At 35.1% G+C, this 144,179-nt stretch overlaps 1 protein-coding gene across 1 annotated transcript; it reads right to left on the bottom strand.

Annotated features, from left to right (window-relative positions):
* Positions 1-52,313: 52,313 nt before the first annotated feature.
* On the bottom strand, positions 52,314-125,846 carry LOC149572129 (uncharacterized). Its single transcript, XM_089813422.1, has 2 exons — positions 125,278-125,846; positions 52,314-53,788 (listed from the first exon to the last, which is right to left on the bottom strand). The coding sequence occupies exons 1-2, from the start codon at positions 125,761-125,763 to the stop codon at positions 52,625-52,627; spliced, it is 1,650 nt and encodes a 549-aa protein (XP_089669548.1). The 5' UTR covers positions 125,764-125,846; the 3' UTR covers positions 52,314-52,624.
* Positions 125,847-144,179: the final 18,333 nt, after the last annotated feature.

Raw genomic sequence — 144,179 nt, 5'->3', positions numbered from 1 at the left:
ATAATCCAAGATGGGTGTTGTTCAAAGGGAGCCAGTTGTGCATTCCAAAAAGTTCAATAAGAGAGAATCTCATCAAGGAGTAGCATAGAGGAGGATTGGCTAGACACTTTGGGAGAGATAAAACCATTTCTTTTCTTGTTGAGAATTACTATTAGCCATAGTTGTAGCAACATGTGAAGAAGTTATTGCATAGTTGCAGAGTATGTATGAAGACAAAAGGAGTGTAGCAGAATATAGGATTGTATAAGCCATTACCTGTACAAGAGAAGCCATGGGAGGATGTTAGCATGGACTTCATTCTTAGATTACCAAGGATTTGGTGAGAGCATGAGTCTACTTTTGTGGTAGTTGACATATTTTTAAAGATGACAAATTTCATTTCCTACAAGAAGACTACTGATTTTGCTCATGTGGTAGAGTTATTTTTCAAAGAAGTGGTGAGACTACATAGTCTACCAAAGAGTATAGTTTCAAATCAAGATACAAAATTTGTTGGGTATTTCTAGCATACATTGTGGAAAAAATTGAAGATAGATTTGAAGTTTAGTTCATCACATCATCCACAGATTGATGGATAGATAGAAGTTATGAATTATAGTTTGGAAAACTTTTTGAGATGTTTGGTCGAAGATAAACCAAAATCATGGGATATGATTTTGCTACATACATAATTTGCATATAATAATTATGTCAATAGTAGTACTGGTAAATCACCATTCCAAATTGTATATGGGAGTAGTCCTATAAATTCTTCTTAATTGTGGTAGTTGGATAAATGAGAGATAAGTAATGAAAGCAAAATATTTTGCTAAAAATTTGAAGAATATTCATGAGGAGGTGAGGTAGCACATTAAAAAGATGAATACATACAATAAGGCTAAGGAAGATGTGAAAATGAGGTACAAGAAATTTTAGATTGGAGATGAAGTCATGGTTTATTTGAGAAAGGATCATTTTCTAGTGGATACATATAATAAGCTAAAGATGAAAAAGTTTGGACAGTACAAGATAGTGAAAAGGCATGCTTATGAAAATTCCTATGAAATGGATTTTCCTACTAAATTGAATATTTTACTATTATTTAAAATTTTAGATTTGATAGAGTATTATGAAGGAGGTGACGAAGATGAAGTTGTTGAAGTGCAGTGTAGTATTCCAGTAGCTAGTTTGGCTATAAAGGAGATTGAGGAGATACTAGATAGTCATGTTGGGAATAGTACAAGGAACAAAACTTATGAAGAATACATGGTCAAATGGAAAGGGAGGCTAGTAGAAGATTTGTCATGCTTGGCAAGGGAGGAGGTTAACTATCTTTGTTTTCCTCTGAATACCTAATACATGATGAGGTCCCTTCCTAAATTACCTTGTGTGTCTGATGTAGGAGCATCAAAAGCATAAGATCAATCTTGTATCAACCAAAAAAAATTCATTTTAGTTGTTTGAATAGGGGTTTTATTTTTGTAGAGTTGTTGTCTATGGAGGCTTACTACTTAGTAAGTTAGTCATATGAGCTCAAAATGTCCTAATTTCAAGGGTGGATGTTCATCTTAGATATATCAGCCTACTAGTTGAGGCTCAATGCCATATCATGAGTATTCATGGATTTATTATGGATTTTTTGTTTGTAATTTTGGTATATAAACTTCAATCCCACCATTGAAGGCATAAATTTTCTTAGATGAGGCCCAAAAACTCAACAGATGAGTGTTTGCACAAATTTGAGCCTGTAGATCAAAAGCTAAGGTTTCTGAAAAGTGGCTATGATAGCCAATCAGAGTAACGGTTTGAGAGTTCTGGCCTTCCAAAATTGGGCCAACCAAAACTTACAAAATAAATATCAAATTTTTATTTGGCCAACTCTATATGTGTTTCTATGGTCTATCAACCCTAGGTATTAAGTTTGAGTGTCTAGAACCTTCCTAGATGGCATAAAATTGCATATTTAAGAAATGATCGAACATTGTCTAGGACAACTTTGGGTGATGATTCGTAGCATTGTCTTATAGGTTACTATAATGAAGTCAACCATGTGAGTTAGCATATTATAATTCCAAATTCTATAATTCCACATTTGTAGCAATAATAAGAAGCCCCTATTTTATTCTCGCAAGTTATTGTTTTTTTATTGTTTATGTTATGTGTTTATGGTATTAAGGGGAGCACCCTTCATCAAAATCACTTTAGGCATAATGAAAATATTTCAATTCCTTTTTCTCTATACATTTCACTAAACAATAGCATCAATGGGGTTAGAAATTAGAGTATTACCAGTCTCCCTCTTCACAATGGCCTCATGTAGGGAAGTTTATTAAGACCAAGCTTTTTGAGGGTGATGGAGATGATTTGAATGAGTATGAAGATTCCTCAAATAAGGAGGAAAGTGATGGCCTTAACATTGATGAGGACTCTAAACTAAGAGATAGAGAAAGAAGAAAATGTTCTAAGGGAAAGTTGCCAGAGCTTGGCTACAAAAAGGGGTTACCAAAGTTCCTCTAAGAAACCCTCCTAAGTCTAAAGATGATCTCAGTTCTAGTGTGGTTGATATGGACATAGATATGGAGGTTCTATACACCACTGAGAAGACAAGCTCAACTAAGAGACATAGGAAGAATAAAAATCCCAAGAAACCCTAGAAGAAGAAAAGAAGGGAGTCATCATCTAAGGATAAAGAGAAGAAAGGTTAGGAGATGGAAATGGAAGGGGAGGAAGAGATTATGAGAAATATCCCCAAAGAAAGGAAGAAGCAACCAACTCAAGAGGAGACTACAAGATATGCAGAGGATAGGGAGCATAGTCCTATCAACAATTTTGACCTAGGAGACCAACAGAGGTATAAGAGTCCCATCAACCTTGTGAAAGATTTGTTGAAAGATAAAATAGTGATAGCTATTGCCTCTACTAAAGGGAAGGTGACAACTTGGAAAATTATGAAATTGGATAACATTCATTTGGAGATAGCCAAAGAATTTATTGACCTACAAATTCATGAGGACTTGAAAGGGAAGGTGGAGCTCCAAAAGCTCATTGACCCTATGATGTTGATCATGAGTTACTTTAGTAAGGAAGATAACATTAATGTTCTCAACAATGCTAAGAACAACATGATAGACAACTTCATGTCCATTAAATGGTTTTTTTGCTAGATTGTTGAAATTAAGGAAAGAATAAGTCTATTGGAAGGAAATATGATCATTGGGGAGGAGGAGAGTGTTGAATCAAACTAGTATGTGGACTTTGTTTCCTTCTATGGCATGGAAGCTAAAGTGTTGGATCTTACCAATAAAGTAGATGTCACTCAAGCTACTTTGTGTGGCATAGCTAACTAGTGCTACCATATCCTGAAGGCCTCCAATGAAAACCTCAAGGCTCTAATTAGTAGACTGGAAGGCATGAGAATGGAAAAGAAAATTATCATTGTAGAAGAAGGGGGTGCTAAAGTTAAGAAAAATGGGCTAGGAATAAAGACTAGAGCTAGCAAGAAGAAGAAATTCTCTGAGTACAACAATGAGCTCACTTAGATCAAAGAGGTTACTGGGAAGATGGAGACCCTAGAGAAGGAAGCTGTGAACCTCCTTATGAATATGAATTAATGGTTTCCTAGTTTTGTTAGTCTCTTTTGTGTTGAATCAGGTTGTCCTTTTGTTGATGACCTTTCTTGCTAGACTTTTTGGTCAATATTTTTTTTCTCCTCTATTTTCTATTACCTTGGTCTTTTAATGTTTTAATCTCTTGTAATGTCAAGATTTTAGGGTCCCTTCAAAACCTATTTTCTTTATAAAAAAAACTTATTACAAACACATAATCCTAAACCATTAAAGAAAAATATATATAGCTAATTCTCTATCCATTAACCTCTAGAGGAAAGGTAAAGTAGCTAGAAGATCTAAAAAAGTTGGCTATGTAAAAGAACCCAACTCTTAAGTATCAAACTAGTATAATAATTTGTAACAAATTGTTACAATTTAGACATAGGCTCTATACCCATGTATGGAATCTACATCTTCCTCTTTTAGGGGTAATCCAATAGCATAACCCTTCAAAGGATAATTTCCTCACTTTTCTCTCAAAACCCACATAGATAGAGTTAAGGAAACCCTTGTAGAACATGTTTTGCCCACCTTTAAGCATGCAAATTACACTTGTACATTATTATTTAGTACCTCTCACAAGATTCTAAACTTGGGCTCTTTCTTACACTAACAATACATATGATATATTCTTTTACTCAATTTACACCTATCGTGTATGTAAATATTTACTAATATAAAGAGTTAGTCATAAATGACTATAATCAATTAAGTACCTTACAACTAATAATACTCCAAGATTCATTTTAACACTTGTCCAAGATATCATAGGAATCCAAATTAAATTATCATAATAAGATGGCATACAATAAGGATTTATAAATATTTCAAAGGCCTTGACACATGAAAAATATATCTACCAAACTCAGACACCTACTTGCATATATAAGAATGAAATGCTTTGTTAACATTTTCCACATCACCATCCATTTTAGAGATAACTAACAATGCTTTGAAATAAAAAATGAAAAAATATGATGAAAAAAATTTAATAATTGAGGTATTAAATTTTAAAAATATGCATAAAGGGCCAAACAAAGAAATGCATCATAGTCATCCATGAAACTAATTAAATCTCGAACATGCTATCACAATCCAACAATATATCTACAATAGCATTTAAGAAGTCCACAATATTAAGAGAAAACTCCTCTCATACTCCAACATACAACCTATGGAAGAAAATGAATAAGACAAGGTGAAAAAGCATTAATTCAAACGGCATAAGTATGAAATATAAATGATAAAAAAAATTGGAAAAGAAGATAGTAACTTAGAGGGGAGGGATGAATCAATTACCAAAAAATAATTCCCTATCCATAAATGTCAAGTTAAACTTTTCACTGATATTGCAATTCTTTGTCCAACTCAGTTAAAACTAAGTTATTGTTGTAACTTGGTTAAACAAGCAATCATATGAATATTAATTTGTTTTAACCTTTAGTAACTTAGATACAAAAACATAAAGTGAAAAAAAAATAACATGAACATAATGACACCAAGATTTAATGTGGAAACCCAATTTGGGAAAACCACCATGCAACTAGTTACAATATTTTTCACTCTTCTAAAGTAAGCCCTATTAGGATCCAACCCTGTTAAAGGTTACAATACATACTCTTAAGTATGAACCTATTAGAGGATTTGGATCACCCTATCAGGAGTGACCTAGTTAGAGGTTTTCAAACATTTCAATCTTGAAATTCCACCTTATTAAAGGATTTACAATCTAATTGTTAGGTCAATTCTGTTAAGAGATTTCTTCACCACTACAATGGTTAGAAAGAAACATTAATTTAACCTAATTTATGAAGAAACTTGTTTTGTAGACTCAAATCTTTGTTTTTGCTTGACCTCTAGATCCTTACTAATTAGAATGTTCTTTGAAACTTATCTTCTACATGTGTTTTCTCTACATTTTTCCTTCAATCACATATCCATCTTATTCCATGTATTCTATTTGCACTCTTTTTATTCACTTCTTGATTTCTCTTATATATCATAAGTTGGCTTGAATACTCGGTCAATACCAGAAGTAATCACTCGGTTAATACTAAAAGTCCTTTGATGCCTGACCACTCAGTTAATATTGAATATGCTTGGTTAATACTGACATTTTTATAACATCAATGACAACATAAAATTTGAAGAATTATTTATAACAATCTCCTTCTTTAGCATTGATGGAAACACAACATGTCAACATACAATGATGAAACTATGAGCAATTAGATAATATCCTTAGTTTGATTCTGATTCTCATCCATACCAACTCCCTCTAAGATTCTACCTGGATTTGACTCAATTGCTTCCAAATGAATTCTCCCTCTTGCATCCATCATCACTTTGCTATGTAATTTTGTCATTTTTTTGCTATATATTCCATCATCCATATGCTTTCCTTCTAAGATACTAAAATTCTCCCTCTTTGACATCAAATTCCCAAGGATACATACTTTGAAGTTACTATATATGTTTTGTACTTATTCATATGCAATACATTCTATATTTCATACATGAAGTGTGACAATCTACATCAACTTGATATATCTTCAATGAAACTTGGTTAATGGATCATAATCTTTTGCTTTAGTGAGCATTAGATAGGGGAAAACCTCCTAGTTTACCTCTTAGATACATAAATGCATCCTTAGGTAATGCCTTAGTAAATATGTCTACTATCTACTCCTTGATGTTCACATGTTACAATCTCACCTCTTTGTCTTGAACCTAGTGTAGGAGCACCTAGGAAAACATCTAGGCATACCTTGGATACAAACAAAAGAAAAGGATCTATGAAATATCTAAAGTGGATTGGAATGTATTAAAGCCTATAATGAAAAAATATAAAGAAAAATTTAATGAAAACATTAAAATTCCTAAAGATCCTGATAAAGGATTTAGGCACAAAAATGATGTAAGGGTGGCCAATAGTGCCAACAAGGGATATAGGTTGGTTAAAGGAATCAAATAGGTCATAGGTGGGGGGGGGGGGGGGGCTTCTTAGAATAGGGCCAAAGTAGTGGAAAGCAATAAATTATGAGTTAAAACATTTTAATAGGGTTTTAAATTCAAATTTAAAGTCCTTATGACTATATCTTGAATTAGGAGGGAAAACTAGTATTTGGAAGTTTTAAACCTTGTTGAAGATTCCAATTGAATGAATATGGTTTGGGAAGTCATATTTTGTCCTATATAGCCTAGTAAAGCAATAGGATTAGTATATTGAAGTCATTTTACAATTTACATCAGCATTGTATGGATTTGGCAATTGGAATGCAATAAAAACTCCATTTTTGAGATATTTGCATTTGATCTTTGTTTGGATTGGTTTCTCATTATTGTTTTGATGTTTTGAGAATTTAAAGAGCATGTGGTCATTACATGGATGTAGGAATCTAATTCCCATGGAATGAACCTATACTCTAATGTAAATAAACATTCTAACAATGATTGGATAGGAGTTTGCATAGTTGGAGGCTTCTAATGGGATTTTGGTGGTTGTAGGTGCATGAAATGATTGCCTAAGGTATAGCAGAAAAAGTTATATTAATTGGAGGGCACTATTTTATGGTAGATATGATCTACACATGTCATATTTATGGTGAATAAACCTTTTTTTTATTGAGATTTCCTTGGGAGGTTATACATTGAGAAAGCCCTAGATTTGAGGGTTTGTAAGAGGCCAAACTAGGGGTTTCTTATTTGCTAAAGTTAGGGAGTCAAATTGGCTCAATTTTCCTTTGAGTAGAATTATTTTAGAGGAATTTTGAAAGCCTAAAGATTTGGAAGTATGGGAAACATGCACTTTATTAAATCACCCTATTTTATGCCTAAAAAGGGTGCCAAGTTTGGGGATCTAGTTGTTGGTCCAAAACAACCTATATTGAATTTGACATATGTAAATGGGTATTTGAAAAGCCCTTTTTTTAGAATTCATTTGGGGAAGTTGGGAGAAAACTTAGTATCTTTCTCGTTGGAGACATAGTTGGGGGCAATTAGGCCCACTAAGCAATTTTGTGGGATTTGAGTGTTAGGATTGGGTTGGGGTCTAAAACCACTTGAAACCTCTTGAATCCATATTAGATAGGTCAAATACATCCACCATAGCCATTGGGAGGGTGTTGGAGTTGTAAAATGGATAGTTGTTTTTTTGTGGGTTTGGGGAACCTTGCCTTTCCCTTGGACATTTTCACTTTGTAAGCTTGGTTGGGCCACATCACATTTTTCCATTGCATAAATTGGTATTAGATCTTAGGAGAATCCTAGGCTGAAGGAAGAGAGAGTTATTGGGGTCATTGGTGTATTTTATCCTTGTTGAAGCTTTTGAGCATACCTTACCTTTTGAGCATTCCTAGTAGGTCTTGATACTTGTAGAGATGTCAGAAGGGGAGATTAGGGGATCGCTTAGAGGGTCACTAATGTTGAACTTGCCAAGTTTGTGAAGGAAAAAATGGTAGAAAATAGAAGGATAAGAGAAACCCCTAAACAAGAGAGAAGGAAAAAGCTTGAGAAGGACAAGGAAATGAAATCCTTGGTTGGTAGATTAACCATACTGGAAAAGAGAGGAAAAATCAGATTAAAAGAGGAAGATGACTTTAAAGAATAGGGAGAAGAAGACATCCCTTTAAGAGAACAAGTTCAATTAGATCTTTGGGAGAAGAGGATGGCTAGGTTTGTTAAAGACATAAGGAGTGAAGATGCAAAAGGAAGATCAGACTTACCTTTGTATGCAGGTAAGATGGATGATGAAGAACTTGTTGACTAGTTCAATGCTATAGAGAACTACTTTAAGATTGAGAACATAGAGGATAAAGAGAAAGTAAGGATTGCTAATACCATACTAAAAGGGCATGCCTTACTTTGGTGGGATTGTATACAAGCAGAGAGGTGGAAGAATAGTAGACCCAAGATTACTTCTTGGTATACTACGATGGACAAAATGAAGGAAAAAATTTTACCTAGTGACTACAAGGTACAAATATACAAGAAAACGAAAATTCTTAGGAAAAGAGACTTCAATGTACAAGGGTACACTAAAGAATTTTATAAGTTGGATATCATAATAGGTCATGATGAGGATGTAGAAGAGAAAATGGCAAGATTCTTCAGGGGCTTAGATTCAACATCCAAATGAATTAAGTCTTACAACCCCTAGATCTGTTGAGGAAGTTACAAGTTGCCCATAAGGGCTGAAGAGAAGTTAAAGAGAAGAGAGAAGAATAGTGGTGGTAGAAGAAATACAAACAAAGGAAAAGGAGTAAAATCTACTAATGATAAGGAGCCACTATGAGGACAAAAGCAAGAATGTTGATACAAGACAAAGAGGAAGTGGTCGATTTGGTTATGGTAGAGGCAGTAGTGCATTCATTAGTAAGTGCTTTAATTGTGGAGGCTTGGGCATCAATCCTATAGGTGTCCTGAGAAGGAAGTTGATCACAAGAAGGTAGAAAAGAGTTCATTTGGCACAAGGAGGGGAAGAAGAATGGTAAGACAAGAAAAAGATATAGAAATTATACCATACATGGAAGGAGAATCCTTTGTGGTGAAAAGAATGTAATAGCAAAAGAAGGCTCCAGTATCCATCTTTAAGACAAATTGTGAAATTCATGGTAAGATTTGTAAAATGATCATTGATTTTGGATAATTTGACAATTTGGTTTCTTATGAGATGGTAAACAAACTAAATTTCTAAAAGTTTCCAACTGAGAGACCATATAAGGCTTCATGGGTAACTGATGAGCAAAACATTATTGTTAGAGAGCAAGAATTTATTGATTTTTTAATAGGGTCATATGTTGATAGAGTTCTTTGTGATGTGATTCCTATGACATGTTGTCATATTATGCTTGAAAGGCCATAAAAAGCCTCTAGGGATACTATACATTATGAATTGACAAATGTATATCTTTTGCATAAGGATAGTCTGAAATTTTTCCTTAACCCTTTACCAAGTGATAATGATGATGGAGGAAGTATTGTATGTGTTGGTGAGAAGAAGTATATCACCTTACAAGATCAAACAACCAGTGGTGTTGATATGAAACACAAGACTTCCTTGGTAATGATGAAGAGTCATGTTGTTGATCATAAACATTATGATTTGCATCTGATGGTGAGTGAAAAGAGGATATTTATTGGTTATCTTTGGTGTCCTTTGGTGACAATCAACAAGGATGATGTTGGAATTTCCATGAACAGAAGAGATAAAGGTCTTTTGTATCCTCAAATGAGAAAGAAAGGGAAGATTAAGAGAGCAAGGAATAAATGTCCTAAATTTGATGTTTTTATTTATTCTAACATTTTGTATGAAAGAAATACATGTGGCACAAGTGGAGGATTTCTAAAGAAGAGTTGTAGACATCCATCTAGGAGAATGGGTGGCTTGAAGACAACTCACCTTCACTCTTGCAGCAAGAGTCTTTTTCAGGTGGGGTGTATGGTGCAAGAGCACCTAGGAAAACATCTAGGAACACCTTGGATGAAAGCAAAAGAAAAGGATCTATGAAATCCCTAAAAGTGGATTAGAATGTATTGAAGCCTCTAATGTAAAAATTTAATGAACAATTTAATGAAATCGTGAAAATTCATAAATGTCCTGACAAAGGATTTAGGCAAAAAAATGATGTAAGGGTGGCCAATGGTGCCAACAAAGGAGCTAGGTTGGTTAGAGTAATAAAATAGGTTCTATGGGGGTCTTATAATAGGTCCTAAGTAGTGGAAAGCAATAAAGTATGAGTTGAAACATTTTAGTAAGGTTTTTAATTCAAATTTAAATTCCTAACAATTATATCTTGAATTGGGAGGGGAAACTAGTATTTGAAAGTTTTAAACTTTATTAATGATTCCAACCAAATGAATATGGTTTTGGAAGTTTTATTTCATCCTATATATCCTAGTAAAGGTATAGGATTACTATATTAAAAGTATTATATTGATTCCATCAACATTGTACGAATTTGGCAGTTGGAATGCAATAAAAACTTCATTTTTGAGAATTTTGCATTGAATCTTTTGTTTTAATTGGTTTCTCATTGTTTTTTTAATTTTTTTAACCTATTGAAATGATATCTAACCCATTTGGTGTATTAAGGAAGTAGAAGTTCATTTTACCAAAAGCGTTGATTACAAGAAACTTTTATAACAATTTGTGCAAGTTTTGAGCTTTTAAAGAGCATGTGGTCATTCCATGGATGTAGGAATCTGATTCTCATGGAATGACCTATATTTTGATGTTAATAAGCATTATAAAAATTACTATGTAGGATTTTTCATGGTTAGAGGCTTCCAATGAGTTTTTGGTGGCTATAGGTGCATGAAATGCATGCCTAAGGTATAGTAGCAAAAGATCTATCCATTGGAGGGCACTATTTTATGGTAGATATGGTCTACACATGTCATATACATGGTGAATCAACCTTTAGTTGATTTTGATTATCTTTTCAGGTCATACATTGAGAAAGCCCTAGATTTGAGGGTATGTAAGAGGCCACATTGGGGGTTTCTTATTTGCAGAGGTTAAGGAGTCAAATTGACTTGACTTTCCTTTGATTGGGATCATTTTAGAGGAATTTTGAAAGCTTGAAGCTTTGGAAGTATGGGAAACATGTACTTTCTTTGTAAAATCACCTTATTTTATGCTTAAATAAATTAACATCTTTCTTGCTAGAGACCTGGTTGGGGGCAATTAGGCCTACTAGGCAATTTTGTGGGATTTGAGTGCTAGGATTGGGTTGAGGGTTTGAAACCACTTGAAACCTCTTGAATCCATCTTAGATAGGTGAAATACATCTACCATATCCATTGAGAGGGTGTTTTTGTTGTAGAGTGGATAGTTGTTGTTTTGTGGGTTTGGGGAACCTTGCCTTACCCTTGCACATTTTCACTTTGTGAACTTGGTTGGGCAACATCACACTTGTCTATTGCATCAGAACCAATTACTTTAGGTAATGATACTTGATTACATTGTTTTTTGTCTTTGTATTCATCATATGGTTTTTGGATATATTGATTACACTTGTATTATCACAATAGATAACCACTCGTTCCTTTATTTCATCATTCATTCCTGACAATAATTACTTGATCCATATTATGTTAGAAAAATTAACTATTGTAGCAACATACTCTACCTCTGTTGTTGATTGAGAAGTACAATTCTACTTCTTGCTTGTCCAAGATACTAATCTCTTTGTAAGAAAGAATGCTCCTCCACTGGTGTTTTATCTATCATTAATGATTCCTACCAATCTACATCAGTAATGGTTCTTAACTCAAGGTTTTCTCCTTTCTTATAGCATAGACCATATTCTTTGGTTCTTTTTAGGTACCTTAGAATCCTTTTCACTATCATCATGTGATTTCTTTAGGATTTGTAAAAAACCTTGTAACCATGCCACCTATCAATGCAATATCAGGTCTTGTGTGTACTACATACTAAATTTTCCCAATCAATGATATGTAGGTAGTATGATTTATGTCCTTTAAATCATCATTTTTTGAAAGTTTATGTCCAGTAGACATAGGTGTTCCAAGTAGTTTGGAATATTCCATTCCAATTGCTTTCAATGTTTCCTTGATGTACTTTCACTGAGTAATGTATATGCCATCCTTCATTTGATGAATTTGTGGGCCAAAGAAGAATTTTATGTCTCCAAACATAGACATTTAAAATTCTTTCATTATTTCTTCAAAAAATGTTTTGCATTACATCTCATGTCCTCCAAATATGATATCCACAAATATTTTTTCTAGCAATATATTGTCCTATGGTCCTTCCTTTATATACAAGTTACTATTATCATTTGTCTTTTCAAAACCAATTCTTACTAGATATACATGTAGCCTTTCATACCATGCTCTAGAAGTTTTCTTCAATCCATATAGAGCTTTGTGTAGTTTGCATACCATGTTTCTTTTGTTTGGATCAATGAAACCTTTAGGTTGTTTAATGTAGACTTCTTCTTCTAGGATTCCATTTAAGAAAGTTGATTTTACATCCATCTAACATACTTTGAATCCATTTTGTGAAGCATATGCTAGTAGTATTTTGACTCCTTCAAGTCTTGCAACATGGGAAAATGTTTCTCCATATGCAATACCTTCTTCATGTGCATATCCTTTGCATACTAGCCTTGCCTTGTTCATTATTATTTCTCCTTTCTCATTTAACTTATTTCTAAATATCCATTTTGTAGCAATCACATTCTTATCCTTAGCTCTAGGTACAAGAGACTAGGTATTATTCTTTTCTATTTTCTCAATTACTTCATTCATTGCCTTTATCCAACCTTCATTTTCTAAAGAATCTTTTATAGATCTAGGTTCAAATTCACTAAGAAAGCATGTACCTTTTAATTTCTTCCTTTTCAAGATGTCATCTCTCTCTCCTCCAATTATTTTTTCAAGTGCATGATGTCTTCTAACATATTCTACAAGTTTTGGTTCTTTCCTTCTTTCTGAACTAGGTTCACTTTGTTCTCCATGCTTGTGATCTTCTATCTTTTTCTCAAGCTCCTCTATCTATGACTCGTGTTCCTCTAGCTGTAACTTAGGTTGTACTATCTAAACTAACTGTAACTTGGGTTGTATTGCCTATGATTTCCTAGGTTCACTTTTCTATTTGTTGGCTTCAACAATTTGTGGTAAAGTCTCAGGTTCCTCCTCATAGTTAAAAAAAAACTTTTTATAGTCTTCAAGTTCCTTGTTGCTTTATTCTTCACTTCTTTATGCAAACTCATCCCTCTTCACATGTGCACTTTCTATAACTTTGTGAGTAGAAAGACTCAAACATTTGTATGCCTTACTCTTATTGGAGTAACCTAGGAATATACCTTCATCACTTTTTGCATCAAGTTTTCCTTTCCTTACATCTTTCAAGATATAGCATTTTCTTCCAAATAATTTGAGATAAAAAACATTAGGCTTATTTCCATACCATAATTCATAGGTTATTTTGTGTATACCTTTCTTTAGTCTTAGTTTAATATATGAATTGTTATGTTGATTACTTCTCTCCAGTATTTTGGTGCAACATTTTTCTCAATCATTAGTGTTCTTGCACACTCCATGATGGATCTATTCCTTCTTTCTGCTATACCATTTTTCTCCAGTGTCTTAGATGATAATACGTATCTTTTGATTCCTCTTTCATTAAAAAATTTACTGAATTAATTTGAGATGAATTTACCTCCTCCATGTGATCTCAAAAATTTTAGATTCTTTCATATTTCCTTTTCAACTCTAGCCAAATACCATTTGAAATTTTTTAATGCATCATATTTATCTTTTAAGAATATTAAAGTCATCATCCTAGAATAGTCATTAACAAATAGAATGAAGTATATGTCTCCACAGTAGCTTTCTATACCTATTGGTCCATAGAGATCTATATGAACTAGTTCCAAAACTTCTTCAAAATTGAAAGACTCATTTATATATCTTTCCAAATTGGCATTGTTTACACATGACCATCTCAGGTTTCTTCAAATTTGATGCCTCTTACTCCTTTTTTCTACTTACAGTAACCAAATTATCAAAATTAACATGCCACATCCTTTTATGCCATAGCCAAATTTCCTCTATTTGAGCCAATAAACATCTATTTTCAATGAGATCTACGTAAAATAAGTTACTTTTTATCTAATTGCCAGTCCCAAATAGGTTTCCTTTACCATCTAGTAGATTAGCTTTATAATTCATGAATTCTACCTTATATCATATGTTGTTTAGTTGTACCACACTAAGTAGATTATGTCTTAATCCTTCAACCCAATAGGTATTGTCACATTTGATTCCTTCAATTAAGCTATGAATATTTTTCCTTTTACATAGCATGGTTTGCTATTTCCAAACCTAAAACATCCACCATCATAGTGTTCTAAATTTTCAAACTTAGTTTTGTCACCAGTCATGTGATGAGAAAAACCACTATCTATGATCCATGTATCATTTTTTTCTAACATGAGAAATAAGTGTCATCTTTTCATTTCCTTCACTATTAGATTCATCCTTAACAATAATATAGACTACTGCTTCATTATCATCACTGTCAAAATCTTTGGCAATGTAACAAGATTTCTTACCTTTGTCTTTGTAGTCCTTGTAGTTCTTAAAATATTTCTTGGATTTGAACATTTTATTTCTTCTCTCATATTTATCTTCTTTATTTGGACATCTTGTAGCAATATGACCAACCTCTTCACATGAGAAAAATCAATGAAATTTTGCCTTTGAATTTTTCTTTCCCTTTTGATACTCTTTTTGCAAGAATGGATTCAATGGCTTCAAGGTCTTCATCTGTTTTATTTTCTTCTTTACAATCAACATGTTTTCCTTTTGAGTTACCTACTTTTTTTCCAAGATTTAGTTTGGCTTTGAATGTAGATTAAAATTTTCTAGGATTAGGAGCATAGTTATCAAAATTATCCAATTCAGAATTAGTCAATCTTCCCACAAGTGCATCCAAGGTTATATCATTTTTTGAATTGCACCTCATCTTTTGAATTAGTGAAACTCTTATTCCATAAATAGGAAGAATAGTTCTTAATACCTTTTTGACCACTATTTCATCAATTATTTTTCTTTGATTGCACTCACTTTCTTTGATTCTTTCACTATATTAGACAATTTTTTTCACCTTCTTTCATTTTCATTTGATCAAACTTGCCTCTTAAACTTTTTGCCTTGGCTCTTTGCACATTTTTATCACCTCCACAGAATTTCTAAAAAATTTCCACATTTCAAATGTAGTGGAACAATATTTAACCTTATCAAATTTAGAATAGCTAAGAGAGGAAGATATATCAATCATCATTATATTGTGATCTTTCGCCTCTTTCATCTATTCTATAGTCATAGGTTTAGGCGGTGGCACATATCTATCTTCCAAGTAGAAAAAATCAATATCTCCAATGCTTGATAGGTGTAGCTTCATCCATTCCTACTATGCTAAGAAAAATTCTTTGTTAAGCTTGAGAATCTTCCTTTTGTATGACATATTGATCTTTAGCTTAGGTTCTTGAAACCTTTCCTGCAAGGACCAAACGCTCTAATACAAATTGTTGGAAATGAAGAGAGTAACTTAGAGGGGAGGGGTGAATCAATTACCACAAAAATATTCCATGTCCCTAGATGTCAAGTCAAACTTTTCATTGATAATGCAATTCTTTTACTAGTGTGGTTAAAACTAAGTTATTATTGTAACTTGATTAAAAAAGAAGTCTTATGAATATTAATCTATTTAAACCTTTACTAACTATTTTGCAAAAATATAAAGCACAAAGTAAATAACATGAACAGAGATGACACCAAAATTTAACATGGAAACCCAATTTGGAAAAATCACCATGCAACTAGTTATAATATTTTTCATTCTTCTGAAGTGAATCCTATTAGGAGCCAACCATGTTAAAGGTTACAATAATACTTTTAAGTATGAACAAGTTAAAGGATTTAACTCACCCTATTAGGAGTGGTTTGGTTGGAGGTCTTCAAACACTACAATCTTGAAATGTCACCTTGTTAAAGGATTTACAATCTAATTGTTAAGTCAAATATGTTAAGAGATTCTTCATTGCTACAATGGTTAGAAGGTAACAATAGTTTTAACTAATTTGTGAAAAAACTTCTTTTGCAAATTCAAATCTCTATTTTGGCTTGACCTCTAGATCCTTATTGATCAAAATGCTCTTTGTAGCTCATCTTCTACACTTTACTACATTACATTTTTCTTCGATCACATATCCATATTATTCCATGTATTCCACTTGCACTCTTTCATTCCACTTCTTAATCTCTCTTATATATCATAAGATTTGTCAACTCAGCTTGAATACCTTTTCAAAATATCATTAAACATTGAACAAGTCAGCCTCAATTAGTTAAATAATTAATAGGTGTAATCTATTTACACTCAGTCAATACTGGAAGTGATCACTTGGTTAACACTAGAAGTCCTTTGATGCCCAAACTCTTAGTTAATACTAAATATTCTCTATTAATGTTAACATTAGTGCAACATAAATGACAACATACAATTTGAAGAATTCTTTCCAACAAAAAAAGACTAATACCTATTGTTATAACTCAATTATACCTTTCAAACTAGAGGCAATTTTTAGTAGCTACGTTTCAACATCATTTTTGCATTATTTATAAGTTTCCTTTGCCAAAAGTCACTTTTTAGCATTATTGTTCCAGAATTGGTGCAATCATTTCTTTATGTGTTTAGGACATTAAGGGAAATAATAGAGCGAAAATAGAAATATGATGGTAAATGTGATCCCACTCATCTCTTAGTTTGTGAGATATATTTATTTATTTTGTAGGTGACATCTCTAGTTTGGTAAGGATTATATTGGCAATATAATGTAATATTTCTAGTCTTAGCCCTCTCCAATCAAGATGACTTTAAGAAAAATAAGATGGTATTTATTCAACTTCCTTATAAAAGAAAATAAAAATTCATCTTGTATATATCTTTTGCATATGTAAATGACAAAAAATGTAAAATGTGATCTTGTAGAATAGTAAATTAATAATGAATATGAAGTGGTTATGTACCTCAGTGAACTATAATTCCTACTTATGAATCCTAATTGAATGAATGAATTAAAAAACTAGGGCATATCTGAAATCTTAGATTGGTACAATTTTTAGATGATCATATCAATTGAAATGGGCATGTCAATAGAAATAAACTAGAAAGACATTGTGTAAAGACAAGGGTATGAAATGGATGATTTTGGAGTACTTGCTTTAGATAGTATAAAATAAGAAATATTATACCGATGTTTGACCACCTATGGTTGGTGGGTGTGGGTAGGTTAGGCCGATACTTTTTATCTCAAGCCATTGCGTAGACCAAAGCTATCCACCCCCCAAAAAAATGAAAGAAAGGCTCACAAAAATGGACAAAATATATCTTCACTCTAAAAATATTATAGATTACATAGATAACAAGAGCTTAGAAAGAGACAAAATATATATTTAGTCCATAGCTAGGAACACATGAAATAACCAAGGAATCATTTGGTTGACATACCTATTTGGTCAATGAGGCAAAGCTCAACCATTTCTCCCACCCATGACTATGATAGAATGAAATGAGTTTCAATTTTTTTTTGGTTTATATCTTGTCTTGGTCAAAATTTTGACAATAAACTTAATTGAAGTTGAAAGTTTGAATAAAAGCTTGTATAAGGTCAAAATTTTGACATTTTTGGGACATAAAAAATAATAATTTGAAAATCACCAAAATGGCCTTTGTTCCAAAATGATAGTCAACAATCAAGGGAAAATTTACTAGTGAGTTGCATCAACTATATCATGCACCCACTTAGGCATACACTAAATATTTAGTAGAGGTGGGGAAGGTGGATCATCATCTAGATCATCCTTAGAGGATATGGATGTTAGATAACTAAGAGGTTGGAGGGTGAATATGTTATGTTAAATTATCTTGCAGTCCCTTTAAATAATTTCAATACCAAACGAGCTTCACAAATATATCAACTTTTACTTGATGTATTCATCAAAATTCACAATTAAATTATTCAATCACTTTATCAAAACTTTTCATTCATTGTTTTGTTATAACTAACTAACAATAATATCACTTAGTTATTACCAATCATAGAATTATATGTTACTGATTTGTAGTCAAATGAAAATAAGATATAAAACAACTTGAAACAGAACAATATTCACACAATTAAAACTAAAAAATTTAATGTGAAAACCCTATGAAGGGAAAAACACCTAGGATAGTCAACTCAAAAACTTTCACTCTTCTGAAGTGAGCTCTATTAGAATACAATCTTGTTAAGGGTTATAAACACATTGTTAATGTGACCTTATTAGAGGATTTAGCAAAAACATCATCTAGACCTTATCACTCATTGACCTTGTCTAAAGAGTGGTCTTCTCTATAGGACTTACAAACACCACTAATCAATGTTACCATATAGGATTTCATAGACTTGTTAGGTCTACTTTCTCTACAATATTTTCTACTACAATCATTAGAAAGTACTAGTGTAAAAATGATCTATTTAGATATAGCATTTCCTTGCTTGTTCAAATCTCCTTTTTGTTCTTGTCACTATTTGATCTCTTTTTATCCATTCCTTTAACTAGCTAATTCAGTCCTTCTCTTTCTCCTTTAAATCTACTCAATTCACCTGGTTAACCTATCTTCTTTCACCTCCTTCAATAGTTTGCATTCACAACAACCTTATTATTACTTAATAAACTTCCAACTAGTAATACAATCAACAACATCAGTAGCTTAAAAATTATCTTCAACATCTCCTTAAATAGACATCTCTAAGCTTCCAAATTATTCCATCTATTATTGCTTAATCACCATCGTCAATCTCAGATTCAATGTACTTAACCACATGGAAAATAGAACTTTCATAGAACTTTGTGTGATTCCTTATCTTTCTTCAATCTCCATCATTGGATACTTATTAAATTTTCCCATTCATCAATCTTGTAAAAAACTTTGACTCATTCCTTTGAGCATCTTGAACATTATATATTTCCATCAAAAGTTGGCCTTAGATTTCATTTCATTCAACCTAATCTTCTAGTTGTTAGTTGGTGAACATAACATTTCACTTGTATAATATAGTACTTGGTTAATACTAAACTCAATTAGACAATATTGAATTTCCAACTTACTTCTCCAACTACTTGGTAAACACTATAGTCACTCAACAAATACAATCTTCCTTCTTTAACCTTGTCACTCAGTTAAGCTTGTATAGCTCAATACATTATAATATTACATGATTGTAAACTAATCAAACCAACATTACATTATCATTTTTCAACTCATTCAAGTTCCCATTGAATATATACTTATCAAACCTATCTCCAATATACTTTCTTCAAATCCTTTTCATCAATCAAATCGTCTTCATTAATCATAATGATAAAGCACTCTATTGAGTTAGCATAATGTCTAGCCAACTAAGACCTGACATTAGTGACAACATAACAACTGATATGACTCTTCTACATACATTCATAGCATTATAAATTATATTATCACTTGGAGCTAAAAATATGCCCCTTTGGCATTGATGGAAACACATAACATATCATTTTACATTACAAAACATTACATAAGTTAATAAAATGTATGCATTGTCAAAAATATAACTTTTCAGTTATTTATCTTCATCAATGGGATCTCTATAACTCAATATGTATCTTCAGTAGCAACAATCTTCATCAATATTTTTCCCTTTGAAAACTATCTCCTCTTTTGCATATAGTTCTCCTTTAATGTTTCTCTCCTTCTTTGTACTAATGATATTCTCCCCCTTTGACCATGGGTAATCTTTTCCTTTCTGATGGGGACACGACCCAAGCATAGAATGGACACAACAAGAAAGAAAAAATTGTATTAACTGTGTAAATATGCTATTGCATTCAGTACAGAGAAAATAGACTTCAAAACATGCCCTAAGGGCTTATAATAGTATAAGTCTGGAGATAATTTCTCCTTTTAGTACCTCCTCTCAAACTCCACTTCGAACTACCTTTTACAATGCCAGAAATGTTCTTAAATAAACCTCGGAGGGTTAACGATGAGGAATACATTCTAGAAAGTGCTAGTTGGCATCCACCAACCAAATAGAAGGCTCTAGAAGTTGCATTAGAAGTCGGCACAAAATTAGAACAATCCAGAAACGGTAACCGAACTTCTAGGAGACATAACTTTTGAACCGTAGCTCTGATTGATGAACCGTTTACATTTCTAGAAAGCTCTCAAAGTGCTCTATAGCCCTATGGAAAAGGTTTGCTCATACCCCATTTTTTGGCCCTGTTCAAGGTCATTTAATGCCCCTAACTTGACTTTGAAGCATTCTTAGGATGTCTTCAGAAACCAAAAAACTACGATAACTTTCAAACTGTGGGGCCTTTTGACCTGATTCTTTTTTTGGAATGCTCTAAATTACAATGACAATCATCCAACCAATTTACACCTTCTAGTTAACCAAAATGATGGCTTAATTACATACTCCTATTTTTTTGACATTTACACGTATCCCAAGGTGATTAAAAACTCTAACCCAGAACACTAATAGTGGAACTGTGAGAGTTGGAGCCTTTATTTTTGGTTGACATTGGATTGCCCTTATACCTCTGGATGCTTCTGCATCACTTTCCTATTTTTCTCTACAAATTGTTTGTCTCCCTTTTTGATATACTTCTCTTTTTTTTCTACTCTTCTCACCCTTTGATAGCATTGCCAAAGGTCTTTATAAATCTCAATGTGAAACTTAGAAAACCCTTAAGTTGTCCTTGCAACTTGCATGTATAGTATACATCAGTTTCATCACATTCATTTTGATAACTTCAAAATATTCGCAAAGTGTGAACTCTTGCATCAACTTGACAAAGATATTACAATTCATCCATGAATTGATGCAATGTGCAACTTTACCTACTGAATTTTGGATAGGGTTAAGACCCCCAATTTACCTCTTAGATACTCAAAAGAATCCTTAGGTAATGAATTAGTAAATGTGTTACTAATTTTCTCTTTAAATTCACATATTCAAGCCTCATTTGTTTCTCTTGTACTTATTCCCTCAAATAATGATACTTGATTCATTTGTGCTTTGTCTTTGCATGCATCACCAAATTTTTTGAAATATTTATTGCACTAGTGTTATCACAATAAATAGTAACAGGCTTGGTTAGCTCTTCTTGTATACCTTCCAAAAATTTCTTAATCCATATAATATTTGAATAATTGATTGTAGCAACAACATATTCAACTTTAGAAATAGATTGTGAAATACAACTTTCTTTCTTGCTTATCCATGTAATCAATCTTTCTCTTAAAAAGAATGCTCCACCACTTGTGCTTTTTCAATCATCAAAATTACCATCCAAATCAGGATCTATGTAGACATTATGATTAAAGTCATCAACTTGTTTGTGCCATAAACCACAATCTTTAGTTCCTTTGAGATATCTAAATATCCTTTTCATAGTAGTCATGTGTGTCTCCTTGTCTCCTTTGGATTAGATAAAAATCTTCCAACAATTCCAATAGTAAGTGCAATATCTAGTCTATTGTGCACAACATACTATAATTTACCAATCATAGATCTATTTTGTGTCTCATTTACCTCTCTAGTAGCATGTCTTCTTTTGATAATTTGACTCCAATCACCATAGGTGTATCAACTAGCTTAGAATCATTGATCCCAAAAAATTTCAATATTTATTTCACATGCTTAGATTAAGTCACAAATATGTCTTTCCTTGTTTGATAAACTTATAATCAAATAAAAAATATGATCTCACCAAACATAGACATTTCAAATTATTTATTCATTTGATCAATAAATATCTCACACAAATGTCATTTCCTCCCAATATAATGTCATCCACAAATGTTTCAACAATCAATGCCATACTTTTGTATTCACATTTTAGAAATAGATTACTATTCTCACTTATTCTAGCAAATATAATCTTAATCAAATATGAATGTAACCATTCATATCATGCTCTTAGTGTGTGTTTAATCCATAAAATGTGTTGTTCATATTGTAGACCATCTTCATTTTAGGTTCAATGAATCTTCCAAGTTCTTATGTATATGTATATGTATATGTATATGTATATATATATATATATATATATATGTATGTATGTATGTATGTATGTATGTATAAATATGTATATATGTATATACATACATACATACATGCATATATACATGTATGTATATACATACATACATGTATATATACATATACATACATACACACATATATATATGTATATATACATATATACATATACATATATACATAAATATATGTGTGTGTATATGTATATATGTATATGTATATGTATATATATATGTATATGTATATATATGTATATATGTACATGTATATAGACATATATATATGTATGTATGTATATAGACATATATATATGTATGTATGTATATGTATATATACATATATGTATATACATATACATATCTATATGTATATACATATATGTATACACATATACATATATATACATATATGTATACACATATACATATATATATATATATATATATATATATATATATATATATATATATATATATATATATATATATATGTATATGTGTATACATATATGTATATATGAATATACATATATATATGTATACACACACACACACACACACATATATATATATAGATATGTGTGTGTGTGTGTGTGTGTGTATGTGTGTGTGTGTGTACCTCCTCTTCAAGTATCCCATTCAAATATGAAGATTTTACATCCTTTTGATATACCTTGAACTTCTTGTATCTAGCATATGCCAACAATGTTCTTCCTCCTAATCTTTCCACAGGTACAAAAGTCTGTCCATAATTTATTCCTTCTTCTTGTACATAACCTTTGAAAACTAGTCTTTCCTTGTTTCTAACCACTTGTCCATTTTCATTTCACTTATTTCTAAAAATCCATTTGTTTCCTATCACATTCTTCTCACCAGGCCTCAATACTAGTGTCCATGTGTTGTTGTTCTCAATTTGATTAATCTCTTTATTTTTGGCATTTATCTAATGAGCCTTAACTATTCTTGGTTCAAAATCAGCAAGTAAACATGTACTATCTCTCAACTTACTTCTTGTTTATACTCCAACACTTCTATCTCGTATAATTTTTCAGGGGAATGAGTCTTTCTCACATATTTGGCCAATACAAGTTCAGTTATTTGATTTTCAATAATTTCTCCACTCAGTAGGAGTTCAACTTCCTACTCAAGTTGAATTGTTTGATGCTCAGGTAAAGCATTTTGTAACTCAAGTGTCATTATTTGGTGCTTGGTGTAATGCCCAGCCTAGAGATCCTTGGAAATAAGGATAAGACATGCACTGAATTAGTTTTGTTTTTCTTTAGATAAGTAAGATAACTACAACCTAAAGTAACCAAGTGCAAGAATGAAACATCTAAACAAGATAAAAGAATAGGGAACATGGCTAAACTCACATGTTGACTTAAACCAATGGAAGCCCTACAAAAACTTCCAAATATAACCAAACACCAAATGAAACTTGAAATCAAAGATCACATGAATTATAAGAATACCCAAAAGAGATGTTCTTTTTAAGACCAAGGTAAAAGTTCCTAGCATGGTTAAACATAAAAATCTATTTCCAACTAACCATAACATAATAAAAAATTATAAGCAGAGACCCTCAAACAGTCAATCACAAGATGAGGGCTCAAGGTTACAACCACTCATCTATTGGGCACCATGTTGAAAGACAATGTTGAATCTTGAAATTGGCTAAGTCTAAAATCCAAAAGCCCTAAATTCTAATTGGGTCTAAATTCCTGAAGCCCTAAGATTTTCTAGAATCTTTATATTGACTCCTAGAGGGATGAAAAAGTAATAACCCCTAAAAGGGTGCCCAAATCACCTTAAGAAGTTGTGGGATAGTTCACACAACTATCGTGCAATACTTCTCATTACTTTGGTGTGATACTTCACCAGTATCATTTGATACTTCATATAACTATAGTTTGATACTTCACTAGTATCATATGATACTTCCTCCAACTCATGGGTATGATACTTTATTAGTATTGTACGATACTTCCTCCAAATAAGGTCAATACTTTACTAGTATCATATGAGATGTTGTCGAAGTGTCACCCAAGAATAACAGAAAGGTTAAAAGGCTAAACTAGGATGCAAATAAGGTTAGAACCTCCACACTGGGGAGTACCATAACCACCAAACTCAAGGGATGAATAATCAAGAGCATCAAATGCATAGAGAAGATCTAGATAACTCACATAAACAACATGCTACTCTAAACCATGATAAATAACATTCCAATGAAGTAAAAACAAGATCCACACAAATACATGGACACAAGCAACATCTCAAGAAGAAAAATACAAGCATATGATGAAGCAAATCCAATCAACTATGCTTGTTTCCTCCCTACCATAATGGCATCATGAGACCTCAAGGGCCCTAACTATACCCCCAAGTATGAATCTCAAAGTGCCAATGAGATAGTTGGATTTATCTCATGAGATGTTCTTACTAATTACCATCAATTAATTATTAGAAATAGGAATTACTGAGATGAGGGGTGAATCAGTAATCAACAAACTTTAGTCACCAACTAGATATTATTTGTTACTTTAAACCATACATAACAAAGTAATAAAGTAATGCCTAATAGTAACAATAACCATGCACAATGATAACTCATAACATCATATTTTATTAAATAGAGAAACCCTAGCTAAGGGAAAACTCTGGTAGGGATCATAGCCACTAGATAATATACTAATATATATGTTTCTTGTTAGAGGATGGACCTTGTTAGGAGTAAAATAGAAAATTTAGTATAGTCCCTGTTAGGAGACTTTGAATCCCTGTTAGGAGTTGTAGTATAGTAGATGCAAGATGAGCCCACTGCCCAAACATGCACTTCCAATTACAAGAAGAGCTCACTACCCAAACAAGTAGTTAAACTTCTGCAACTTCTTCCTTGTCTAATCTCTTATCTTCATCTTGATCTCAGATCACAAAAAAATCTTTACAAAACTTCACATATGTCACTTTCACAGTAAGTTTACATATTACAATACTTGCACAACTTACATTACAATTACACTTCTCATTGCAAGATGTCCTTTGCATAAATACCATGCCTTTCCAAAAATTACTACTAGGTCAGCTAAGACCACAATACACATTTCCAACATAGAGTAAATATCTAGGATGCCAGCCCTAATTGGACAAGTAATTATTTTGTAATCAAAATAATTCCTTTTCTTTAATTCTACTATCTTGTTTCACTGGTAAAAAAAGAATATTTATTTTTCATATAGTTTGTACTAACTATGAGGTTATACATGTCATTATCAACATGTATACTATCTCCATCTAACTTCACTAGTAATAATACGATGTTAGTAAGAAGTTACAAATAAAACAATACACTATTGTATACTAAATTCCATACTTAGACAATTTTTGAGTACAAAAAGCTAAGTATTTTTATTTTTGAGGTTTCCTATAAGCACGTACATCATGATTTACCATAAATGACAATAATTACATATCTCCATTAGCTAGTTGTAAACAATCTCCCCCTTTGGTATTGATGGCAACAAAATAGGGAAAATTGGCTAAGTATCAAAAACTTAAAATAAATAACACATTAACATTACATTTATTACAATTTTTCTATCTTCCATATGCTCCCCCTTACAATATACTTCACACTATTACTTTCTCCTATTTACTTGATTTACAATTTTCTTATGTACTTCTCCCCTTTTAACATCAATGACAAAGGTTAAGATGTCAAAAACTGTCTAGAAATTGTTCATCAACTATCAAAATCTCTATAAACATCTGCCTTAAATTGATAGTATCTTCATTTAATCATCAAAATTTTCATTAAGACTGCTCATACCTTTAGTCCATGTCTCCTTGGTGGATTTAGTAGAGGTGAGAATTGCATATAGGGCATTTGATGCAATCTCAAGTTCATTAAGGTCAAAGTATAAAAAGTTATAATAATTGTCCTTGGCCTTGACACATTCCTCCAATTGTTTCTCAACAAAAGATATTTTTAGAGAAATAGACTCTCTAAAATCTAATATTCTCTTCAAAATTTGTTCCTTCCAAAGTTCTAGTTTCTTGATATTATTATGAATACTAGCCACTTGACCTAAAAAATAATCAATCTTACTAGCAAGATGTTGTAACTGGCTAGATGGAGCCTCTAGCTCACTCATCTTTTATCCAATCAGACTGTCAATATCATTAGTCATTTTATGAGATAGAGTACACTTAATGTATAATATCTTTCCATCCTATTGACACTTCCAAAGTTCCTTGTTCTTAATATTTTGACAAATGGTGCTAAACAAGTTAGCATCATGTGAGATTCATCCCTTAGATTCTAAAAAATTCGACAAATTTGTGAATTCTTCGTCAAAAGGCTTTAGCACTGCTTATGCCCTCTATTATGGATCTACTTCTATGTGTTGCACTGCTAGAATACTATGTAATCTGTCAATAACCTCCATCAAGGTTCTTTGCAAGCTCTTCATTTTCTTGTTCTTCTAAATAAGCTTTGATAAAGATGAGATCAAGTTAGTTTGATCATCATCATTAGTTGCCAGGCTATCAAGTGAAAGAAGAGTAGATGAACTAGAAGGTTTAGTGTCATCCTCCCTTTGCTTCTTCTCAGTTGCCTCTTTGATTCTTCTTTCTTCTTCCTCTTTCTTTTCCCTTTCCTTTCTTTCTTTTTCTCTCTTCTCTTTCTCTTCTAATCTCTTCTTCTCATATTCTTCTATTTTATTTTTCATTTCTTCTTCAATTAATTTTTTCTTCCTCTAATTTTCTTTTCATCTCATCCTCAAGCAATTTCTGCTTGGCCTCTTCTATTTTTCTTTTCTCTTCTTCTAGTAGTCTTTTCTCCTCTTCAATTTATCTCAATTTATCTTCAATGTCTTTGGTATGAGGTTCATTCTCTTCAAAACCTTAAAATAGATTTTCATCATCAATTTTAATGGTAACATTGGTTTGATCTATCTGCATTGTGTCACCACTTATTGACACTTTTGAGGTTTTGGGTGCTGGTGAAGATGTTGCCTTAGACTCTATCATCATCTGACTTATAGCTGTCATAGTCTCACTTCTTATCTTGTCCTTCTCACCTACCATAAACAAAAATGGTCTTAATTTTTTTTATCAAGTAAGGTGCAAGATTGTTCAATAATCTCTTGACTTCCTCTTTGTCATTAGTCATGCATATTGTTCTTAACATAGACTTTCAAAGTTCTATGTCCTCTTCTCTAGTTGGTGCCTTCTTTTCTATAAGTCTATCATAGACTTTTTGGTTTACTATACCTTCAATATCCTTCAGTTTTAGATTGTTAGCTATGATGTCTCTCACAATAGAGATATCAATCTGATCTTTCTCAAAATTGTTATACAAATCATAAAATTTGTTCATCTAAACAAATTTTCCTTCATTAGCAAAAGCCAAATTTATCTTCTCTATTTTTGGCTTCCAAGGTTGCCAAGGTTTTCCTACTGACTACTTTGAAGTTGTTACCTTTTCTATTTTTTAACTTCTTGTTCTTGTTCTTGTTCTTCACTAGACTCAACAATTGTCAACAATGTAATTTGTCTCTTTTCTAGTCCAGTGACTTGTTGTTTGACCCTTTTAGTCTTTGTGGTCATAGCTTCCACTAATCTCTTATATTTTCTCTTTGGCTCACTTGGCTAAACATCTAACACTACTAAATAAGGGATGCTCTATTATGAAGATGTCTCTACAATAGATACTAACAAAGGTTTCACATTTAGTATACCTTGCTTCATGGTTTGCCTGACTACTTGTGACTCACTCTCAGTCATACAGGCCTCTGATAAATCTTTCTTCATTATTGTTTCTATTTTCTTGTGAGATGCCTTCTCCAAAGATGCCTAATGAGTTGATTGGGTAATCTCATCATAAGTTCTAAACCTATATTCATCTTTGTCCTTCTCTAATTTTAACAATAAATCAATATATCCAACTGTTGTTTCATCAATCCATTCATAACCTAAGGGATCAAGAAATGTTTCCTAAGGTTATACTTCTTGAATATAAGTAAAATCTGTATCAACCATGACATAAATATCTTCCTTAAATCTATCTAAAATTATAGGTACAATTCTAAATATTTTCCTCATTTCATTCTTAAATGTTTTCATTATCAAGTTTCCACTATCCAATATCTTATCTATTGGATGTCTTCTACATACATTTGTGATCTTGTACATTGTACACCTCTCACTTCTCATTATCTTTGTGACTAAAAAATATGGAAATATTTTAACCACATGAAAGAATATGTGATTAATCAATGACTAAAATCTAAACACACCATTCTTAGTCCTTTTAATTTTCTCTAGGTTCTTAAGACATTGCATTCTTAGGATTTCACTAAGATTAACTTATTCCTTCTCAACACATATCTTGTAGGCTGCATAGATGAATCCGACTAACAATTCATCAATCTTTGAGCTTGCACATATAGGGTAGGCAATGATTCTAAATAGGAATCTTGCATCATCTTGTTTAATGGTGTTGATCACCATGGCCTTTCCATTATAGACTGCTTTTGTGTAGCTCTCAACTTTCTTTTTTAACCAATTTCTCACCTATAGGTACACTGCCTTGTTTACTAAGACCAGTGATCTCATGAATAAGATCGGAAAAATATCAACTACATTATCTTGCATCCATGGTTTCCCATCATGTATTCTTCTTAGTATGATCTATATCCACTCATTTGTGTCCAATTCTAGGTAAAAATGATATTTAAACAAGCCTAGTTCCTTCAAGTGTTTAAATTCAGGCTTCACAATCATATCATGATTAAAGACTAATTCTATATCCTTGTTAATATATTCACTCCCAATAGATTCAAACTTACTGGTAAGATAACTTCCTATATCTTCCATATATACTACATTATTCAGATTAATGGAAAATTCTAAGTCAGGGTTTCCTTCTAGGGGTTTCACAAAAACAATCTTCAATTTCGGTCTCTCCTCATTCTCAACATTGTGAACTACTAACATATCCATGCTTCTAACAAATATAAACCTTTTATTGAAGTAAATTATACAGAAAATGATAAAATACCTTTTTTTTCAAAAAGAGGGTTTGCTTCGAAATCACCTTGATAAGTCACTTCTAAGTGCTCTATGCTTCTAATGTATTCCCAATGAAGTGGTAATCAAGTTTGTACTCTATTTTATTCCTTTAACTAGAACTTGTATTAATTGTGTACTTTACAAACACAAAAAAGCTATTAATCACATTTGAAATCAAATATCTTCTTAAGATCTTCTATCCAATCTTTAGATGCTACCCAAAGTTTACCATAGCTTCCTTTCATCATGATGATGCTCCACAAAACTTTGCTTCATGAAATTCTCAATAGGAACATAGTTTTGCTACAAAATGAACTTTCATTGTAATAACACTAAGTCTTAATTCCTTCATAACTAGTTTAGATAAGCTCCAAATTGCAAGCGAGCTTAGATCCCATCTAAACTTATCTCGATACATCTTCTCCCAACTCGCTGCCTTTAATTCAATCTCTAGATGAAGTTTTCAAATTTTGGTCTTGTGACCAAGATTAATTCAACTTAATTGAATCAAACTCAATAACTGACTTTGATCTTACTATCTCACCATCTTCTAACTTTTCTTTTGAGATGACTAATCCTTTTACAAATGCCTCATTGAGTTCTTCTTGAAGTTCACTGACTATATTTCTTTGTTCCTCATTGTCTTTGATAGTTCTAGAGTTCCTCTCATGGTTCCTTCTATCATTTATGATGTTTCTTCCATCATTCCTTCTATTTCCAAAGTTTCTTCCATTGTTCCTTCTATCTTTGAAGTTTATGTCCATTCTGCAATACTTTTCTATATGTCCAAAGTTGCTGCATAACTGACATATTGGTGTTCTGCTTCTAGGATTTTGCTAATTATTAGGTGCATGACAATTCTGACCTATGTGATCAAATTTGTTACACTTATAACACACGGTCTATATTTTGTCTTCCTAAGGTCTTCCTTCTCTCAATGTCCTTTCATTAGATCTTCTTCTATTTGCAAGGTTAGTATTCGTAGACATTCTACTATTCCTTCTATCATTATCATAGTTAGGTTTCCTACAATAAATTTCTTTATGACTCATACCATGACAATTATGACAGGAAAAGTCCTTAACATAATTAAATGACTTATTTGTACAATCTCTTTTCATATGACCTATTTCATTATATGGAAAAAACTTACCTTTGAATCCATACTTGTTTTCCTTAGGAGATTCCACTTGCTTTGATTCATTCAATATTTTAACTTCCTTATTTTGTCCAACTTCTTTAGGTTCATTAGAAGATTGACTAGATTCAATCTTATCATTAAATTTATCTTTTTCTTTTTTATTTGATCTAATCTTAGGTTTCTTTGCATACATGTTAAATAGATAATCAAGACCAAACTTATCATAAGTAGGCCTCTGTATTGACATTGAATCATCAACCTTTTCTCTACTAGATTAAAGCTTCTCAAGGTGTTGCTTGCACTAAGTTAATTCACCTTTCACAATAGTATTGTACTTATGAAATTCTTCATGATCTTCTTTCAATATTTCAAATTTAGATGTCTTCTTTGCCAGACTTGCTCTAAGATCTACATTCTCAGTCATTAAATCAATTTCAAGTTTGTTAGGATCATTCCTCAAATTCAACTTCAAATTTTTAATCTTCAATTCATGCTTCATGATCTTATACTTTGTCTTCAGTTTTGAATAATCATCATCACTAATTTCATATTCAATAGATTCAGGCTTGGATTTGAGATGTTCAATCTTTTCCTTCAGTTGTCCAATGTATACTTTGGAGTTTTTATATATGTCCTTTAGCTTATCTCTTTCTTCACTAAGGAGATCAATTTGTTCAAGTTCCTCTTCAAGGTTCTTCATCAACTATTCCATATCCATAGGGATCTTACTCAAGTTGTTAAGCCTCTTTAGAGTAACTACACTCTGATACCAATTGTTAGAAATAGGAATTACTGAGAAGGGGGGTGAATCAATAATCTACAAACTTTAGTCACCAACTAGATATTATTTGTTACTTTAAACCATACATAACAAAGTAATAAAGTGATGTTGAATAGTAACAGTAACTATGCACAAAGATAACTCATAACACCATATTTTGTTAACTAGGGAAACCTTAGCCAAGGGAAAACCCCAATGGGGATGATACCCACTAGATAATATACTGATATATAAGTTCCTTATTAGAGGATGGACCCTATTAAGAGTCAACAAGAAAATTTAATAGAGAGAGTCCCTATTAGGAGACTTTTAATTCTTATTAGGAGATTTCAACCTTGTTAGGAGTTGTGCCAACCTTGTTAGGAGTTATAGTACAGTAGATGCAAGATGAGCCCATTGCCCAAACATGCACTTCCAATTACAAGAAGAGCTCACTACCCAAACAAGTAATTAGACTTTTGTAACTTCTTCCTTGTCTATTCTCTAATCTTCAACTTGATCTTAGATCACAAAATAGCTTTACAAAACTTTTCATATATTGCTTTCATATTAAGCTTTCATATCACAATACTTGCACAACTTACATTACAATTACACTTCTCATCACAAGATATCCTTTGCATAAATACCATGCCTTTACACAAATTGCTACTAGGTTAGCTAAGACCACAATACACTTTTCCAACTTAGAGTAAATATCTAGGATGTCAGGCCTAATTAGACAAGTAATTATTTTGTAATCAAAATAATTATTTTCCTCAAATTTTCTTGTCTTGTTTCACTGGTAAAAAATGAATATCTTTTTTTTTTGTAGTCTATACTAACTTTTGAGGTTATACACGTCATCATCAACATGTATACTATCTCCATCGAACTTTGCTAGTCATAATACAATGTCAGTAACAAGTTACAAACAAAAAAATACACTGTTGTATACCAAATTCTATACTTAGACAATTTTTTAGTACCAAAAGCTAAGTATCTTTATTTTTGAGGTTTCCTATAAGCATGTACATCATGTGTTCCCATAAATGATAATAGTTGCATATCTCCATTAGCCAATTGTCAACATTAACATCATAAGAACAAGTACATCTAACATGATAATCTACCAATAGCATCACTAATCCAAAGTAGTGGTAAGAAAAATCATCTAGCAATATGATACAACATCTTGATAAAGGAATGCATCAAGTAACATATTAATCATCATCTAAACATAATATCAATGCATCCAAAGAAAAACATAAATCACAAGAGAACTTACCCTAGATGCACCAAAGTAGCAAGTGAATATCTAGCATCGACCTCAAACTGGAAATAGACCATCTCTGTACACCAGTCCCAAATAGTAGTATAGGTAGCTATGCCTCCTAACCATATGGTAACCTACAAGCCCACTTCTATTGTGTTGATGGAGATAATGACCCAACCATAATCACATTAAACAATTTCCCAAGGCAAACACACATATCAATCAAGAATGATACCAACATCTAAATGATCATGAGGACAATGGAGCACATTAGGGCACTAGTCAAACCCACTATAGAATAGCTATGTATAGACTCTAGTGGAGTATAAGCGCTTGACATTGAAAATCCCAAACTATATGCGGCATGGTAACATGCTTCCCCTAGGAGGCCCAATACCTAGTGTGTAACACACTCTCATAAGAGGCCCAATACCTAGTGTGGTAACGCTCTCACAAGAGGCCCAACACTACACCATTTCATTTGGTCACCAACATCAGTAAATAAAATAGAATACAAAGAAGGAGAAAATCTTTTTGGAGGTCTACTTAGCCTTGTTGACCGTCTAACATTCACTGAGGTGTGTGGTATTTTTTTTTGTGATTGTTGCACATCATTAGGAACTACTGAAACATCATCTTTTGGAGTATCATCCAGCACTACATAATCATTTTCTTTCTTCTCATGCTACTGCAATAGATCTTTGTACTACACTTTATCATTGAATATAACATCCCTACTTCTTACAATTTCTAAAATTCCAAAGCCTATAACCAAATTCATTAATGTCATATCCAACAAATACACATTTCTTGGACTTAGCTTCTAGCTTGGTTCTATTTTTAGAATCTATATGAGCAAGTGCTTCACAACCGAAGGTTTTGAGAAAAAAATAACTCACCTTCTTACTAGTCCATGCTTCCTCTAGAATACCACAACCCAAATGAGTAGAGGAACTTCTATTAATCAAATCTAAAATATTATTGATAACCTCTACCCACATGTTTAAGGGAAACCCTACATGCAACCTCATGCTTCTTGCACACTCCATTATAGTCATGTTCATGCGTTTAGCCACTCCATTTTCCTATAGAGTCCTTGGAATAGTTTTTTGTCTATGAATACCATTAGTGAATCAATAATCTTCAAATTCACGACTACAATACTCACCACCATTATCAGATCTGAGGCATTTTAATTTCTTACTAGTCTCATTTTTAACCAAGCATTTCCATTTCTTAAAAGTTTGAAATATATCAAATTTATATTTAAGGATATCAACCCATACTTTTCTAGTTGCATCATCAATAAATATAACATAATAATGAGATCCACCAAGGGAAGATACCTAACCTAGTCCTTATACATCTGTATGCACAAGCTCTAATCTCTCACTTTTCTTTTCCTTCTTACTCTTCACAACACTCACTCTTTTTTGTTTTCTATACACACAACATTCACAAAAATCCATATTAACACATTTCAGACCTAGTAAAATTGTCTTTGAATGAAGTACTTTCATACCTTTCTCACTCATGTGTCCAAGTCTTTAATGTCATAGCATTGTATCAAAATCTACAACATTTGCTTATTCTCCCTGCTCAATTGCAACAACTATTCTTGAACAATCATTTTTCTCTGAAACAATCAAAGTAGAAGGAACAATATGATATGTACAAAGATATAAGGTGCCTACTTTCACACCTTTTGCTACTACAAGGGAACCTTTTGAAACCTTCCAAGTTTTACCATTAAAAGTAACTACAAAACCCTCATCATTGAGTTTCCTTTCTAAAATTAAATTCCTACTTAGCCTTGGAGCATGTCTTACCTTGTGTAGTAGTCAATGATTCTCATTCTGCAACTCAATCTTAACTTTTCCCTTTCCAACAATCTGACAAAGTTCATTATCCCCCAAATAAACAAGTTCAAAATCTCCTTGGACATAATCAATAAAATAACCTCTATGAGGTGTCGTATGAAATGAAACACCAGAATCTAAAACCCATGAATCATCAATACTTTCTAAAGAAAAAAGCAAAGCATCCTCTTCAAATTTTTTACTTACCACATTTGCCTCCTTGATCCCTTCTGGTTTATCTCCTTCATTGTTCTTTCAAGTCCAACAATCATTATTCTCATGCTTTGGTTTACCAAAATACCAACAATCTCTTGGTTCTTTGGATTGAGACCTCTTCCCCTTTGACTTTCCTCTTGATATCCCACGATTTCCAAAATTATTTCCTCTCTCAGTCATTCTGCCTCTCCTTTGCACGTTCAAAGCACTTTCTGATATAGATCCACACAAGGTTTTCCTATGGGTTTTTTCACTCAAAATAACACCAATCACATCATCATATTTTAGGGTATTAGATCCAAAAATAGAATTACTCATAGCAATTACCATGTCATTCCATCTTTCAAGAAATAACACAATCAAGATAGCCCTAATTTCTTCATCAAAATTAATACCCATAGAAGATAACTGGCTAGTAATAGTATTAAACTCATTTAAATGATCTACAATAGATCTACCTTCTGTCATCTTCATATTAAATAAACGCTTCATGAGAAATACTTTATTTGAAGCAAAGGACCTTCTTACGAGTCCATGCTTCCTCTAGAATACCATAGCCCAAGGGAGTAGACGGACCTCTATTAATCAAATATACAGCATTATTGATAGCCTCCTCCCACATGTTTAAGGAAAACCCTAAATGCAACATCATGCTCCTTGCATGCTCCATTATAGTCATGTTCATGCATTCAACTACTCCATTTTCCTATGGAGACCTTGGAATAGTTTTCTATCTACGAATACCATTAGTGGAGCAATAATATTCAAATTCAGAATTGCAATACTCACCACCATACCAAACCTGAGACATTTTAATTTCCTATCAGTCTCATTTTCAACCAAGCATTTCCATTTCCTAAAAATTTGAAATACATCAGATTTCTGTCTAAGGAAGTAAGCCTATAATTTTTTAGTTTCATCAATAATAAATGTAACATAATAATGAGAGCCACCAAGGGAGGATGTCTAAGCTAGACCCCATACATTTGTATGCACAAGCTCTAATCTCCCACTTTTATTTTCCTTCCAGTCTTCATAAAACTCACTCTTTTTTGTTTTCCATACACACAACTTTTATATAAATTCATATTAACACATTTCAAACCTAGTAAAACTTTCTTTGAATGAAATACTTTCGTACCTTTCTCACTCATGTGCCCAAGTCAGTTGTGCCACAGCGTTGTATTAGAATCTACAATAGTTATTTATTCTCCCTACTCAACTGCAGCAACTGCTCCTAAATATTCATTTTTCTTTGAAACAATCAAAGTAGAAGGAAAAATATGACCTATACAAAGATATAAGGTGTCTACTTTCACACCTTTTGCTACTACAAAGGAACCTTTTGAAACCTTCCAATTTTTATCATTAAAAGTAACTACACAACCCTCATCACCAAGTTGCCTTGCTAAAATTAAATTCCTACTCAGCATTGAATAAATCTTACCTCATGTAATAGCCAATAATTCCCATTTTGCAACCTAATCTTAACTTTTCCCTTTTCAACGATCTAACAAGGTTCATTATCCCCCAAATAAACAAGCCCAAAATCCCCTTGGACATAATCAATGAAATAACCTTTATGAACTGTAGCATGAAATGAAGCACCAAAATCTAAGACCCATGAATCATCAACAATTTCTAAAGAAAAAAGAAAAGCATCATCTTCAAATTTGTTGCTTACCACATTTTACTCCTTGTTCCCTTCTGATTTATCTCCTTCATTGTTCTTTTGAGTCCAACAAATTTTTCTTTTTATGCCTTGGTTTCCCATAGTACCAGGAATTTCTCATTCTTCTGGATTGAGACCTCTTTCCCTTTGACTTTTCTCTTGATTTCCCACGATTTTTAGAATTATTTTCTCTCTTAGTCATTCTACCTCTACTTTGTGTATGTTAAGCACTTCCTGATGTAGATCCACTTGAAGTTTTCCTATGAGTTTCTTCACTCAAAATAACACCAATCACATCATTAAATTTTAGGGTATTAGAACTAGAAATAGAATTACTTGTAGCCATTCCATCTTTCAACCAAAGAACACAAACTCAAGAGAGCCCTAATTTGTTCATCAAAATTAATACCCCAGAAGATAACTAACTAGTAAATGTATTAAACTCATTTAAATAATTTGCAACAAATCCACCTTTTGTCATCTTCATATTAAATAAACCCTTCATGAGAAATACCTTATTTGAAGCGAAGGGCATTTCATATAATTTTGCTAGAGTTTGCATCAACACTTTTGTTATCTTCATTTTTGTAATGTTAAATGTCACTGATGGTGTCAAGCATAATTGAATGTTTCAAAGTGTCTTTTTGTCTAAAATCTCTCAGTCCTCATCTAACATAGCTCCTTGTTTCTTAGATTTTCCTTCCAACAACTTCCATAAATCCTTTTGATAAAGATAGTCTTCCATTTGCATCTTCCATAACTTCTAAAATCTCTCGATCCTCATCCAACATAGTTCCTTGTTTCTTAGATTTTCCTTCCAATGACTTCCATAAATCCTTTTGATAAAGATAGTCTTCCATTTGCATCTTCCATAACTAAAAGTTCTACCCATTAAACTTCTCAACCTTTAGCTTACCCTCGTCTGTCATAGCTCCCACTCAACCATGAGACCTTCCTACAAAGGATCACTAAAAATAAATTGAAAATGACAATGGTCTAGTTTAAAAAATTGATGATTGTCTGGCTCTAATACCACTTGTTAGGATTAACCTTAGATAAAAATAACAATTACATGCAAATATAACCAATATCATAAAATAATAGATTGCACAGAAGAGAACACAAAACACCAGGATTTAACGTAGTTCACCCAATCCTTGGGCTACGCCACCGATAGCAAGTCCAATATTATTATTATTTAGTTATTACAATCTGCAATCCCTTACAGCTCAATATTGTTGCAAGAAGCTATAATATCACCATTACATTATGAAATCCCTAACGCTAAGCCTTTTTGTACAAGCTTTTTCTGCTTATGAAATTAGGGCTAGAATAAGTCATCCAATAGAAAAAAATAGTAGTCAACGCCTTTTAAAATATGAAGTCATTTTTGGCTTTGAGGGTGCTACCTTAAGACCTCATAGGGGCATTTCCCCTTGACCCCGTCTTAGGGGCACTACCCCCAAACCCTCGTAGAAATAATATGGGGAGAAAACTGTGTTGAATAAACCTCTGAATCTAATTAGTCTCCACATCACAACAACCTCAACTTAAGAATATGGTCACAAGACTAACTTAAGAATAAGGTCACAAGACTAAGGGTCCAATAAAATTCCCTAAATAGGCTCAACTTCACAAACTGTAAAATCTAGCAAAATGCACAAGTCCACAAAATCCAATATGGAAACACAAGTTCAAGTTAGAAAATAAAGTACCCTAGAATATCCTATAAGCATTTTGATTCTATGATCCTAATAATTAAGGTAAGAGCTACAAGATCCAAACTCTAAATAAGCCAAATAGAGAAATGAGTGAAAACTAATCAGTATGCAAAATGAGACAATACCAAAACACCCAAAATTAGAAAATATTGGAATTCTATGAAGAAAAAAAACCCATTGATAAAACAGGCCCAAACTAAGGAATATCAAATAAAATTTGACTTCTAAGCAACACAAAAATTGGTAGCATAACAATGCCTAAACTTGCATTTCTAATTTCTTATGAAATGCAAATTCTTACCCATGTCCAACTAGGTGATAGAAATGCATAAAAATAGAGGGGAACACTAGTTTTCCACTCCCTAACATTTGGAAACAAGAATCAAAAGCTAAAACAAAGTAAAACCATTGAAACTAGAAAGCCCTACTTTGCAACCAAAAGAGAAAAATAAGAATTACCATCATAAAATAATGGGGACACTAAATCAGATGAAATCATCACATAGTGGAGCAATCTTTTATTCAAATCCAACAAGTCCGATCTCGCAATGATCCACCAAGCCAAACTCTCGCAATAAGAAAAACTCTAAATTGTCACAAGAGGGTTTTGAGGAATTTCCTCCAAAACCATGAAAATAAAGAAGTGAGAAGTGAGAATAAACTCACTTTTTAGCCAATATATATACTTTTGTAAAGTGACATATAAATTAGATCATTTAATTGGCTTCTTTAATGCAAATTAAAATAGGCGATTCCAATTAAATTGGAATTCAATTATGACAAATTAGTTAGCAATAAATAAAAGACTAAACCAAATAATTAAAATCCCTATAACCCATTAAACATCATTTAATTTAATATTTTTGTGATCATTGTGAAATATTAAATGCATAGACACACTCACAGGTCTAATCACATAATGCATTATGAATCTAGATTTACCAATTACTAGAGGGTTGAAATAATAATAAAAGATGCACACCCATATAGGGATGATATTGGCTTAACATGAAAGGTCATGTCACTAAGTCCATGTGTCACTACCGGGGATATAAGTCCTGCACACTAAACTAACACAATCAAGTGTACATGCACAATATATCATTTGCCAAAGCAACAAGTACTTAAAATCACGTAATCAAAGTGTGTAATATATTTCATTTAAATATCCCATTTTGTATAAATTACTGAAATGAACAAGGTAAATATCCATAGCACATAATTTCATAAATCTAATATGGATAGATCATTTTAAATAACTCTAAGCATTTCATGATGGAAATAATCACTAGTTACTCAATAGTAATTAATGCATAATACACATAAGTCGGCATGGTTAAACACATGATTAAACATTGTTGTAAGAACCTAGTCTAGTACAACAAGACAAATAATATGCAGTGCAACCACTATTCACATCTTAGGGTAATTATGATACAACATCATGATGCCACATCAATCCAGGTAACTACTAGCACAAACCTCAGTAAAACCACCAAATACATCTTTATCTCATGAATTGAGCACAAGTATAAATTAGTCCAACTAATACAATAACAAGAAAAACACCCAAGGGTGTAGACCACTCATGGGTGCCAATCACAATCACTCACAAACAAAGATCATCAAGGTAGCATCCATCATGATGATTTACAAAAATCAAATGGAAGAGGCACTACAATTGGTGTGTCTCTAATGTAACTTAAGCAATGTTTTAGGTGTCTCTTCATAAACATACACAAACTTCTTGTAATTTATAGGGTCCTTGCTCTCTACATCATTCTTTTCTTCAAACTCATCACATTTTAGATTTGCACTTTCAACCATCTTGTTAGTAAGTTTTTTCAAACACTTATAAGCTTTTCTTTTAGATGAATAGCCAAGGAATATACCTTCATCTCCTTTAAAATCAAATTTACCATTCCTTGAATCCTTGTGAATATAACACCCACTTTAAGAGATTTTCAAATAACTTACATTTGGTGTATAACCATACCACAGTTCATTGGGTGTTTTGTTTGTTCCTTTCTTCAATTGAACTTGGTCGAGAGTGTAAACAACAGTGCTAATTACTTCTCTCTAAAATATTTTAGAAACCTCATTTTCAATCATTAATGTTCTTGCCCAATACATGATCTATTTCTCCTTTCGGCTGCAGACAATTGTCTCTTAATACCATTCTCAGCATAAAAGTCACTAAATTCAACACACATAAATTCACCACCTCTTAAAAATTTCAAAGATTTGATAGTTTCCCTTTCGACACTTTCTCTATACCATTTGAACATATCAAAATCATGTGATTTACCTTCTACAACATAATAGCCATCATAATATTAGACTCTACAAAGGGGTTATGAAAAACAGGCTCAATACATTAATAGAGATCTAAGTCTACAAATAGACTTGTTCAAGCAATGAAATCTTATATTTGATAAGTGTGCCAAATATTCAAAATAACCTATATAAAAATCTGATTATAGAAACTTAACCTAGTATCGGAGCAAGTTTGAGAGACGATCCATACTATATTTATCAAATCAATACACCCAATATTCTTAAATCCCATATTTACCAAAATGGTGAATGGAATGAGAATCGAGGGCAGACTTGAAGGTGACTCAAATTTTGCAACATGCAAATTACAAATAATGTTAATCCTAAAGGACAGCTTTCTAAAACAATTTATGGAAAAATCTTCTCAACTAAAAGAGAAGGATGATCTAAGTAAATAGCCATGAAGTTACTATTGGATGAAGTTAAAGATCACCTACTACCCATTATTACAAAACTAGACTCAGCAAATGACATGTTGAAAGCACTTGAAGAAATGTTTGAGATAAATAACGCTAATAGAATTCTCACTTTAAAAGACTAACTCTTCATCATAAAGATGAATAAAGGAGAGTTGATCTCCTCATATTTTATGAGAATAACATAGATTAGAAACAAACTCTCAACAATTGGTCTCATCTATGATAGGTCTAAAAGGACTTCCAACATCATGGGAAACTTTCAGGCAAGGAGTATGTTTTTGATCCAAGCTTCCTAAATTTGATTGACTTAAAGTTGACTCCATACAAGAAGGGTGCATGTTAATATCTTGAAGAATTGGTGATACTTCTACTAAAGATGATATTCAGATTCTACAACTCAAGTTGATAAAAGAAACAAGAAACGAAAATTAAATGGAAAAAGAAAATATATAGACTACTCTAAAGTACAATGTTATAGATGTGACAACTATGGGCACACAACAACAATGTCCTAACAGACTTCAAGCTTCTTTGATTGAAGTCAATAATCCAAACCTGAATTCAAAGATATTTGAATTCTTAAAAAAATCAAAAATATCCATAAAACATGTGAAATATTGGATTAAGAGGAAGTTTCTATTATTTACTGTTCTCACCAAACCTATTGCAAAATAAAAGTGGAACACTTTCAAAGTGAATTTGGCATGGTTGTAATTTATGAGATAGTCTTATTATAATTGATTATTGTACTATATCATTCTTTATGAATGTTATGTTATAACTATATGAGCCATGTGTACATCATAAGAAAGTACCAATTTTTGAATGATCATCACTTGTACTAGCAGATGTTGTTGGAAGGTGACAAACTTACAATAAATTAAGTCATGATATGCATTATCTATAATGTTAAAATAGGTCATGATGGATTATATCGTGTAAACCAACCACTAAGTGTTAGATGTCATTCAATTGATAGTCTATAAGTTATTTGTATAGATACAATTTGAGTACTTGGTGAATATCATATGTTGATATCCAGGAGTCCATTACTCAAAGTACTTGGTCAATGTCATGTGTTGATATTTTGGAGGCCATTACTCATGATTATCATATCTAATATAAAAATATTGAATATGTTCTTATCAGAAATATTCTTAAATTTGAAGTTTCTAATATTACATTAAGGTAACATTTATTCATGTGTTTATCCTTCTTCATTAAGAGAGTGTTAATATTCTCAATAAGTATAGAAGCAAAAAAACAAATGAACGAAAAAATGGTCACTCCCCAAACAAAGGGTAACCAAGGTGACAGAAAAGCCCTATCACTAGCTAGAGGGCAAGAGACCAAATAGAGAAACCACGTTGGAACTCATGATTTGCCTTTTGTTTTAGTTCGTCCCTTGCATGATCAGAGGTACATTTCAAAAGGAGGAGTAGATGGCTTTGATTTCTTTCATTTTACCATAGTCCAACCATCCTCCACCTTAGCTACCTCAACAATCCAATCCCCAGAAGAAACTAAAAAATGGAGCCCTATGGAATCAAAAGAAACAACAATCTCCCTAGGAGAGCCCGAAGCCAAATGGCCCCCAATAGGACCAGAAGGAACATAAGAGAGTGTTAATGTTATAATTCAGTTGTGAAAAATTATATATACAATTATATAAATAATTTGACAATAAAAATATGCAATAATATAGATTGTATGTATGCATGTATCTATGTATATATGTATGTATGTATGTATGTATGAAATTATTCTTATATATTTTATTGTAAAAGTTATAATATAATATACAAGCTGATTAATTGGTCTTCAGTATAATCAAGTGATTGCAATTATAAGCCGACAGTTTGTGGGATGACTGAAAGTCACAACAAATTTGAGACATGACTCCAACATGGAAGTCAAGTCTAATCCAATGGGTTGAACTCTACACTAGGTCACACTCATTCAAAATACAAACTCCCATGACCATATTAATAGCAAGACATTTATCTTCGGTAAAAGACAAACACAGAACATATAATAAAAAATAAGTGCTTCAAGTAACTAGCATTATGTATTGATTCTTCTCCATTAATGTGAAATTAATAAAGGAATTTAAGATCTCAATTTAAATTTATAGAACTCTAACCATACTATGTAAACATACTCAATACATTAATAGAGATCAAAGCCTGCAATTAGACTTGTTCAAGCATTGAATTCTTATATTTGACAAGAGTACCAAATATTCAAAATAACCTACATTAAAATATAATTATTGAAACTTAATAGGACCCATCTTTTCACTTACATGAGCTATGCTTAAGGTGGATGTTAGTGTAAATATTTATTTTTTCCTTATGTTGCAGAGTATTTATCTTCCTACACTTATATTACTACATTTGTTTCGGCTTAATATGAGGAGACATGGCAAAAAACTCCACCTTGTACATGTAGTTGAGTTGCACACCTACTTTTGGCTTTCTGTGACACCTCTCATAATCATAGTTTTTCATTTTCTAAGTAGGTTATGGGTTAATTTGTTTCTCACCCTCTTTTGGCTTTATTCACCACCTTTCATAACTCCCTTATGTTATTATGCAAGCAAATTATGTCAATTATTTTGGAATTTAGCAAGAAGGTAAGACTTCCCACCTTTTATGGGGAGTGAGGGAATGTACCTCTTGTTTGTATATGGCTTTATTATCCCATATAACAAGCATCATACTCTCACATTCACAAGTTTGGTGATAGCTTGATGAGAGTCTTCTCAAATATTATCTCTTTGTTTTTACCTTATTTCATATTTTAATTTATTCAACTGTATTTATCTTCAATCATTTATTGCTTGGAGATTTCATGAAATCTCCTAGCAACATCGGATCCTAGCTCGATTCTCAGTTCTCTCACAATCTAATAGTGACAGCCATCTCCTAGTTGAAGATCATCATGGCCCCAACATAATCAAATAACTCAACACCAAGAGCTCCCAAAGGGAAGAATCAAACCATGATCTCCAAACCAAGAAGATGCAATACTATACATCCTTTGTCAATAGAACCAAAGATGTCAAACTCTCTTTGTAATATGAAGACAAAATCTAAGAGCTTCACAATACACCAATCACCATTGTGAAAAATCATGTAACTTCTAATCAAAGTTTCTCTTTGTTTCATTACATTATCAACAACATAGAACTAAGATCTTGAAGCAAAGAAGATAAAACATATAATCTAACTATATGAATCTCCCACTAAAAGTGATACTAACTTATACATGGCATCATGACCAATATCATATCAAAAATCCATTGAAAGTAAACAAAGCTTCTCGTGCACCATAATCTATTGCTAAGATCTGAATGAACAAGTGTATTAGGCACCCCTAAAAATCCTTTACATGACAAGAAACTTACACTCTCAACAAAAAACTACATAGATAGTACTATGATCTTCAAATAATTGAAAGAGTCAACTACACATCAATATCAAACACAACAAAAATAATCAAGTATGGTGTGTGGATTTCCAAGACAAACATTGGAATCGATGCTAGATCTGACTTTCCAAAGAAACTCATATAGAAGAAGCCACAGATCAAATAAAAGCCCTCAGTGTAACCATGCAAATCTATAATTGACATCATCCAAAACATCATGAATATACTCTACATACCACATATTTTAGTTAGAATATAAAAATGTTGCAAAGTGATGTTTGTACATAAAAAATCAACTTCCATCCAAACATTTGCATCAAATAAATATTGATCTACAATCCCACAATGTTAGAAACAAAAAAAAATTGCAAAATCTTACTAAGCTTTGCAAGAGTATTGAAGTCATTAAATAGCTAACTCTATAATTCACAAGCAACTAGTGACAAATCATTCAATGCTTTCATGTAACTAAGGGATGAAGCCATGAATCTAACATAAGCACTCATAGTCAAATACTTGGGAATTTTCACATTGAGTTCAATGTTAAAAGCACACAACCAACATGCATGCATTTTCACTACACATGACCCCATGCAAAACAAACATAACCAATATGCACACCTTTTCACTACACTTGACCCCATGGAATTAAAAAGATAACCACCACACGAGGTGAAAGTAACATATTTACAAATCAAAGCTCCCAGTTATTACTATCCAAGAAGCAAACACATGATCAACTCCATAAAACACAAAAATCCATCATGAACTTTAAGAGCCCAACATAGATCTCATTGACAATATTCATTTGTGGTATCACGACTCCATTCTTATAATTTTGCAACACAATGTTAACACACCAAATATCCACTACAATCCGCAAGCCACCAACAATTTAGAATTCATTCTAACATATTCCCACAAGCTTACCTAATTAAGAAATCAAAACAAAAGAATACTAGAACCAAAATACCATGAATCATTCATATGTAAACTCATGCAAATCACATAAATGCACACGCAAACAATGGAATCCCTTAAAACTATGATACCATATGTTGAAAAATTGGTAGAATTTATCCAATCTCTAGTCCAACAGAGGTATTGACAAGATTCAATATTTTGACTATAACCAATGAAAAATTTTCATGTATGAGAATTTAAAAATTATCTTATCTTAATACAAAGAAACATAATGATAGCCATCTTCTTTGTTATGCCAAAAACAAACACAATAACATGTTTTATAAACTTATATTAGATGAACATAAAATATTATTTAAATAAACATTATTTCACCAAAACATAGTAGCACCAAATAAGCATAAAATGGCAACACAAGATCCCACAACACATTATTTATGTGGACAAATAACTTCTCTCTTCCAAAGAGGTCCAAGAAGTGTGTTAATCCTTCAAATGAGTTACAACTTCTCTCTCTATATCAACACTTCCATATCATCAGCCACATATGAATTAACTTGTTATTCACTCATCTCAAGCACTCAATATTTAGGCATGAGCGAAATCACAAATAGTTTCTAAAATCATTTACACAACTCACAAAAGAAAAAACTCTCTTCCAACTTGTGATTTTGTCTTTTATTAAAATGTTCTCATGATCTTATCCAAGCTTTCATTTAACTTTCTCTTATTTCATTATCTTTCTATTTGGACTACTATAAAACATCTTACAAGTCATAATTACATTTAGCAAATTTCATGACAAATTACAAATTTAAATGGCACAAGATGACCTAGATTGGCAAGAGATCATGTCTAGCACATTCAAGAGATAAGGGGGCCAAACATGTTAAAATGAGAGATAGGAAGTATTCATCCATGGCGAGACAAGGTGATTCACAAGAAGACAAGGGGATATAGAGATAAGGAGCAAGATATTTGGAGATATAAGGGGTTGGGAGATAAAAGAGATGGAAAGATAAGGAGGATGCCATCTAGAGAGAGAAGGGGTCAAAAGATATGAAGAGCTTTGAAGAAGTAGGAGAAAAATAGAGTTCAACATGAGGCAAATTAAAGAGGTATTCATACCTTAGCATAATGATCACCATTGGGATGGGGGTCCCCAAATTGTGCCCTCACTGATTCAAAGCTCCAAATTAAAGTGATTACCAATTGAAAAAATATAAATTGTCAATTAATAATTAAATATGGTAAAAGCGAGTTTAAGACATTTTCTCAACGTCCTCCCACTTGTCGAACACCTTGCAAAATGCAAAAATGTCCAAGATAATGATTACTCAAAACCAAAGAGAAGCAACAAGACAACTATTAAAGTTTGAAGTTTAGAACATTCAAGATATCATAACATCATGACTTATTGTCTCCTTAAGGAAGATCATATGCTCCAAAGAACATCTCATAGTATCTCAACTTGCATAATGCCAATATTCTAATCTAGAATCCTAAAAAATAAAAAATCATTACAATTTGTCAATTAAAAAACAAATACACATGGTAAAAGCAAGATTGAGACATTTTTTAACACTCAACATAGTTGCACACAATTATTGAAGAGCTCCCACTCCACCACCACCATTGACTAGGAAGCATTTTGGATGAACCCCACAACAATCTCCATCATACAACCACCAAGTCATATGGACAACGATCTCCACATCACTCTACTATACCCTCTTTAATAGCAAGGATGCACCTTACTCCACACCATCTGCACCGCAATATTAAGTGTCCATGAATTGACTTCTTGTATCTACATCAAGAACTATGCAAGCTCTACCATTGATAGATCTAATGGAAGGATATAATCTTGCACCTACTAGTTGAGAACCTTTGAAGGATGGCAAAGATTTCTTAGATAGAGATGGTACAACTAACATTGGAGTTTCGTTTGTTATATAATTGTAATAATTGTTTTCATTTGTGTTTATTAATGACTATTTCCAATGTGTGGTTATGATGTTTTGTGTGGTTTGTCTCTTCTTTTGAAGGCAACGTTGTTTACAATGTTCCCAAGTTTGAGAGTCTTAACTCTAGAGCATAATCACATCACCCATTGTTTTAAAGGGTATGGTCGTACACTTCTAATTTTATTATATGACATTTCCATTAAAAAAAGCATGGGTTGTACCGCTAGAGAAACCCGTTGGCCTAAATCCTTAAAGAGTGTGATAAGGCTAAACTATACAATTAATAGCAAGGTGGATGGATGGGAAGTCTAAACGTTCTTCATGGTGATATCATTATCATCAACTTGATATTTTCCTCATAAAAAAACTAAATGCTTGCATCAACCAAGTTTTCAATTAAATTCTAATTTGAAAAGAAAGTACATATAAATTCGGGAATCTTTCCCAAAAAATTACATGAGGAACAGAAATCAATTGACTATTATAATGTGTCACTATTGAGACAATAAAAAAAGGAACATTCTTAGATCCAAGAAAAGCTATATTTCAAGACAAGTAATATATTTGCATGGAAGATTGCAGCATACACATGATATAATTGTAGAAAGTGCTCAAATTGAAATGTACATCATGTCCTATGTCACTGTTGATCAAACTAAATGAATAGTGTATGGTAAAATACTATAATCTTTCAAAAAATATAGCATTTATCGATTCTTAGAATATGATTATAAACAGTAACTTTCAACAATCCATAAGAAATTGTCAATTGTTGCTACTAGAATCAATTATGCAAGGACTTTTTTCATCAACATTTTGTATCATAGTTTGTCATCCATCATTTTCTCCTTTTGCTTTCTCTCTTTCATCACGGTGATGGATCACAGAGTGTGATCCAATACATTGATGAAAAATGTCCTTTCACAATCAATTTTAGAAGCAACAATTGAAAATTTTATTATAATTCTTAGAAAGTCTTCAAATTGAATTGTAGTGTGTATTGTGTCATTGTAAAGTAGTTTCAGCTACAACATTAAGTTTGAAAGGGTAAGCTTGCAAAAAAGTTTATCCCCAAATTAGTAATGGCTTGTGAAAAGTAAGAGTGATGAACTTTTCCCTACTCTAATTGTAGCTTGCTCTATTCTAAAATAACTTCAACAACCAAGATTGAGAAAAGACGTGAATACGATGTGAAGAAACAATCACCCAGGATTATAATTTTAAAATTGAAGTTGATATAATCCTGCATAATTTTTCAATTGTTTCTTTTGAAATCAATTATGTAAGGACTTTTTCCATCAACATTATCTATCACACTTGGTGACCCATCCTCGAGATGAACAAGAGAAAGCAAAAGGAGACTAATGGATCACAGACAGTGATCCAAAATGTAGATGAAAAAAGTCGTTATACAATCAATTCCAGAAGCAACAATTGAAAAAATATTATAACTCTTAGAAAGTGTACTACGCCATTGTAAATTGAACTTTTGTTGACAATATATGGTGGTAAACCAATGTTACCCAAGGATGTGTCCTCGTCCCAGAAACATCTTAAAGACTTGGGGACACCTAGGGGACTTTGATTTTGACATTTAGAACAAATTAGACTGACTCAAAGTAACACAAATTTGGCATATGAATTATGTTTATTCTTAAATTTTAAGGTTCTATTATGTACAAGGACATGCTTTATCCATGTTTTCATAAAACATATTTTAAATGTCTCTGTATATTTTAATTTTGCCTATTGTTATATAGTCATCCCCATTTGTCGTCCCTCACCCCCCACCCTATCCCCAAAAATGGAAAAAAAACAATTGTTGTCCCAAAAACGCATACTGCTGTCCCCTACTGCCCCCAGCCCGGAAACTTGGGGGAACAAATTGCTAAACCCAAACAGTAGCTTAGTTTTATGCTTGGTTTTTATCTTGGTGTAAGGTGGTTTATTTATATTTGGCAGATGTAAAGTAGTTTCAGCTACAACATGAAATTGGAAAGGGTAAGCTTGCAACATAGTTTATCACCAAATTAGTAATGGCTTGTGAAAAATAGAGCGGCAAACTTTTCCCTACTCTAATTGTAGCTTGCTCTATTCTGAAATAACTTCAACAACCAAGATTGAGAATAGACGTGTGAATATGATGTGAAGAAACAATCACCCAAGATTATAATCTTAAATTTGAAGTTGATATAATCTCTATCATACAACCACTGAATCATGTGGAAAGCCACCTCCACATCACTCTACTATACCCTCTCAATAGCATGGATGGGCCTTGCACCACACCATCCCCACCCCAATATTAAGTGTTCATGAATTGGCTCTTCTTGTATCTACATCAAGAACTGTGCAAGCTCAACCATTGATAGATCTAATGGAAGGAGATAATCTTGCTCCTACTACATGAAAACCTTTAAAGGATGGCAAAGATTTCTTAGGTAGAGATGGTACCCATACAACTAACATTGGAGTTGCCCTAGTTATATAATTGTAATAATTATTTTCATTTGTGTCTATTAATGACTATTTCCATTGTGTGGTTATGATGTTTTGTCTGGTTTGTCTCCACTTTTGGGAGTTTGAGAGTCTTAAACTCTAGAGCATGATCACGTCACCCATTGTTTTAAAGGGTATGGTTGTACACTTCTAATTTTATTATATAATATTTCCATTTTAAAAAAACATGGTTTGTACAACTGGAGAAACCCATTGGCCTAAAATCCTTGAAGAGTATGATAAGGCTGAACTATACAACTAATAGCAAGGTTGATGGATGGGAAGTCTAAACAATCTTCACGGTGATATTATCCTCAACAACTTGATATCTTCCTCATAAAAATAAAAATAAAACTAAATACTTTTATCAACCAGGTTTTCAATTAAATTCTAATTGAGAAGAAAGTACATATAAATTTGGGAATCCTTCCCAGAAAATTACATGACAAACAGAAATCAATTGACCATTACAATGTGTCACTATTGAGACAATAAAAAAAGGAACATTCTCAGATTCAAGAAAAGCAATATTTCAACACAAGTAATATATTTGCATGATATACTTGCAGAAAGTGCTCTAATTAAAATACAGTGTGTCCTATATCATTGTTGATCAAACTGAATTGACAGTGTATGGTAAAATACACTAGTCTCTCAAAAAATATAGCATTTATTGATTCTTAGAATGTGATTATAGTAAGTTTCAACAATCCATAAGAATTTTTCAACGGCTTCTTCTGGAATCAATTGTGTAAGGACTTTTTTCATCAATGTTTTGGATCACACTCTGTGATCCATCATTGGGATGAAAGAGAGAAAGCAAAAGGAGAAAATGGTGGATCACGGACTGCGATCTGAAACACTGATGAAAAAAGTCCTTCCACAATCAATTCCACAAGAAGCAATTGAACAATGATTATAATTCTTAGAAAGTGCTAAAATTGAAATGCAGTGTGTACTGTGCCATTGCAAATTGAACTGAGTTGACAGTGTATGGTGCTAAACCCAAACTGTAACTTACGTTTACACTTGTTTTTTATCATGATGTAAGGTGGTTTATTTATATTTAGCAGACGTAAAGTAGCTTCAGCTACAACATGAAGTTTGAAAGGATAAGCTTGCACAAAGTTTATCCCCAAACTAAAAATGGCTTGTGACAAAAAAGAGTGGCAAACTTTTCCCTACTCTAATTGTAGCTTGCTCTATTGAGAAATAACTTCAACAACCAAGATTGAGAATAGACGTGTGAGTATGATGTAAAGAAACAATCACCCAAGATTATTAATTTAAAACTGAAATTGATATAATCCAGCATAAAATTCAAGAGACAGAACCACCTGAGATTATATATTTTGAGTTGATTGGCTAGTGAGACAGGATCGTGGCAACAAGAGACTTGTTTCTTTTCTGAATGGCTATCTCTTTTATGTGCTAATTTTATTAATCAAAATTAAAATCATGTATTCCTGTGTCATTGAAAATTTGTGATTTCCAAATTGATTACCTTGTGAAGCATAGAATGCAAAAGCGTCAGACTTCAATCCAGATCCGCATTATACATGCTCCTTGGCCTGCTTACGAAAGTTTTCTTTATACATAGCTCCATAACCAAATCCCAAGAACATGTCCTTTGACAGTGCTTATCTTCTAAGTTTTGTATAAAGAAAACAAGCCACATTCAAGTCGAGAAGCTAACCTCAAAAAAGACAACTGCACTAATGGTAAAGCAACTGAGCATGCACATTGAAGATCCTAGGCTTGACAAGCTGCTCCATGTAGAATGACATGATCAGAAAGCCAGAAAGCTAAAAAATCCAAATGCCAATGTATGCCTTAAAAGGGAATGTTAGGAGAGAATAAACCACCTCCACAACCAACAAGGAAGAAGAAACTGTTAAGGGCCAGTAGCTGTAGTGTAGAGCACCCCAACATGCACATAGATCTTATATTTGTGGTCTATCTGGTCCATGTAGAATGACAAACTTCTATCATATGCCCCACAAGATGGCTTGGATAGAATGATTTTGTTTTCCCCTTACTCCAAATCCAAAATTCAAGATGTCATTCAATTGGTAAAGAGCTTAATTTTGCCAACTGTAAAATCATATTAAAAAACCACAAAGTACATGAAAATTTGACTCAATAATGCTCTTCTCAAGAAGTTTAAATCTGGCAATATATAACTGGTAACCATAAAAATCTGTGAATACAAAAAATGTTATGTGGTATGTAACATACCATAACCTTATAAGGAATGTCACTACTTCCTCATTCATCTTTTATTTGGATCCTTGTGCAAATCTCTTGTATTCTTCTAATAACTGGTTAGTTTCTCCAATAGGTTAGATATTACCAGATCTAATTGAATATCAATCAATTTTGGGCATTTTAGTTAATAATAGATTTTCTTTTGAAACTTAGTGAATGAAATTCCTTTGTTATTTGTGCCTTTGAATAGCCCTTATATGCAGGTTATACTGAAAAGAAAACATACAAGAACTAAGGTAAGGTAAAAGGCACTGTGCATTAAGCAGATTGTCAGATAACATATTCTCTGGAATAAATTTACCAGCTAATCACAGGTATGATAGAGCCCATCTTTAGAAACTGTAGACTCCAAAAAGCAATCTTTAAACTCTGTTACTTTAACAAAAACAATCAGAAGAGGCAATGGTGCAAACCCTAGAAAACACTAACAGAAAAGAACCTCTAACGTTTGCACTTTAACTACAAATGAAATTAAATAAAAATAAGGATTCTAGTAATTTAAATGAACAAAATAAATATATTAAAACCCTTACCGGCTATGACTTCCAGTTGTGCAATGATTTTATGTAGCAATCCCTTCAAATTTCAATAACAAATTTCCATAGCATAGCCCCAAAGTTATTTTCTATGGCAAAGATTGAGAGGACAGCATATAATCCAGATTTCTCATGTCAGACATTGAGGGAATGGCATAGAAATAGACAAAGGATATAGAATACAATAAAAACCAGATCTCGTGATCAGGTTGATACAAAAGCACTTCCAAATTCATATACAAATGTCAAATATAAATCAACAGTTTCATGCCTTAATAATTCCAGATGAGCTGGCCTTTCCTGAAGTACTTTTTCAGGTAAATAGTTAGTAGTTTAGAATATGTGCATTTTCCTGGGTACTTTTGATCCCAGTGTTGCACCAGATTTTCGGAACTGGCATGAAAATCTCCTTTGCCAAATGCTTCATGAACTAATGGGTCAGTCAACTCAATGGGAAAAAAGCTATTCATCTCAATTTCACCAAGTGCATAAGAGAGCTTCTTGACCATCCTGCCTCCCAAGTATGCATCAACGATTGAACCAATTGTCACAATATCAGGAGCAATATTCATATGTCTCATATGAAGGACAGTGATGTGAAGATCCCAGAACATCTGCATTCTAGAAAAGGCTAGAGCACGAATGTTGAAGGTTGTCAGGTCAGGCTGAAAGCCAGCCTCAAGCATATTTAAAAATTCTCTTTGAAGACTTCTCATTTTAAAATTAGCAGCATATGAGAGCAAGAGCATGTTCCATAAAAGATTGCCAGAAGACCTTCTTCTTAGACCCACCTCTCTCACAAACTCTCCTAACTGATAAAAATTTTCATTCTTAATATATGCAAAGGCCATTGCCCTGATGGTCTGTTTCTCTATAAAGATTCCACATGCTTTCAAGCGCCTGTAAGTTTCTTCCATCCTAGTTAATGAACCAGCAAAACTATAAGACTGTATGATAACATTGGCAGTTGATGAATCCATCTGGAATTCCGTTGACAACATTTCTTCCAAGACATCTTCCATCATCCCAAGCTGTGTCCCCTTAGCATAGCAAGTCATCAATGATGTATAAACTCTAGCATCTAGAAAACAGCCCATAGATTTCATGTCTTTGAAGATATTAGCTACTTCGTCAAAAAGCCCCATCCTTCCATAGGCATGAATCATCTCTGTACATGTAGCGCTATCCAGTTGGAAGCCACATTTTGCAATCTCATTCCACATTACCTGAGCCTGATTCAAAACCCCACTTTCTGCATAGCTTAACATTAAAATTGACATGGTAGAGAGGCCAGGTTGAATACCTTCATATTTCATTTCATTAAAAAGATTTTGTGCTACAATAGGCAGTCTTTCTTTACGCAACATGTCTATATATGGAATGTATTGTTGTTCCCTTGCCTTGTAAGCAATCTGGTTTCTCCACCATTTAAAAACCTACAATAATATAAAAAATATGAAGCCCAACTACTTTCAGAGACCAATAAATATGGAGGCAGAAATTAGACAGTACTACGATGCTAAGTCTTCTTCTTTAGTAAAGAAACAGGAAATCTGCAAGCTACATTCTCTATGCTAAGGAAACAAATGGTTACATCCAAATGGTTCGACTGATTCTCAATGTTTTTGAGCTTTAACAATGTAGATCACCTGTGGGGTTACCCTGTAATGAAAATAGCACCATTTCAGTACTTTAAAAGACATGAGATTGTTGTAGCTGTATAGTCATTTGTATTATGGATATAAAAATAATTAACTAAGAATATATAAGCAGGCTTTGAGAGGAAGGAAGATTTAAGAAACTGATAAAAAAATTTGGAGAAAAACAATAAGTCCATGTAAAACATTTTACAAAGCTAGACTAGCTCAATTTCGTTGTCTCATCACTTCATCATTTGCAATTGAAAATTTAAGAGAATAAAAAGTTTAGCATAATCTTCAATTCCGTGATACGCCCCTACACAAACAAAATTACCTTTTTCCTATTGAGGGGTTCCGCATGGCAGCAGTCATTCACTTCCAGCGGTCCATAGAGACGGCCCAGGGCTCCTCCTTGTCCCAGACTGTATCCTTTGGTTCAAGATTACTTCTCGGCAACAAGGAGTGATTAGTTTTCTGCTAGCTTCTGTTTTCAGTCCTTTTCTGGGTTCTTGGCTTTGTTCTAGCTTTGTTTGCTCTTTCCCCAGGCACTGTTTTCTGTTACGACTGTTGGATGTTGTAAATGTTTCAGGATCTCTGATAGAGAAAAGTAATATATCTATGTGCATACCTTCTCTGAAATTATTAGTCTGAAATCTGATATAAAATCTGAGCTTATATATATATATATATATATATATATATATATATATATATCAGTAATTGTGATCTGTTATTACCTTAATGATTTTCAGTAGATTAGAAGAATGCAGATATATGTCACTGATGTGTTCAAGACAATTGTTGTATGTTATATTGTCTTTCCCAACACCGATCGCATGAATATATATAGACAAGTTAAGTCCCCATAGGGACATGACTCTACGTGGAGTCAAGTCCTCGTAGAGCCATGTCTCTACGTGGACTCTTAATTATGTTCTTCATATTAGTTAACCTTAGATCGGGCTATCTGCCAATTTAAATGCAGAGCTGTTTGATGCCCGATAACATTATAAGAACCTTATACTTAGAATGCAGATATATGCCACTGATGTGTTCAAGACAATTGTTGTATGTTATATTGTCTTTCCCAACACTGATCGCATGAATATATATAGACAAGTTAAGTCCCCATAGGGACATGACTCTACGTGGAGTCAAGTCCTCGTAGAGCCATGTCTCTACGTGGACTCTTAATTATGTTCTTCATATTAGCTAACCTTAGATCGGGCTATCTGCCAATTTAAATGCAGAGCTGTTTGATGCCCGATAACATTATAAGAACCGGGCATAATGTTATCGGGCATCAAACAGCTCTGCATTTAAATTGGCAGATAGCCCGATCTAAGGTTAGCTAATATGAAGAACATAATTAAGAGTGTGTACATATATATATATGAGATTATAAGATAAGAACAATATAAATATAATCATTAGTATAGGAATACACACACACAGATATATAAGTGATTTCAATTTGACAGAAGCTACATTTAAACACTCCCTCTTAGCAAGGAAGAATTGAAGGAACTTATATTCTCTTGATACGTGCACTGACATCAACCTCATTGATGCCTATCAAGAGAATAGGTTATCCGATTTCCAGCTCTCCGGAACATTAATCTTATGTAGTTTGTCAAATAATAAAAAAGCACAATGTTATGAACTCTATCATAACAAGTATTATAATCTCCGACACTCTGGGACAACAATAAATGAAGTCTAATTATGATACATTTCGTTTTCATGACTTTTGGCACTCCAGGACAGCAACTTAATGTAGTCTTGTCATGATAAGAACAGTCCTAGCCATTGATAAGATCATCACCTTTCAATAGCTACCCTCTAAATGCATGTATCAATGAAAGATCATCACGTTTCATGACACATTTCACACACATAAGATAGGAACCCCCCCCTTTTTATATCAAGAATATACATGTACATATATTACAAAAATAAACTGAGGTTTATTTCAATAATTAAAATCACATTTGTACCATACCAAGTTTACCTCTAAAATACTCCAATATGGGCTTGGATAGAGGATTAGTGAGTACATTAGTTGTCTGTTCATTTGTGCTTATGTATTCTAGCTTGAGAACATCTCGATTTACCATATCTCTAACATATGATAAGGGATTTCAATATACTTGGATCAATTGCAGAAAACTAGATTCACAAACAACTTGATGCAACTTTGATTGTCGCAGTGGATGATTGTTGGCTTCAAGGGTTTCCCAAGCAATCCAGCTAGAAAATTTTCTTAACCATACTATGTCTAAACTTCAGGCAATTGATGGTTGTTTTCTGCTAAACCAAGATATCATTACTTAGCCAAGAGCACTTTTATGATCAATAGAGCTGCTGGACCATTCAGAATCAGAATACCCATGAAGGTTACTCTCAACTTGATCATACTTGAGACCCAGTCCGATTGTACCACATAAGTATCGTAAGATGTGCTTGACTGCCATGAGATGTATCTTCTTCGGTTCACACATAAACTGACTTAAAGGCATTGGTTACATAATAGATATCAAGACAAGTGTTCACCAAGAACATCAATGATCCGATAATTTGCCTGTAGTAAGTGGGATCAGTGGGTTTTGATTCAAATCCGTCATTCTTTAGTTTGTGTAGTTTGCTTCGATAGGAGTAGTTAAGGGTTTGTAGTCCATCATCCCAAACTTCGTCAAAATGTCAACAGTGTATTTTTCTTGATTTAGAAAGATGTAGTTCTTCTTTTGTCATACTTCTAGGCCTAGCAAGTAGTGAAGAAGTCCTATATCTTTCATGTCAAATTCTGCTGCTAGATCCTATTTGCATTTTGCTATAAGATATTCTTCAAATAGGAATTTTTGTCATAGGTGACAAATCCTTCTAGTTGTTCAATGCATACTTCTTCAATTACACCGTTTAGAAATGCAATTTTAACATCCATTTGGTGTATCTTCCACCCTTTGGATGCTGCAATGGCTACGATGGTTCTAACAAAAGTGTAATGAGCAATTGGAGCAAAGGTTTCTTCATAATCTATTCCTTCCTTTTTTTTAAATCTGCGAGCTACAAATCTAGCTTTGTATTTTTCAATACTACCATCTAGTGCATGCTTAATTTTGAATAACAATTTGGAAAAGACAACTGATTTATCTTTAGGTCTAGGTACAACAGCCCATACATCATTTTTTAGTGTGGATTGATATTCTTCAATCATCGCATCTTTCCAAGGTTGACATGATAATGCTTCTTCAACACTTGTAGGTTTTGTTTTGACAAGTTCGGATATTTGGGCAACATAACATGAACAGCTCCTTGTCCTCTTGTTTTCTCTGAATACTTTATCAAGTTCTACTTGATTTTCTTCCATTATTTTTCTTGCCCAAAGTGGCCTCTTTTTATTGTTAGGGTTTTCAATATTTTTTGTATTAGAGCTTGGAGGTGTAAGACTTCCAGAATCAGTCTCCCTCTAATTCTCCATTGTGGGATTCTCATCTAATTCAGTAGTTGGTTTTGTGTATGATTCATCAATGTTATTTCAAAGATTAAAAGCAGTGTCTTCAAATTTTACATCTCTGCTGATTTCAATAGTTTTTTGTCCAAGGATGTAAATCCTATAACTTTTGGATGATTCACTGTATCCTACAAGTATGCCTTTATTTCCTGATGGTTTTAGTTTAGTTCTCTTTTCCTTGGGAATATGATACTATACAGGACATCCAAAGATTCTTGGATGACTTAAGTCTGGCCTATTTCGGTGAATACTTCTTCAGGGATTATATTTTCTAATATTAAATGAGGATGTCTATTTAGAATGTAAACTGTAGCATTAGAAGGTTCAATCCAAAATGAGATGTGGAGATTCTGATCATGCATCATAGCTTTGGTAGATTCTAATGGATTTGTTTTTCTTTTCTGCAACTCCATTCTGTTGAGATTATATGGTACAGAAAACTCCCTCTTAATCTCAATAGAGATGCAAAACTCTTTAAAGTTTTCCGAAGCGTATTCACCCCAATTGTCAAATCTTAGAGTTTTGATTTTCTTTCAAGTTTGATTTTCAACTAGAGCTTTAAACTCTTTGAATTTGGACAATATTTCATTTGATTCCTTATGTTTAAAGAAGTAAATCCAAGTTTTTCTAAAAAGTCATCTATTAAAATTACACAGTACAAACATCCAATTAGAGAAGGTACTGACATTGGACCAGATAGGTCAGTGTGAATAAGTTCAAGTACAACTTTGGATTTGTGTTCACTTTTGGGAAAGGACCCTTTTGTATTTTTACCTAATGCATATCCTTTGCAAGTTCCAAAATGATCAAGTTTTAAACTAGGTAACCTGCTTACTATTCTTTCTATGATGGTAAGGCACGAAAATGAAGATGTCGAAGTCTTCTATGCCAGATTTCACTAGTATTTGAGATTTCATGATTTCGGGCTAGATTTTGAAGGTTACAAAGTTTGTACAAACTTCCATCTCTAAAACCAATGGTTATTGCATTCTTAACGTTGGAGTTTTGGGCCAAGATAGTACTTTATCCTCTTGGAATGTGATTTGATACCCTTGATCTGCAAAGCCAATCTTGATACCCTTGATCTGCAAGGCCAAAGATTGAGACCAAGTTTTTTTCATGTCGAGTACAAACTATACATTCTTTAGTTGAAGAGTGATTCCTATTTTTAGTTGTATTGAACATGATCCAATCCCATTTACCGGATATGTAGAATTATCCCTAATAGTTACTTCTTCAAAGGAGTATCATTCAAAAGTTTCAAATTTGTCTTTAAAGCTTGTTATATGATGAGATGCTCCACTATCTATTAACTAAGTATTTTTGTTGGAGGTGAGTTCACTTGAGAGGGCTAAAAAGAATGTTAAATTTTCAGCCTTCTCATCCTTAACTTCTGCTAGGGCCACTTGAGTTTTCCTCCGTTCTGGACAAACTTTATGAGTGTGACCAAATTTGTCACATTTGAAGCATTTTACTTTGGACCAATCTCTTTTCTTGTATGTTTTGTTGAATTCCTTTCCGTTTTGTTGAATTCCCTTTCCTTTTTATTGTTTGAATTGACCCTTCTTTCCTTTATTGTTTACATTAGTTTGTAGGGCTTGAATTTCTCCCTTTTGATGTGGCCTGATTCCTCTTGAAATTAGTCTTGACTCCTCTTGAAATAGTTCATTTTTGAGTTGCTCAAAATTTGGTAGTTCAGGTTGAGAGCTTAATCCATGGATAAAGGTTTTGATTAAGTAAAAACAGGTTTTAAAGGAACCAAAACCTTTTACAAACTAACCAAAAGTCTAGAGAAAGAAGCATAAAAGCTAACATCTAAGTCTAGAAGCATAGTTCACTAAATAACAGGCCTCCAGAAAGAGCAAAGAAAAATAGGAAAATAGGAGGCCAACCAGAAACAAAGCTGAAAAGACAGCAAAGGAACAGCAAAAAACCAGCACCTGAACAACTACACAGTCTTCTATAGGTCAGCAGCCTGGTCTGCCAAGATGTGCATATTCTCTGCAGTGGCCTTCACCTCTTCCATCCACAGATAAAGGTTTCCCAAGATAATAGTAAACCTTTTAGAGCAATTAAACATGGTTCTTTATTATCTACATGATTTCCGATGTTAGCATATTGATCTTTTAATTCTTCAATTATTAAAATATATAATGTAATAGACTCCCCATTGTTCATTTTGATGTATAGTAGTTGTTGCTCAATGTTAGTAGTCTACTGGTATTATTAATTTTGAATGTATTCTTAATAGTGGTGAACATCTCATATGTTATTTTTAGAGTTGATATAGATGATAGTATATGATCTTTGATAGAATCACTAATGATCTTCATAGCTTTATTATTATGTCTTTTCCAAGTTGTTTTGTCTGGATCATTCTCAGGTGTAGACTTATTTTCCTCTATATATCCTTCTAATTCTATTTCTCAAAGAATGATCATTATTTGTATTTTCCATGATGCAAAGTTGAAGACCCCTTCAAGTCTGTCTTCTAATCTTACATGATTCACCATAGTTTCAAATTGAGATAATTTAATAGATTTAAATCTGAATGAAACTGACTATGATGCTCTATCAGTTAGGCACTGATACCATGTAAATGTTTCAAGATCTTTGATAGAGAAAAATAATATATCTCTGTGTATACCTTCTCTAAATTCATAAGTCCGAAATCTGATATAAAATCTGAACATATATATACATATACATACACACACACACACACACACACACACACATATATATATATATGTTCCACGAGGATGCGGAGGTGGATTTTGGTCGTCCCCTTTTTGGCAAATTCGAAAACGTCCCTAAAACGACCATTTTCTTTTGGTAGGAAACTTGAAGACAGCCAACAATACCAGGGACGGTTTTTTCATCCCCTATCCATCCCCAAAACTACTAGCCGCCCCCTTTTTTCCAGCTAATTTGGTAAAGGTAAAACACCCCCCAAAAATCATTTTTTTTCTAATTTTTGTTGTCCATGCAGCCTCTAGTCATCGTGAAGACATAATAAAAATATGCAACCCATATTTGGTCCTTTAAAACACTAACTCTTCTACTCATTTTTAGATTTGACATACTTGCCAAGAGGAATAAAAACAGCATAAGAACAATAGCAGCAGTGAGGAAAGATTATGTTTAGTGAGGAAAGATTGGGTTTAGCATTTAATAACTATTTTAGTTGGACTTCTCTTTATTTCATTCTGATTTCAGCATAATATTGGAACCTTTAGGTATTTCGATTTTTGCTACATATGTATGTGATTTTGTTATAATGGAAGTACTTAGTATTTGTCATTTGATTATATTTCATGTATTGATCTTTTAAAATGTCTATGGTGGATGGTTTATCAATGTTATGATACACATATTTGAATTATGTCTCTATATATAAAAAAATCCTCCATGTTTTTAGTCGCCGCCCTTTGAGGTCCCATCTCCTAAATTTTGCTTCGACTCATACCCGTATAGGAAACACATCCTCGTTCCCCAAAATGTCCCCATCTTAGAAACTTCGTGGAGCATATATATATATATAAGTAATTGTGATCTGTTATTACCTTAATGATTTTCAGTAGATTAGAAGAATGCAAATATATATTGTATATATCCTTGATGTGTTCAAGACAATTGTTGTATGTTAGATTCTCTTTCTCAACACCAATCACATGAATATATATAGAGGAGTCAAGTCCCCATAGGGACGTGACTCTATATGGAGTCCACATAGAGCCATGTCTCTACGTGGACTCTTAATTATGTTCTTCTGATTAGTTAAACTTAGAATAGATCTATCTGATGCCCAATAACATTATAAGAGCCTTAGATTATTTGTGTTATTATTATTATTATTATTATACATGCATACATACATACATGCATACATACATACATACATACATATATATATATATATGAGACTATAAGAACAATATAAGTATAATCATAAGTATAGGAATATTTGTGTGTGTGTGTGTAAATATATGTATGTATATTAATAATTTCAATTTGATAGAAGCTACATTTTAACAGATGTTGCTTTGTTGTATGGTTTCAGTCCCTTAGGCCCTCTTTGTGGTCTCTTGTTGGAAATTAATAAAATTATCTTATCTTATTAGAAATACTTTTAGTACCTTAATGGATTTACCAATCAAAACAAATTCACAAAAAGATCTTCAAAAAACTGAAAAAAATGAGTCACTACATTGTTTTTAAAAACAGAAATGAAACCAAATATCTAGAGTGACAAGGCTCTAGTGGAACTGTAAGTAACCCATTTAGCTAATATTAAGATATAATTAGACATGAATATCTATCGCATATCTACAAGAGAGAGCTAGCTCACTCCTAATCATTCATTTGGGTTGCATTAAGGAAGTGGCATGAAGAAAAAGGATGTTTTAGGATAACAAATGTATACAAAATATACCACATTTTACATTGATTAATTACAAGGCTTGAAATGAAATATTTCAGGTATTTTGTTGATAATGACAATCTATTGTTTATTACAATAATAGATAATCTTTTATTATTAATTAATGGTTATTTATTTGTAATCTATTGTAAATATGAGAATGTTTCTAATATTAGTTAGTCTATAGTTATTTGTTAGCTTTCATTAGCTCTTTTAGCTAGAATAGAACGTTTCTATTCTTTATGATCGTTTCCTAAGGAAAAATCGTTCAATTCTTTTGTATATATTGACCTCTCGATCTCTGTTAATATTAAGCTAGAATTTTGCCAATTACATCATAATATGGTATAATAGCCACTTCTTTTAAAAAATCAAAAATCATAATTTCTTTTCAAAAATTATTAGACCTTATTTTCGAAATTATTTTTCTAAAATATTTGCTTTGAATTAGGGTTTGTCTGAGAATATTGACCATCAATATTCACATTTTTTTCTGGCCATTTTTGAAAAAACAAGACTGTGTTTTGGGCATTTTTGTCCATTTTTTCTACACATCTAGGGCTGGAAGCGACACCATGGGTTTCTGAAAACCCTCACTAACAGATTCATGCCCAAAAACTGTGTTTTTTTGTTGTAGATTCAACATTGACTTCAAGTTTTTTTTCAGCCCAAGACATTTCTATTCGAAACCCTAATTTTTGGGCTTGTAATTTTTCTCTAATCACAAATTTTTGCGGGGTTTTCTAAAAGCTTAATTGGGTTGTCATCAAATTTTTTTAGATGCCTCAATTGTCGATCTAGCGGATCCATAAATTGACAACATATTCTTTTTGGGTCTTTTGAGCTCTCTTCTAGGTACCCCTTCAATTTTTTTGAATCTTCCATTTTTTGCCTCGAACTACATGCCTTCACAAATTTTCACACTTTTTCATTGAAAACTTGCTATGGTATCTCTAATTAATATTTTTCTCGAGAGCAATTCCAAATTCAATGGTCAAAATTATGGAACTTGGAAGTAATGGATAATAGAAAATTTTGAATATCAAATTATTGATAAAATTGTTTTGGGTGTTACACAGCGCTCAATTGCCCCTGGTCCTGATCAGGATACATGGGACCTAAATAATCAAGAGGCGGTGATGCTACTCAAATTATCTGTAGTTGATGATCAACTCTCTCAGATTCCATCCGGCAAGACAGCTGTCGAGATATGGGCACATCTCAAGAATCTTCATGAGACTTCTAACAAAATTAGATCTTTCTTTTTGAAGAACAGTTTGTTTTTTATTATCATAGATGGGCGAATATTGCTCCAAGCTCACCTGAATAGGATTCAGGAAATCCATGATCAGGTGTTTGCCATTGGTCGCAAGATGGAGGAAGAGGACATTGTCATTATCACTCTCCGGAGTCTACTCAAGTCTTACGATCATTTTATCAACACTCTCAACATCACCTCTTCTAGTGTTGTTCTAAAGTTCATAGATCTCTGCACAATTCTGCTTCAGCAAGATCGATGGAAACAACAGTTCGGTAGCAATTCCAGCTCCACCTCCATAGCGCAAGCCTTTGCTACTAAATCTTTTCAGAAAGATAAAGGCAAGTCTCAGCAGTCTTCTTAGCATAAAATCCTCTACTCTAGATTTAGAAGGCTCCCAAAAGAACATTCAATGCAACTATTGCCACAAGTTTTTTTCCATGAAAATTGAATGTCAAAAATGCTTCGCTGCCCAATCTAAGGAATCAAGTTGGCAGCAAAAAGTGAACAATGCAGAGCACACTGAGCAAATAGAATCTACCTTTTACACCTTCATGGCTAAAAGACCTGCAAATTATGTGAAGTCATCTGCTTGGTACATTGATTCAAGTGCCTTTCGTCATTTCACCCATCACAAAAACTAATTCACTAACTACCGGCCTTATTCAGATTCTTTAATTTTTGGTGGCGAACAAGAGTACACTGTTGTCAGCAAAGGCAACATTCAAATTCACTTTGCTGGGAGGAATCTCATTTTCCACGATGCGTACTACATTCCAGGGATGGAACTAAATCTACTCTTACTCAATCAGTTGTTGCGACAATCTTCGCAGTTGGATGTCACCTTTAGTTCACATCAGTGTACCATCACTAATAGGGTGACCTAATCTATTGTTGCAGTGGGTCTAGAGGATCATGGTCTTTTCCGACTTACTGATTCTGTTGATTCTTGAGACTTGGCTACGGCTGCTCGGCGGTCTTCTGTTAGCACATTTTAGCATCAGCAGTATGGGCACTTAAAATGTGCATTATCTCTCTCAGCTTGTTTGGGAAGAGCTTGTCTTTGGTTTGCTAGAGATTCAGACTCAACAACTTGGAATTTTTTATGCATGTTAGGCTGAGAAGCAACATATACCTTTCACCAGTGGTCATTCATCGCGAGCTTCTCAAGTACTTCAGCTTGTTCATGTTGATATTTGCGGCCCTATGATCACTCCTATTCTTGGGTCCAGGTATTTTTTTGTTGTTTGTTGATGATTTCAATAGAAAAATGTGGGTGTATTTTCTTAAAAAGAAATTAGATGCATTTCCTGTATTTTAGAAGTTTAAACCTTTAGCTAGAAAAGAGTTTGGGAAATCTACTATTACTCTAAGGTCAGACAATGGGGGGAATTTTGTTCTAATGAATTCTCTAGCTTCTTGGATACTCATGGCATCAAACGCCAATTAACTACACCCTACACACCACAAGAGAACAATGTAGTTGAAAATCGGAATAGAATCATCACTAAGATGCCTCGATCCATGCTCAAACACAGACATGTTCCAAAGAAGTTTTGGGCAAAAGCAGTCAACACTGTAGTTTATCTTTTGAACTGATCACCCACTATAGCAGTTCCAGGTAAGACTTTGAAAGAGGCCTAGTCAAGTCACAAGCCCTAAATCAATCACATGAAGGTTTTTAGCTCTCTTTCTTTTGTTCCCTAATGCATCATGCACCAAGTTCAATGCCAAGAGTCAAAAACTCATGCTTGCTAGATACGGTAGTCTTCACAAAGTCTACCGCTTGATCAACACTGGGACATCTCGTCTCCTATACAGTCGTGATGTAGCTATACAGTCGTGATGTAGTCTTTAGTGAGCAGCGAGGACCATTCATGCTTCTCTCTCCTATTCCTGATCTAGCTGACCAACCTATGAAGGCTCGTGATTTGGGAGTTAGGCTTCCATTAGGTCCACCTGATGGGAGGGCTCTAGTAGCTCCTACGGCTCCAATTATACCAATAATCCCAGACACTTCCAGCTTCTCTTGTAGGATCACCCATATTTGTAGATGCTTCACCTGAGTTTGATCCAGATTCTTTCGATGACGAACCTGGTCATAGAACATCTCCTCATTCTCCTCTCCAACCTAAGTGGTGGGCTAAGACACTTGCTGATCTTTGTGATGATGAGTTCATTGATGGAAGAACTACTCGGAAAAAGAGAAAACCTATAAAATCTGTTAACTTTGCTTTCATGGCCAACAATCATAATGTGTTTGAACTTCAAACATATTCCGAGGCTAAAGGAATTCCAGAGTGGGAACATGCCATCACTAGAGCCTGCTGAAGAATAACACCTAAGTCCTTTGTGATCTTCCCCAAAGGGAGAGACCCATTGGCTGCAAATGGGTTTGCAAAATCAAATACAAATCTGATGGTACTTTGGATAAGTACAAAGTTCATTTAGTTGCAAAGGGTTTTTCTCAGCGTCAGAGTATTGATTATAAGGAGACCTTTACCCCTACTGCAAAGATGAGCACAATCAGATTATTCCTAACCATGACAACACAGTTTGGCTGGAAGGTCCATCAGATGGACGTCAAGAGTGCTTTCTTGAATGGTGATCTCCACGAAGAGGTCTACATGACACAACCTACTGGTTTCAAGGCTGTCAGTAAAGAAAATCAAGTTCTTAGATTAGTGAAAGCTCTCTATGGCTTGAAGTAGGCCCCTCAAGCATGGTACATAATAATTGATAACTACCTTAGCGATCAAGGCTTCCAGAGGAGTTCTTCAAACTCAAAGTTGTACATCAAGACTATTAATAGTAACGTCATCCTTTGGGTTATTTAGGTGGATGATTTGATCATCACTGACAGTTCAACATCTTTGATTCAGGGAATCAAACAAAACTTAGGACAATCTTTTGACATGATTCACCTTGGGCTCATGCATTATTGCCTAGGTACAGTCTTTTGGTATATTCATCTCTCAATCCAAATATGTCAGGGCTTTGTTAAACAAATTTCGTATGCAGGATTGCAAGCCTATATCTACACCCATGGAGAAAGGTCTCAAGTGATCAGCCAAGTTTGATTCTCCTCTCGTTGATGATACTACATATAGGCAACTAGTAAGCAACCTCATCTATCTCTCCTCTAATAGGCCTAATATCATCTTCGCAATCAACTACATCTCACGTTTTATGACATCTCGTAAGGCTGATCATTGGATGACAACAAAGCGTGTGCTTCGTTATGTTAAGGGCACTACAGATTTTGGACTTCTTTACTCTCAAAGTTCTAATCCTAGACTTAGTGGGTTCACAAATTCAGATTGGGCAAGCTCTATTGACGATAAAAAAGTCAACTTCTAGATGTGTTCAATTTGGGATCTGGTGTCGTCACATGGACTAGTAAGAACCAACAGGAAGATTCTCTCTCCTCTATAGAGGTTGAATACAAAGGGGCAGTCAAGGTAGGTTGTGAAGTTGTTTGGCTTCGTCGGATGCTTCGGGATATGCAAATGCCACCAACAGGACTGACCACTTTGTTTGTTGATAACAAAGGCATTATCAAGTTAGCATGAAATCCAGTCTTCCATGAACGAACCAAGCATGAAGATGTTCACTGTCACTACATATGACAATTGGTTGAAGATGAGATAATAGACTTGCAATATGTTCCTACCACAGAGCAGATTGCACACATTCTCACCAAGCCTCTTGGTCTTGATAAATTTGTTAAATTCAGAAGATAGCTTGGTGTTGTGGATAGATTAACCATTAATGGAGGGTATTACGATAATAGATAAGCTTCTATTATTAGTTAATGGTTATCTATTTGTAATTTATTCTAAATATTAGAATGTTTCTAATATAAGTTTGTCTGTAGTTATCTGTTAGCTTTCTTTTAGCTAAAATAGAATGTTTCTATTATTTACGATCGCTTCCTAAGGAAACCTCATTCAATTATTTTGTATATATTGACCTCTCAATCTTTGTTAATATTAAGCAAGTATTTTACCAATCACATAATAATATTGTTAACAAGTTGGTTATAAATTTGGTCATTGACACAATATATTTGGTTGCATTGTTAATTACTTTATGGTGAAAGTCTCGAAGAGTTTATCATCACTTACTGATTTTGGTTATGAACTTGTTGATTTGTGCACCTCAGCATTTTAATTTCAAGAGAGCTTTTACACTAAGTGGGGATAAAGATGAAGATGGATGTAGATCATTGATGATTTTTTTCATTTGTACATCTGCAGCTTTCAATATGATTCCATTATACTTTTTTGATATTTTGTTTAAATTCGGTAGATATTTGTATATTTCACACTTCATTGTCATCTCCTTTTTAAAAATACAACTATGGTGAAGACCAATAGCATATCCCCATTATAAATAGGCTAGGGTAACAGAAAGAATTTATAATATTATTTGTAATGTCCCCATCTAGGACTTTACTTGATTTACCCTCACATTCCCAACTAGGATTTGGATTGAATTTGTAAATGGCAATTTGTAACGTTCCCTATTAGAAGGCTACCAATTTTCCAATCATTACATCACTATGCATTCAAATTAGATTAAATTAAGAAACAATTATTGATTCATAATACATACTTAAGTCCTGATTCTGTACTTCACTCCTTATCAATAACCTTAAGAAGGATGCAGATTTACTTGTCCTTAAGGCAATTTTAGCAATCAGATTGAAAGTAAAGAAATCGCAAACACAGTTTTACCCTGGGAAAACCTCCTTTGGAGATCAAAAACCCAACAATGGATATCTTTTATGGAAATTCTGAATTATATAACTTCACCAAATTACTAGGGAGATCTGAGATGGGTACAATATGTATATACTGTCTTATACAAAGTATCAACTGCACCTTGCTTTGTTCAGCCTGCTGCTTCTGCGAGTACTTTGCTGTAAATCAGGCTTAACTATAATAACAGAATTAATATCCTCTGGGCTCATACTGCTTCTTATACTCCTTCAATTAGCTTCATCTGATTACTTTGAGCTTCATCTTCTGAATAATATAATTCATGGCTGCTGAATATAATGATTCATTTCTGTTGAATAATGTTTTTTCGTGAATTGTGAAGGAGTGCTACCATTTCATCTCATACTTTTATGTGGATTTATTCCAGAGATGTGACTACTCCAGCTGATTATGAACGGAATCGACCTGAATATGACATTCAATTATATTTTAACTTTATGTTGTGTGAGATGCAGCCCATGATAATGATGCTACGTCATCCCATGGATCCAACCTAGCTACCAAAAACAACACTCCCTCTTAGCTAGGAAGGATTCCTTCTAAATAATCATGTCATATGGTGAAAATCATCGAAGCTGCTCCCAAAAGATGTATCAAGCACATCATGGAATTTCTTCCAAAACATCCACTGTACCTCTCAAAAAATGGATTCATCATGCCTACTTACAGAGGATGGAAAATTTTTTAGACCTTAAGCTTCTCCTAGAGAAGTGTGCATTACCACCTTGCCTACTTGCAAAAGGTGGTTGCACCATACCTAGTCACAAATGACAGAAGATACACCTCAATGTATCATTGACATTTTGACTCCCTCTCAGCCAAAGCCTCATTTCTCCACAATTCCAAGCTTCTCTTAGAAGTACGCAAACTTCACTCGAGCTAGAGGCTTGGTGAGAACATCTATTGTTTGCTCCTCAGTGTTGATGTACTTCAGCTGAATAGCATTCCTTTGCACCATATCCCAGACAAAGTGACATTTGATCTCTACATCATAGTTCAAAATACCTGTAGTATATTAAAAAAACGGCAATATCTCACGAGATGCCCAAGAAAGGGATAATAACGCCTATTAAATCGGCACCGATATTATCAAAAAAACACAGCATTAAAACCCAATAAAAATCACAATATACTACTAAAATCGCTAGTTAAAATCATGGACCAGGTCAATGCAAATCACCAAAAAAAGTTTTAGGTTTCAATGGATGATAAAGTCGTGTTTTAGATTTGTCTTTAACATTTTCGCGTTTTAGGTCTTGTCTTGCGATTTCGTAGTTGAAGCTCCATCTTCTTGTCGCGAACTAGTAGCTAAAGCTTCATCTTCTTGCTGCGGACAATAATGACTGAGAGTTGAGTGATGGCCAACATACAACTCCAGCCCTTGAGCCATACTGCCACTGCGTCTTCAGATCCGATTGGGTCTTTCTCATGAGTGGGTCTTTCTCAGGAGTCATGACACAACAACATCACCCTCCCGAGCTCGACATCCATTGATCACATTCATCACAGGCTGCAAGTCGACACTTCCCAGGTATGTAGAAAATTTTCTTTTATAAATATTTGAGTACATTTTAATTTATTTGTAATTTAGTAAAAAAATCTTTAAAACTTAATTATATTTTAAATCTAAATACTACAAATTAAAATATATTAAATGATTTATAATTTTATTATTTTGGTTTTGATAAAAAAATTAAGGTTTAAAATACACTTAAATTGCATAGTAAATTAACAGTATTTAACAAATTAACAGTATTTACTATTAATAGTATTTATAATTTATAAATAAATTATAATATATTTAAATTTTAAAATACTAAATTATAAATCTTTTAAATAATAGACTTGTTATTGACTTACCGTTATATATGAATTATAATAGTTAACTAAAATAGAATTTTTGCAATTAAATTTACTGTTTTATTGAAATTTGTAATTTTATATATAACAGTATCAAGTTTTTAATGTTAAGTGTATTGTTTAAAAGATTTATAGTTTAGTTTTTGAATATTTAGTAGATAATGTATGCTTTCTAACTATCTATCATCTATTTTTTATTAGGTTCTCTAAGTCTACAAGATGATTGGTGGTGGCAGAGCTAAGTATCCTTTATGGAAACATGGGATCCCGGGGGTAATCAATGGACATGTCAAATGTATCCATTGCCATAAGAAAATGACTTTAGGGATAAGTCGATTGAAATACCATCTTGCAAAGATTCCATGCAATGATATTACACCATGTGAAGAATGTTTGGAAGAGGTTACAAGAGAGGCTTTGACAAGCCTACAAAAATATGCACAAAGTAAGGCAGAAAAAAAAAAGGAATTTTGAGGCCATGGTAGCCCCAATGGGGACTTTTAGTTCTACAGGATCAGAAACAGGTGGAGAGGGTTCTTTTATTGGGCCTCGGATACGAGGATCAGGAAGTACAAGTGGGTCTCTAGCAGACTTTTGGGTTCCACGTAACACTCATGATGCTCAACCCGGCTTGCTAGGCACTACATGGAACAAAGAGATGCATGAGAAGACAAAGGTGGCAATTACAAGATTTTGGATCCACAATGATATTCCCTTCAATTCTTTATGTAGTCCATATTGAGATCAAGTGGTAACTTCCATTTCTTTGTTTGGTAAGGGGTTTAAAAGCCCCCAACTCCCTATGAGGTGAGTGGGCCATTGTTACAGGACGAGGTAAGAAATATTTATCAGCTGGTGGAAGAGCAAAAAAAGGTTTGGGAACAGAAAGGTTGCACTATTATATCTAATGGGTGGACAGACGGCAGGAACAGGACGCTCATCAACTTTACAGTTGCTTCAAGGGGGCAGTTGGTATTTCTAAAATCAATTGATACCTCTAATCAAGTAAAAAATGCAGAAAATTTGTGTAACATGTTGGATGAGGTGGTAATAGAAGTGGGAGTGGCTAAGGTCATCCAGATTGTGATTGATAATGCAGCTACATATGTGGCTACTGGTAGACTTCTCATGGAGAGACATCCCACATTATTTTGGAGCCCTTGTGCTGCCCATTGTCTTGACTTGCTTCTTGGGGATCTAGGAAAATTGAGCTGGGTGGAGAAGGTGGTTGAAGATGGAAGGAATATTGCTAAGTACATCTACAATCATACATGGGTCTTGAGTCTTATGAGAGAGCACACTAGTGGTAAGGATCTTGTACGGGCAGGGGTCACACGCTTTGCTACTAATATTCTAAACTTGCAAAGCATATCTGAGACATTGCTAGACCTCAAGCGCATGTTTCTTGATAAGGAATGGTTAGAGAGTCCTTATGCTAGGAAGCCTAAAGTTGGAGAAGATTGTGAGGATTGTGTTTGATGGTAGCTTTGAAAAGCTGATGGAAGAGACCCTCAAAGTAAGTTTTCAAGTATTTATTGATGATTTAATATTCAATTTTGAAATATTTTCCTTGGCTGTTTTTTGTATGTTTTATTATGTCTAGGTGTCAAAACCGTTGGTGAAGGTTCTACAAATTGTGGATGGGGATAAAAACCCCATGGGGTTTCTATATGAGGCCATGGATAGTGCAAAAGAGGCTATTCAACACTTCTATAGGTCAAACGAGACTAAATATAGACCCATATGGAACATCATTAATCGTAGGTGGAACCGACAACTCCACCAACACAATCATGCAGTTGCCTACCTCTTGAACTGCAAGTACTATTTTTCCAACACTTTTAAAGCAAATGCAGAGGTTCAAATTGGCTTGGACACATGTATTCGAAGATTGGTTGCTGATGTGGACCTCCAAGACCTCATACTTGATGAGTTGCAGAGCTATAAGAGGAAAGAGGGGCCATTGTTTTCTTCTCCTAATTGCAAATGTAGGAGATACACCTTGCAGCCAGGTAAAAAAGAACGTGTTTAGTTTTATCAAACCGTTTATTTCGGTCGTGAAGTTTATTGGAGGTTTTACCACATCATAAATAGTTTTTTTAATCCTTGCAGATCTGTGGTGGGAAGATTAGGCGCATTGTCAAAAGCTTGCCATCCGAATTTTATCACAGCCTTGTAGTGCTTCTAGCTGTGAGAGAAATTGGAGTAGTTTTCAAAACATACACACAAAGAAACATAATAGTTTGACTCAAAAGCACCTAAATGACTTGGTTTATGTGAAGTACAACTTATCTTGCACGAGAAGAAGGTGAAAGGGCAAGCTTCATATGAAGCACTAGACTTGGATGACATTGATCCATACTCAGCCGATTGGATTGCTCCTCCTGATGGTGAGGATGCGGATGTTGGTGAACCTTTATTGACAGATGAGTAGCGAGCTGAGTTTGAGAAAGAAGTAGATGAGTGGGATGCAGATGTGGCAGCACGTGAGGAGGAACATAAGCTTAGTCATCCATCAGAGGCTTCTGTCGAGTGTGAGGGACCTATTAGGGCACCTGTTGAGGATGTTGCCACAGCAAATACTTCAACACCACCCACCCAGCAGCAACAATCTCTTTTGAGTTTTACTTATAGACGCAATTTATGATTGCTACTTTCAATTTCATTGATACCAAAACTTGAACTTAATATGTATTCAACAGTAGTAGTTTCATAGAGTTTGACTTCTATGTATCGAACTTATTTATAATCAAATGTTCTACTTGTTTTTTGGCATACAATTCTAGTAGTATGTTAATGATTAATCTACTAAGTTCCTCTTGCTATGAATTACTGTTTAACTTAAAACTTTGAATGATATATGGTGGATAGCTCAATTTTCAAATTATTATATATTCTACAAATTTGGTATATGTATGCATTTTAAAGAATATTTAAAGAAATTTTATATTTTCAAATGTTCGATAGAAGTGTCGATTTATCCCCAAATTTTTCGCCGAGTTTTTGCTGATTCCGAGTTTTTCAAAATTTTTGGGTTGGCCGAGATATTGCCGATATCGAGTTTTTAAACTATGCTCTACATGATTTGTTAATGAAACACAGGATTGACAAAAAAGATAACTATGGCTATCATAGTGAATAGTTGTAGGATTCAATGATTGTATAAAACAATCCTAAGAGAAGTTTTTGAAGCCATACTACTTCTCGTGTTGCTACACTGGCTGCAACATATTTAGCTTCTGCTATACTTTGGGCAATACATGATTGTTTTCTATTGCACCAAGAAATCATAGTAGATCTCAAACCAAAACAACCAGAGGTGCTCTTTCAATCAGTAACACTTCCAGTGCAATCAAAATATGAATAGCCTTGTAACTCTAAGTAAATGCTGGAAGAATATTTCAAGTCATATCCAACTGTGCCACACATCTCAAAATATACATTGCTACAACTAGATGTACCTATCCGGGTTCACACATGAATTGGAGAAGAGCACTTATTGCATGGAAAATATCTGATCTAGTATTGACAAGATACATCAAGGACCCGATCAACTATCTGTTTAGAGTAGGATCTACAATCTTTGAACTAGCAATTGACTCACTTAACTTCTTCAAGTTAGTTTCCATCGATGTAGACATAGATTTGGAAACCAACATTCCAAATTTCTTTACAATGTCTATGGTGTATTTTCCTTGACTTAGAATGATACCATCAGGCCTCTGCCAAATTTCTAGTCCTAGAAAGAAGTTCATGGGTCCAAGGTCCTTCAACTCAAATGCTGCAGTTAACTCTTGCATCTAGAGATGAGATGTTCTTTCCTTGTAAGAAATAAATCAACATATAGAACCAATATCAAGGCTTCGTCATTGACTACCTTTAAGTAAAGATTTGGATCAGCATCATTCTTACAAAATCCCAAATTCATCAAATATTGGTCTATTCTTTCATACCACGCTTTAGGAGCTTGTTTAAGACATATAGGGCTTTCTTTAATCAGCACACATGAGACTCTTTCCATGAATCAAAAAGCCTTTAGGTTTCTCATTGTAGACTGCTTCAATAACACCATTGAGAAAAGTTGTATTTGCATCCATCTGATGTAGCTTCCATCCATCAGTCATCAGCCCCACCCCACTATTCTAAGGGTAAGGGTCACGTATATAAATATAGAATAGAGATGGATGATGTGTGAGGGATGGCCCTATCCATATATTCGGCCCCCTCCCCCTTTAGATCTATAGTTGTTGCAATGGCAATGTCAATCCTGATGAAAGTATATTGAGCAATTGGAGAAAAGGTTTCTTCAAAGTTTATTCCTTCTTTTTGAGTAAAGCCACAAGTGACAAATCTGGCTTCATACTTCTCAATGCTTCCATTAGCTAAATGCTTAATCTTGAATAGCCATTTGGAAGAAACAACAAATTTTCCTTTAGGTCTATATGCAATATCCCAAACATTATTCTTAATGATGGAGTGATATTCTTCATCCATAGCATTCCTCCATGCTTGTTGATTCATGGCTTATTCAACATTGGTAGATCTTGATTCAATGATATTGAACATCAATACAACATAGTTGGAGAACTTTTGAGGTCTCTTGCTTTACCTCTAGGGGCAGCAAACTTTTATGCCTCATGCATGATGTGTCTTGCCCAAAGAGCTATTTTCTTGCTCATTGTAATGTGTCTAGGCCCATCAATAGGATCCCCTGTGTATAAGATTCCCAAGATGTCGGAAGACCATTGATGCCTAACATTGTTAAGTCTTTGTCATCAACAACATTTCCAATAGATAAGAGCTAATCTCTCCAATTGGAAATTGTCATGAAGTATGCTACAATAGTCTCTCCAGTTTCCATCTTCATGTGATGAAGTTGTTGCTTCTAAGCTAGGGCACAACTGGTGTTGTTGATTTCATACATCTCCTCCAAGGCTTTAAACATTTGGTTTGCAGTCTTCAACTTGGAGATGATAGGTACAATGTGATCCTTTACAAAATCATTCAAAAACTTCTAAGCTTGAATGTCATTCTTCTCCCATACTTATATGAAGATTTATTCAAGAAACATGACTAGTCCAAATGACTATTAAAGGGGCATACCTGAATATGATATTCGATTTTTATTTTAACTTTATTTTATGTGAGACCAGCCCATGATAATGGTGCTAGGTCAGCCTATGAAGGGATCTGACCTAGCTACCAAAAACAACACTCAGACACCAATTTACAAGTAGGCTTCCTCAAGGCATTGAGAGTGCATACATGTGACCATCTCGAGACTTTCACTCAAGGCATTGGAAATACATGTCCTTCCCCATCTTGGAAGTTTCCTCCTCCATTGCAAGATTTACACAATCTCACCCTTGCACAACCTACCTATCCTCTTATCGGTATTAGCGAGTGATAAAGGAATAGTCTATGCAAATATTATTAGCTTATGATTACAAATGTGTAAAAATAATACAACATAACTGATATACATTCTGATTTCTTCATTATTAACAGATTATACACACACACACACACTAGTATAAGATAAGAATGGAATTGTGTGTATTTGTGTAATTACATACACACACATGTACATTGTAATATATATAAGATAACATTGTATGCATATATATCATAAGCTAATTCCATAATCACTCACCAACAAGTGGACAAGGAGTTTGTGAAGGGGAGAGTAATCTAATTACAGTGACAAGAAGATTCCCAAGGCGGGCTTTTCTCATGAGGGGCCTCTTCAAGACTACTGCTACCTAAGCATGGTAATTCTATAGTCTACATTAGGGTTAGTGATAAGGAGATGATTAATGCTGCTAAATATGATTTAGATGAATAATGACATGATGATTATGGGAGAACTAACACGTTCTTAGTTTGAAACATTACAAATTACTATCCCTAAGTACGATTCAAACCCTAAAAGGAAAAATCCAGAGAAAAATCAAGAAATGGCTGGAAATGGTTCATTATAGGAAACCCTAAATAGTTTGGTGATTTCGACAAGAACCCAAATCAGCGGTGAATTCATCTCAAGATTCACAATTGCACATCATTAATCAGTTTTCATGGAGATCTATTTATCAATCTTTCCAAACTTCAGTGTGTTTGTTACGTTATGCATGCAGGCATTTTGGGTATGTCTTACAAGGTGGCATTCTGAATCTTTTGATTTTTAACAATAGCAGGTGTTTGTAAACAACAATAAATTCAAGAATACCCATTGGCTAACTTTGTTTCTTTGTACTCCATCAAATTAGTTTTCCTTGAAGATCTATACCGTTTATCTTGCATGTTCAATATGCATGTTTGCATGTTGCAATAGTACAATATAATGAAGCAAAACACAAGCAAAATTGAAAATTTGAATAAGATTTAAGACAATATCCTATTTTGGGATTTTCAGTGGTATCAGAGCACAATGACCTTGCTAGCTTGTGAGGGTTTCAATTGTGTGTCAATAATTTTCAGTTGCATGTCAAGATTTTCAGCAGCCTGTCAAAGATTTTCAATTGCATGTCAAGTTTTGTAATTGCATGTATGTCGGATGTTATTGCAAGGTAGTTTGGTGAATACCCAAATGATTGCATGTCAATTTATGAGTAGTTTATGAAGAGGCTTACCGTTGCATGTGATTTCCAAACAGTCTCGGTTAGTGGATTTGTGTTGTATGATAGTTTGATGAATACCTAGATAGTTGCATGTTACTTTAAATTGATCTAATGAAGTGGGCTTCTTTTACATGTCATTTTCAAGCAATACACATTTTTTGATTTGATTGAGTGACAGTTATGATCAATTCCAAAGGGTTGGTTTACTTTGCATGTTAGTATTTTGAATCATGTGTGATAATGAATGAACTTGGAGGTATATTGCTTGGAAGAGAGGAAACAACAAATTCTGTCTATTTTATACATCTACAATGAGGATTAAAAGGTTACATCAATTACTAAAATTTTTTAAAATGGGAGATTGTTACCTGCTTTCCTTCCTGCCTCATTAACTAAAGCAAGGGATAGAAAAAATATTGATCCACAAAGAAATGATCAACATGTGGAAAAACTTACGAATGGGATGAATGACTTCTTTCAACCATTTCAAAAGTACCAATTGGACATGTTATTATTGTTAGAGAAATTGGTTTTGAAAGAAGCTAAAATGATAGATAAGAGGCATAATAACGGTATATACATTGAAGCCACCGATGATAAGCATATGGATCATCCTAATACTGAGTATTCATTTGAAGAAGCAGACAGAAATTCATTTCAGCCATATGAGGGTTTAAGCAAATAGGATTCTAGAAGAGAGAGATAACCATGACTTCTTTTAATGTTAAGCATAAAATATTAATTTGTTACTTGAAATTTTCTCCATTGTTTCTGGTTTGATAGTAACAGCAACATTTGAGGATGGAAATCCTTGGATATTCTTAGGTTGGACGGAAACCCAACACTACTTGAGAGGTGGACTCACTATGGCTTCATCATTGAGCAATATTTTATCATTTTAAATCTGTGTTCCACAGGGACACGTCCCCAGCCTTTTTTGGCACATCCCCATACCGGGTACAAAATGGGGACGTGAATACCTCTTTTCCCTGTCCCCTGTGACATCCCAATTTGAGAAAAAGGGGTGCCGTCCCTGAAACACACGAAAAAAAGACTAGAAACAGGGGTATGAAAATCCTATACCAGGGACTCCATTCCCGTCCCTTGACCATCCCCAAAGTCAAACATCATCCCCCTTTTTCAAGAATGGTGACAGCTAAGGAAAAAAGCAAACAAAAAAATTGTTATTTTTTAACCTCTGCTCGGGCCCCACATGGATGTTGGGGAATACTATAATAATGGTACCCTAGCGTGGCTTCAAAAAAAATGGTGGAAATGTATTGTTCATTTGGAGTTGTTTGCAAATTGGGAAGAGGAAGAGGAAAATAACACCATCAAAAGAAGAGTGCATTTTGGAGGTGCAAGAGGAGGTTTTGCCTTCATTTCTTCTTCATTCCAAGTATGTTTTTAATTTTTTTTTTTATTGATTTAAACTTTATTGTTGTTTTTTGTCATTTTTCATTTTTTTCATAACATAGAGAGGGCATGTTGAATGGAACATTGAAATGTTTATTTTCCATAACTTGCAGCAGTATGATACATTGTAAAATCCAAGGCAAAAAATGAGCAGCAGTGAGAGTGAGGGAAGTAGTGATAGCGTGGATGTTGTCATGCAAAAAACTCAAGTGTCACATTTACAAAGACCAAGAAAAAGATCTAAGGCAACCATGGATAATTCTTCAACTGAACCTAATATAGATGTCCCTATGGAAGATGCAATGCCTAATCCATTCGAGTGCCTTTCCAAAGTTCTAAAATAATATGTCAAAGGCCCATTCAACCCTAAGAAACCTCTCCTACAATTTGCCACAAAAGTAGACAACAATAAGAAAAAAAATTCAGGGGGTTGTAGGGAATGGGAGTGCCATGTATGTAAGAAACATTATTTTAGGAGCTACACAAGAATGTATTGTCATCTTTTATGGTTAGGTGGGCAAGGGGTGAAAGGTAGCAAAAAAAGTAAAGCTAATGGAAAACTTGAGGCCAATAGGTTACATGTGGAGGCAAAGATATTGAAAGCGGGGGTCCAATAGGTAACACAACCACACCCACATTTAGTCCCACTAGCACTACTAGTAAAGGGAAAGGAAAGGCCAAGAGAGATACCAATGTGGCTGATTTATTTAACATACAAGCAAAAGAGAGAGTTGAAGAGTCCATTGACAGATTTCTTTTTGCTCATGTCTCTCGTTCCTCATTCTATAAACATATGTGCAAAGATATATATGTTGCTAGTCCCCCATTTGTACCACAAGGAGAGACTAAATTACGCACCACTGTCCTTGATAAAGAGTACTCAAAAGTAAACATTTTTATGGAGGATATGAGACAAACATGGATGAGTGATGGATGCTCTATCATCATGGATGGGTGGACTGATATCAAACATCAGCCACTCATCAATCTTATTGTCACTAATACAGCAGGGTCCTATTTTCTTAGAGCCATTGATTGTTCAGGAAAAAGGAAGGATGCATCCTTCCAATTTCAGATTTTGAAGGATGCTTTAGAAGTGGTAGGGGCTTCAAATGTTGTGCAAGTAGTGACTGATTCAGCCCGGCTATGTAAATTAGTTGGTTTGATAGTAGAGAGCACCTATAGGCACATTTTTTGGACCCCATGTTGTGTATATGCATTGAATAACACCTTGACGGACTTTGGAAAAATTGATTGGAGAAAGGCTATAGTGTCTGAGGCTAGATATGTGCAAATGTTTATTTGCAATCATCGTACATCTCTTGTACTATTTAGGACATTTTCCAAAAAGAATTCCTCAAGCCCATGGACACTAGATATGCTAGCTACTTCATTTTGTTGGAGAGGATGCTTGAGATTCAAGGGGCCTTACAATACATGGCGGTCAATGCAGAGTGGAATAAATGGCATGAATCAAGCACCCGGGATGGAAGGTTTGTGAAACGAAGAATCCTAGATGAGAACTGGTGCACCACAATGAAATGAGAGACTTAAATAATTAGCATCATAATTGTTATTGTTTATTTAATAAAAATATTTCTGCTTTAAGCACTTGCTGATTTTCTAAAAATTATGATGTTTTTCACTTGTAATTTTCTTTCATTTGCAAATATATTTGCTCCTTGATTGACCCTATTGTACAAGTCATTAGATATGTTGATATTGACTCTCCTAGCCATGGAGAGATTTATGAGACCTTTGATAGCATGCTTGGGCAGATCAAGCAAGCTATTAAAGACAAGGAGCCTACTTTAGCCTACTTTGGGGTTCTATGAGGAGCATCTTAAGCCCATTGTGATGAAAAGGTGGAACAATATGAACACTCCACTTCATATGGCAGCCTATGCAGTTAATCTGAAATGGTATGCCCCAAGGCTTGGTAAAGTGTCTCCATCTGTTGATGAAGAGGTGAGTTTAATTTATGTTTGTTCAGTATAAGTGAAGGAGGCCTTCTTCAAGGCCCTTTCAAAAATGTATAATGCAGCGGATGTTGCAAAAATTCAAGGGCAATGGCTTGACTTTGCCAATCTTTGTGGTCCACCTTTTGGTAGACCAGAGGTGAGGACTGTAGAGCTACATTAGATCAAAGAGACCTGATTGGATGGTGGACACGGCATTGTAGAGATGCACCTGAGCTGAAATGTCTTGCCATTCGTCTTCTTTCACAAGTTGCAAGCTCTTTTGTTCCAGAGAGAAATTGGTCTACATATAGCTTTATCCAATCAGTCAAAAGGAACAACCTTACCTCTAGATGATTGAAGAAGCTTGTGGTTGTTCATAGTGTACGCGACTATAGGAACGGCAAAGTCTTGAGTATTGGCAAACTCCAGCACTACATTGGGATGTTAATCTCGAGGATGCATTGCAAATTGATGAGGATGACACACCTCCAAGGCTGCTTGGTATTCCATTGGATGAGGACCCTCTACCTACCCCTGCCAATGATTCAAAAGAAAAGGTTGATGCTGATTATGAATTGGATATAGATTTAAAATAAAGGAGGGGAGAAAAGTTATTCAAGTTGAAAGAGAAACAAGAACAAATAGAGAAAGGGCATCAAACAGCCCTCTCAAAATCAACCAAGTGATCAAGTTGATGGGACAAGCCCATCGGAAGTTGAGTCTTATCAACAATGTTTCAATTACACATATGGTCAAAAGCCCACTTCGCCAAACAATCAGCAACACTATTCCATTCCCTGGGAATATGAGTGAAAGTAACAGACTCCAAATAAGTACACAAATTATGAATATAGTCCGCAATCAAAGCTAACCTCCAACTAACAACTTCAAAATGTTGCTGATTCAATAGATGTATCACCACTTGTGAGTCAGATTCACAAATAAGCCTTCTCCAACCAAGGTCACAAGCATTCTTCACAGCATACAAAATAGCTATGGCCTCCATCAGGTTGTTAGTGTGATGACCTTTATAAATAGAAATCACAAACTGGACATCCCCCTTACTATCTCTATCAACACCACCAATGCCAGTAGGGCCTAGATTTCCCTTGGAAGACCCATCCATGTTGATTTTAAGAATACCCTGCGGAGGGGTACTCCACTTCCCCACCCTATTTATCTTTTGCAAGGGATGTCTACACATCTTTCTTAGTTGTTCTCAATGTGAGAGGGGAATATTTAGACGATTATTGAAAATATCCTCCCCTGGTTCCATGGCCTTAGAGGTGTCACATTTTGCAGAAATAGTTTTCCCCAAAGAATGGAGAATTTTCCACCATGAGTGAGGAACCTCTAAAAATTCATCCTTAAAGATACAATGGTTCCTTTCCAACCAGATATGCCAAATAATAAAGGAGGGTCCAAGAGTCCAAGCAAGTTGAAGAAATGAAGTCTTGACAGGAGCCTTACCCCAATGAGCAAAGAATTCTGCTAGTGAGGAAACATGCCAACAGGATTGGTTCCACACATTCCACCAAGAGTGCCAAATATGTCTAGTGAAAGAGCATTGGAAAAAGAGATGAGAGATATTTTCTTCACTAGTCCAGCATAGAACACACATTAAGGGTTCTTGGAAGCCACACTTGCATAAATTATCCAACGTAAGACATTGGCTATAAACCACCAACCAAATAAAAAAATTACATTTGGGCCATGAAAACTTGTACTAGACTTGCTTCCGCCAAGGTATTTGAATGTCCCCCAACGTCTGCCGAAGAAGCTCAACATATCCTGCAAACACTGAAAATTTTCCAGACAAATCTTCACTGTCCCAAGTAAGAACATCATTACCAACCAAAGTAATGCACTCACAAGACTGCAAAATCTAAAACAACTCCTTCCTATCCTCCTCAGATCCTCTTAGAGCCCATTCAAAGGGGAGTTTCCAACGAAAGGAAGGAGCCAAACCTCTAACACACTTTATCTTATAAAAATCAACTGTGTCCCAACCAGCAGCACTAAGAGTTTGATAGAGGGCATGTAACTGAGGATGAGTGGTAAGAATAGGAGGGTGCCCATCCCAAGAGTCAAGCCAAAATAAAGGTTGTGATCCCGAATGACAAATCCAAAAAAGACCATCTTTAACCAACTGAGCTCCAAACTTTAGCGTATTCCAAATCATGGATTCCTAGAGGACAGCCATAAATTTGGCTTTCCGCTATGAGATACTTAGATTCATTATTGCTTTTAATTATTATGGAGTTTGGACATCTCATTTACACTTCTGGTATTTACTTTATGTCATTTTGATTTCATGCATGATGATGATACATTGATACTTGGAGCCTTTAGGCATTTTTGCTATATATAAGCAATATTCGGATATTCATATATCATACTATCATTTGAATCTTGATAGTTTCAATTTCCATATATTGATATTCTAAAATATCTATGACTCTATAGTGAATGGTTTATCAATGTTATGATATGCATATTTGGATTTTGTCTCTAAAACTATATATATATATATATCCCCTATGGTTTTAATCGTTGTCCCCTCAGGTCCCATCCCCTAAATTTTGGCTTCAACCCATGCCCATACCGGAAACATGTCCTCATCCCCTAAAATGTCTTCGTCCCGGAAACTCCATGAAGCATACTTTTAAACAAGTTTGGGAGGAAATTTCCTGCATTTTTTAGCATTGTAATAACAGTATATTTGATGTAACAGCCATGCATGTTTACTATCAGAATCATTATAAATAGATTCGCCTTTGTAATTGATTATTTTGTTGGAAATTTATTATATCGTTTCCTTCCATGCTTAATGAAATGAAGAAAACCATGTCAAGATTCAAATACCCAAATCAGATTTGAGAAAGTCTCCGAGTTTGGGATATTTTAGTGGGGTCTGAAAACCCCAAATCTTGCCAACCTTTAGGGTTTATCACTATATGAAAGAAATTTCAGTTGCATGTCAGATTTTTCAATGGCTTTTCAATCCAAGTGGTCTTTTTGGCGGCTTTGGTGCTTGGTTTTTTTGGTGTCAATCCCCTAAAGTACCTTGAGTTTCAAGTGAAAATTGATGAAAGGCCAAGTCTAGAAGAGAAGTAGCATCTGCCTTTGGCTCTGTGAGAGGAAACTTTGGTGAAAATGGTGAGTTTGGCCAAGTATAGCAATCAATTGACCCTTCACCAAGACTGCCTATCAAATTTTGAGTGTTTTGACATGCTATTTTTAGTCTCATTATGTCCCAAATTGCCCTAATTTTGCATTTTGCGCAAACTTTCTATTTATAGTAATAATTCTATTTCTAACATGTCTGATGAGTAATAGCAGAAGAAAGATAAGGAGTCCGATCAATAAAAAAAGCTGATCAATGAAAAAAGCATTCAAGAGCGAAAAAGCATGGAAAAAGCGCCTAAAATGGCCAACTCTAAAAAGTATTAAAAACAGCCTGAAAATGAGAAGGCATGGAAAAGGCATAATAAAGCATGGGAAAAACACTTGAAAGAGAAAATAATGAGAAATTTCACTAAATTTTGAGAGAGCACAAGATGGAAATTGAATGAAAATGCAAAAATTGTCAAAGTGTTGGTCAAAAAGAAATGGAGAAATAGCTAAATTGATTAAGTGCTAATTGAAAGGAAAGAGAACATGGAAAACAGTTAAGTCATGAATAAACCCTTAACCCACCTCCAAAAGTGCCCATGAGCACTATTTTGCAAGGGTCAAAGAATTCCACCAAAAGAGAAAATTCCTCTGCAAAGGCTAAAAAGGCACCTTGGATACAAATACTTCTAAGGCAAGTAAAATATTTCAAGGAATAAATTCCTCTATCATATGCTAATTGCACCCATGGGTGTTGAATCCATTACTCCAATGAATGTTGCATTGTTTCATATCCTTCACACCCCTTCAAATGCGCCCAAGTTTGGAAAAAAGCAATGCGAAAAATTGACACATCAATGTAAAAATCCCTCCCTAGGGCATACATGCACCCTAGAACCCAACTCGAGAGCCAATGAATAGGTTACAAAGTGCAAAATCCTTCTCAAAAGCCAAAGTATGCTCATGAGCGCCAATTTCCACAAGCCAAGGAAATTCGTGTAAGTTTTAAAAATCCTCCTTAAGGTCCCATTTGCGCTTGAAAGCGCAATTTCTACTATGCAAAGGAATGTTTCAAGCTTTTTGAAATTCATCACCATATTGGATCGTTGTGCAAGAGGTAAAAGAATATGTTTCAAAGTTGAAATCTTGCAAGAGAGTTAATTTACTAAGTTGCCGATTCGGGTTTGAGTTCGGGGTTCGGTTCGTGGATTCGGGCAATTTTTTATTTTCCCATTTGGGTTTGTGAGTATATATATATATATATATATATATATATATATATATATATATAAACACACGCACACAAGAGAAACATGCATAGTTGCAAAACAAAGTCATTTCACAATATGAACAATTGTTGCTTGATCATTGATCAATGCCAAATGCCAAAGGGTTTCGGGTCCCTTCAAAACCTGTTTTTACCTGAATCTAAAAGCATTAAATACTCGCTCATTAATCTATCTTCATGATTGTAAAGAAAATTATACATTGAATTACTAAATTGCAAAACATAGACTAGTTCATCAAATAATACATTGAATTACTAAATTGCAAAAGAAAGACTAGTTCATCAAGTAATAAAGATTGAAACATGATGATAGATGACAAGTTTTTAGTAGTTTATCAATAATCATAGTATCAAATGCCCTTCAAGGGTCAAATGGATCATCACAAAATGAGGGATCAATGGCTTCATCCCCAACTGCAACTATGTCTAGATCTTCATCATTAGAACCCAAACTAGTTCCACTAGTCCCATATGCTGCTATATCATCGTCCTCCTCCTTGACATAAGGGATTAGATGAGTGAAATGTTTTTTATTAAGTTCCTTTGAGAGTTGCATAAGAAAACAATTAAAATTTTAATGTTGTTTTAGCCTTGGGTTCGCTATGGGTCCATCTGGGTTCGCTTCAGCAAGGACCCGGACGAATCCACAGTCAAAACTAAGGAGCCTGCCCGGACCCGAACCGAACCCAGGGACGAATCCGGACTCGTACAGACCCGAACCCAAATCCGGGCAGCAGGGGACGAATCTGACAACTAAGTTAATTTACAAACACAAACACTGACTCTATTGGCTCAAAGAAAATTCCAAAATGCAAGATACTATACGTAAAGCCTTATATAGAGTGCAAATGCAATGTATGCAAGCATTCAGTCCAAGAAAATGGTTTGTCATCATGTTTGAAATGCACTCATGAGCATTGATTTTGCAATGCCAAGGAAAAGTTTGAAAGACCCAAAATTTGCCTCCAAGATGTATGTGCACTCTGGAGTGCTACTTCATGGTACCCAAGGACTCTTGTCTAAGGCTTGAAGTCCATCTCCAAGTTTGATATGGACACATGAGTGCAAATTCGTTAAAGCAACAAATTTCACTCCAATGAAAAAACCCACCACATAGTCTTCAATGTGCTCATGAGCACTAAATCATATGTGCCGAATAAAGTCATTTTGTATACTAAAATCCTCTACTATATCTCATTCATACCAAGGAAAAGGTTGGAAAGCATTGGAAAACAAAGGATTAAATCTTGCCTAAATATTAAATCCTTGACCTTGTCTCAAATACGCCTACAGAAAGAATTAAAAGCATGATGGGAATTTGGTCAAGTAGGCGAAATCAAAGTGAAGAAAATCAAATCTAAAGTTGGAAATATTAGAAATTCATTTTTTAATTAAAAATCCTCCACATCTATTTAATTGGTGCTAAAAATTATATTAAATGTTGAAATATTCAAAATTGCCTAAATATTAGAAAATTCAACCCCTTATTTAGTGGGCACCAATGAATGAAGTGTGTCGATGAAGATAAAAGCTCATAATGGAAATTTTGGAGAATAAAGGCAAAAAAAATGACAAGGCCATGCAGAGTAAAATGATTTTGGATAACTCAAGATTCTTGCTAAAACTTGGAGGATACAGTGGAGGCCATTAAAGAATATACTCATTTTATCCTTGAGCAAGGTTTCTATATTAGATGAGTTTCTCGTTTCTTTTTCACATCAAAGTTGGAGAATTCAACAAGAGGCATGAGCTTTTGAAGAAAGAATAGGAATGCAAATTTTGGAGAGAGAATGTTTGAGGTTTTTAGAAGAGAAAGGTGACTTCGCAGCAAGAGAAAAACCAGATGTGAAATTTTTGAAGAGAAATAATCCCGAAAACAAATTTAAAAAATTAGAGAGACGTGTGAAATTTGGAGAGAGTTTCTTTCTAGAGAGAGAAGACATTTTATGGTAAATTTTCAGATTCTCCAGAGGTTTTTCTTCTTAAAGTTAGAATTATTTCATGGCTGCAAGTGTAAGGGGCAGTTAATTCACAAGATGAAACTCTAAGAGTATGGGCCTGCGCAGCAAAGCCGGTTGCACACAGGTGTGGCGTAGGTGAGGCCTTGTGCCAATCTAAGGAGTATCAGATGGGGCTATGTTATGTGTTGGGTATGCATAGTTGTGGCATAGGATCCCGTCATGGGATGGATCCAAGGTGTATCCAATGGAAATGTACTACATGATGTTCCCATTAGCATGGTTGTGATGTAGGCGAGGCGTGGAGTTAAGCTGAGGTGCAATTTTGGGTTGTGCTATTTGATGTTCCCACTAGCATGGTTGTTGATTGCTTTTATTATTTTGGGTTTGTTGTTGTCTATGTTTTATGATCCAAAAAATGTGTGTTTTTCCTCCCCTCATATAGTGCGATTGGTAGACAAATTGATGTGGAAACTTCCTTGATTTATTCAATGCATGTATTTCCTTTTGTGCCCCCGAGTCAGTTGTCTAAGATGTTAATCTGCTTATCCCTTTCGCTGCTTGTATGACCTATACTCTAATCAATGTCAGCAATTGTGTTTCTATCTTTGTCTTTGTTCTCCAATTCGAATCCCTCGATGATTTCTCATCCCTCCTTCTCATACATTTATATTCTCTTATTAAGGAAGCTATAGGTTGTTGACCAAGTCACAACAAGGGGTCGTGACTTTTGGTCCAACATTGATTGTCTTTGTCTAATAATCAATGTTATTTGACTTCACTAGTTGTTATTATTGTTTGTTTAATTATTTCTTATCTAATAATATATTTTTATATATTACTGTTTAGTTTATTAATATCTCATTCCTTATTTGTTATTTGCTTTATTATTATCATTTAATATATATTGCTCAATGTTTACCGTATGGGGTAAATAGTTTAATGCATACAGACAATAGACAAGAACATGTAACACAACAGTACTCCTTTTATTATTCGCATATATGCCGAAGAGATCACATAGTGCTTCCAATGATGATTACATTAATAATCCAAAGTCCATTCCGAACGGTGTACATATCCATTCCGAAGGGGTGACTCAACCCCATCAGCTATTTTATAACCTCACTGACAACATGCTAATCTACCCGTCAGCTATTTTATAACTTTACCGACTACACTCAGGTGCTTAGTTTTAGAAAATAAAAATTGTAAAAAGGAAAAATAAGCTTATACATTATTAGGACTTATTTTGGGGTTATTACACAGAGAGAGGATTTATATAAAATATAACATTTAATATAAATACTTTTAGGACGCTATAGGTTTCAACTCCATATGAGTTATAATAAAGACTCCAAATTTTGGGAGTTTCTAGAAAATTAATGTCACTAGTGCTAAAATATAAATCTGAATCTAAACAAAGCAAATAATACCCTAGATCTTCTATGCTTATGCAATACAATAGGTATGCAATAGCTAGCTACAAAACCTATGAATTCACAAGCTAAGTGAGGGTCTTTGTTTTAGCGCTATCAACAGAAAAGGGAAATTGTCACTTTGATATTAAAAGATTCAACAAGAACCAAATATGAAACAACAAAAATATGCAATCTTCCAGCTAAGATCAGTGCCCTATCCATTGGGTGTTACACAAATCAAGGCATACATCATGATCATTATGATCTATCAATTTACTTTGTAAATGAGACATCGGCTTTCAAAATGAATCTACTCATCAAAACCCTTCCATGAGATCTATGATTCTGTCAAAGTATGCTAAGCATTTAATTGATTCTTTGAATCAACGACAAAACATACAATGCCATATAACTCAAAACAAATTGCAACTGAGATCTAGGTTCTTTGTTTACGTATCACAGAAAATTGCACAACTCAAGGACAGGAAAATATTGTAAATGTTGCTTTGTATTCGTTTCTTTGAAACCAAATACATCAAGATGCATGTAATTACTCAATTTACTTTGTAAATGAGACACCAACTTTCAAAATGAATCTACTCATCAAAATCCTTCCATGAGATCTACAATTTTGTCAAGTATGCTAAGCATTTACTTGATTTTTTGATTCAACAGCAAAACATACAATCCCATACAACACAAAACAAATTGCAACTAAGATCTAGCTTCTTTGTTTACATATCAAAGAAAATTGCACAACTCAAGGACAAGAAAATATTGTAAATGTTGCTTTGTATTCTTTTCTTTGAAACCAAATACATCAAGATGCATGTAATAACTCAAGACAATGCATAATAGACCAAGACTGTAACTTAGAGATGGTCGACACCATTGTATACACATTCTTCACGAAGAAAATAGTAGAAACAATCCACTTTATTTCCTTTTTTTTTTTCAGGCAGTTTTTGTGATCAAATTGGAGTTACATCTAGCAAAATGCATTGCTCCTTCAAACACTCTTGTAGCACATCATTTCTGACTTTAAATATTGATATATGTTGAGCAGACCACACTTACAGTTTTTTAATATGAGAAATGTCCCTGAGGCAATATAGACGTAGATTTCACCGTTGTTCCACTAGTGAGTTTGATTACAACTTGATTCCCATCTTCTCATTGATAATCATGGAAGTTGCTTTGTAAAATGGTGCATTTGAGCAAATTGTTCTCCTATATGATCGTTTAAAACTGAGAAAAATCATGTCTAAGCATCCATGAAGTTGTCTACTCAATTCCCCTTAATGTTAACTGTGCATAGAAATTCACACACTCACTTGATCTAGAATTATAATATGTGCATTCTTTTAAATGCCATACACTTACATTTTTCATCCCGTTAGAACATTTGTCTTGAATAAATAGAGCTACTCCCTTTATGCTTATAAAGCAATTCTAATTAAATAAGTCAGGTCACAAAGTGGCCCAACTAAAAAAAATCGTTTTCAAACAACTGACTTTTGAGAAAACTCATCTGAACACCTTCTTGCATTGATGAAATTGTATATGGCAATTGGTCGATCACTTAAAATCACTTTCTCACCTATTCTGAAAACATCTCATGTTTGTGTTAATAGCCTCTAAAACCAACCTTTAAAACTGACAAGATCACTTGACTAAGCCTAGAAACACATATTCTATGTGCCACAAAGATCCTGCCTTCAAAATTTCAGATCATGACAATATCCTAGTCAAAATATATTGAGCACTAAAGTTGCCTCTTCGAAAAAATAGCTTGCAAACAACTTGTCAAAAACAAGAAAATGCATCTGGAATAGCCCCTAAAAATAGGTCAAATGAACACTTGGAAACTTGAGATCTGGGGTATAAGTACACTCTTATATAAAGAATATAAGTCTACATTTATGGCTCATGATGAATAACTAGGTGCAATTGGCAAGTTGTCAAAGTTGGCTACTTGGAATTGCAAAACTGGGCAACTTGACAAAACAATGATTTTTCCAAATGGAATGGACTTAGGAAAGTGTGTAGATGGATTCATGAAAACTTGCAAACTAACACACTTGAAGTATTTTCAGTATAGAATACAGGTGTACAAGCAATTTGGCTTCATCCATCATAGGTTCAAAGTTATAACCTCTCGAACAAGCTTTCTAATTAATATGCAAATTTGAATACCAGTAAAACTTTAGAAATTGCATTTGGAAATGCATTTAAAAACTAGTCAAATGGATTCGTCAAAAGCTCAAATTTTGAACATAGAATGTCTTTGATCCAAGGAATACAGTGAAAAAAACTTTCTCAATAGGGTCAACTAGGTCAAATTTATAATCGGACAAATAGGGCTTTTGGTTAACTGTCACAATTGACAATTGGGTAATTTTAAATTTTACCAAATGGAATTGGCTTGGAAAACTTATCAAATGGATTAATCAAGGCTTCAAATTGCACACGTTGAATGTCATTTATGACTACAATGCAGTGGTATGACTATTTATTCAAAATACTTCACAAGTCACAAAATATTCACTATCAAACAGGGCTTCAAAAAATTAGTGTGCAAAACGCATCAGCATGACAGGGATTAACAACCAACTTTGGGGAACTCAAAACCCTATCAAAACATATCGAAATGACTTGAAATCTAAACAATAGGCCCTCTAATACGCATACTAAACACTGTTAAAGTGGCGAGTCATGACACTAATCCAAGTGCAAGACATTCAAATGCAAAGTAGCCCTTTCGAGCACTATTAGACAGACAAAAAATGCAGATTTGACAAGTGCTCAAAATACCACCTCACCAAATGACTTGAAGCTCCAATCTAATGACCTGAAGTGTAGGAAAATACTGAATGAAAGGCAAAAAACACATGATTGGACTCAAAACGGCATTCAGGTACACATGCATGAAAAGCAAAGTATTCAAATTTGATACTCAAATCCTTTTGCAATTTTGGGTCCCAACAGATTGTTTGTAGAAGAAGGCAAGAGGTGCAGGTTTAAGGAAATTCAAAATTCAAAATTTGGCTTTCACAGCAAGGATGATCCAAAAGATGTATAAAGGGCCTCATAAATCATTATGAAAGGTTTTAAGACAATGAGCAGCCTAGTAGGGTTTTCACAATGGCTAACATTGGAGGGAGGACAATGGGGTGGAATTTTATGTTGGAATCCAAATCATAACAGATTACTCATCATCGAAGTTCAATTGTAATGTCCCTATTTTAGCATGATCCTAAAGTTTGGGTTTGTCAACTCATCATCACAACCCTCATGAGTTGACGTTTGGTTTTGAGGATCCTTCTTGTGGATTTGCTATTTTGAACTTACTATTTTTAGTAAGTCACTTTTGGCCAATTATTGTTTTAAGTAGGGCGGCTCTGGCCGAAGTGGTTGCCTGGAATTTTTGCTCTCAACCTCTAGATGGATTATTTGGTGAAGTCATTTATTTCAATTTTAATGAGACTTAATGAATATTTAATGCACTTTTAATTAATATTGTGCTTTATATTATGAAGTAATTGGACTTTATATTATAAAGCTATCTCTAAAAAAAGTGTGATGGTGTTTGCACCAAAAGCATTATAAATATGACTTCATTTGGGAGAATTGATCATCTTGAATATTATATTTCTGATTGATTAACTAGCTGAGGGTTTGTATGAAGTTTTCTGAGAATTGTTTTGAGCATTGTTGCAATTTGTTGCTGAGGTATAACAAATTGCAAATTCTCCTACTGTTTTACTGTACCTATGGAGATTGGTAGTTGGATGACAATTACCGATTTGTGAAGGGGTTGGAAACAAGTTTCTCATTCAATTGTGACTGTAAATAGAGGTTCGAATTTGGGCTGGAGGCTGACATCTTGTGCCCAAAGGGTGCCATTTGATAATTGCCTTTCACCTGTAACCCATGTCAAGGCAAGGTGACTGAATTAAGAGGTTGGGCAGTCATCATTAAGTTTTTACGATTTCTATAAACTACAAATCAAAAGGGGTCTGTGCGCAGCATTTGGGAGTTACCTATAGCCGCAGTCTGATTGAGAAGTTGTGCCTTGCATTCAGAGAAATCTATATCAGATCGGGACCTAGCTATGATTGGCGCTCTGCATTTGGATTGAACGATCTGCCATTGGCATTACAGCTAGCAATATTCTGGGATCATACTTCATCTTGGGTGGCAAACATATATATTCTCTTCCAAAAAACACAAAAAAAATCATATATTCCAAAAAAGACAAAAAATTCAGAAAAAACACAACAAAAAATTCAAAAACATATTTCATTTGCATCAGCATTTCAGAGTGAGACTAGAATGGGTCTTTCCATCAACAATAGCATCTTGACGAACTTTTGGGAGGACTCATGGGATGTGTTTGTTTCTATGAGAGATGTAGTTGGTCTTGAAAAAGGGATCGATGTGGTAAAAAATAGTATTAGCACCAAGGTGGCTGATTATAAAGTTGTGGTTCCCTCTCTTTCAGGAGTTGATTGTGTTGAAGAACTTTGAAGACCTCCCAGTTTCCCAAAAAAAAGTAAGTCTTTCAGACCAAATGAGTAGAAGAGCAGTTTTTTTTTTTATTATGGAAAAAAAGATGTTATCTTTTGCTGTGGGTCCAAGTAAGGTTAATAGTAAATACTCTACAAAACTAGATTATCTATTTCAACAAGCAAAGCAAAGGAATTCCAATTGGTTGCTGTGGGCTTTTGGCATCCTACAGTTCTGCCTAAGGTTGGCTCTTTCTTGTGAAGGGTGATGCACACAAACATCTTGATCGGTAACAGGTTGTGATCCCTTGGCACTCAGGCCCACAATCGATGTTTTAGTTGTAAGGAAGATGCAGATACAGTGAATCATCTTTTCGTGGAATGCACCTTTGCCTCCCAATGTTGGGATCGGGTGCAGGTCAAGTTGGGTTAGGAGGGCCCCAGACAAAATGACATTGTGAAACTCATCCAAAGTTGGCCAAGCCTGAACAGAACTTTATGGGCAGATTTGTAATGGTCTACTCCTTGAATGGTGGTCTAACATTTATGGAAGGAGCAGAATGGGAGAGTGTTCTGCAATGAGGATGGAGACATAGAGAAAAACATATTTAAGGGATTGAAGCTGGCTTGTGCAAATTGATGCCAAATTACAGGCCTTTGTGGAGGATGAATTCACTGCTTGGGACAACATTATTTGCAACCAATGGTCTCAACTGAAGGTTGTAAACAAGATGAAATCAGTCAATAAGAAGGCAGATTGGAAGCAAACAAATTGGTTTTCCCTCCATCTGGGAGGTTGAAGATCAAATTCCATAGAGCCTCAAAAGATAATCCTACATCAATGGGTATAGGAAGTGTGTCAAGGGAGGAGAATGGAATGATGATATGGGCGATTTTGAGGATAATAGGTCAGGCCACCAACACTGAGGCTGAATTAGAAGCTCTAGCAAGTGGGCAGATGGATATACAGAACTAAAGGTCTAGACAGGCTTGACATTGAGGGGGATTCTCTCATAAGCATAAGTGCGATGAAAGTAGAGGAGATACTAAATTGTTAGTTGCAAGGTTGGATAAAGAGGATCTAGGAATGATTGGATAGTGTATTGTCCCTATTTTCAGCAGGCTCCTACAGTTGGCTAAGTCAGTTCATCATGGCGACCCTCATGAGTTGGCAGTATGTTTTGAGGGTCTATGAGGCAAACTTGCTATTTTCAGTAAGTCTATTTTGAGGTGGTTTCTATTTTTAGCAGTGCAGTGGAGGCACTAGCAGTTGATCTTCATCAGCAGTGGATTGAGCCACATTCAGGGAGTTCATATAATAAGTTATTTATGAGGCTTTAATTTATTAAGAGACTAGAGGCTTTAATTTATTAAGAGACTATCTTATTTCATGTTATAAATTCAAAGTGTAATTGAGATTCCTCTTAAGTGAAAAGTGTCTACATGAAGCTATGTGCTTAAAAGTTATTTATTTAAAAGAATTAGTTGGAAGCTTGTAATTGAATGGTGTGTTGATGAAGAAACCTTAATGAAAAGTGTATAGGAGAAGCCAAGGGCTTTATAAATGAGGTTTCATGAAGCAATTAGAACCATCTTATTGTCTATTGCTTGATATTTTCCTTGTAAGGGTTTTGAATTTTCCTTGAGGACTGATTCCTCTTCGCCTGTCTTAATTTGTAGCTGCTGTATAGCGAATTGAGTAATTGTTGTGAATTTGGGAGAGAATTCAATTCTGTGCTGAGGTATACATAATTTGAATTGATTGTTTTTTGAATTGATTGTTTTTATCATCTGATTTGGGCACCTTCTTTCTGTGATCACTGTATCTTGAAGGGCGAATTGGAGCTGTATGTTGGAGGTACTATTTCTGCTATCAAGGGTGATTGAAGTCTGCTCTTTCAGGCATTTCTTTGCCTTGTTTCTGGATGCCTGAATGTCAGCTATCAGTCGTTTACATTGTCTGCAAGTTGGGTGCCAAATTAATTCCATTTCAGGATGCGATTGCACCCGTGGTTTGGGCAACGATCTACTGTTGTAGTATTTTGCATTTGCTGGGTGCTTATTGTCTCTGTTCGGGGTGAATTTCATCTCTGATTATAGATGCCAAATATCTCTGAATTGGCCTGTGCATGATCCCTGCATTCTGGACTTGCATTATCTCTGTCTAGGAGTCACCGTCATCTGCACATTTGATGCCATCAATTTGCAGTATTAATTCCAAAGCTAGGTGATTGTTTCTCATCTGCTGGGCATGGCATTGTGGTCTATTAGTCACCATCAGTAGATGTTTCTGCTGCTGCAAAAGAGACACCAATATTGGCGTCGCTTTGGCTACAAATTACCTCACTGGGGCATGACTTTCAGCGCAGGTGTGGCCTACTGTTTGAGCGACATGAGGGTTCCTTGTGGACTTGGCGTTTGGAGACATTATCTCATTGCAGATTGAACATCTTCAGCACATACCAGGTTCTTACAATTTTTTTGAATGTAATCTCTTGAATAAATATACAGTTAAAGTTTGTGTGATTGTGGGATAGCATTGAATTGTATTCAGCAAATGAAATATATGTGCAAAAGCGATAATTGAAGAAGCTGGAAATTGCTCATCTTTATTATTTATATTTTTCCGGTATTGTATTTCATTTCATATCTATATAATTCCTCAAAAAAACACAAGGAGGAGCAAAAACACAAAAGAACTCCAAATTAATATCATTTCTCTCAGCAAAGTCAGTCAGAGCCAGCTTGGGTTCATCACAAATAGTTTGGCAGATTTTTCAATAAAGCATGTGTTTCGAGAGACCAATAGTGAGTCAGTTTTTAGAGGACTGCTGCAAATGTATTGGCACTGCCATAATGTCTGGTATGTGTTTTTCAAATGCAGCATCCTCTTATATATATATATATATATGAGAGTGAGTAAAGAATAGACATGGGACATGTCTGCTCATTAACATAATCACAATCCAATGCTACAGTTTATCTGAGAGAAGCTACAAAACATCAACACTCCCTCTTAGCTAGGGAGGATAAACATATGACCATGTATTACCTCAATGTAATATACATCTTTAATCAAAAGATATTCAACATTTTGATATCACATTTGATATCAAGAGTATTGGTCTTCCAAAATATCAACACATGATATTCACCAAATACTCATATAAGGTTTGATATCACATCTGATATCTGTTGATGTCAATTTTGTACCACTTCATAACCTATAGCAATTGAATACTTGAAAAGTAAATACTCATGAAGAACATGAGAAAAACTCCAAGGTTCCTTACACTTGTGGATACTAACTCAGTTATATTAATGTGATTTGTTGGTTAATCAAGTAGGCAGGCTTACGTTATTCATTTGAAGATAACTTGCACTTTTGTTGTGATGGTGATGAATCTAGTTTTGCAATGTATACTAGTGCCAAATGATGTTGGTGGTGATGATGGAGGGAATGTCCACCAGTAACGCTCTAATTTTCTTACTTTCTTCTAAGAATGAACTCCAACTACTGAACTACTTGTTGCTTTACTTCTACTCCTATAAATGGAAAGATTAGCAAATGGACGGGGATCAAATTTGATGAAAGCTTACCAACAGCTCTACCTTCATAGATGCAATGATTCAAGGAGGAAAAAGACTAGATTACCACGCAAGGCTTCCTAACAAGCCGCTAGGATGCTAGTGGCCTAATTTATAGATCCCTATCAAACATCCACTAATATCACCATACAATTATTCATCTACCCTTATTCTTACTATCTTCCTTTTCCACTAACCCTTGAATATCTTCAACTATTCGGACAAGCACCACCTCGCCTCTTGGCACAAGCATTTGCCTTAACCATAGCGATGCAGTGCATCTCCCCAAATCTAGATTCGGTTGGACTAGCAAAGCATCACCAACGGCCTCAGGCACCTAGCTTATTTCCTCAATATCAATTGGCCTATCCTCTTCTTCACTAATGACTGTCGTATCATCTCCATGCTAGCTCTTCAAGAGAGGAGAGTATTCAGTACTATCAATGTAACTACTTGATTCTGAATCAGAGCTCACCTCTCTACTGAGACCCTTTGCCCACTTGTATTAACCTCTCGGCTCATAGCCTCAATTATGCTCTCCCTTGACAATGTTGCATTCTATCTCTTTGCTAGAGGCTCCTGATGTTCTTTTCTCAACCACCAAATTTCTCTTCTTGCTCTTAATTGCTCTTTGTTGCTGGCTACTGCCCCTACCTTTCTATCGGACTGACCCCGCTAGACCTTCTTCGTCTAGTTTCATCTTCTCATAAGGCGTACCTTCCGACTTTGTAATTGCTTTAACTTCTCATTGTACCATGACTCAGTGTGTAGATCAACTGTCCTTGTAACTGCCTCTAAGGAAGGATCCTAATGATCATCCCAATCCACTAGACCCAATTCCGTTCCATCCAATGTATCATAATCTTCTCTCGGCACATTTTCATCATCTTCCAATTGATCGAGAATATCGAGGCCTCTCCATCTGATTGCCCTTATCATGCCCACTGACAATCTTGAGAAAGCTAGCTTCCTCACATGAAAGTCATCTTGTGCATTAGCCCAAAAATATTCTATAGTAGGAATATGTTTGAATGTGTTTTTGTGAGATGCCTTGATAAGACCATTAGAATCGAATCCTTGTCTTGCTCTATACCATCCTAGATGATACCATTCTAACTCCTCCATAGCTACAAAGGCAACAGGACTGGGGCAAGTATCATTGCCTATTCCAAATGAGAAGGTAATCCCTGTCTCACCTTTAAGTTTCATCATCTTGTCATAATGCTCAAGTTGCCTAGCCAACTCCATCAAAACTATCTTGTTGGGTGGGTACCTTAGAAGTCTCTTGGGACAAACTGTACTTCCTGCTACTCTAATATATGTGAATTGCAGAAATTGGATGAACCAACTCCCATACTTCTTTAACTTTTGCTTCCGCTTTCGATGAGAGCCTCCTAGCAGGTGTCCCTTGTAATATCCTTACCGTCTTCATGGAAAAGCATTATAAAACATCTTATAGTCTTTGGCGTTGTGCAAATGAAGTTGTGGATGGCACTCATGCACCAAAAATTGCCCCAACCCATTGCCAATCACTCCTAAAGCCTTAAGTCCAGTATTTTCATATAATCTTGTAATCAAATAGAAAAGATAGGATCCCATGTAGAATTGCTTTTGAATTTGTATTGTCCTTAGTTGCAACTCTAAATTTTCACTTCTAATTCTAGCCCAACCAAATTTTCTCTTTCCATTTTCAATTTCATCAATAAAGTAGTACATCAAGTTCTCGAATTGCATACCTTGAGCCACACCCACGATTCCGCTGAGAAGCACAATAAGGTCGCCATATTCCAATTTGAAATCTGACTAGGTGAACTTTGATGACTTGGTAACTCCCTTATTTCCCTCGTGTAGCCAATTCTACTTTAGATGAATGAAGTAGGCCTCCTAATTATCCTAAAAGAACTTGGTTGTTTGATCCATCATTCCCAATATCATGCCTTTATGCTAGGGCATATTAAATACTTCTTCGACCACTTGTCCACTAATGTTAGCCGACACTCTCTTCCCTTGATCAAAAATGATGGACTTGGTCACAATATCAAACCGAGATGCACACTCCATTACCAATTCTGGACAAGGCAAGGTAGGAGGGAAAGTCGCCACGTGCACAATTCCGCTCTTGTAGATTTTTTTGCCATGGGGGATTGTCCTTCAATCTATCCTTCAACTGTGCTATGTTTACCGTGTTGATATTGGTATCACTTATTCACCTCACTTTTGAGAAGAAGGTGGTCTTAGGCATCATGTCTTCCTTGTCTTTTTCGGTATTTGTTCCCTTTGGGTTCTTTCTTGCACTAACATCCACCATCATAAACACTTATTTCTGCCCCTTCATTATAAATGATATGGACTACACTTATCAATCTCCAACCTTCTTTCTATCGATGGAATCTAGCTTTTTTTTTGCCTCTCTAAATCCTATCTCTACACTTATCAATCTCCAAACTTTAATCCTAGGGGTGGGACTACCACTTTTTTCTGCCTCTTCGTTACCTTAGGATTGACTACACTTATATCTCTCAACTTCAATCCTAGGGTGGTCTAGCTTATTTCCACCTCTCCAAGTGTCCTATCATGAAATCTATGCTTATATCTCCCAACTTCAAACTATCAATGAAAATGATGAAGTGGTGGATGAAAAGTGCAAAAAGAAGATAAGGGAAATGAACCAAGCAAGAACAAGGAATAAAATCTGCCTTTAAAACTAATCTTCACCTCTAAAAATGAATTAGAATCTTACCTTAAATCTGCCTTTTACCAACAATCGAGCATCCTCAGATTTAGATCTGAACTCAAAAATTTCAATCCTCCTCCAAAATATGATACCCTAGCAAATGAATTGATTGCAAAATCTGCCCAAAATTAGAATTCCGACTTCCCAAATTCACCCAAAATTGCCAAAAAATCAGACCTTAAATTGCTTTTCCTCTTCCCCAAATAAGATTGCCATAGCTAGAGGAAGAATTCGCTGCCAAAGAAGGAAAATCTCAGACCTCAAAACATTGCCCAATTCTGCAAAAATCGGATCTGCCCCTTCAAAATCGCCCTAGGGCAGAAAATGCCCAACCAAGAAGGAGAAATGTAATAAACTTCACTGAATCTAACCACAGAGTTCAGATTTATGACTAGGCATTTTGTCAAACAATTATCAAGCGATATTTACTCCAACAACAAATATATGTTTAGAATAATAAATACCACTGTTTAGTGATTCATAAACTAGGAGCCAATGAGTGTAACAATTAATATTTCAAAGAGATTCATCCACGTGTACAAACTGATTCTTTGTATTGAACATTCATTCCACATGATGACAATAAATCAGTCAACCTTCATTATATTCAGAGTACAATGGCAGCGTTATAGTTCGGAGGTTTAAACAATGCATAGGTAGGTAAAAGAAGTGACAAACCCGTAACTAATGTGTCATCTTGGATGTGTCAACTTGCAGGACATACAATTGTTGCCAAGGCTGGAGCTTGACTGCAACTCAACTACTATTCTCTTAGTGACCACCTTAACTACTGGAGGAGTGTCTGCTAACCGCATTGGAGGAGAGAGTCACTATGTGACCAAGTCTGCAAATGATGTGAAGCCCCTGCTAGAAACTTTCCGCATAACACCCAGGCGTGACCTTGTTATTCCTCTCGGTTTTGAGGACATGACCCAGCAAAACTTCCAATCCACGACTCCTGGCTATGTGTGACTTACTTACACTCCAACTTTATGCTCTAATCCAACAAACAGCGCCAACTTCGGCCAGGGTAAGCTTAGTTCCTTACTCTCTTTCGATTTTGCACCAACGGCATCCTAGCCCAAACGACCACTGTAGGATTTTCATCATGTGGCTTCCTGTGATGAATTACTTTTGATTAAATATGATCTCCTGCCTTACTCAAAAAAAAATCCATCAGAACTACTAAGCAAAACCAATGAAGAGTTGGGTGATGTCCAACTTCTTCGGAAAACCAAACTTGAGGGATTTCGTCCTCACAGTTCAAACCAGTCACATTAAAGCAACCAAAACTTTAGAATATTTTGAGTTCATAAATTCTTGATGTGAATCCCAATGCAAGGTCCCTTCTTTTATAACCTCGAAGTGAGGGAAAAAACATTGAAATAAGGGATGTGAGATAAAACAACAATTTTTGTCATGTAGTCACTTAAGTCGCTTTATCAAGTAAATGACTTTATAACATAAAGTAACTTTATCCACGCACTTTAATATAATAACTAGAATACTTAAGATAAAATCTCCGATGTGACCGGTAGGCATCCTAATAGTTAATGTCATTAATCTATCTGAATGTAGAGATAGATTAACCTAGAGCCATAACACTAGTGCGGAGAAGGGGACATGATAGTCCTCCCTTCTCGGGATTGCTTGCCCTCAAACAATCTCAATGATGGGTGGTGTAGAATAGACTCACCTTCCCAGGTGGCATCCTTATATGGTAAGTCTTTCCAACGAACTAGATATTTTCTAACAGTCCTATTACGCAGTTTCCTTTCCGTTGATGTGAGTTTTTGTACCACTACATAACATATTAGCAATTGAGTATCTGATATGAAGTATCAAACACACAATTCGTCACTTGAAAAGTTAATGCTCATGGGATATAAGAATAACTCCAATGTTCCTTACACTTGTGGATACTCGCTTAGTTTATCGATGTGACTCGCTAGTAATCACATAGGCGGCCTTACGCAAATTGTTGAGGATGACTTGAGCTTTGGTGGAATGATGGAGATGGTGATTCGGTGTGAGTGCTAGATGGTGTTGATGAGAAGGTGATGGTGGTGGAGGGTGAATGGTTCTTATGACTTGTGCTTTTCTAACTCTATTCTTCAAGATTCTAACTCCTAAACTACTTGCTATTCTACTCCTACTCCTATGGATGGAAGATTAGCAAATGAACGGGGATCGAATCTAATGAAAGCTTATCAGCGTCTCCACCTCCATAGATGCAATGATTCTACAGAAAAATAAACTAGTTTGCCACACAAGGCTTCCCAACAAGCCACTAGGATGCTAGTGGTCTAGTATAGATCCCTATCAAACATCTACTAATGCTATCATGCAACTATCCATCTACTCTTAATCTTACTTAGCAACTTGAAATGAAACCAACTTTAACAACTTGAAAAGAAATTTTACTCTAACTATTTGGAAGTAGAAACCATGCAATAATACCAAAGGCTCTTAATCACCGTGCAAGTCACAACAATGAAAAAGAAATGGCGAATTTTGGCATTATCTTTGCAACAATTTTCTCCGACCATTACAAATGAGAGCAAATGGCCTTATAAAGAGGCCAAAATGTACAACCGACGATAGAGATAAAGAGGCAAAACCAACGATCCAGAATGAATTCTAGAAACCCTAATTAGGGTTGCCACCTCATTAGCCAATGAGAAGACGCCACCTTGTCAATGGACCAATGAAAAAAGTGAAAAAGTAGCAACCAATGAGAAGGCACCAAAATCGTGGCCAATTAGAATTAGACGACTTGCCCTATTCTAGAAGAAAGAGAAATTGCCACTTGGGCTTACATCAAATGATCTTCTAATATAACTCTCCATTTTTCTTTCATTCTTTTAGCGAAGGCAATGAACCTAGCTAGCCTTTCGTTGACATCCTCCATGAGAGGGCAAGATGTATGCTTTATCTTGAGTTCAGTCGATTTCATCATGCTACTTGCTCCTTGCAGTGTCTTCTCATGGTCCTTCTCGTACTCTTTTGCGAATCCAATAAAAGCATTTAGGGAGGAAAGGGTGCCCAAATGTTTCTTCTTGATAGAAACCTTTCCTAACTCATCCAATCTTGATCCAAATCTTGTCTCATTGATATCCTCTTCTCTGATGTCTTCAAAATCAAGCGTCATCCCAACGTCGCTCATCATGGTTGAAATGGAAGTGTCAACGCATGGGCTGTGATGTGCAACCGCCTTTTGTATCTCTTGTTTGCCAAGGGGGATTGTCCCTCTTTTAGTCTGTCCTTTACCTGTATCATGTTTACTATACCAACATTGGTATTGGTTATTCGCCTCATTTTCAAGAAGAAAGTTGTTTTGGGCATCATATCCTTTTTGTCTTTCTTAGTGTTTGTTCCCTTAGAATTCTTTCTTGCACTGCCGTCCTCCATCTCGTCACCCTATTACAGGATGGTAAAGTGGTGGACAATGAATGCAAAAAGAACCAAGGGAGACAATATCTACACAAGAACGAAAGAAAGAAATCAGCTTAAGGACCCCTTTCAACTCTAAATGATTTAAAGTTACCTCTACCAATAGCAGGATCTTTCTTTTGGAATTTAGGATCGGATTTTGAGAGTTTCAAATCCCTTGCAAATCAGAATTTTAATCTTTTGGAATTGTCCACCTTTTGCCCAAAAAAAATCAGACCTTCATTATGTATTTCTTCTCCAAATAAAATCACCCAAATCTGAAGTAAAAAAATGCAGTCCCTCTAGAAGAAATCAGACCCTAGCCATAAATTGCTTAAGGCATAAAAATCAGATCTGCCCTTTCAAAAACATGCCAAGGATGGAAAATTCTGCCCTCAAACAAATTCGCCCAAGCATGGAAGATGTTCTTTCTCAATAAAAATCGCCACACATGAGAGAAATCAGACTGCCCTAGCAAAAATCACCCAACATGAAGAGGAAATCTGCCCTTTTCAAAATCATCCAAGTATGGAAATTCTACCCAAAGAAGAAAATCGCCAAAGGAAGAAAAAATCTGCACTTGCAAGAAAAATCGCCCAAGGAAGAGCTGCTCCAAGCCAAAATCACCAAAGAGGAGGAAGGTGAGAAGTGAGGAGAAAAGAGGAAAGAGTTTCCTCTTATACCCAATTCTCCTACTCTCCATAGCTGGCCGATTGGGACCCTGGGAGCAACAAAATATTAATTAGAACACAAAAATTGGCCCCTAATTAAATGCTTGGCCAAAAATTAACTTTGGCAAGATGAAATTTACTTTTTTTTAAATTGCCAATTAGACCAAAATTTCAAAAAGAAAGTAAATAATGCCTTGGAGATGCTAAATGTTTCCATTTAATGATAAATTTAGTAATTAATATGTCATTAAAATCGGATTTTGGTTAGCCAAAAGCCATTTTTCAACATTAAATTACCAATTTCATTAAAGGCTTAAAAATTTTCAAGGCAATTTTAATTCATTAGAGTCAATTTTTGCAATTCAATTCAAATCGATTTTGCTAAGCAAATTAAATTTGGCAAAATAGAATCATTTCTAGAGTCTAAAATCGATTTTGCAATTTGATTTTATCTTCACAAAATTAATTTTCTCACCAATGAAAAAATTCGAGATTTTCCAAAAAGTTCAAATCTAACAAAATTTCATTTTTTGAAAATTATCTAAGTTCACACAATTATATCCAAATTTTCAAAAAAAACCGTCTAAGTACAAATTCTACAATTTTATCCTGCCAAGTGTTGTCCTTTGAAAATTTTGTCCGGCCTAAGGATGAAATTGGTTGTTCCGAAAAATCAAGTTGAAACCGGGTGAAAATAAATCTAGCCCTCTCCCCTCTGGCCTGAAGGCGTCCAAGACTTAGAGTTTTCAAAAATCAAAAAAAAAAATTGGACAACTCAAAAATTTGCCAAGACGATTAAAAAAAAGGGGGTCCCCAAAGTTTTGGGGCAATGGTGTGAGAACCTCACAACATCTAGCAACTCCACGGGTGAAATGTTCCTAAACGTTTCAAGAATAAAATAACTTAGAACAAAAATCTCAGGATGGCTTATCCGAAAATCTACTTAAGGACGAGCACTTAACAAGGGAAGGAACTCTCAAGTTGAACTTAAGCATCTTGACCATAAGTTACTCAAGTTTGCGCAAATGATTTATTCCCCGCTCGACAAGAACTTGATAATCTCTTAGATCCATTAAACTTAGCTTATTATAATATCCTTACTTCAAAAGCAATCTGGATAGAGCCCCGTTGCCAGTCAGGCATACATAGCCCTAACGGAGTTATCGCTATGGCACCACAATCATGGTTCTACCTTTAGTGATTATTTTTATAGCATTGGTAGAGATGATTGCACACCCTTGAACCAAATTTCATCTTTATTTTCACTTTGATACTACTTTTTCTCTTTTCTCATGATATTTTCTCTTTTCTTTTCTTCTCAATCTTTTGTTGGTTTGCAGGCAATGAAGCTTGCGGAGGGTTTGGAAGACCACAGTGGCACTAAAGCAGGTGTATGATTTTTTACTAAGTCCAATTTCACTTCAGAACATCAAGAACTTAGAGCAATTAAGTGTGAGTAGAATGTTGTAACCATGCTAGAGATAACTTAGGAACCTCTATCAAGTCTAACCCAAATTTTGTACAAGTCCTACCATAAACCAACGACTAAACACATCCTTTAATCTCTAAACCTTGTTAAACATATTCAAGAAATGAAAATCTAAACACCTCGCCCACGAGCGATAACATGGACTGCCCCGTTGCACTTGCAAAGGCCCAAAAACCAAAATCCATTTCAATGGAGGGAAGCTAAAAGATCCCAAGTCAAAAGACTTGATGCAAATTAAATTCAAGCTCCCTCACAAACCTAAACTAAACAACTAAAAGAAAACTACCCCAAACAACTGAAAAGAAAACTACTCTAAACCTTTAGGCCAAATGGTCCAAAACAAACTCTATTCTAAAGGACGGAAAACAAACTAACTACTAACCAAAAGAAAACCTATTCTAACTATGTACAAAAGGGCTTCGGATGGAGTCCTAGGCTTGGAAATAATGCTCGAGGAATTGCCCATTGACAGGCATTGGGACATCTCCACCAGTGAGTGTCTTGAGTCTAAATGCATTATCTCCAATAATTTCTGCAATCTGGAAAGGACTCTTTCATAGTTTATGGAATTTGTCATGTTGTCCTTTCTTTTCATGAGCTTTGTCCCAATATAAGACTAAGTTAGAGATCCTGAAGGCCTTGTTTTGTGCTCTTCTATTGAACCAACGCTTAACAACCCCTTGATGTTTTGCAAATTTCTCTAGGGCTTCATCTTTTTTCTCATCTAGTTGCATCAGTTGAGCCAACCTAACTTGGACTCTGTCTTCATTCTCATCATAGTATTCCTATATGAACTTTAAAGTTGGGATTTTCAATTGAATTGGGAATACAGGATCTTGTCCATAAACCAAATGATAAGGTGTGATTCCTATAGACTCTTTAACTCTTGTTCTGTCGGCCCACAAGGCGTATCTCAATTGTGTGTGCCAATCTCTTGGGTTCCTATCTAAAAGTTTTCCAATTACGATTAAAAGGTTCTTATTTGTAGATTCCGCTAGGCCATTTCCTTGGGGATAGTAACTTGATGAAAATTTTAAAATGATCTTGTGGTCAAATGCCCAAGTGTGAAATTTCAAAGAAGTGAAAGCAGAACCATTATCACATACAAAAGCAAGACACCCAAACCTGGTGGTGATCTTTTCCTCTAAGAACTTAATAACAGTCTCAGCAATGTAATTCTTGAAAGCTTGAGCTTTTGACCACCGAGTACAATAGTCAGTTGCGGTTAGAATATACCTGTGTTGTGCTGAGGAAGGTGGATTGATAGGACCAATGAAGTCAAGTCCTCACATCGCAAAAGGTCTCACCTCAATAATTGGCTACAAAGGCATCACTGGATTCCTTTCTCTCTTCGCCACAGTTTGCCAAACATGACAAGTCTTTACATGCTCGTGAGTGTCTTTGAACAAAGTTGGCCACTAGTATCTGGCTCTTAGTATCCAATGTGTTGTGGCCAAACCTGATCCATGTCCTGTTCCCCATTTATCATGAAAATGTTCTAAAATGTTCCTTGCTTCTTCCTTTCCAACGCATCTCAAATATATCCCCTCGTGATTTTGCTTGTATACCACTACTCCTTGTGGCATATATCTTCTGCTTTTGAATCTCAATGCCCACTTTTGCACTGGGATGTACATCCTCCAATTCATAAACTTGGTGCACAAGTCCAAGCCCCTCTAATGCCATGGTCTATGCCAATTGTTGTCCTCTGACCAATTTTATCGATTGGATCTCTATGTCATATTCCTAAATAGTGGCGACCCACTTGCCCCTTCTTTCTCCAAGCTTGTTTTGCATCAAAAGAGTCTTCACTGCTATGTCAAGCACAAATTGCATGTACTTTGCTTCTCAAGATATAATGCCTGAACTTCTTTACCGCCTTCACCAAGGCATAAGCTTGTTTCTCCACATTTGGGTAGTTCAATTCGGCCTCCCTGAAAGGTGCAATCATGAATGCAATCAGATGTTCTTCCCTTTCCTTGTTCTTTTGTGTTAGAATGGCCGCACATGCATGATCAAAGGCGAAAGAATATATGTTGAATGGCCTCTCATAATCTGGGCTTACTAGGACGGGTGCATTGATGATAGCATGTTTTATCTCCTCAAATGCCCTTTTTGCTGCTGGAGTCCAATCCACCTTTGCATCCTTCTTTAGCATGTCATTCATTGGTTTCACAATCTTAGCAAATGCAGATATGAACTTCCTCACGAAGTTGATCTTTCCAAAGAACAATTTGAGCTCCTTTTTGCTAGCTAGTATGCCAAGCTTGGAAATTGCTTCCACTCTCTCAAGATCTATCATTATACCCTTCTCTGAAATTACATGTCACAGAAGTTTTCCTTCGGTAACTCCAAACATACATTTCTTTGGATTCAAAAAAACTCCAAACCTTCTACATCTCATGAAAACTTTCCTCAAATCCATAATGTGATCTTCTCTATTCTTTGAAAATACTGTTATGTCATCCATGTAAATGATAATGCATTTGTCTTTTAAGTCCTTGAAAGCATAATCCATGGCCCTTTGAAATGTTACGCCTGCATTGATCAGGCCAAAAGGCATCCTTCTGTATACAAAAGTTCCCCACTTTGTGGTGAAGGCCGTTTTCAATCTATCTTCTTCTTCGACTATCACTTGGCTGTATCCCGAGTATCCATCCATAAATGACATCATTCTAGCTCCATTTACGATTTGCAAAACCTCCTCCAGCGATGGCAATGGGTAATTGTCCTTCTCTGATGCTCTGTTCAGATTTCTGAAATCAACACATAGCCTTATCTCTCTATTCTTCTTCCTAACTGGGACAAGATTGGCGACCCACGTTGAATGCCTTACCGAGAAGATGATCCGCACATCCAGCAACTTCTTCACTTCTTGAAATATCAATGGTTCTAACAAAGGGTTGACTAGCCTTTGTCACTTCCTGAATGGCTTAATCTCTTCCTTTAGTGGAATTGTGTGTGTAATGATGGCAGGATCGTATGTCTTCAAATCTTCATATCCCCAAGCAATCACATCAGGGAATTGCCTCATCAAATTCGATATGTCCGCTTTCTCCTTAGGTGTGTAAACTTTCCCAATGTGGACAATTTTGGGACAATCCTTTGTTCCCAAGTTAACTTTTTCACACTCATCACCTCCTGTAGGTTGATATTGCGCTTTGTGGAATTGATCCATGTCGAATATTCTTTCTAATTCAATCATTCCCTTTGGAATAGTATTTGTCTTTAGGCTCATCACTCCTACATCAATTTCTGCTCTTCATCCACTTCGCCATCAATGATATGTGTAGTGAAGACATCAGAGTTAGTCAAGAACTTGAGGATATGCCTATCATCCTCAAACACTTGGAAATTCTTGACATTGTCTGGTACTGATGGGACCGATGCCAACTCAACTCTAAACTTTTTCAAGCCATCCAACTTAATTGGTGCTAGTGAGCTTGCAGTCTGTGCGAGGGTATTTGCCACCTGATTGTTTGCTCTATAGCTGAACTTGATATTGAAGGCATCTCTTCAACCTCTTGTCATGGCAGGTGAACTTTTGTTTTATTTGCTCAATTATTAAATATGAGTCTTCGAGCACATGTAGTATCTTGGCACCTTTCCTGATAGCACACAACAAGCCTAGAACCAAAGCTTCATATTCTGCCATATTGTTGGTGCATGGGAATTGTAATCTGTGTGCCTCCAAATATGTTGCCCCTATTGGGTCGACTAACTCAAATCCGGCTCTGGCTCCTTGCTTGGTTTTGGAGCCATCGAACCTTAGTGACCATACTCCACGACTTTCTTGATACTTCTCCTTTTGGAAATTCTTCGACTCATTTGTTTCATCATCTTCTTTTACTTCTGCATTAGGCGGTGTTATTTGGTCCTTTGTTTCACCCATCACGCTACTTTCTGCTTCATCAACTTGTTGAATCCCAACCTTTTGTTTGCCATGTCAATCTTCTTGTTTTAGAGCCTCTGGAATTCTCTTTTCCACTTGTTCCAAGACAACTACACACAAGGAGCAAGATAATTCCGAATGGAATGCATTGTGGATTCTTCACTAGTTGGGTAATAATAAGTCCCTCACTGATGTTCGGTTACCTGACTCTATTACTTGTTGCACACTTCTAGTCACAAAGTTCTTGAAGCTCTCAAACATGCCTTCACCCTCATCGGATGAAGCATCTAGATCTAACTCGATCAGGATCTCAGTGGAATCCCTTCCTTCACTTATGATGTTCATAGTCAACACTTCTGTCTTCTTTAGTCTATAGGTGTTCATATTCGTTTCCACAAACTATATTTTATTTGGTTCCCCATATTCTGTGACTATCAATCTCAACCTTGGGGTGCTATCAATTCTGATTTGGTTGGCTAGTCCTTTCCACGGAAGCCAAATGTGAGAGAAGTCAGTTGCCATATATCCATCTCTACCTAGGATCAATCCATAGGTATCGGCCACATCTACTACTGAAATATCCACCATGTGTTCCATTCGTGGATCAGATGCCAACTACATGTGTATGTTGTGTAGTTCACCCACTACTGGCACTTTTGTTTTATCCAATTGGGTAACCTTTCTGTTTGATCCCAAAGGCGTGATTCCTAAACTTCTGCAAATGTTCAAAGGCATGACATTACTTGATGCTCCTAAATCTATCGAGCAATTGTGAAGCAACTTCCCAAACATCCTTACTGATATCAAGAATGGAGCTGGCTCATCTTTTCCTTGATAGTAAACCACGGGTGTCTTATGTACTTGCTTCGGCTTCACTCTAAAATGTGTTGGTTGAACAACCTCTTCTTTCTTCACTTTTTCCTTATTGTTTACCGGGTCTTGACTCCTTTGAGTTTTTTCCTCTACCGGCATTGAACCTTGAGCCACATAAACTGGTTGAGGCCCTGGTTGTCTGTTGAATTCATTGATATCACCATATGCAATCTCTTGTGTAGGACTTCCTATCTTTCTGTATGAAATGTCTTGAGAAGAATTTGTCATATTTGCTCCTGGAGTGTCTTGGATCACATGTACCGAATTGGGAGGAGGCCTCCCTTGAGTATGTGTTGTTGCACCTTGAGCGTGAGATCCTTGTGATTTATTATCTTTCAAACTATCAAGGAACATATCTCTAATCTCTGCTACTTTCAATAATTCAAACAAAGGGAGATTGATTTTGACCTTCTTCATCTCCTCTGTCACACTTTGTCCTAATCTTTTCAACTCTTTATTGTTCATGGCATTGTTTCTAGTTCTTCCTCTATTTGCTTCTTTTGTCAACTGGACATTTTGCTCTCTTTGAGTACATTGATTGTTCTGTTGTGTGTTTTGTTGAAAGCTCGGTTGCCCATTCCTACTGCCATGGTTACCTAGTCTGTATTCAGGTGCATCCCTTGAAGCATTTGGTATATTACTCGCATTGGGGTGTGGAGGTGTATTGAAATTATTTGGGGGTATGGAGGATGTGAAGGGTCCATCATTTCTCTTGTTGTTCCTCTGATAAAACCTCGCATTGCTAACCGGTTGTTGAAATGTTTGGTTCCCACCTGTTCCTTGAACTAGAACAGTGTCTCCCAAAGGTGGGAAAGAAAAATCCAACCCATTGCTATATCCCTTCTAATCTACTACCTCATCAACTGGCCCCTTTGCTGACTCGGGAGGAAATCTCCCTTGGTGTTCTTCATAAGCTTCAAATTCTAGCGAAAATGAAAACTCCTCAAAGACAGACACTGGCCATATCCCAGGGATGGGACAATATCATACCCCGTAACCTTAACACCTTCCTGATTATTCGACTCATCTATTATGTTTTGAAATAGGTTAGATGCTCTCTTGAATTCTGCACACCCTAATTCCAAATGTTGATCAGTCTCATGGAATTTGCAATATTTGGACATGGCAGACTCAGCTAAGAATATCCTGTCCACCAGCCTACTATCCGCTGGAGCCTAATTATCAAGTGGCGACATGACATTTCCATTGTTTGGGCCCATGTTCCAAGTCCTCTTCTGGTTAGCCTAATTGTTGTATCCTTGGTCTTGTGATTGGTTGTTACCTTGATGGTTATTGTTTTGATAGTTCCTTTGATAACCGCCACCTTGGTTATTTCTTTAGTAATCTCTGTCTTGATAATTTCTCTAGTATCCTCCTTGATAACTTCCACCCTGATTTTGATAATTATTTCCTTAATTGTTTCTATGGGAATTTTGGAGTTGATTGTTCTGGTTTCTCAAATAGGTGACTTTCGTAGACAACTTCTTGACTTGGTCAATCAGTTCCTTCATCTCATCGTTTTCTTCTTGCGTTCTTGTGGACAAAGCTGCACTTTGTAGATAAACTGGTACTGATGGTGGTGCTTGAGATAATGAAGGCCCCGGATGTACTACTAACTGATTTGTAGGTGTCTGGTATGCAAGCTATGGAACTAGATTATTCGGATATCTAGCACCTTGGGGTTTCATTCCTTGTTGGCCCAATTGCTTTCCTATCTCAATTGCTTTGGTGTACACCTCAGTCAACGTTGTGGGGACAGGATTCGCCATCCTTATGAACGTAGCAATCTGGTTGTCTAAGGCACCATAGGATGCTTCCAATGCACTTGCCTCCGTCATTGTGTAAGGAGCTTGCAATCTTGTGTAAGCCTTATGGAAACGGTCATTGAAGGAACTTATTGATTCTCTATCATGTCTCCTTATGTCCATGAACATTCTGTGTAATTCCAGTGGTGTGGTGGGCATACCAAATTTTGCAACAAAGGCTTCTCTAAGTTGAACCCATCCCGTTATAGATGATGCTGGCAAATTAACAAACCAGCAATAAGGTTCTTCCCCTAATGAATAAGGGAAAAGCCTACACGCGACATCCTCCTCTTGAATTCTTCTGTTGCACAATGCATTTTCAAATACCTTGATATGCTCCTCTACTGTACAATTAGGGTCATTAACAAAGAACGTGGAGCAAAATACCGCCGGATTCTTTGATAGATCATGGTATTGTTGGAATGAAATAGGTGAGGCATTGTTTCGAATCCATGGTGGTTGAGCCATCGTTGGTTGATTGATTTGAGCCTCAACTGGTGGGTTAACTTGAGCCTAAACTAGTTGGCTACTCGAGGGGCTAGCTAAATCTGAGGTATCAGCTACCCAACGATTCCTTGATTTCTTGTGAAATTTTAACACAAGTTCGTCCTCTTCTTGGTGTGGTGTATTTCTCAGTATCTTCTGCCTCTTATCAGCTTTCAATTTCTCAAACCTTTCGAGGGAAAAAGACCCAATCTTTTTATCTAGCTTTGAAAATAATCCCAACTCGATTGATTCTCTAATTCGAGTTTTCTTCAACAATAGCTTGAGCTTGTCTTTGTGCTTTCCTTTCTCTCTCAAGCTTCCTTTCCAATTCTCTTTGACATTCCAACCTCTTTTGAATTCTCCTTTCAATAGCTCTTGCTTTCCTTTCTTCTTGATTTAGCACGTCAAAGGTGTCCAGGTACTCTCTAGTGTTCTCACTTTCCTCCCAAGCAGTTGAGCATAAACTAGCTACAATGTGATTTTAAAGTGTTCTCCAAGTTGCTCTAGGCTGATTTGATCTAGGAAGCACCATTCTTCTTCATAATTGAATGCTAACAAATCCTCAAAATAAATCTTCAAGCCCTCCTTCTAGCGCCAGATAATGTTGATGTGAGTTTTTGTACCACTACATAACATATTAGCAATTAAGTATCTGATACGGAGTATCAAACACACAATTCCTCTCTTGAAAAGTTAATGCTCATGGGATATGAGAATAACTCCAATTTTCCTTACACTTGTGGATACTCGCTTAGTTTATCGATGTGATTTGCTGGTAATCACGTACGCAGCCTTACGCAAATTATTCAAGATGACTTGGGCTTTGGTGGAATGATAGAGATGGTGATTCGGTGTGAGTGCTAGATGGTGATGGTGGAGGAGGGTGAATGGTTCTTATGACTTGTGCTTTTCTAACTCTATTCTTCAAGATTCTAACTCCTAAACTACTTGCTATTCTACTCCTACTCCTATGGATGGAAGATTAGCAAATGGACTGGGATCGAATCTAATGAAAGCTTACCAACGGCTCCACCTCCATAGATGCAATGATTCTAAGGAAAAATAAACTAGTTTGCCACACAAGGCTTCCCAACAAGCCGCTAGGATGCTAGTGGTCTAGTATAGATCCCTATCAAACATCTACTAATGCTACCATGCAACTATCCATCTACTCTTAATCTTACTTAGCAACTTGAAAAGAAATTTTACTCTAACTATTTGGAAGTAGAACCATGCAATAATACCAAAGGCTCTTAATCACCATGCAAGTCACAACAATGAGAAAGAAATAGCAAATTTTGGCATTATCTTTGCAACAATTTTCTCCGACCATTACAAATGAGAGCAAATGGCCTTATATAGAGGCCAAAATGTACAACCGACGATAGAGATAGAGAGGCAAAACTGACAATCCAGATTGAATCCTAGAAACCCTAATTAGGGTTGTCACCCCATCGGCCAATGAGAAGACACCACCTCGTCAATGGACCAATGAAAAAAGTGAAAAAGTAGCAACCAATGAGAAGGCACCAAAATGGTGGCTGATTAGAATTAGACACTTGTCCTATTCTAGAAGAAAGAGAAATTGCCACTTGGGCTTACATCAAATGATCTAATATAACTCTCCCTTTTTCTTTCATTCTTCTAGCTAGGACAATGAACCTAGCTAGCCTTTCGTTGACTTCCTCCATAGGAGAACAAGGTGTATGCTTTATCTTGAGTTCAGTCGATTTCATCATGCTACTTGCTGCTTGTAGTGTCTTCTCATGGTCCTTCTCGTACTCTTTTGCGATAATAAAAGCATTTAGGGCGGAAAGGGTGCCCAAATGTTTCTTCTTGATAGCAACCTTTCCTAACTCATCCAATCTGGATCCAAATCTTGTCTCATTGATATCCTCTTCTCTGATGTCTTCAAAATCAAGCGTCATCCCAACGTCACTCATCATGGTTGAAATGGAAGTGTCGACACTTGGGCTGTGATGTGCAACCACCTTCTGTATCTCTTCTTTGCCAAGAGGGATTGTCCCTCCTTTAGCCTGTCCTTTACCTATATCATGTTTACTGTACCGACATTGGTGATGCAATAAGGTTCGTAAATTCTGGGCTTAAGTTTCTCTGATCCACTTTTCTTCAAGGAGCTCTAACTATACGGCTGTAGACAAAGAAAAACCCTATCACCCAGCTCAAAACTCCACTCAGTACGATGCCGATCAGCATATAACTTCTGTTGGTATTGTGCCTACTGAATGTTATACCTGAGAACTCTAAGGATGTCCTGCTGATCCAAAATCCAATCTCTGGCCAGTGGCACTTTGTTGTCCTGTAAGGCTAAATCAATAAAAGAGAGGCTCGTAACCATAAAGGGTGGGGAAGGGTGTCATTTGAATAGACATGTGATAAGTGGAGTTATAACAATACTCCCCCAAATACAGCCACTTAATCCATGCTCTCTACTGACTTGCAGTGTAATTTCTCAAGTATCCCTCCCCCCATTTATTCACTATTTCGGTTTGACCATTCGTCTACGAGTGATAGCTAGTGCTGGGGTCAACTCTGTACTTGTCAATCTAAAAATCTCCTACCAAAAGGTGTTGAGAAACCTACTATCCCTATCACTCACAATAGTCCTAGGTAATCCATGGAGGTGGAAAACCTCTTGAAAGAACAACTCAGCCACCTAAGAGGCTGACCAATCCGCGGCAATCATGAAGAAGTGCGCAAACTTAGTCAATCTATCTCCCACCACAAAAATGCAATCTCTACCCTAGACCCTAGGTAACGTTGTGATAAAATCCATGAAGATACTCTCCCACCTCTAAACTGGAATAGGGAGAGGTTGAAGTAAACTTGCGGGAAAGCCCTATTCAAACTTGTTCTGTTGACAAGTTTGGCACTCTCTAACATGCTGCAGTACATTGTCCTATAGCCGCTTCCAAGAGAATCTTTCCCTAATCTACCTATAGGTTTTGAAAAAAACGCGGGTGCCTTGCTAATGGTGCATTGTGTATTATGTGCATAATATCCCCCTTTAGTTTAGATTCGGGTACTAGGTAGATTCTATTTTTGTAACATATAATATCATACATTACCTTGTATCGCTCATCCTGAATTATACCATCCATAATTTGACATGCGTGAGCATTTTTAGAATATTCCACTAACAGCTACGACCTCCAATCTGCTGAAATCTCAAAAATGGCATAGCACTCTAGCACTGGGGGCCTTCGAGAAAGAGCATCAGCCACTATATTATTTTTGCTTTTGACATAATGTCAAAATCGTATGCTTGGATCTTGCTGACCCATTTTTGTTGCCTTTCATTCAATTCCTTTTGTTCCAAGAAGTAACATAAACTGTTATAATCGGTCTTCGCCGTAAATTTACTTCCCACCAAGTATTTCCTAAACTTGGCTAAGGCATGCATTATGTCTAGCATCTCCTTATCATAAGTAGAATATAGTAATTCGCTGCCCCTAAATTTCCTGCTTTCAAAAGCTATGAGATGACGATCCTGCATCAATACCGCCCCGATTCTGCTTCCCAAAGCATCAAACTCCAAAACAAAGGGCCTAGAAAAATTAGGAAGTGCTAGCACTAGACATGTACTCATCACCTATTTCAATTTATCAAAGGTTGCCTTTGAATCCTCTGTCCACGTAAATGCCCCTTTCCATGTCAGATCGGTAAGGGGTCTACTACTTGGGAAAAACCTTTGGCAAATCATCAATAATAGGAACAAAGACCAAGGAAACCCCAAAACTCAAATACATCTCTCGGTGGTGGCCAATCCAGGATCGCCTGTATCTTTCTCCGATGCACCTTAACCCCCTCAGCACCAATCACATGACCCAAATAGAGAATCTCGATTAACCCAAATTCGCACTTAGACTCTTTTGCGAATAAAAAGTGTTCTTCCATGAGGCTAAGGATCTCTTCTAAGTGTTGCAAATGTTCTTCCCAAGTCCTGCCAAAAATTAATATGCCATCAATGAAAACCAACACACTCTTCCTTGGTTGTTTTTTGAAGATATGGTTCATGCATGACTGGAAAGTGGTTGGTGCTTTAGTGAGCCCAAATGGCATCACGAAGAACTCATAGTGTCCGTAGTGGTTTCTGAAAGTTGTCTTATGCACATCCTCCTCATGCACTCGTATTTGGTGGTATCCTAATCGAAGATCTATTTTCAAGAAATAAACAGCCCCATGGAGCTCATCCAGTAACTCATCAACGTGGGGGATCGGATACCTGTTTTTAATGGTTCTCTTGTTCAGGGCGCAGTAATCTATACACATCCAAAGGGTGTCATCCTTGTTAACCAACACCACTAAAGAGGCAAAGGGCCTAGAACTGGGTCTGATATGTCCCATATCTAGAAGTTCCTTGATCATCTTCTCTGTCTCTTCCTTATAGTGCATGGGGTGACGATAAGGAGTGGTAATGACTGGTTTGGCACCCTCCTCTAGCTCAATGATATGCTCAAACCCTCTATCTGGTGGAATCCCTGGGGGCAAATCCTCAAATACCCTCCTGTGCTTGTCTAGGACTGTCTGAATGTCACAATGGTACTGCTATCCTGTAACCTATGTCTCCTTGGACAAGATGAAGTACTGTGTCGCCCGTTCTATATCATCAGGCCTCAAAATGGCTTCCATCCTATGAGCTATTATCAACCTAGGTCCACTATCTGGTATGGCTTTTAGGACTACTAACTGACCACCCTATAAGAATTTCAACTGCATGGTCTCGTGATCAAAAGTGTACCTGCGGAGAGTCCTCAACCACTGTTTGCCCAGAATGGCATCCAACCCATCCAAATCAACAACATAGAAGTCAGTCTCTAAAAGATAATCATCAAACTGTATATGAAGACTGGGTACTTTCTCTGTGCAACTCAAAACCTCACCACTGGCTACCTTCACTTCAAACTCAGGTATGTCAACTATCTGCAAGCCTCTCCTAGATATCATCCATGTGCTAATGAAATTATGGAAGGCTCCTGTATCCAAAAGACAAACAATGCGCTGAACCTTAACCACACCCTTAACTCTAAAAGGATGACATGTTGAGTCACTAGAAAGAGTGGCTATAATAGTAGGTTGTTCCATAGGGGCCCTCTTCTTTTTACCTTTAAGGGGTTGCTCCTCAGCTTCTTCCTCCTCGCTATCCTCAACATCATCACCTTTCGATGGCTCTCCTTCATCCTCGTAAAGAACCTCAACATAGTGAATCTTTCCTTTACCAAGGCATCTATAATCGAGGTTCCAAGGTTCCCTGCAAGTGAAGCACAATTTCTTCCTCCTAAGTTCATTACATGTCTCAAAATCCAATCTGGAAGGATTTGATTTCTATTGGTTTTTGTTTCCTTGGGTCGATGTAGTCCCTCTATAGGATTTCTTCGGAGGCTGCAATAGTGATAAAGGTGAATCTAAATCATGAGTGATCATAATCGCGTCATCCAAGGTGTTCGGTTTAAGTACCTTAACCAAACCCCTAAACCTGTCCTGTAATCCCTTTGTGAATAACATCACCTTGCGCTGCTCTTAACATATCCGGCACCATCACTAATATACGTTGAAACTCATTAATGAACTTATCCATGGACCCACCCTATCGTAACTAAGCCAAATCCCTGTAATAGACTTCAATATCTTTCCTATCAAAGTGAGTAATCAGCTTGGAACTAAAAACCTTGTATAAAGTTATGTGGCCATGATCCTGGGTGACTAATCCGTGATGCCACCAATCATACGCTACTCCCTCAAGGTGCATTGTTGCAAATCTGATGGCTTCCACTTCTGCCATGGGCTTAAGTGTCAAATAGGTATCAAGCTTGTGAATCCAAGCTCTAGCTGATGTCTGACTGCTGCCATCAAAGGTGGGGAGAGTTAACTTGTTCATAGCACAATTTAGGTCCCTGTTAGGTGCCCTTGGTATCTGGTCTTGCTACTGTCTATCAGCCTCCCTTTTCTAATTTAGGTACTGGACAAAAGTCAAATTTTGTTTAATTGGGTCTAGAAACAAATCTCATTCATCAAACATTGCCATAACATTGTCCAGTAGTAAATTTGGTGCTACTAGTGGTACTGCTTCTTCTTCTACATTAAAAACTGGCATTTAGGGCCTATCAATATTGCGTGTGGGAGCTCTAACAGTGCGAGGGGATCCGCTACACTACCGCCTCCACTGTGATGGCTTGATGCTCTTCTATGGGTCAGAACCAATTGTTGCATAGTACCTACTAGTTGCTAAAGAGCATTAGCAATGTTGTCCTGTCCATCTCTAATAGCCTACAACGTTTCTCGAACTTCCCTGTCCTATTCAGTTTCAAGATGTGCCATTTGAATGTTGTTTTCCAATTCAGCCTGTCCTGTATGATCAACCTGTGGAGTAATATCAATTTGCTCCCCTGTTCCAAATACTACTTCCTCATCCACTATAAAACTATCTTCAATCTCAATGTGATCTAAAGAACTTGTTTGCTCCGGCTGTAGATGACTGTATTTGTGTTGTCTTTTACTCATTCCCGGCTGTCATTTTTGGATAAAGAATAGGTCTGCAAAATTTTGGTTATTTCCCACAAGATGGCAAGTCTTGAGGCTTTGATACCAATGCAATAAACTTCACTGAATCTAACCACAGAGTTCAGATTTATGACTGGGTATTTTGTCAAACAGTTATCAAGTGATATTTACTTCAACAATAAATATATGCTCAGAATAATAAATACCATTGTTTAATGATTCATAAACTAGGAGCCAATGAGTGTAACCATTAATATTTCAAAGAGATTCATCCACGTGTATAGACTAATTCTTTGCATTTAACATTCATTCCACATGATGATAGTAAATCAGTCAACCTTCATTATACTCAGAGTACAATAGCAATGTTATAGTCTGGAGGTTTAAACAATTGCATAGGGAGGTAAAAGAAGTGACAGACCCGTAACTAATGTGTGATCTTGGATGTGTCAACTTGTAGGACGTACAACTGTCGCCAAGGCTGGAGCTCGACTGCAACCCGACTGTTATACTCTCAGCGGCCACCTTAACCACTGGAGGAATGTCTGCTAACTGTGTAGGAGGAGAGAGTCACTATGTGACCAAGTCTGAAAATGATGTGAGGCCCCTGCTAGAAACTTTCCGCATAACACCCAAGCGTGACCTTGTTATTACTCCTGGTTTTGAGGACGTGACCCAGCAAAACTTCCAGTCCACAACTCCTAGCTATGCGTCACTTACTTCCACTCTGACTTTATGCTCTAATCCAACAAACAGCACCAGCTACAGCCAGGGTAAGCTTAGTTCCTTACTCTCTTTCGATTCCTCACCAACAGCATCCTAGCCCAAATGACCACTGTATGATGTTCATCATGCGGCTTCCTGTGATGAAGAACTTTTGATTAAATATGATCTCCTGCCTTACTCAAAAAAATCTATCAGAGCTACTTAGCAAAACCAATGAAGAGTGGGGGTGATGTCCAACTTCTTCAGAAAACCAAACTTGAGGGATTTTGTCCTCATAGTTCAAACCAGTCACATCATTAAAGCAACCAAAACTTCAAAGTATTTTGAGTTGATAAATTCTTGGTGTGAATCCCAATGCAACCCTTCTTTTTATAACCTCGAAGTGAGTGAAAAAGCATTGAAATAAGGGATGTGGGATAAAACAACAATTTTGTCCTGTAGTCACTTAAGTCACTTTATAAAGTAAATGACTTTATAATATAAAGTAACTTTATCCACGCGCTTTAATATAATAACTAGAACACTTAAGAGAAAATCTCTGACGTGACTGGTAGGCATCCTAATAGTTAATGCTGTTAATCTATCCGGATGTGGAGATAGATTAACCTTGCACCATAACAATAGTGCAGAGAAGGGGACATGACAAGAAAATTGTCACTCAAAAAATGGAAAATCTGCCCCAAAAACTACTACCAAGGAAGAAATCGCCCCGCTGGAGAAGAAATTCGCTCAACCAAGGGAGAGGAGTGGAAAAGAATGAGGAAATAAGAGGGGAGAAGCCCCTTCTTATATCCTCCAATTGTTCTCCAGAGTGGGCCGACCTGCCTGGAGGGAAACAAAATTAAAGTTATACCTCCAAAGATGGCCCAGTTTTGAATAAAACGTGAAAATAACTAAGCCCCATAGTGAAATTAGCCCATTTAATTGTTAGTTTGACCTAAAATTGCAAAATAGAAATAAGGTTAACCTAGCAGACGTCAAAATTGTCATTTAACATTTTGGCAATTAAAATATCATTAAAATCGAATCTAGCAAGCCGAAATGAATTTCCAATTCCAATTTACCAATTTCCTTTAACATTTCTAAAATCCCCTAGGCAAAAATTCAACCAAATTAATGAGATTTTGCAATTTAATCTAATTTCAATTTTGCAATACACTTTCAATTTTTTAACAAAATAAATCCTCTTTCCTGGCAATCGAAATTCAAACTCTAAATTCAATTTCACCATCAAATTTTCTTTTCACCAAAAAATTTTCAAGATTTTCCAAAACGACTAAATATAAAATTTATTTTGAAAATGCTCAAGCTTGTTCAATTATATCAAATTTTCAAAAATTCGTCTAAGTCCAAAATTTGCAATTTTTACCCTACTAGATATCATTTTAACCATTGAAAAAATGTTGTTGAATTATGTTTGGGCCTAAGAACAAAATTACATGTTCCGGAAAAATCAAGTTTTGCACCAAGTGAAAACAAACCAAATCAAATCCTGGCCTGAATGCGTCCAAAGTGTAAAATCATCAATTCAAAAAAAGACCTCTAGACAACTTCCAAATTTGGCTAAAGGCAACCAAAAATTTCCAAAAATCCATCAAAATTGCCAAGGCTTGCCCAAAAAAGAGGGTCCCTAAAAAAATTTTGGGGCGATGGTGTGAAAACCTCACAACAATATCATGAGTATTGGTCTCTTAGAATATTGACATTCAAAATCCACCAAGTATTCAAAAAGGTTTGATATCACATCTGATATCATGAGTATTGGTCTCCCAAAATACATGATATTCACCAATTACTCAAAAATGGTTGATATTACATATCATATCATGAGTATTGGTCTCCCAGAATATCAATTATATTCACCAAATACTCTTTGCATAATGGTCTTCTAGAATGTTGAGATGCACGATATTCACCAAAACTGAGTAATGGCCTTCCAGAACATCAAGTCGCATGATATTCACCAAGTACTCTATGAGTAATGGCCTTCTAGAACATCAAGTTGCATGACATTCACCAAGTACTTTGTGTAAATGGCCTCCCAGAACATCAATTTGCAAAAAATTCACCATGTACTCAAAAATGTTTATAAGGTATGTGCACACACATTCTCATAATGCTTACCATATAAACATACAACATTCAAAGTATAATCTATTATGATTTGCATAGACATCGTAAGATATCCATCATAATAGAAAATTAAGTTATTGTAAGATCATCACCTTTCAATAACTTCTGCAAATACAAGTAACATCATTTGGAAGTCATCACTCCCTCATGATGTACATGGGGGTAGGCCCATTAAAATCACATAGTCACGAGGTATATTCAAGAATCACAATCCTCTTGATTGCTACAATTTATTGATCATTGGAGAATCTATCTCAACATGGTTTACTCCCTCTGAATCAATATGACCAAGATCGTTGAAGGTTGACTAAATCATATCCTCTATGTTCTCCCTCTCTTTCAAAGTTGCCTCTAATGAAATGCTAGGCTCCCTCTGAATCTCAATCTCTCTCTTCCAACAATAGCATCCTTTTATTCCATGTACTTGACCTAATATAATTATGTGATTCTACCTTTACCTCTCTGTACTCCAACCAGCACTAACTACTTGAATCAATCCTTTGTGGACACGTGCGCCACCCTCATGTGTAGTTTTGGTGATCCTTATTCCACGTCACATCTTCTTTCAAGGTGGTTGTTTGTTCAATCTTAAATTTGCGTGGTTTACAATTAAGTTTTTATTTTCAGCAATGTTATTCCCCCTTGCCTTGGTTATACCTGATGCCACATGTACATTTTATTTTCTTTAACTATCCTTTACTCTCCCTTGACCAAAACTTCTATTTGTATGGTTTTTGCACGCAATGAGTAGGCATGGGAACAGTTTGCTCAATGTGTCTTTTAATAATCGATGAATGGAGGAGTGACCCATCTCAAGGAAGGTACTAAAACTCGTGCTGCAAATATTCCCTAGCTTCATGCGGTGATATTTGATCCTTTGCATTGCTAATGATAGCTGAAACAGTGACTATCGACTAGTTGCTAATAGTGCCCATTATATAATTAGTAGCATCGCTAAAGGAATCCGCTATAAACTCTATGCGCATCTATAGAGGTCCCCACATTCCCCATTGTCTAATTGGTGGTTCAATTAAATGAACTCTTTATATTACATTCTCTGAGAGTGGCGGGATTCCCCTGCGATCTGTATTTTTCATCTCCTTCCATAATCTTGCTCGGAATGATCGTTATAAAATTGTTCCCTTTCAATCCAATGGCTGTACGTGCCTATTTTATAGTGGGTCACAAGAGCGACGACAACACTCAGTTTGATTTTGGGTCTTCCTGATTTCAAAGCTTTGATAAAAAATTCCATTTGTTCTAATATTGCTCTTATCGGGCTGACGGATAAGCCATCAACCTAATTAGAAAATACAAATATCTTTTAAGGCACACACAAGCAGCACAATAGAGCTTGTCTAATCGTATCAGCGACAGACTTGAACCATCACCATAACAATAGACACAGCACATGAAGACCAAGATGCATTCTTGCTTGCCGTACATTAGTGATTTACCTCGTGCGCAATCTGCTGTCCTGTTATCAGTCAGCAGATGTTGTACCATAGGATTATCTTGGGTCATCAGTGACTGGATTGCTGTGAGTATGGGCATTGGTTTGATCATTCCAACTGTATATCTTCTTATTAAATTGCTCCGTAGGATATGAAAGCCTCCCATCTGTTTCCTTCCACATATCTTGCTTTAGAGCCTCTTGACTGAGCAATGGTGTTCATATATATGTATTGAAATCTCTTATCCGAAGAGTTCAAACCTGCTCTGATACCATGTTAGCTTTTAGAGGACTGCTGCAAATGTATCGGCACTGCCATAATGTCTAATATGTTTTTTCCAAATGCAGCATCATCTTTTCTATATATATACGAGTAAGTAAAGAATAGACATGTCCCTTCATGGGACATGTCTGTTCATTAACATAATCACAATCTTATAGTTAATTACATATATAATATCTCTAATCTATATATCCATCTATATATATATATATATATATATATATATATATATATATATATATATATATGTAATGAGCCTTGCTCAAATTGATCACAAATTACCCTAATTTTCTACTGGTAATAAATGGTTACAAGATGCACAATGAATATAATTCTTCCTTTCACCTGTTACTGTACTAAGAGAATAGGATGCATCTACAACCAAGACATCTTTACAAGATCTAAATAAAAACTAATATCAAATCCAAACTCTGGTATCATATATATAAATAAATGCTTAATTCTGATAAAGACTGACACCTACAGTGGTAGCATATAATATGCATGAATAAACAAGAGAAACCTGGTTCTTGAAGTCGCTTTGAGTCTCTACTGACAATGCAATCAATATCTCCAGGTATTATGCCCTAATGACAAGATAATACAGTGTTCCTACAACAAGCTCCTGTAGCAAATGCCCTACTTATTCTTCCTCTTCACACCTGGCCCTTGGCCACAAATTCGGCACAATGAAGTGACTGTAATACCACCTCCAATCGGCAATAATTCAGGTGATGTTTCACACCCTCAAAATTCCTATCATTGGGAGTTTTCGTTCCCAAAAACAAATTGATTATCTGCAGGCCCTTGGCTCCACAAATACATAGGCAAATATCAATAACAAATCCGGATGCCTTCCCATGAGGCTCTCTCCTCTATTTATATTATTCTTGCCCCCCTTTCTAGAAGAATCATAAGTGTTATCTTATCGCACTATTCTGGAAGCTTCCTCCTTTCCAACAATAGATAAGCTGTGCTTCTCGACGATTCCCTAATATTAAATTAATTAAATATAAAGTCATCTTTTAATTTTTTTTTAAAGTATTTAATGACTTTATAAGAAATCAGTTTAAGTATTTCCACTTAGCCTTCAAAGGACGAAAGGCTAAGAAATCTATTGAGAGGCTAAAGAAATGGGGACATTACAATATATATATATATATGCATGCTACAGTTTATCAGAGAGAAGCTACAAAACATCAACATAGTGTGGCTGATTTCTTAGCAAATCAAGGCGTGACCCAAGAGGAGTTAGAGCTGATTGAGTATTGGTCTGAACATTGGGAATACGTGCAAGATGTAATCAAAAGAAACTGGAACAAATGAAAGATGCACAGGATTAGATGGTTGCCACAGTCATGAATGAAGAAGTCTAGAATTGACTAAAGATGGTCAGGGACTTTTGGTAGCATGGATTACCTAAAGATTTTTTGGGGTTGGCTAGTTCCCTATCTGAGCTGTGTCTATCCACCTGAAGGTTATTCGGTGTTGCAGCTTCTTACCCTGTTCTGATGATGGTTTCAAGACTATTGCTGTGTGGATGCATTCTAGTGTTATTTGCAGGTGTGAGGAGTGGCTTTCATAGACAGTACCTAAGTTATACAAAGCGAGAAAGTTTAGAACAAACAGAATTGGCTTATTTTGCTAATTATTAATTATGTAGGTGTAGTTGGAGACTTAGTTTATAACTTAAACAGAATGTATACATAAATATTATATATATACATTATCTATATATGTATGCAGATATATTTAAACTTATATATCATATATATATATATATATATATATATATATATATATATATATATATATTATAATAATTTAAATATATATACTATATGTAATTATACATATATATATAATTATGTGTACATGGACATGCATATATATTATAAGTAGATTAAAATGTATATTTGTATACGTACATGCATCCAGACGCACGCACATATACATGTATATATAAATTTATATACATATATGTCATAGCAACGCAACCACTTGGAACCTTCAACTATCAATCTTCAGCTCTACATATGTACTGGCAAGCAAAATTGAAAGATCAACAAGTGAATTAGGTTTGTGTCTTCCAAATATTAAGTATGGTAAAATGAGTTTGTTGTAACGTTTCAAAATAATCGGAGGTCACTCTTCAGCGTTAAGAAGCCATATTATTAGGTTCAGTAGAGGTCACTCTTTAGTGTTGAGGAAACTAAGAATTTTCGGCATGCAAAGTAGAGAAAATCCTGGAAATTGCACATTTTGGTCTTCAAAATTACACAGCCTCAGAGTTATAAGATTAATACATAATTTATGTTAAAACTGATTTAAAGGTTTGAAAAGTCACAGAGTGTTTTGCCGTATTTCAACAAACTTGTTAATGCTTCTCTGTATTTGATATCATTTTAGCTTTGCTTTCCTTTTGTATTCATTTGCTTTGTTCTGGGCGGTTTAACCCTGTCGACTATTAACTATCCTCCATGGAAAGCCTGTATGAACAGGTGATGCGTTTGTTCTCTTGCCTTGTGGCTGTTTACCCCTAACATAAAAGGGATCAGAAATTTTTTATTTTTCCCACTACAGTGTGCATGAAGATGTGAGGTGTCTATTTTCTGCCCTTGTGGTTGATGAGGCAGATTTTGTAATTTTTCCCAATTGGGTGATATTTATGTCTGGGTTGCCTGCCCTTAGCTTTCGAGGTTTTGGTTATAGGTATACACCAGAAATATCAACAGTGCTTGATAAGTTAGCGATGCATAGACAAGATTTCATAACCCTAGTGAACATGCAACTGATCAACACATTAAACGGCCTGAGATTGCGATTCTTGCTTACACGAATTGGATTGAATCCAATAATTAGATAATAATTTGAAAAGGTGGCAAAAATTCAATTGTAAAGACCATATAATCATAAAGCCCAAAACAAATGACTCTAACGGCACGATTTATTAAATTCAAAAACATAATATGCTTTATTTTTAGAATGCGCTTGAATCTGAATTCTTAGATTTCAACCAAAAAGATCTTAGCCAAATTAAAACAACTGTCGTTTTATGGTTAGGGGCTGTTTTACATACATTTAACGCATCTTTAATGCGGTTATGATCCATGAGATAGCGTACTACTTCCCAGTACTGTATCGGATCCCTGCCTTCTGAATGTTCAAGAATTTTGAAAGGAGACATCCCTTGCTTGAGCAGGTACAAGACCTTCGCCCTCCTTCTCTTTGCAGGCAGTCTTTTCAGATCAGTACGTTGGTCAATTAGCAATTGGGCAGAGCTAATTTCTACTCTGGCTGGGAGACTGACTTTCATTCTCCTTGACCTAAGGATAATGTCCGTATTGTCTCTTCTCACTCCCTGTGATACCCAAATTCTATCACCGTGAAATGCAACCGCAACACCACTCATCTTTGCTCTCTGATAATCGTAAAAACATCGGAATAATCTAATGTTGTTAATAATCCAGATGGAATTTGGTTTCACGGTAAATATCTCGCTGGCAAGAAAAATTCTCCCTACTAAGTTAAAGATAAAACGAGAACGAATTAGCAAGCCATGCATTCCCTCGAAAAGATTCAAATCCTCTGCAGATCTTGCTATTTGCCGATAAAGAAGACAGCATCTAGATTGTGTGTTCCCCACACATTTTTTATAGTCGAGTTTTTCTTGTATTGATATGATATGATTTGATAGATTTTAATGACGTTCACGAGACTAAAGTAGTCTATGGGACCCATGCAATCACCCTCTCGAGTCCGGAGCCAAACTAGTCAGTTGCAAAGTTTTGGTTAACTTGTCTCTCCATATCTGAATTTTGATAATCAAATCCGTTGTTCTCTTCACTTGATCTTCCTCGAATAAATAGTTGAAGTCCTTGTTATGCAATATTTTTGTATAATCAGATCTGATGTCATTGTAAGCCAAGCATTCCTTGACAAAGTGTTGCTTTGTCTCAACTATTCCCGTATTACAGAATAAACATGTTATGTTTGCCCACTCTTCCTTTGGAACTTGCCATCTACCAATTTCACATCGCAGCTGATGTGAACTAGTTCTAAGTTGTGTCATCAACATTTTTGCTTTCCAGTTAATAGGTGCCCTTATATAGGCCTTTTCATCATGACTAGAAGTGGGATTAAATTCTTTAATGTAATAAGATTTTTTCCGCCTTATGTGTCTTGTCCACAGAATATTGCGGAATTTTTCATTGACAAACTTCTTTATTTCTTTAATGTTATCCGGGCAAGTTTGGATGTTGATATCCCATTTTTAAGTCCATTTGTCATTTTGTTTCATCCATGTGCTTTTTCGCCTCACAAGTTTTTCCTCTATTACCAACTTGGGCCAACAATGTGTTTCCAGACCTTGGGTTTTCTTTAAATAGCTTAGCATCTAGATAAATGTGATGGCTTCTAATGGAAAGGAACTCACCTCCACCAAAAGGATTTCATACGGAACTGTGGTCTTGACTTTAAGATTGCATGTGATGAAGTGTTTTTGAATTCTTTCTACTTGCCGCCATTTTTGTTTGGACATACTACCGCCCCACACTTCACATCCGTATAGAATAACCGAAGTGACCAGCAAACCAAACAGAGTTTTCATGGTCGTCCAATCCCATAATTCTGCGTTCCTGCACTTGTTTTGTAAAGAGTATAACGCCTTCCAGCCCCCTTGGATCCTTTTCGATCTGCAAGTATCCCAGTTGAGTTTGTTATGAAAATCGATGCCCAAGTATTTGTACTCTTCCACAATCTCAAGGGGGCTATTTTCAAACAGAAACTTGTCTTGTATGCCCCTGTTCTTCTTTAGTGAGAAGATCATAATTTTGGTTTTGCTAGTGTTAACTTGCATTCCTACATCATTGATAGTTGGGTTTGATAAATGCCTAGTTTTGATTGTTTTTTCTAGTGAGCGTGACCCCGGCCCCACAAACTCGGGAGCTCATGTATATATTTTTTTTTTTCAGTTTTGAAATTATTTTTATTAGAATAAAATTTTAGGATTTAATAAGGGTCAACTAATTTTTTGTAATATAATTATCATATTATCAATGCATAAGTTATTAGAAAAGACACAGAATATTTTAAGTTGATTTTTATGATTAGAGGATATAGAACTAAAATTTCTTACATCTTTTTCAAAATAATTATTTTAGTCGAAGTAAAGGATAGTTAGTTTATCTCAACATGCATTGTCTTGACATTTTTAAAATGGTTGTTGATATATTAATGAAAACCAAAGAGTGTAAACAAGCACCTTTCCTTTTATAGTGTCAAAAAATGTAAGTGATAATAGAGAGACGTGGGGACTCGAGAGTACACCTCATATACTTTCATTTATTTTTATTTCTATTTAACCAACCAATTGGAAGTAGTGGAGTTATTTTCATAAGCAATAAAAAGGGGAATTCTAGTGATATCACTAGTTCTACATTTGAGACAAAAGAGGGGAATACTCCAAAGGTTGAGTTGTGTAGAGAACTTCAACAATGTAGATTCTTTAGTGAGAAATGGGTACTACTTTTGTTGCATCATAAGATTGTCACATTATTGTCAATCCACTTTTGTATGGCCAGATTTACCCCCTGCCCACCTTCCTCTACTTCTTTAAAGTATATGTACCAACATTCACATTGAATGTTATCTAGCTCCATACGTTGATATTGTTGGAAATATAAGAGGAGTAACTAATAGAGGAGGGGTGAATCATTTACCACAAAAATAATTTCAAATCCCTTAGATGTCAATACAAACTTTTTATTAACTCAAATCCTTGCATAACTCAGTTAGAACTAGATATTCACTGTAACTTGGTTAACAAAGCAATCTTGATATATTAATGTGTATTAACCTTTAGTAACTTAGTTATAGAAAGATAAGGCAGTAAGCAAATAACATGAACATAAGAGACACCAAGATTTAACATGGAAACCCAATTTGGGAAACCACCAATGCAAATAGTTACAACTTTTCACTCTTTTGAAGTGAGCCCTGTTAGGAGCCAACCCTGTCAAAGGTTACACAACATATTGTTAGGTGTGACCCTATTAAAGGATTTGAATCACTCTATTAGGTGATGCAGGAGCATCTTGGATTTGCTCAATGGCTACTTTGGAGTTCATGGGAGGAGGCTCGATAGTTGCTTAGGAGTGATACTCAGTCGTTATTGGGTGTAGTGTTGACCAAGGTGCTCGATCATTGAAGGAGCTTGGCATATACTATGTTTCTCACAATATATTGTTGCTCAACATATACTATTGCTCAACAATGCTTGTGGGATCTCAGCTATGCTTGTGCTTTTGTTGATGCTTAATAGTGTGGCTTTGCAGGATGGAGTTCTCATGGATTTGTTCAGATGATTTGGTGCATTTGTTGCATGAGGATCAAGATCATGATGTAGATTGATTGTTGGAGTTTGTGTGGACCTATTTTAGTCTTGGTTAATCATTCTTGATGTATTTAATAAGTGTTGTAAGCCTTTTAAGGCATTTGGTATTTAATATATGTTGGAGGTTGACTAATGGCTCAACATGTAGTTAATATAAGGATTAATTTAGTTTGTAGCTGACTAGGTCAAGTTGTGGCTTAGTTGGGTATAAGTAAGGGCTCTTGTGGAGCCTTTGGGCATGATTCATCCAACTTGGAGAAGAGGATGTGGCAAAAGAGCGAAGTCTAAGAAGAGCTAGTAATTACAGCTTGGGAAAACAAGGAGATTGCTTGGTGAGCTTGCGAGCACAAGTTGAGATCTTCCTTGGAGGTTTCTACCAGAGAGTGGATCTGGACTAACTAGGGTTTGGATTGGATCTTAAGGGATCTTGCAGAACTATTACTTTCTTTGTGTTTGGTTGTAACTAGGAAGGCCTTACAGCCTGGCACATTGCATATAATCAGTTATTTTATGAATAAAGTGTCGTTCCTTCCTTGCACTACATCAGATGGGATTAGAGATCATTTGTTCCTGAGTGTGTGGATTGAGTGTTGAATCAGAGACAATTTGGACTAGGACCTTGGGTTGACAAAAGTTGATCTTGTGGTGGATTGTTCTTTCTAGAGTCCTAGATCTCTAGGTTGTGAGGTGGCAGGTCGTGGTTCTGACTTGCAATTGTAGGGGACTGCTAGATGGATCAATGGATGCGAAGATGGAAGGTTGATCTTGTTGGAGCATTATCACAAAGGGTTTTTTGTGATGTGTATTATAGATTCGTGTTCCTAGACTTGTGATTTCTTCTTGGTTGTTTGTGTGAGGTGGTAGGTTGCAATTTGACTTGCAAAAAATTTGAGGTTGTCACAAGGAGCGTGGGAAGGATTTGTTGTAGAGGGTTTTTGAAGATCTTGGAAGATATCTCCAAGAAGATTGGACCCTGGGATGATTGTGAATCTTCATAATGTGGTGGAGAGAGACTTTTTGAGATGTTTGCTCGGTTGGAAGCTAGTTGGCTGATCGAGCTAAGGACAAGATGGTTGAATTTCATAGATGTTTATGGAGTTGGAGTCTACTGATTAGGAAAAAAGTTGTTTGGTCAGTTAAAAGACTTGTCTCTAAGAGAAGATGGCATAATGAGGTTGTAGAGGATGTAACAAAGGTATGTGAGGATGGTTTTGATCAGTTTGTGGAGTCTAATGTGAAACCTACAAAGCAATTGGTGGTTGTTGTTAAAATACCTAAGCTTATCGAGGACATTCCTAATCTTGTTGATGCCGAGGTGGAGATTGGTTTTCATGATCAGTGGGTTAAGACTGACATGGAAGTTACAGAGCACTTGGTCATGGATGATCTGGTTGTTGTTGGTGATGAGTTATGTGTTGCAAAGCATCTTGTTGTGAGCAATGAGATTGTTGGTGTCGAGAGTTTGGCATGTGTTGCTGAGGAGTTACATATTGCTACTGATGTAAATTTGGTCTTGGATCTACATGTTGTCATTATGGATATGGATTTGGATGCACTTGTTGTTGATATGGATGGATGTGATAAGTTGCATGTTGATTGGTTAGTGGTGATTCATATGCTTCTGATGTTTGGATGGCTAAAGCAGATTTGGATGATGTACAAATTAGTTTTCTTGTCCTTGATGGAGTGGAAGCCTTTGGTGAAGATAAAGATTGGTCATATCTTTCTTTGGGCATCAAAGCATGGGGCACAATTTTCTATTTACCTGGGGAGTTTGATGCAGGAGCATCTTGGATTTGCCCAATGGTTGCTTTAGAGGTCATGGGAGGAGGCTCAGTAGTTGCTTAGGATTGGTGCTTGGTTGTTATTGGGTGTAGTGTTGGCTGAGGTGCTTAGTCATTAAAGGAGCTTAGCATATACTATTTCTTGACATATACTATATTGGTAATTTATGCAACAAATTTGAAGAAGCACTAAGACGATATAGGGAATAGTCCCCAACTATGACTTATTGGTTAGTAAGGATTTGTATTTGATCAAGCTTTGATATTTATGATACAATGTAAATGTAGAATGGCTTGTGTATTGAAGTCTTGGGCTCAGAAAGTATGTCTTTATGGAATAATTGATTGGGATCATATTTATATTGTTCATATATGTAGTACATATTGAATATATTTATGCTATTTACTAATGTATTTCATATTTTTCTTTTTCTGTTAGGGCCAACATCTTTTGCACCAATCATCAAAGCAGTAATCTATACTACAGATTAAAGTAGGGGGCAATACCATGTTCTTTTGATAATTACAGATGGAAAGGTTGTATATCATTTCTTTATGTTTCTTTGCAAATGTACTGTTAATTTAACAAATTGAAACTTCTTTCATCTTGTTGGATAAAAAGCATTTACTTAATAGAATTCTCGAATTATATGTAACATACACTTACACAACACACATTGTCCTTATTGTTTATGCTTGTACCCATCCTTGGACCGATCTAATGTAAGTTAAATATTTATAGGTAGCAAGAAGTGTTGACACTGAAAATAGTAACCTAAGCCCACAAGAACATAATACAATCAATGCAATAGTACAAGCAAGGTAATCCCATGTACATGATTTTGTTATATTTTCAATGCTAATAAATATTCTATAAACTTGTAGCTATAATGCAAGAATTGTTATGACTCATGTAGTGAATATTTGAAATTCTATCCTAATTTATACCATATTGTTTTATTGTGAATAAAGTTGAAGTTAAAGCCCACCCTGCTAGCACCCTTAAACATTCTTTTCATCATATGTATCCATGTATCCATGTTTGTATATACAAAGTTCTCATCTTGTTTATGTGGATGCCATTACATATGTGGGTGTTAAGCCTTGCTTTTGACTCCCAATCATAGCAACATGATGCTAATCAGTATATTTATGTGCAACTCCTTCCATTTCTAATAGTGGAGGCTCATTCAAAAATGCCCAGTTGCTTCTTGTCCACCTAAATATATGAAACAAAAAAGCTCAATTATAAATAATTAGATGATATATTAAATAGCAAGAACTCAAAAGATAAGAACCAAGACAATGTAGAAAATTACACATTGTATGATAATTTTTTAGAGGGTGCTAGCTCAATGGAAGAGCACCTGCTTTACCAATAGATGGATGGTGGTTTGATTCCATTGTGCCCTATTATGACCAAATACACTATTAAATATGTTATGAAATATTTGATCAAATATACTACTTGATATGCTACTAAATATACCACTAAACATGTGACTAAATATACTAAATATGTGACCAAATATACGATTAAATATGCTACTAAATATACTACTAAGTATGTGACTAAATCAACTATTTAATATACAACTAAATATGTGATTAAATATACTACTAAGTATGTGACTAGTCACATGATTAAATCAACTACTAAATCAATTACTAAATATACTACTAAATATACCACTAAAGAAATGATCAAAATTAGTGATCAAATACATGACTAAAATTGCTTAGTAGTAAATTTAGTAGTGTTATACATGATTGGATATAGCTACTATTCATCATGTGACTAAGTTTAATCACATATATACAAACTCTAGTGGTATTTTTAGTCACATATTGTTGTTTTTGTACTAGTGATATATATAAAACCCAATGTCAAGTAGGCTTGAATACCTTTACAAATAAACAAAAGAATTTTGGTGTAGGTCGATTGATATTGAATCTGGGTCACTCGGTTATCACTGAGTTCCTTGGCAACCAACCTAACTCAATTTACACTAAACTTCTTTGGTAACCGACCTAACTCGATTTACATAGGAGTCCTTCAATGACCGTCCTAGCTTGATTTAGTACACTTGATCATTGAACTTGGCTTCTTTTGAACTTTTGCTTTACTAATACTGGAGTCTTCTAAGCTCGGTTACTACTAGCAGTGCTCTAGTGGAGTGTGACATTTGTGTAACATTGATGACAATATACAATTGAATAATTGTTTTCAACAAATATATGTCATCCTCAATCTTGTATTCCACTTATTTTGAGTTATCTTAAGCCTCAATTGGAGTTGTATCTCAAGAGTTATTGAGGAACTATGAACCATGCAAGTGGGCTTTATGAGCCCAACTACATGTCTTTGTTTATTATTTAAAATCTTGCATAAGTGGGCTTTTTGTTGGTCATTACATGACATTGTGAGTGTCATTTACATTCGGAATAGAATTAAAACTCCATTGTCCATATTTGCAAGGAAACATGTGAACTTTTATTTAAAAAAATTAATACATGGTTGGCTTTCAAAGCTCATTACATGTTTCTTTTAGAAGGTTAAATGTGTGTAAATGAACATGAGAAACCCATTTTAAAATTAAGAGATGTTTTAAATATGTATTTACTAGTGGATTTTCTTTAGTTCATTTGCAAGGTATGAGTTTATATTCCTATTTTGACTTACAAGCAATTGCATTAAAATCATGTGATCAAGTTTAAAGAGTTAAAAGTGGGGATTTTATGAGATAATACATTTTTTTTCACTTTTAAAAGCTCTTTATTGGTTTTATAAAGAAAAATTGGTAATTTTAACATGTGCTACATGTTGATCTCAGATTGGTTTTAACAAGTAAGTTTCAAAACACTTAAGTTATTTACTTAGTTCATGCAAAACAAGTAGTACATACCAAGCACAACATGTATATTATAGAGCATGTTGAGTCCACAGTGAGTGTCGAGCCACTCATGTGTCGAGTCACTCAAGTGTTGAGCAAATAGTGTATGCTAAGTGACACAGGAGTCGAACAAGCAATGCATGCCAAGTAATACAGATGTTGAGTCACAACATAGAGAACAGTATATGCCGAGCATCAGAGACTTCAGATGCAGAGTGACATAGTTTTGACATATTTTTTTTGTAATGGCACAAACAACTATGTAAACCATTTTTGAGCCGACTTAGGATTGAATTTCAATATTTTGGAGATAGGGATGAATCTTAAGATGGATTCCCAATGCATTACATGTAGCCAATAAGAAAAAGGGAAGGTTTAAGTAGCAAAATGGATGAATCTCAGCCATAGATTCATACCTAACCCTAAGTCACCAAAGTATTCTTAAGTAGGAAAAACCCTAAACTCTTTAGCGAGTGTGTATGATGTATGAAGAACATAGAGAAGTTTGCATGTGCAAATAGAGCATTCATGGTGGTGGCTAAGGAGTTATGATCTGACACTACATTGCAAAATTAGTTAGAGTAGAAAAGAGGAAAGAGAATAGTATATAGCAAAGAGACATCTGATCAAGAAGGATTGAGAAGACAACATTTTAGAGGTGATCTATCATCAAGCAATCAAGTGCTAACCACAGGATCAATGCTGAGACATTCTAATAGGTGATTTTAGTCAAAATCTCTTAACAGATTAGTCCTAACAGGCTATATGAAATCCTCTAACAAGGTGCTTACTTAATTGTAAGTTAAAGTCCTTTAACTAGGCACACTTTTAACAGGCTAGTGAAATCTTCTAATAGGGTAAGACCTAGCAATCTTTGTAAGCCTTTAATAGGGCAAACCTTTCATAGGGTAGATCATGTTTCATGGTCAAAATATTGTAACCTTCATTTGATACACTTTATTACTATAGTAGTGAAGATTTGTGGGTTTCATCGTCACTCTAGTTTTACCTTCCCATTGGATGGTTTTTGGGTGATCATATCTAGTGTTAAATGTGTGAATGTTTACTTGCTTACATGCATTAGATATACATGCTTTACATGGTATTTCAGTTTATTAATTAAATGTATGAGATGGATGTGTGGTGAAAGTTTTATGGGTCCTATTGTAAACTACTAATTCACCCCCCCTCCTCTCAAAAGTTTACCTTTCCTATTGTAATTCCAACAATTGGTATCAGAGCCTAATTCTCTGAAAGAAAAGCTTTGTAGCTTTGAGGAAAGATCTTGAAATGGAAGTCTACAAGTTAGAAAAGATTATTGAGAACCAGGGAATTGAAATACAACTCATTCTACATCAACTAGATGAAGCAAGAGAAGAACTAAAGAAGTCTTTGAAGAGAAGGAAATAAATTGCTATTGTGGAGAATGCCACACAATATAAATAGATAGACACTACTAAGCTATTTGCAAGTGGAGACTCCAATGAATTTGATGTATAAATTGTAGATCTAATGGAAAAGAAAAGAGCCCAAGCTGAGGAAATTATAAATCTCAAGCTAGAGCAATAATCAAAAGCTATATTGCTATACAAGATGACTAAATAGAAGAAGAAAGCTATGGGAAACAAAGCCATGATTAAAGAAGACAAAAGAATCTTAGCCAATAGACTAGAAGAGAATTCAATGGAGCTAACCAAGATTTCCAACATGCAATTGGATACTTTAAGTCAGATGATGAATGCCAACTATGAATTGAATGTCAAGGACATTGAGATAACTACATTGAAATTGTAGAATGAGCAATTGCAGAATGATCTAAAAAGGGAAAAACAATCTGCTGAGACCTTTAACAAACCAAATGAAGCCATCAAATACTTTGAGTAATTATTGTGATCTCTTAGATCCAATAATGATACATCTAGACTAGGATAGATAAGCACTAAAGAAGGAGATTCATCCAAAAGTACTGAAGAAAGGAACAACATGTTGGTCTCAGATTGGTTTTGACAACTGAGTGTCAACACACTTAATCACTTTTCACATAGAAGCCTAGTACACTATATATGTCAAGTTACAGTATGTGTCGAGCTAGATAGAACTACAACAAGTGCCGAGTGATCTTCAAGTGCCGAGCAATCTTCAGATGCTGAGTGAAGATCAAGTGTTGAGTGACTTTAGGTGTCAAGCATGATACAGGTGCCGAGTGATATATAGGTCTCGAGTCATAGTTGATGTCAAGTAAGTTAGTATGTAAAATGTGTCGAGTGAGCCAGAATGCTATATGTGTCGAGCAAGACAGAATGCAATAAGTGATGAGCAAAGCATAATCATATGTGTGTCAAGCACCAGTAATCTAGTATGTGCCAAGTAACACAGGATCAACATATAAGTTTGTGTCTTCACGAACTTAGATGTAAACCATTTTTTTTGGATCAACATAGAATAATCTCGAAGGATATTAAAGATAAGAATGAATCTTTTTCATTTCCTATGCAATCAGCATGCAACCAATAAAGAAAATGGAGAAAGCATGCAACCAATAAGAAAAGTGCAAGGAGTGAGCGGGAATTAAAGATTAAATATGGATCATAGATCCATACTTAACCCTAAGTCTTCAAAATCCTTAAAAGGAGGATGAAACCCCATTGTATGGATGGATGAGAGTAGTGTATGGGTAAACTATAGTGAAATTTAGTGGGAAGAGTGAAAAGACTTAGAGGAACAGAGCAGTATTGCAACATCGAGTTGATGAAGAACAAAGTATCAGAACATTGAATAGATATCAGATCTCAGAGGATCAAGATCAGAATGAGCAGAACTAGTGCCTAAAATCAGTAATTTGAGATTGTAAGCTATCAGGTTTATTAGTCTAATACTCTCAAGCAATTGTATTAGAAGGAAAATCCTATGTTGATAGGTTAGCTTAACAGCTAGTTTGTAGATCCTTTGAAGAGGTGATAAATTCCTTTAACAGGGTAACATTTCATGTAAAGTGTTTGTAAATCCTTTAACCAAGTCACTATTGACACAGTGTATAGCCTTTAATAGGGTAGACCATCAGAAGTGGTCAAACATTATTGCTGCAGTGATTTTGTGGGTATTATTACCACCCCAGTTTTACCTTCTCATTTTGGAGGGTTCTGGGTTACCAAATTTGGTGTTATGTGTTGTGATGCATGTGTTTACTTTATGGTTGTTTGATATGTTTACATGTATGCAATTTATTTTCAGTTAAAAGTTTTTAAGAAAAAAAGTGTGTTACTTTTGATTCACCCCCCCCTACCCCCACTCTTAGAAGTATTCTTCCTATTTGATTATTCCAACAGAACAAAGGTAAGAACTCTAAACCTAATTGTCATAATTGTGGTAAGAAAGGACATACTGCTAATGTGTGCAAGAGCAAGACTGCAAATCAAAATGTCAAGCCTAAGAGCATGATTCACTATCATAAGTGCAACAAGCAAGGTCATTAGGCACATGAATGTAGAACCAAGACCATGCATGCATAGAGATTTGAAGGATATTGCTATGTAATTGTCAGAATTATGGACATAAGGCTTTTGAATGTAGATCCAAACCTATGTGGTCATCAAACAGGCAAGCAAAGGTAAGGAACAATGGCAACTCTTATAACTAGGATTATAATACAAGATATAGCTATCATTATTGTCAAGAATATGGACATGTTCCTGAGAATTTTATTAGGATATGCTTTAGAGGTGACTACAAAAGGTGGTTAAGTCAAACCACATGTTTTAACTACTTGAAGACTAGTCACATCAGTAGATATTGCCCAACTAGGTCAAAGGCACCAAGTTCTGAGTTTGATAAAGGAAAAGGCAAGGCAGATGTTGAACACATCGAAGATGAGATGAATAAGACATGGAAGAAAAAGGATGATTATAGTACATCAAATGGAGAAGGGGTCACTTCACCCAATGTGTCAGGTGATCACACCTCATCAAACTAGGCAATCAAGAGGTATGTTGGACTAATATTTAAAAGCTATGTCATACATTAGTTCCAAAAGGTTTTAGTACTAAAAAGATTACATTAGCATGAACAAAGATGCAAAATGTTGATAGGAATCCAAGATAAATCTTTAAGTTTTTGATGTTATTGCCAAGTATGAAACACTTCCTATATGTGCTGAGTAAAGTGCAAGAAGATGTCGAGCTAATAGACTGGCTAGTTGATGCCAAGCTTGTAGTGGTTGCTAAGCAAATAAAATGTTAATGGATGCTGAGAAAACCTGAAACTAGTTTATGTCAAGCTTACTGTTGTGTAAGCACTCAACATTAATTGTAGAGTTGCAAAGAGTATTTGATCAATTTTAGCTCATTTCACATCATTTTGAATTCAAGAAAGAGTGAGAAGAGTAGAAAGCGATTAGAAAACTCATCCAAAGTGATTGCAGAAGATTCAAGCAACAATTTAATGTTGTTTCATCTGATCCAACAAGGTATTTATCAAGAGCTGAGATGTGTAGTTTTTATTTTCGTAAACCCTAGTTTTGTACAATGGCATCTAGTTCGAAGAATGTAAAGGGAAAGAAAGTTTTGAATGTCCAATTAGTGAGTAATGAAGTTAAGAAACCTATTTTCAAAGCAATTCCTAATATTACTTACAACCAAGACCCTTCTGGTGCATTATCTATGATACCACCAAATGTTTTAATGGTGCAAGATGTTAGGAAATGCTATAACTATAAAATTTGTAGCATTGGGGAAATGGAGATCAGGGAAGCATACAACAAACTCTGTAATAATGGTGTAATGAAGGAAGAATTCAAAATCATAGAAAAGAAGGGATTGACATGATCTCTAGATTTCCCAAATGTGTTTAAGACAGTATGGATAAGGATAGTGCTTAGCCGAATTCATGATAGTTTGTTGTGGTTGGATAATGGACCTATCAAGATAACTAAGAAAATAATCCATGGGATTACTAGTTACCCAACCCTAGATCGGCTTAAGACATTGAGAAGTGATGCTAAAGAGGTAATTAAAAAGAATACTGGAGATGTATGGAACAAGAGAGGTATGACTATTAATACAATCACTAATCCATTGATTGAGTTTGTTGTCAGGGTGATTTCACACAAGTTTTACCGATCTAATAGATTAAATAGTGTATGCTATATAGCTGTGGATGTGGGATATAATTTTTTTAAGAAAGATCATACATATGATCTAGTAGAGTTACAACTATAATAGCTTGTTGAGAACCTTGGAGCCATCAGAAAGACAAAGAGTGCACAATGTAAATTTGGTTCTATATTGATATGTATATTCTTTTATGTGCACAACACTTTTCCTACTTTTAAAATAATTACTTGGAAAACCAATAGGTCAATAGCAGTGTAGATTGGTGAATACATTGAGCAATTAGGAGATAATTTTGAAATTGTGGTGACTAGCTACTTTGAGGACTTCAAGAAGTCAATGAAGAAGAGACTGAGAATACTAGTATCTCTAGTAGAAAAGAATTATGATGATTTTTTTTTCTAGTAGATGCTGACTATACTTTTGTAGAAGTTGCTACACCAAGGGTGAGATGGTTGAGACCCTTAGGTTATGAAATAAATGTGGATGAAGCTGCTATAGCTATAAGAACCTTACTTGTAGAAGAGGTAGATAAAAATGCCAAGGCATTTGGAAACTATGAGTTGGCAAAGTCCAAAATTATCATGGAATTAAAGATAGCTTCTACTATGAAGAAGAAGGAGAAGATAGTGAAGAAGCTAAAAGCTAAATTTGGAAAGGGTGCCAAGTAGGAAGAAGAAGAAGATGAAGAGGATGAAGAGGAAGAAGATTCTCAAGCACAAACACCACTAGCTTTGACACAAAGTATGGGAGAAGACCAGCAAGAAGAGGAGACTGAAGTGGCTAAAGGTGCCAAGGTAGAAGAAGTTGAGGAAGCCCCTACTCCCACTAAAAAAAAGAAGAGAAAGGCCAAGGCACAACCTATGGCAAGGGCCAAGAAAACTATCAAACCAAGCCAAGCCAAGCCTACTATACCTACTACAAGAGTTGCTTTACGTGTAGCAACACAAAAGGCTAAAGAAAAGACCAAACCAGCAGAGCAAGGAGGCCAAGTGCAGAAAAGGAAAGGAAGGAAATATGTGGCACAAGAATATTTTGATGAGGAGAAAATAGAATTATATGACAGTAGGAAATTCAAAGTGGTGAGTTATAATCCTTTATCAGATCTTGAAAACCTTTGTGAAAATGTTAAGAATAGTGTAGATCTATCAGGATTTTCTCATGTAGATTTTGATAATCTTGGTAAAGTGGAGAAAAACCAAGAAGAGGAGGCCATATATGCCATGTTGGAAATATTCAAGACTTCCCCACTAGAGACTTCCAACTCAATGCCTAAGATTTTATATGATAGAGTTGAGCAAAAATAGCACTATTGTCTAAACTTGGAGAGACAAATTAGAGAAACATCTCTAGCACAAGTGATGCCTAAACTAAATAAGGCATAAATTTCTAAGGCTATGAAGAAATATGTAGTTAGGTTTACACCTAAATACATAGCCTTCAACATTTTACAAAACAATATTGAGGATGTAGTTAAGAAGTCCACATGCATGTAGAAGCTCACTTATGGGTTAACTATAGTCAAGGAAGCTAAATAAGAACCCATTGAAGTGAAGGATGGTGAAGAAGATAACCATGATGAAACTATTGAGGAAGGAACATAAATGGAAATAGATAACAAGGCAATAGCTGAGGAAGAGCAACATAAAGAATAAAGTGTGCAAGACACACAATTATCGAGCATCAACCCTCAATATGTAACTACTATAAATACGGAAACAATCACTGTTAAGGATCTTTCTAATTCCATAGCTCAAAACATCAATCCCATTACAGAGGAAGATCTCAAGAAGATATTAGATTAGTCCACACTACAGGCAAAACTTTGTGATAATCCTATACTAGTCAATGTGGATGAGCTACAAAAGATAGTGACTGATACTGAAAGGGAGAAGGTGAATACACAAGAACCACCTTCAATACCCCCTCAAGTCACTCATGTAAAACCTTTGGACACATAATCTAAAACTACAATAGACAAGGTTGATATAATTGTAAAGGATAGTGTGGAAGCCTGAGCCATAACAAAAACACAGAGTGGAACAGGACATGTAATCTTATTTGAACCTACATCACAAGATCAAGGTGCATTGCAAGTCATTGTGGCAGAATAGGGCAAGATTGAAGAGAGTGAGATGACACCACAACTAAAGGAACAAACAACCATTCAAGCCTTGGTAACCTTACTAATGTCTGACACTCCTTCAAGTCATACTCTTCAAAAGTTGAGCACAAATACAACCCCATTGCAGATCTCAGTGCTGAGCCCAAGTTCATCAAAGGCTGAAGAAGTAATCCAATATGGAGATGTGAGCCTTGATGAAGAAATCATTTTACCCATGTATGATTATGATACAATGACCATAGAACAAATGGGCATATTGCTATAAGCTCTAGCAAGGAAAAATCATCAAGAAATGCTTAGAAGGGAGCATAGGTAGAAGTAAGCACTACAGGATATTAAAGACATCTTTTTAGGTGCATTTAATCTACCAACTCTAGATGAGATCAAGCCACCAATTGAATAGCTAACAAACATAGTGGAAAAGGTGAGTGATGCTAACCTAGATGCAAATGAAAAATTGCTAGAACGGTAAAAAAAAAAATTCAGAGCAAAGTCCATAAAAGATATCAAGTGACATAGCACTAACACAAGTTGCATTGGCAATTAAGGTTGAGGATGTGAAGAAGGTACTTGAGAATATTTTCTCATTATACACTAAATTGTGTAATCCAACACTCTTCACCCAAGAGACCAGAAGTCACATTCTAAGTTTGGAAAGTCAGGTAAGTTCATCAGGTGCAAAACTGCCAATGACACCAATTCAGAGTGAGAAGCACTTCAGGACATTGCTTCAAACCTAGAGTCAGTTAGCTACATTGTCAGTAGATGATGCCAATATAAGTGCCAAACTGATTAGCATCCAGAACACTTTGACTCCTCATGTGGAAATTTTTCACAAGGAACTAGGTCATGCTAAAACTCTATTGAAGAAAGACCCCAATCTTTCAACATTAGATGACCTAGTCCACCTTGTTGCCGAGCTAGCCATCCAAATCAAGTCTTTGGATGTAGCATGTGAGAATTGGGATGCAACTCTCAAGATAATCCTAGATGTCCATAAATCTTTTTTGGACAAACACACAATAAGTGTATAGCCCATTGGCATAAGCATAAAAAGGGGGAGATATATATTTTGGGGGAGAATAAGAGAATATGAATTTTGGGGGAGATATAAGGAGAGATAAGAAGAATGGGAGAGAGCAGAAATAGGATAGAGTAAAGATAGAATAGCTAAGGGAAGAGCAAGCACAAAACTACATAAAGTCAAAGAGTATTAGTTAAGGCATATTTACTTAGCAGGAGTACAAAATTTTGGATACAGAATAAACATATCAACTCAGGGGGAGTTTTTAGATTTTGAGGTATCCAAGTTATTGCAAAATTTTGAAATTTTGAAGTTTTGCATATAAGCCAAGTTAGAGATATGTTATGCTCATGAGATTAAGGATATTAATCTATAGTCAAGTGTTTTTGACACTCATGTTAAAGGGGGAGATTGTTGATCTCAGATTGGTTTTGACAAGTGAGTGTCAACACACTTAAGTTATTTACTTAGTTCATGTCAAACAAGTAGTACATACTAAACACAACATGTATATTATAGAGCATGTCAAGTCCACAGTGAGTGTCGAGCCACTCATGTGCTGAGTCCCTCAAGTGTCGAGCAGACAATGTATGTCGAGTGACACATGAGCCGAGCAAGTAGTGTATGTCGAGTAATATAGATGTCGAGTCACATCATAGAGAATAGTATATGTCAAGCATCAGAGACTTTAGATGCTAACTGACATCATTTTGACATATTTTTTTTATAATGGCACAGACAACTATGTAAAGCATTTTTGAGCTGACTTAAGATTGAATTTTGATATTTTGGAGATAAGGACAAATCTTAAGATGGATTCTTAATGCATCACATGCAGCCAATAAGAAAAAGGGAAGGTTTAAGTGGAAAAATGGATAAATCTCATCCGTAGATTCATACCTAACCCTAAGTCACCAAAGTCTTCTTAAAGAGGACAAACCCTAAACTCTCTAGCGAGTGTGTAAGGTGTATGAAGGAGAACATAACAAATTTTGCATGCACAAACAAAGCATTCATGGTAGCTAAGGAGTTATGATTTGAGACTACATTGCAAAATTAGTTAGAGCAAAATAGAGGAAAGAGAAGAGTATACAACAGAGAGACATTTGATCAAGAAAGATTAAGAAGACAACATTTTAGAGGTGATCTGTCATCAAGCAATTAAGTGCTAACCATAGGATCAATGTTGAGACATTCTAATAGGTGATTTCAGTCAAAATCTCTTAACAAAGTAGTCTTAACAGATTGTATAAAATCCTCTAACAGGGTGCTTATTTAATTGTAAGTTAAAGTTCTTTAACTAGACACACTTCTAATAGGGTGTTGAAATCCTCTAATAGGGTAAGACCTAACAATCTTTGTAAGCCTTTAACAGGGCAAACCTTTCATAGGGTAGATCATGTTTCATGGTCAAAACATTGTAACCTTCATTGGATACACTTTATTAGTGCAGTAGTGAAGATTCGTGGGTGTCATCTCCACCCCAAATTTACCTTCTCATTGGAGGGTTTTTGGGTGATCATATTTGGTGTTAAATGTGTGAATCTTTACTTGCTTACATGCATTAGATATACATGCTTTACATGGTATTTCAGTTTATTTGTTAAATGTATGAGATGGATGTGTGTTGAAAGTTTTATGGGTCCTAGTGAAAGTTTTTATTCTTGTTTTGTATATATATTTTTGTTTTTAAAAACCATTTTCAAATTTGTGTGATATTTTGTTCAAGAATATTTTTTTTCAACAATGTGATGATGTTCCCAAAATTACAATACAAGTTTTTCCCAAAAGTTAAAATCCTAAGTAAGTATTTTTTCATATGCAAATAAGATTAAAAATCCCATTTGTAGGCCATTTTACCTAAAAAGAGTGTGTACCATCCTAAATTAGAAGAACTTCAATTTATGACATATTAGCTCCTCTTTAGAGTCTTTGCATTTCATGATTACACTTGGAGCACACACTTTCCCTACTTTCTATCTCTCTCTCTCTTTGGTGAAATTGAGATAGGACCTCCTTGATTTCCCTTTTTCTCACACATACGTCAAGGTAGAATCTAATTTCTAAGTATCATCCTCTTTCTAGCCCTTATTTATTAGATCTTGCCTTGAATTATCAAACCCCAATGCACATTACACCCACAAATTTTACAATCCCTGATGTTGGAACAAAAACCTAAAAAATTGGTCTCTTGGGGAACATGTCAACTTATTCATGGAGGGCCCAATGACTTTGGGTCCTCAGCTATTTCAATTTTTAAAATTAATTCCTATGCATTGTAGTTTTCTCCTATAAGGGTAATCTTGGAATTTTTCTATAAAAGGACATCAAACACCTTATTTATACATAAGTAGAGGATAAGGGAAGCATGTGTGGACACCCTAATCTTCCATAGAGAAATTGCAAGGAAGAATCAAAGGGATGATTTTTTGTTCTTTCATTGTAACGTGAGGTATTCATTCACAATCAAGCATTCAAATCACTGCACAACACCATGGAGACACAAGGGAATCATGAAGATGGTTAGAGTACTTTAGCCTTAGGGGCTTGGTATGATTTCTATACTATATTCAAATATTATCTTTGTATCTTCACATTTTTCATAGAATTTGTTGGATACAATTGTTAATTGAATGTTGTCTTTGATGTTACACA

This window comes from Cupressus sempervirens, chromosome 2, assembly GCF_028749045.1.
Source record: "Cupressus sempervirens isolate cs-2001-9-10 chromosome 2, ASM2874904v1, whole genome shotgun sequence".
NCBI lineage: Eukaryota > Viridiplantae > Streptophyta > Pinopsida > Cupressales > Cupressaceae > Cupressus > Cupressus sempervirens.
The sequence above is the reverse complement of the archived record's forward strand: the minus strand, read 5'-3'. Positions and strand labels throughout refer to the sequence as shown.

Excerpts from the sequence above, each read along its gene's own strand:
- LOC149572129 (XM_089813422.1), bottom strand. The coding sequence starts at position 125,763 with ATGCATGGCTTGCTAATTCGTTCTCGTTTTATCTTTAACTTAGTAGGG. Across the intron at positions 53,789-125,277 it reads GCATTAAAGATGCGTTAAAT|GTTTTTAAATGGTGGAGAAA; the intron begins GTATGTAAAACA and ends ATATTATTGTAG.